The sequence below is a fragment of the Phaethon aethereus genome (genome assembly GCF_964289735.1).
Source record: "Phaethon aethereus genome assembly, chromosome: Z".
NCBI lineage: Eukaryota > Metazoa > Chordata > Aves > Phaethontiformes > Phaethontidae > Phaethon > Phaethon aethereus.
In genome coordinates, this window is record NC_138577.1 from 4,115,497 (window position 1) to 4,259,675 (window position 144,179).

The window sequence follows — 144,179 nt, forward strand, 5'->3', positions numbered from 1 at the left end:
CCATCGCGGACAGACCAACACATTCATAAGGCACCCGAGAACATACTGCACACCCAAAGAGGTTGAGGTGAAATCTCTCTTCTCTACAAGCCACCAGAATATCAGTGTTTTGCTTGGAAAAATGGGTTTCAGCTGCTGAGCTCAGACCCAGCCTGCCTGGTCCGGGGTCCGTGCGTGCCGGCGCCATGGCATCATCTTCTTATCACCGGGAAAGGAAAGAACATTGAATAATGGGAAGAAAAAGGGATGGGCTGCCGGCATCGTGCCTTCCTTGGCCCTTCTTCCACTGCGCCGACAGGACGGGGCAGCTCGCACCATTAGGCTTCACCACAATAAGCACCAGAAGTGATTTAGTAGGTAAAAGCATCACTAGACAAGCAAATAAGGAGGCCACCAAGTCTTGTTCATGATGCGGGGAGCGATGCAACGGCGTGGTGCGTCCCTCCGTACCAGCCTCCTCCCGCTCCGGGCATCTCCTCGCCCAGGCGGCATCTCGCCATCACCCCCCACAGCCGCCCTCTCCCTTGGGATGCTCCAGCACGGAGCAACCTGGGGATCCTGGAGCAACGCGGGGATCCCGGAGCAAACACTCTCCCTCCAAACACGTCACCCATCCCTCGAGGACACGGTGCCACGTACACCGACCGTGGGAGAGAGCCGCTCCTGTACACTGCGCACCTAGAAACACTGGATAGCCAATTCAGCTGGTAAGATGCCAAGCTCAAAACCTCTGGTTTTGGCTTTTCCTATTTTTGCCTCTTCTGTTTGCCTCCTTTTTGCCATACCTCGCTTGTCTTCTCTTTACCGGTCTCCAAAGAAGAATGTCAAACCTTCATTTCTCCCTTGCCCTGTACATTATTAGGCCTGACTATAACAGGCCTGGATTTAAATGTATAATTACAACCATGACAGTAATTACAATAAAGCACTCCTTCAATGGAAACAAAAGAAAATTATTACAAAAAAAATAAATGGGTTATTAGTGGCTGAGGGCTAACGGCGACTTGAACAGCAAGAGCCGCAGAATCCCCTGTTTCTTAGAGCTCCCAGCTCAGAGGACACATTTCTCAATCCATCGAGGAGGTTACTGGCAAGACGACGGTGGCTACGTTACTTCTGCAGTGGCTTTTGGACTCCTTTAAAATACTCCTTCTGCTTCAGCATCTTCACGTAAACCACTAGTCAGCTCGCGGGAAGGCGTTGCTTTCCCCGTCTCCGAGCTGCTCGCAATTGTCCGTTCAATGATACAATAAAATAAGAAGAAAATACAAACGCTCGAGAAAAAGAAAACCCAGTGCAAATAAGAAAGTCGTCCCACTCTCCGATCCGCTTTCGAAGGGGTGGCGAGTGGGGGGGGACACACACAGAGAGTCGAAGACAAGAGGAGGGGGAAAAACCTAACGCAAGCCCCGCTCGACAAAAGCCATCAATTATGAGCGTCTGGTGTAGTGTGTGTCTGGCTTTGTCCTCCCGAGACATCTGCTGCCTGCTGTCTCCTGCCAGTTGGCCGGGGCAAGGCAGGAGGACGGCGTGAAAACAATACTAGCCCCCACGCGGATTCGATTTTTTTTTTTTTCTTTCTTTCTTTCTTTTTTTTTTTTTTTTCCAAATTCTCCATCTTCTTTCGAAAGCTAAACAATAACCCGGCGGGATGCGTTGCTGCCGCTTGAGCAATGAGTTCAGAAAAAGAAACCCCTAAAACAAAACCACGGCGAGGAAGAGGGGTGGCACTTGGCGATGCGGCTGAAAAAGAAACATGCTTCTCCCTCCCCACCCCACGAACGTATTCTCGAGCATGCTGGGGTTTGGTCTGCTGGGGGATTTAAATGGGAAAAGCTCTCGCCGGATCCCGTCAAGGTGCATGTCTTCTTCTCGTCCCTTCCCACCCCACCTTGCCCTGCCCCTCAAGCCGTCAGTTTCTGGATGGTCTTGTTGTAGTACTGCGTGATGGTGGGCGTCAGGGGGTTCCAGTTGTTGGCGTGCAGCTCGATGACCTCCAGCAGCAGGGACCGCGTCAGCATGGACTCGGAGGGACACAGCATCTTGTCGCGTGCTATCGCCAACAGCTCCGTCATCATCTCGGGCAGCTGCTCCTCCAGCAGCCGGCCGGTGCTCTGCAGCTGTCGGGAGAAGAGGAGGTCAACCATGGCATACTGATCCTTAGGGGTCCCTTCCAACTTGAGATATTCTACGATTCTGTGATATTAAAAAACTGTGCTGGCTTTCGTAGACACCCTCCACCCCTCCCCTGCTCGATGCGGCGGGGCGGGCAGGCAAGGTTAAGGGCGTTGTGGCTTTTGAAAACCAAAACCACCCGGCAGCAAGCTCCAAGAGCCGACCGTGAAGGGCGAGGTTTTCAAAAGCATCCGCGCCGGGCTGCTGGAGGAGCGAACGGTTCGGCTCCCACTGACTTCAAAGGAGGCAAGGCTGGATTGCTTTTGGAAAAAAAAAAAAAAAAAAAAAAGAAAATGAATCCCACCTAAAAATCCTGCTATTGTCAAAACAAAGTGCAGGCTGTGATGTGGTATTCCTGCCTTCTACCTGGCCCTTCATTTACTCGCTGATTCACAGCTGCCAGCGACTCCCAGTCATTAATCGGAATAAGCAGAGCCCTCCTGTATGCATAACAAATCCTCCCTGCCGAGATCTGCATTTATACCCGTCGTGCCGCTTCGCTAAGGACAGCCAAGGGTTTTTTAAAACAATTACTCCTCGGAGAGCCTCCGTGGAGCAGTATAAGCCCCAGATGGTCCCACAGAGGAGAAGGTCCAAGCTTGGAGCGGAGAGCAACGAGTCCACCATCACGGAAGACTTGTGGGGCTTGAACGCAGAGCTCCCCAAAGTCCTAACCTTAAAAATTCAAATACTCCTCCTCGGTTGCCTGTCGCTTTGCTGAGTTTCAACCATTCAGGCTGCAATTTCAAGTGCTCTCTGCGAGGAAAGCATCCATCCCCACAGGCCAATCGCTTCCCAAACGTGAAACTAATAAAACTCTGACATATTTGTACCAGCATTTCTCAGCAAAGCTGCTGCTGAGCACAGCAAACCTCCCGCCATGCGAGCCACGGGGCAGCTTTTGCTCCAATACAGGTGTGTTTGTGCTTAAAAAATAAATGCAAGGTGAGATTTGAAGGAACCAGGATAATAGAATTTTGTGATGGAACCCCAGCTACCAAACTTTTTGCATCCATTCGCATGCATCAAAAGTCCAGTGATAAGAGACTCGAGGGTCATCTCTTGTCTCACGGTGATGTCTTTTATCTCCTCCGCTCTGGGGAGACCCCCCTGCAGGGCTGCGTCCAGCTCTGGAGCCCTCGGCACAGGAGAGACATGGACCTGCTGGAGTGGGGCCAGAGGAGGCCCCAGCAACGCTCCGAGGGCTGGAACCCCTCTGCTGGGAGGACAGGCTGGGAGAGCTGGGAGGGGTTCAGCCTGGAGCAGAGAAGGCTCCGGGGAGACCTTACTGCAGCTGCCAGGGCTGAGAGGGGCTGAGGAGAAAGATGGGGACAGGCTTTTTAGCAGGGCCTGTTGCAACAGGACAAGGGGTGATGGTTTTAAACGAAGAGAGGGCAGATTCAGACTAGATTTAAGGAAGAAATTTTTCACACTGAGGGTGGTGAACCCCTGGAACTCCTGGCCCAGGTTGCCCCGAGAGGTGGTGGATGCCCCATGCCTGGAAACATCCCAGGTCAGGCTGGACGGGGCTCTGAGCACCCTGCTCTGGTTGCAGATGTCCCTGCTCACTGCAGGAGGTTGGACTGGATGCCCTTGAAAGGTCCCTTCCCACCCAAACCGTTCTATGATTCCATGATTCTATAATGCAAAGAGACAACACGGCTCTTTGTGTCTGGAAACATCTAGTAGCTGCCTGAGACATGCATAGCCAAGGACAGAAGGGCCAAAGCAATGAGGACGGGGGCGGGTGGTGCAGGTGCTTCCCTACCTCCATGGAGCAGCAAAGCACAGCGTCTTCCTTCACATCCTGAGATTGCAACAACTGCAAAAGAGAGAAGAGAGAGGCGGTGAGAAATGCACGACCCCCTCCTCCTCCTCCCTTACGACCTTCCTTCCATCGCTCCGTCCAGCTTGGCTTTTGCCACTTCCAGGAGGAAAGCACAGAAAATCAGAAATAGGGGAGGAGAGAGATTATCAACACAAAAAATTAAGATAAACAGTGACAAAATGCAGGGTGAAGGGTATCACCAGCGTATCCGCTGCTGAGAGCGAGCAAGCAGAGCAGAATATAGAGAACTTGGATTAACAACTTTCAAAATAAATTTTATTTAGGTTACATTGCTTTTTTTTATGCCACGGCAGGCAATGAGAAAACGCACTCGTTTCACACACACAGCGACTAAATACCATCATCAGGCGACAACAACCGAGCAGCACAGCCCTGGGAGCGGCTGTTTGGAAGGGAAGGGCTCTGCAGCCACCCACCACCCAACCTCTCCGTCCCTGTGGGGACACTTCTAACAGCCACAAAATTACCTGATGGGAAAGCGTTACATCCAATACACTGTAATTAATACGTCTCCTTCTAGACTGATTATATAGCGGTGCAAGCGCAATGGGTTGCAGCGAAACTATGGTGTTTTAGGTGCACCAATGCCAACCCCCCTCTGCCTTCCACGGACTTTGCGTTACAAACACGAGCTCGTAAGCACGAGCCACTTTCGAGAGAGATCCAAAACGTCGCTGTGCACGGCATGGGATGGCGAAGGAAGATGCTCTTCTTGGTTCAGGCTCAGGGCATGCAGCGAGGGTCAACGGCTTTACCCGGCAATGGCAAAGCGTAGGAGCTCAGCACGTCCCACCCCACAAACCTTGAAACCATGAGCAAGGCCCCTCGAAACCAGATCAAAAATATCCGTTTTTCTTTGTTTTCATCTTTGTGACTTTGTCACGCGCACAAAGATGCCATTTCAAAGTATTTTGCTAAAACCACAAGAGAAAGCGCAGTTGTTCTAGTTGTTTTTCAAGTAGATAAAATACTGAGATTCTCAATCAGTCAACAAAGCGAGCTGGAGCGCTATGAAAAACAGCGTACCACGAGGTGGCTGATAAAATTACAAGTGCTGGCAACACTTGAAGCTACGGCCACTTTCACTCCACCTTGTGTTGAACAAGCCCTGCTGGCCCTGGGCTAATCCCTGTGTGCAGTGGGGAGCTGGGTGCATGCACTAAACACTGAGAAAAAGGAGAAAAATTGGGAAAACTGGCTTCATTAGTATCTGAAATGCATCAGGGAAAGGCAAACTTTGGAAAAGTGGTTGGACTATTTAAAACTGCCCATATAAAAAATGCTCAGCGTAACTAAATGTGCTGCAAAGTCACATCCTTTAGTTAAAATCACAATTCTGATTCTCAGCCTTATCATCTCTCCTTCCCACTCTCATTTTTTCATGTTTCCTTTCCTTAACAAATAAATGCCTATTTGTTTACTGGCTCCACTGCTGGAAAATAGGAAAAAAGGAGGTAATTCAAGGAATTATCATTGGTCTCAAAGTTTTGTCTTCACCCTCTTCTGTTTTCAGCAGACAGCAGTTTGTTTGCTCTGAAGACGATGTTTACAACATCTCGATGAGCATGCGGTCCATCGGTTTTTATCTCGCACTAGCCAAAGGTTCAGCCAGAGTTTTGAAGACATGCAACAGCCCCCCCCAGTTTATCTTTCTGCTGAGTTGTTTGGAAAATGTTAGTTAAGCCCAAGCCGCATGCTCTGAGATAAATTCTCACAAACAGTTCACAGATTCGCTGCAAAAAAACCCTTGAGATCATTTTAAACCTAACAACAAGAAAAAAAAAATCCATTAGGGACAAATATAAACAGGCAGTAGTCCAGAAATTAAGTTCTGGGGTATTTAGGCATGAAGCAGGGATGCAAATTAAATATTATACTCATCTTTCCTATTTTTGCTATTCTTTAGTGAGGAGCATAGCCTGAAAATTAAAGCAAGAAAAGCGGAGTTAGGATTGATTAGGAAGGACCTATGGTGGCCCAATTCCAGCCCTTCCTCTGCCGTGGTCTCCTCGATGATCCTGCTCTCTGCCAGGGATACGTGGTCAGGGAAAGGCTGTAACTTCACTTGGGCTTTCCTTGCCCCAGCTGCCCACCCACAGAGTTGGGACACGCTTGTGTCCCAACAGGTGGTTGTGAGGATGAAGATGTCACTGACAAGTGCTTGGATATTTGGCTAATGAGGAATAGTCTTACCTACCTATGATAAAATAGAGACTACATCCTACCCCCAGACTTGGGCAGGCACCTTCTACCTCCACGCTGCCCTCCTGGACCTCATCTGAGGTGACTTGGCTGAACAAGGAGAATGCATGTGCTCCATCTTGTCCACTGAGGCACCATGTGCTCCACTGCTCCATCAAGGCACCACGTGCTCCACCTCGTCCATCCAGGTACCATCTGCTCCACTGCTCCACTGAAGCACCAAGAGATACCAGTCCCAAGGGCCGCAGTTCAACCTCTGCCTGTGATATGTGGGTTGGGGAGGCCCACAATCTGCTCACCAAACCCAGGCATGGCCCTGCGCAGCAGAGCAGGGCCCAGCAGGCAGATCTGCTGGCCATCTGGGAACCAGAGTCCAAGTCCATGCCCGCAGATGGTTGTCAGCCACCTGCATCAGTGAAACAGTCCAAAGCCAAGAGGATCAGAAAGATGTCACCGTTCCTCTGCATGTTCCTGATCATAACTATGTTTCTAGCCTGCTGGAGGGGGGCTCTGGAGCTTCCCTGGGGTGTAGGCACCAGCTATCTGCTGCTGACCCCTGCGTGCTGGGACAGGAGGAGATCAAGGAGCCCGATTTGCTCTCCCTAGCCTGGCATGGGCACTGAACTGCTGCTGAAGGCTGACAGCAAGGGTTGCACTGCAAGGACCGTGCTGCCTGGGGTCCCGCCATCGACGTCCTCACCCACCGGTGACATCTTCCATGTATTTCTCAAAGGGTGCTTCATCCCCACCCACAGCTGCCCCACGCGAGCACCAGGCACCCCAAAGCAGCAGGGTGGGTGCTTCAGCAAGAACACAGCGTTTCCCAAAGCTCTTTGACCCCCGCGTCAGCCCTGATGGCACTGCAAGAAAAAATGGTGCGAAGACTTTGAGTGCTCCAGGGAAATCACAACCCCGAAGTACCGGCGCTTGCGTGACCATAAACCTGAACTCAACCAATCGCATTCATTGTTTGCAATCTAATTCATATTTACTTAAAACATTTTAACCTAAATACGCTATACCCATTACATTAGCACTCCCACACTGGAATTATTATTTAGCTATCTATTTATAACCGCTCCTCCCTGCTGCGTGCCTCTGCCCAAATGCCACCATGGGCACCATCCCATCCCTCTCCACCAGGTTCCCACACGGTTCAAACCGGCTGATGAACGTGGACGAGGGAGTTGAAAAAGGAGCGCGAGGCAGACAACAGGGCAGGTGAGCCGAGACTCACACGCTTCTCGGTTTAACCTGTAATCATCGCCCGGAGGCTGGGGCTGTCTGCGAGAAAAGCTTCCCTTTGCTCTCCAGCCGGTTTCCCCCGTATCGGGCAATGAAAGCAGCAGTTCCTGCTGGAAAGCAGACAAAGAGTCTGCTTGATTTCCTAAGAGAGGAGGCTGCATGCCAGAATCTGCCCGGCCAGTCATATAATACCCAACCTCGGTTGCGAAAGGCTTCTCACTTTTGTTTCTGGTGCTGGACTAGCAGCTTTGCAGACTGGTGGAAGGTATCGGGCTCCTCCTCTTCCAAATTTTTGTGTCCTGCTGAGAGACGGAGCACCGGGCAAGGTCTTCTGCGAGGTCAGCGTGCGCGGGTGAGCTCCGGGTGCCAAACATTTTCATGAGCAACCCAAAATAAATTGTAGGGGCTGCTGCTGGAAGTGCTGCATGTGCCGGAGGAGCTGCAGCGCCTCGCAGGGAGGCTCTTGAGTGCAACTGGTTTCTGTGGCAGGCTACTGGGACCAGTCTCCCCGGCCTCTGCGCCCTCCAAACCTGCTCTTTACATCTTTGCAGAGGTAAGCGTCATGAGCCCCATGGGGTGGGCATGTAACTGCAGGTGAAGGGGCAAAAAGTCCCAAAACTGCAGCTGTGCTTCATCACAGAGAGAGCCAGCTTGGTCCTCCCAAACAGAGATGGGTGCACATGAATGTGGTGCAGACCAGCAGAGCAAACCAGAGAGCCAAGCTGATGGGATTCACATACCCACGAATATTTGGGTTTATTATCTGCTTTCTGAGATCATGTGGCCTGCTGAGAAGCTAAAGTGCTTACTTGGTATTCTCAGGGGTGCCCACGCCACGAGCAGGACTGGAGAACCTGCCCCACCGTCCCTTATCACCAAACCGTGCAGGTTTAACTGTGTTCTTCAGCAATTCTCCCCAGGAGATGGAGTGGGAGCAGCCCAACGCATACATTACCGTTTCCAGCTGCAATGATATTTCTCCTGCAAGGCACAGTACTAATTATTGTGTATGATATCGCTTGCAAAATGACGTATAAGCAACGCTTGTCACAAACTACCTCTTAGCATGCAGTGTTTTCTGATGCTTTGGTGATGACTCCAGTGTGAAAGTGCAGAAAGCTTGAAAATAGGGCTCTCCACCCAGAGCCATGGAGAGGTTGGGAAGTCTTTGAGACCAAGTGAAAGCTGGACTGCCCGCAGCCCACATGCCGCTTGCCCCGGCTCTCCAACGGGCATCTCAGGTTCACCCATCCAGATGGCAACACGCAAGGACATCTAGACAAGCCTCGGGCGTGAGGCTCCAGCCTCGCCACCGCTCTGCGGTCCCTGCCCACAGGTATGCTTTTCATCTAACGCGTAGGTCACGAGGAGGTGCCTGCTCGTATTCCCCCTGGGGAGCGTGGACCACGACCGCAGAAGAACCAACGTGTTGCAAATGCATCATCCAGGTGTAGCAGCCAGCACACTGGTGTAAAACGAGGCAACGGGTGAAAACGGAGACACGTTTCGATTAGGAAGAAGGAAAAAAACAGCTACTTGTGCCACTTGGAACTGAAGCAGAATGAACATACTGTACTTGAAAGGGTGCAGGAGAGATGGTGCTTCCCAGTCCTGTTTTTAACCAGAGGAGCCCTTGGGAAGGGCCATGGTGGACTTTGTCCTCAATAAGATGGATCCGTTCCAGCTCTGTGGTCAGGATTGTCACGGACACCCCCTTACAAGGAGGCTTATAAGAAAGATGGGGACAGACTTTTTAGCAGGGCCTGTGGCAACAGGACAAGGGGTGACTGTTTTAAACTAAAAGAGGGCAGATTCAGACTAGATCTAAGGAAGAAATGTTTCACACTGAGGGTGGTGAAACCCTGGCCCAGGTCACCCCGAGAGGTGGTCGATGCCCCATCCCTGGAAACATCCCAGGTCAGGCTGGACGGGGCTCTGAGCAACCTGCTCTAGTTGCAGATGTCCCTGCTCACTGCAGGGGGGCTGGACTAGATGGCCTTGAAAGGTCCCTTCCCACCCAAACCATTCCGTGGTTTTATGATCATCCCCTACAAGCGGGAGCGCTGTTAAGGCGCAGGGTGTGCCGTCCTGCTGACACGGCTCTGCACGCACTCTTGGTAGCCTAATGGACCAGTTGGGGAACTCCTGCCCCAAAAACCTCCTGGAAACCCCATGGTCTGATAGATGGGTCCTCCCAGCAGCACAAGCTGGTTCTGCTGCGCTTCACAGGCTCTCCACGGAAAGACAGCAATAGCAATTTTCTGCTTTTCCAGCGGCCCTTTATCTGTCGCAAGTCTTTAAGGAAGATGCCAGAGATAAGATCCATGGGACTGCTCGGCTGCTGTGCATGGGCAGAGTCACGCACTTCTCTGAGCTACAAGCAGTTGCTACAACTCCACTTTTCATACTGTCACAAGGCACGGGGTGGTGAAAACAGCCAAGACTGGGGAAAATACAAAGTACAAATGAGGGTGTGGGGGATGAGTAATTACAAAACACTCCACCAGCAAGGCCAGTTTCAGGATTCCTACAATCTGCTCCCATTAGAAGTATCAGCTCCTCGGCCCAGGGCATCAGAAGGTCAGCTGGGCTGGTTCTGCATCCACCAACAAGCTGTGCCAGTGCCACCCTCCCTAAAGGGGTACTGAGTCCCTCTCTGGGCATACCTTGGGAGCTAGGGAAGTCAGGTGAGACCCTTCTGAGAAGAAACAAGTGAGCACGTGGAAACAGAAGCCCCTTAGAAGTCCACAGGCATAAGTGGCATCTCCTCTGCTCATCTGTTTGATGCTGAGGTTGCCCAAACACAAAGTTTTGGGGAAAACCTTTCCTTTATGGAGCTGCCTGTGCCGATCTCTGCACGAGGCACAGGCTCTGCCGTGCTCCAAAACATTATCTGTTGGGCTCCAAAAACCCAGCTGAGCTGGGAGAGGCAGGCTGTGTCACGCTGCACCCACTAACAATGGTGTTTCTCTCCGCACGGCCTTCTGCTCATGCCTCTCCGGGGATCTGGTGAAGTCTTCAAGCCCACTGAAGATGCACAAGGTGCCACCAGCCCAGGCATTTCATGGAGGGGTGCCTCTTCCCAGTTCCCTGACCAGGGTGGCCTGGTGTCAGCCTGGGTGAGAACATGCTGCCAGCAACTCGTGCTGCTCCATCAGGAAGAGACCACCAGCACGGGTCACGGCTGGTCCCACAGGCAGCTGCCCAGAGGAGGTGGCACGGCAGGAAGGAGCTCTGGGCTGGAGCTGTTCACGCCGGCATGGCTGCGTTGAGAGCTGTGTCCATAGGAGGCACTTTCCAAAACGTATTTTGGACAACTTGAAGGAGTTTGTTTGGTGGCACCTACTCCTTTTACAGTGATGTGATGCTCTCAGCTGAGGAGGAGACTTCTGTTCTCCTATTACCCAACCAGGACTGCCAGGGAGGATGGTAAGACGAGATGATTAGTTTGTTTATTGCATTGAATAAACCAAAATGTTGGTTATCCTCCTTGTCAGGCTCCTGAGGAACTCAGAGATACTTAACAGCGAATTGAATTAAGGCCAGAGGAACAAAACCCTGTACCCAGTCGTGGGAAACTCCTCCTACTCCTTTCCACTGTAGACAAGGGAAACCATGAAACCTGACTCTCTCTCCCCAGATCTGGAACAGCAGAAGGGATTCCTGCGAAGATGGAAACCATTAAGAGGCAATTACTGGAGACAGTGATGAAGAAAATCTGGTCACTCATCGAGCCAGACACTGCAGTCCAACAGTAGCCTGGTGGTTACACATCCCCTGGCTGGAGATGGACCTTCAGGACCCAAAGATGGGCGAGACAGACAGAGCCACCCAGTCTGCGCGCGCGGGGAGACCGAGCCACCCAGACGGCCGGCTTCATCCTGCCCGGCTGACGACATAATAACCCTGGGAGAGGAGGATGTGATCTCATCCCAAGGGTCCCGAGGAAACACAAAACATGGAAAGAAACAGCGGCAAGACCATCGCGCTTGATTGCGACGGGCTCCACCCTGGCTCGCCGGACGCTCTGCGGAGGGAGAGAGCGCATGGCGGCAGACGCAAATAGTTGTGTTTACATCCCATTGAAAGGGTTTTTGGGAACTAACAATGCCTGGTACGAAGGGCGAAGGAGAGAAACAAAGCCACGCGAGGAGGAGGGACCATCCTGTGAGATGGTATCTAGCTTCATTTCTTTATCTGCCCTAATTGCTTCCTCTGCCTTCTTCCATGGGTCCCAGAGAAACAAGGGTGGCACTTCCCCTCCCCTATTTAAAATATGCCATTACGGTTTTAATGCTGGGACTAAACGAGTCCCGTAGCTTTCCAAGAATGTATATTCCTGCACATAAAATACTCAACAGAGTTAAGCTGGGCTCAAAGGCATCGCGCAGCCCTCCTCATTTTGGTCTGTCCTCATTCACTCCCAAACAACACGCGGCCTCCTTCACCTTAACCCTGCCCTTTGACTGAAATGATGCTGATGAAAGGGAATTTTTTTTTTTGCCCATACAAGGTGCATTCACAGGAGGGTTTTTGCCAGCGCAGCTACAGCTTCTGCTTGCACGGGAGCTTCTTCCACGGCTATTTCTTTATTTAGTGCACGATGGCCGCAGAGGCACGGGGACATCCATCCCTGCCGGGAGCGTGCTCCCGCAGACAGACCTGCGCCCGTCCCTTTGCAGACCCCCGCTCCCGCACGCTACCTCCTGCCACGGCTCTGAAGGTCCGCATCACCCCACACAGCAGTGTACCCCGCTCGCTCCAAATCCCAGATTTTTCTCCCAGCTCTTCAGACCTCCTCTTCTGGATTCCCACGATACACCCCACTTGCTCGCTCTCCCCATTTCTCCTTCCTTCCCGTGTCCCTGACCCCCAGTCTCCTCTTTCTCTCGCATCCCTTCCCTCCCATGCCTGCATCCCTCATCCCTCCTCCATCCTCTACCCCTACAAACCACTTCCCAGTTTGTCCCAGTCCCGCCAGACTGGAGACCAAACCACTGATTTTTGCAGAACCAGATGGGGCGAACTAGAAGGGGACTTTTATGAGGAAGTAAGTCCCCTTCTTCATAGAGGACTGACTGACTTCCTCCGGTCACATCTGGCCCTATGGAGTCACCTGGGTGGAAAGCTGGCGCGGGGTCAGGATCTGGCCCCCTTGGTGCCTTTGCTCATTCGATAGAGGAAAAATTCCGTCTCATTCTCTGACTAGGAGCATAATTTTAAAAATCCTAGCATCTCATTATACTGTCAAAGACCCTTTTTTAACTCAAAAGGCTGATGCTTTTTAAAAAGGGAGAGTGATTAAAAAAAAAACCCAACAAAAAAGCCCCCCATGTTAAAAGATACAATTTTCTTTTCCAAACAGCATCACCCTCCCTGCTCATCTGACTGCAGCTGGGAAGGTTTTCCTCTCTCTTCCTCTGAAGGAGACAGTGAAAAGGCAGTGCCCTCTTGAAGTTCAGACGTTAATTACCGTGTTAGAATATTTTGCTAAATTACACAGCATGGCCCCAGGAGATAACAGGCACTAAGAGAAGGGAGGGGAGTGGATACCCGTCTACACGCTGCACCGCAGACTCAGACGTGGGGGAAAGGCAATTAGAAAGGGAGTATTTATCCTCCCTGCACCACCCCCCCGAGGCTTTCAGTTAGCAGCGTGTACCAAGGCAGGGAAGCGATGGGAGCGTGCCAGGATTTTAAACGATGCTGAAATGGGACTGTCTCTGCCAACCAGACTGGAGGTAGGAGACAGCTCCTGCAGAGGAGCAACTGTCCTGCCTGCTGCCAGCCGGCCGGGTCTGCTCCCCACGGCCTCTGTGGGGCTGATTCACCGCTCCTGGGCGCTGCCCTCAGGCTCCAGGGTTGGTAATAAGACCATAAAAGCATCTGTCTTGGGTCAGGTCAATGCCCACATCTCCCTTAAGGGTGGTGATGCTCAGGGTGATACCCCCAGAGCACCAACAATAACTCCCTCAAGCTGGAGGGACCTCTGTGAATCGGTCCTGCAGCCACCGCCTCCTGCACGAAGGAGTTCTGCGGTTTAATTAGTCTCTCTGTGACGAGCTGCTTCCCAGAGTTTACTCTGAACTTGCCCCAACAGACCCATCCGATGTACCCGTGGGTGCTGAGAGTGGGATGGTGCCGCAACAAGGCTGCTCCCTGTCACTCCTGGAATCTAATACCCTTGTATCCAAGCTAGGACATCGTGGGTGGACAACCAGAGGGGTAAAAAAGACTGGTTGGATCGCTGGGCTCACAGGGTTGTGGCTGTTGGGTTACAACCCAATTCTGCCTGGAGGCCAGTGATGGGGAGTACTGAGGGGTCTGTCCTGGGACTTGTCCTGTTTAGCACCCTTATCCATGACCTGGAGGAGGTGAGGAGCACGCTCTTGTGAAGTTTGTAGATGACACCAAGTTGCGGGGACAACTCTATGTGCTCAAGGAGCTGCCATCCAGAGGCTGGAGGAAGGAGTCAAGAGGAACCTTAAACATTCAATAAGAAACAAGCCCTGCACAGAAGATCTTGGGGACAAGGGTAAGGGGTGGGATATGGTTATTATGGGGGTGAGAGGGGGCAAAGCCCACCCATTGTTGCTTGCCCCTGTGGGACTCCAACCAGCAAGATGCCTTGAGGGGACCACAGTGACATCGCCACCTGGCATCTTCTCGAGCTTTAGGTCCCGCAAGCCAGTTTTTCCACCTCCTTGCTCTGCTGCCGTAGGCAACTGCTCAGGTTACCTGGCTGTAAAGCCACGTCTGACTGCTGAATGGCGTCATAAAAATAAACAAATGCATCCAAAGCAGCACTCGACACCAACCACCTTGGCTGGAAGCGGCTCCTCCTGGCAGAGGGTTGGCAGGAAGGTGGCAGCTCCCAGGCCCAGAGGCACCTCCTGGTTTGGCGTGCCAACAACATCCGCTGAGGATGAGATCGAGACACAAGAGGAGCCAAACCTCCCAACACCACTCATCTGTCCTGCCTGCTGTAGAGCATGACCATGGCTCCAACGTGGCTAAGTTCCTTCCTTCCCTGCAGACCTCAGGGTGATGGTCACCAAGAGCTGGGCCAGGTCCCTCAGGACCCAGTCCTAATGCTTCTCCTCCCCAGCAGCACCAGGCGATGAAGCAGGGAGGGCAGCAAGCTGGGTTGGTCCACATCAACCCCACTGACACACAAGCAGACATGGGCAGCACAGAGCTGGATGAAGAACAGCCAGCTCCAACCATGCTTAGGAAAGAGCTAAGAAAAGCAAAAGTGGTGATAATCAGTGAACAACAGATGGCAAATAATACGAGTTATTATCTCTACGTCTTCAGTAGCCATGGGGCACTTGTTGCACCAGGCACCGGGCTCTGGAGTGTTCCTGCCCCACTGATGGCTCAGCTGACATTTGCTGGTCCCTGGTCTTAACCCATATTCTACATTTTGCTGACTCTGCCAAAGGCCATGGAAAAGAAGAAATATGGCCAGGCTGCAAGAACCAAAGTCTCTTGGTTGTTGTCCTGGTTTTAGTTGGTTTGGGGGGGATGTGCAACATGAAGTATTGTTGGAGTGGGGCTGAATGTAGTCCTTGGTGTTTGGGCTTGGGGCAGAGGCTTCAGGGCAGCACAGATGTCAGCATGTTCATTCCCCACCATCCTGGAGGGGCAGAAGGAGACGTACAGGGACAAATTTGGCATGGTTGTGAGAATTAAAATGAGGCCAGGGTTGAGAGCACATGGCTGTAGGGCTGGGAGAAGACAGTGGAACATCCCTCTTGCTTAGACCATCAAGTGTGGGAGCCAGGAAAATTTCCTAAAAATGCTAAAAGTGTTTTGACTGAGCTAGACAAAAGCCTAGGAGGATAATAGAGGAGGAACGTGGTCCTGGAAGATGCCACCACTGGTCCCATGTAAGGACAGCAAGGGCTGGAAGCACGCAAGGGCCAAGCCCGCGGTGCCCCAGCTGCAGTGCAACCATCCCCAGGGAAAGCCCTTCCCTGGGAACAACGCCCTCGTCCAGCTCGCCCTCGATTCCCTGAAGCTCCGAGGGAAGAATAGGAGGAAAGCTCTTTCTTTCATTTCTATTTAACTTCTCTGCTTTGTTATTTTTTTCCCAAGCTCCCCAGATTTGACGGCTGCAATAATCCTCTGCTTCTCATCTGCAAGGGGCTCTCCTCTGGTTGCCATAAAAATCCCTCCTTTCCCTCAGCCATCTGCAATGCCGATCTATGGGCTGGGCTTGGGTATCCCATTTCCCTTCTCCAACTTCAACTATGTACTATTCCAAGAAAAAAAAAGTGTTTTAATCCAAAGCACCACCCAAACTCACTGTCCTTCATCAAACCAATTTTAATGAGAGCTGGACCCACCTTTTAGTTCTCTTGGCAAACCATCTCTTTGCCTAAAATCCCAACGCTGACCTAGACCAACCTTGTTGTGAAGACACCCTCCGCCTGCACAAATCTCAGCCCAAACCTTCAGAATGGTTCTGGAAATTAAACTTTTTGATTCTTTGGCAATCCAGCTCCTGGAAGATGCAGTCACCATGTTGGACGTGGTGGTAGACCCTTCCTTCTCCCCCCGCCCCAAACAGGGTGCTCAGGCGATGGGCACAGAGACAGGAGCTTGGTGTCAGCCACGTTTGTGCCAAGGGGCACAGCCACTCCCTTGGCTCCCGAAACACTGCCCGGGCGAGGCGGCAGCTCTGACCCAAATTTCCTTTGCCATGATTAAACACCGGTTCCCATGGCTGACATCAAAACACAGCCTGTGTCCCCAAGGACAGTGATGAACATTCGTTCGATTAACCAGCAAATCCCAGCATTTATCACTCCAGCCTCGCCTGAAATGAACTTCTCTTTCAATTTTTTTTTTTCCAGCCCACAAAACCAACCCATCCACACCGCTCAATAAATAACACTGGCGTTGCCACCCGATGTCCCAGCCACGTCCCCAGATTCTCCTCACTGGACTACCCAGCACTGATGTCCTTGCTGCCATCCTTGCTTCCTCCCACCCAGCCCAGCTCCACAATTAATGATGGCGTTTAATAAGCTTTTACTGGGGGGGGAAGGAAAGGAGCTGAAGAGAGGAAGCTTTACAGGGGGAAGGGAAGAGATGTTCCTGCCTCAGTCATCAGGCAACTTTCCCCTTCCTCTTGCTCACTCCCTCGCTGACCTTTGGCTGAGTCTGCCTAACCTATAAAGGAAAAGGGAAAAAGGAAAAAAAAAAAAAGACAGAGAAACTAAAAAGGAAGAGGAGCTGAAAGGACAGGCAGAGGGAGAGATGTTATCTCGCCTCTGAAAATGATTTATCCATCAAAGGATGGGTGGATGGAGGCAGAGGGAGCACGGAGGGGCTCTGCTGGGGGATGCCCAAGGAGGAAGGAGTTATGGGCGAGGGGCTGAGACTGCACATGGGGACGTATGTGCTGATCAGCAGGAAGGGGAAAAAAACCATGATGAGCTCTACTACACCTTGTGAACCTGTCCCAAGGCAAGTGGAGGTCCTAAACCGGCTGGGCCATGGTGACATCCCCTCCTGCCCTGGGACACCAACCCACTGCACGTGCTTCATGAAGTTCACCAAGGGATGAGCACCCTGTACTACTATGAAGTTCCCACCATCTCGTGGAGCACCCGGCAGGGCCAGCCTGCACAAATGTCCCTGTCCTCTCCTGGGTGCAGCTGGAAGAGCTCACTACCACCTCCTCGGCTGTGTCTACAGTCTGGCTTTTGTTCTGGCAACCACCTCAGAGCCTGGCACCTATCACTGCTGACAAAGAGATGGTCCTGTTCTCCTGGGTTTGTCCCATGCGACAGGATTAGCTGACAGCGGCAAGAAACAGCAGCAAGACAAAAACCCAGCCCAGAGCCATCGAAGAGCAATGGCGTGAATCGAGATCACAACCCTGCAGAGCGATCAGTCACAGATCACTCATTTTGGGGCAGGAGAGCTGGAAGACTCAGGGTCACCCATGTCAGCTAAGCTAAGAGTCGCCTTCTCTGACAAACCCCACCATGGGGACAGAGCTGTCCTGCTAAGGAACAGAGAGATGTAGTTTTAAGAAGCAAATTTCTGCATGACGTCTCGATATAATTAGTAAAGGCTTTTTATGGAGTTGCCCTGTAGCAAAAAATATCGCTGACATGTGAAATTCATGTCCTTCCGTGGACCTCTAGATCGCCACCCTGTCCCCACGTACCAGCAAGGTGACAAGAGGGACTGTGACGGCACAGCAAGGGCAGACAGGAGTGGGCAGGGAAAAATCCTGGCAGAATCAGGGCTGGGTTGTGTCACGACTGTGATGGGAAGCTGAGGGGAACGGGGACTTTGCTAGACGCCAAGATCTTCCCCATAAGGTGACACATACCACTGTGGGCAGACATTTTGGGGAAGTTAGGCTATTCTTAGCATCTCTCTCCCACCTCCTCCTCTGGATGTGTGTGCCTCGTCATGATGCCCGGACTCTTTCTCACCGCTACAGTCACCGTCTGTGAACTCTACCCACAGTATTACTGCAAAGACAGAATCTTTATGATGTGTTTGCATTCAGGGAAAACTTCCCATGCGTGTAAAAAAGTCATCACTGGCAGTTTCCTTGCCCAAGGTCTAGCAGATAACTTATTTTGCAGCAAGTTATTTACGGCCCGACAAGAAGCACTAGTGACAATTTGAGATTCACAGCTCTAACCCTGGGCGACGAGGCAGGTTTTTCTGAGAAAGCCTTCTACAGACAGCAGCAGAAGACAAAACCATCTTTAAAACAGGATGGGGGAAAGCCCTCTCCCACTCTGTTGAACATTAACACTTGAGTTGCCTTTTCTGTTTGTCCTCACCCAGATTTCTGCCACCACCCTGAACCACGGGCAGCTCAGGAGCTCAGGTTCTGAAATGTCCCCAATCCTGGTGGCAGGGCTGGGTTTCTGCTGCACTAGGTGGGGAGTAAGGACGTATGGGATCTCATCTCTCTCCCTCTTTCCTCCCCTCAGTCCACCTCACCTATTCAGGTGGCTTCACCTGCTTTTAAGAAGCTTTCCAAGACCCTTTGGTGGGGACTTTCGCAACGTTGGGATTTGCAAACTCAAACGTTGGGTTTGAAATCCCAACTGTTGGGCTTTGCAAACCCTTGGACAAAGGTGTCTTGCTTGGAGCACGTGCTTTTAATTAGCAGAAACACAACATGCAGGAAAATCCAAGCATCCCTGCAGATGTAGGTGCGTTTGGGGTGAGAAGTATAGATGCTGGCAAAGCAAACCTCTAGGCATCATCAAGCAAATACCTACGAAACATGGGCACCTCAGCACTGCAACGCAACGGCTCGGCCCGCAGACAGAGAAGGACAAACTCTGAAGGCATTTACCTCCCTGAGGCAGGTATAAATGGGGCAGACAAGGACTCGAAAGGGCTCTCCGGTGCTGCTCCTCATGGTGCCGAAGACTTCGCAGAGAAAGGTGATGAACCCCAGCCAACGCTCCACGTCCCGCTGCTGCAACTCCTCCCGCATGGTGAAATCCTTCTGCAAGAGGGACAGAGACAACAGGCTGCATCAGCAAAACCGCATCGCCATGGGAGAGGCAACGGCTGTCTAGAGAGAGAATTAGGAGGAAATTGAAACTCAGGGTGGGGGGAGGAAGACAGACAGACTGACTCTTTAGTAACAGCGGGGAGATTACTCAACGCACGCAGAGTGGCTGGAATTTCAACACAGCAAAGCCACCAGAAAGCAGGTACTGTAGAAATATCACCAACCCCTGCAATAACTGTCATGGCTTGCGCTAGAGACGGCGTCCCCCGTGCCCTGCCCTCCCCCTCGGACAGACACAGGGACTTTTTTCCACATACACAACCAAGATCGAATAAAAGCCGCAACAAAGAGGTTAAATGAAATGCAGGGGAAACACAATGAATGCTGGTGGCCGTTCCGGGCTTGGTGGCCCAGGTGGACCTGCTCAGCCCGTTCATTCCAGTATCTTCAACAGACCCAGTGTCTGGCCAGGGGCATCCTAATGGCCTGTCTGCTCCCTGAGGTCTCACAAAATTACGGCAGAGACTGGCTCCCTGCCCGACCAGAAGAAGATCAGGGCAGCCTGGGCTTGGCATTAAAAGGTCACCCTGCTCCTGAGCTGATGGTTGCCATGACCAAGGATTATCCGAATGACGTGATTTATGGAGCAACATCAGGAGGAAGCGTGCAGGGAGATAGCTGCGTCCCCATCAGTCCTCCAGCTGGGGAGAAAAAAAGGGGTTTGCCCAAAGGCAGGATATGAAAAGGGATGTGTGTGTTGGGAGCGTGTGGTAAAGAGCAAGGGACAACATAGAAAAGCAAATAAAAACCTTTCTAGAGGACGGCACAAGAGAGTGCATCGCACTCAGAGCCAAGAGGGTTTCCCCAGGCTCTCAGCGATGCTGCAGAGCTTCTCACAAGATGTCCCATGCGACTTTGCTTGTCTGTCTCCATAGTGACCTTTCCTCGTTATTAAAAATTAGTAGACAGTAAGTAGGGGAAAATTAAAGAACAGGACAAGTTCATTCTCAACACTATGTATTCCCAGTGTGGGTTGCACAACATTTGAAATCCAGCAACTAAATAAATTATGTTATATCTTTTTCATCTCAGTTTATTCCTGCTGCCTGAGACAAAGGGCTTTGCTGCTGCGAACGCTCCGACCGGCAGCTGCACTCTGCAAAACCAGGGAGCTATAAAAGCCACCACACCAAAGTTTGCTCTCATGCCCTGGACAACACACGGGAGATGTTTCTTTTGAAACAAAGGTAAGTAAAGCAGTCGCTAAAGAAAGCCAGGCAAAAGCACGATGATTATTTTCATGACACAACCGTATGCACAGAAGATCCAAGACGGGAGCTATTTATATGTTTCATTACAAAAGGAAAAAAAAATAATATATTTGCATACGCAGGAAAAAGACTTGTAAAATCACTGAGGCACTTATTAACCTAACAGTGATGACTAATTCCTCTCTACACCCATTTCTATAAGGCAATTGCCCAACTGTGTCTGCGACTCCGAAGTCAACCTGCAGCCAAATCCTGTTGGGTCCTTTCAGACTCTCTGGGGGAGTTTGTAGAGTTCGTCCTTTCATTATCCAGCCAGTCCCAGGGCGGTGGTGGTGGAGAGAGTTATTTGCCAGCTCAGGTTATCACCCCAGGGTTACCAAATTACTCGTTCTGGAGTTTTCACTTCAATTTTAATTAAAAAAAAGTCAAAGAGAAATGACATCCTGACTACTGAGGAATTAAAAAAAGCACGGAAGAGCATCCCGTGCCCCTCATCTGCAGCGACGGGGACTTCCAGCCTCGTCCACCCACCAGCCACCTCTGCCCTGGGACAAAAAGCATCCTTTGAAACCTGGAGCTCTTCCTTGATGCCCCAAGAGCTCTCCATCCCTCCTGCATCTCATGCAGCATCCCCTTGGCTCCAGCCCCCAAGCCAACCGGCCCATCGCAGGCTGGATGCCCCCAGCAGCCCCCCTGTCCTGCCCGGGAAGGTCCACACTGACGCACCTGGGGAGCCCGGCCGTCTTTCGGGATCCCTGGGGCATGCTGGGAAATTCCTAGCAGCTCAGGATAACCACATGGGCTCTGCGGTCCCAGATTACTGGGAAGGAATGAAAACCACCGCAGGAAACTCTCTTCCTTCCCATTCCCGCCTCAAACACATCGCCCTGCTCCGCAGCCTTGCAAGGGAGAAAACTGACTTTTCAATGTTTTCTCTTTAAAAAAAATATTTTCTGTAAAAAAAGCTCATCAAACCAACCAACCAACCAAAACATTTCCATAAAACAACCACCAAACCAAACTCATCAGGGCTGGGACAGGAGCTGGGCAGGAAGGGATGCCACCAGCCAGCACCCTCTTTTTTCATCCTATGGCACCTGGGGGGTGATGCCACCCAGCAGAGACATCAATGAACACTCTGCCCCCAACTTTACAGCTGAAGAAAACCCTTGCAAAAGAAAAGGGACTGGGGTCCTCTCCCAACCCCCCCAAATCACAAAAAAACTTGGCAGACTTTGATGGACCCCCATGAAGAACGAGAGCAGGGGATGGAAAGTGGGATGGATGCAAAAGTCACCGTGAACATTGTCACCCAGAAGGTGATACTGCAGCGGGAGTAACTTTGCTCCATTGAGCCGAATTTCACAAAAGGAGACTGTTTGCGTGCACTCGGCAAAAGCTGGGGGGATACCGATACCTTTGACAAAGTAGGAAAAGCATCTTGCCAGAGGTAGGAATTACGTTTTTGGGGCCATGCCTGCCTACAGGCAAGAGTTGGGCTTGCCAGGAGCTGAACCTCCATGGTAGACAGACTTTCAGTGCCAGGGCTTTCCTGAAGCATCCTGAGATAGCCATCTGCTTTGGCCCCGCAGTGCGATGCTACGCCAGTGTCATGGCATACATGAGGAAGTTGGCTCAGGGAGCTTTGTCCCTAAATTTGGCCTTCAGACAGCAGGTTTGACCAGCACCATGGCATGCACAGATGGGCAAGTTGCCCGTGCAGAGGTGTCCCACTTCCCTTGCGGTGTCCATGTTTGAGGAGACCACTGCTGTCATGTAGGTAACTTGGTCAACGGAGTTATGGGTGCGATTCACCTGGTTGCACATTGCCCATGCTTCCAGCAGGACCCGCGACCCATCACACCTGGCATGGAGAATCTGGAGAGCAAGTCAATCGCTTCTCCAAAGGGTGTGCAACCAAAACAGATGAGCCAGACCAAGAGCGTGGGAGAGGTGAAGAGCTGGCCGGCAGCGAAGAGCGGCTCAGCAGAGAACAAAACCCACGTCCCACGTGCCCGGGGCACATCCGATGGAGCTGTGCCCTGACCCGCAGACCTCCACACCACCGATGAGAAGCCTTGAGGAGGCTGAGGAGTGCTGAAACTAGCCGGCCGGGTCACTGCCCTGCCCAATGAACTTTATTTGCTCTGGAAATGCCTCACGGAGTTATATAAAAATAACCTGTGGATTGGCTTGCCCCATGCTTAGGTGGTGATGTCAGGGCAGCAAGCAAATTATCTTTCATCAGTTTGGCTGTATTTTTAAACACAAATTGTATTACTAATTTGGGGGTGCCCTTGCCTGTAGATAATCCGGGTGCATTTACTGGATGACCTTCCTTCAGTGCCTATAGTTTAAAATAAAATGTATTTATACCAGGTAGCAGGGTTGACCTCCCTTCTCTGCCTGGTTTGGGAGAAGAGTTCATTGGGAAACCATGTGGCAAGTGGGGGGATGCCAAGAGGACCTCTAAAGAAATTTCATACAAGATAAGCTTGAGGCATAAACCTGAAGGCTAAGCACGTTCATCACACTCATCACACATGGCGAGGCTCAGTAAGTCAGGGGTGGCCCATGTTCACACATGATAGAGATGGGCCACGGCTCAGCCCACCCTCTGACATCCCCTGTTGGGGATGAACTGAAGCTTGGCTGAAGCTCCTGCCAGCAATGGAAATAGAAAATGCCTTTATCCTGGGGCTCTCCACCCTTGCACCCAAGTGAAAGCCCACTCCTCACCTCAGTGTAGATGCAGCTCATGCAGTGCTATCCTTTCTTGGCCCAGACATGAGACCTTTCCAGGACCAGGACCAAGCCAGAAGAGCCAAGAGGACTGGCCACTCCATGGATGAGAAAGAAAATCCATCCTCTGCCATTTTTGGTGGGCAGCAGACTCAAGCGGGATGAGAAGCAGCATTCTGCCATCGGATCTAAGCCTTCGCTCCAGCCCAGACAGCTGCAGCTGAAAACTCATCCCTTGGGAGTTCACCACACTTTTTTAAAGACGAGTCCCAAATAACTTTTCCCCAGATCCGGGCCCACCAACTCACGGCTGACTCTGTCAGCAGCAAGTTAGAGGGCAAAAGTTTAGCGTGGGATAAAAATGAGGGTTAATTTAAGCATTGCCACCTTCTGATGGGAAAAAAAAAAAAAAAGACACATTTGGGCTTGTTGCTCTGTAAACACAGGGCTCTTCCTCGGTCAGCTCTGCTGTTTACTTGGTCATTGTCAAGGAGGCAGGAAATACTGAGTCAGAAATACTGTGCAAAAAGAAATATATAACGCTTAGATATCAGTGTTAGGCACTATATAAAAAGCCGAGAGAGGCCGTGCTAAATACTTGATCTTACTGGCAATGTGCTACAAAAGGCTGGAGCCTTAAATGGCTCTTTGGAAAGGGCCTGAGACAAACAAAATGGGTTGGAGGAGGGAGCTGGCGGGTAAAGTCTGGGACAGCATCTGTCCCTTGTAGTTCTCCTGGACGAGCACACCCTCTGCTTGCTCCCTCCTCAAACCCTCCTAGAAAGGGCTCCAATAAATGACATTTTGCACATTTAACACTGCTGCATTATTCCCTGTTTATAATTTAAATAATACTTGTATTTAGGTCCTGGCTTGGAGGAGGCTCTGGAATGTAGCTTTGCTTTCTGGGGAGTAAAACCCGGTGAGATGAGTAGTTTATAGCACCGGTGTTCAGAAGCAGCTCTGGAGGTGCTGGAGAAACCTGTGGCAGCACCAGGGAGCGATCAAACATGTCCACCCATGGATGCTCGGGGTCTCACTGAGTGCCTCTGAAGTAGAGCTACCACCCACAGCTTCATCAGGAACATCTCCCTCCACATGGACACCACTACACAAGCTCCTCTGCTGTATTAAACCACCAGAGATGGGCTCTGCTCTTCCTCCAAGCACCCGCAGCAACACTCCTGGCCTCTCTGCCTGCACCCCGCTGACACTCCGAGGACTGAGCCATACTGAGATCCCGTCACACCATCCCTGCCCGTGCTACTGCCAGCACAGGGTCAATAAGACAAACCAGAGTAAGACAACAATAGAAAACCTGCTTTGAGCCAACAGCTTCCATACAGGACTGGGAAACAGCAGCACAAGAGACTAAGATTTATTTCCAGTCCTGTGTGGGCTCCCACCACCTCTGTACCCTCATTTCCCAGTTGGCAACCGGGAACGATTTACTCATCTTCCTCTGCAAAGTGCTTAGGGGCGTGTGACTGAGACATGCAAATCACAGCAATTATTATTACTCCAACAAAGGAGCTATTGACATTTAAAGCAGATAAAGCTTTTAAATTATGGATGACACCCTGTGCCCAGCCTCGCAAAGGTCCCGGCTTCACCCAGCCATGAGGCATTTCACTCCCACAGACTTCCATCACGCCATTTCCTCCAAGCTGGGTCTGCACCAGATGAACGTGCACCGGCTTTTTCTCGGGGTGTTTCGGACCCTTTGGGAAGAGCAGTAAATCCTACCGGTGGCCTTCAGCATGGACCTGGTTTCATGATAATCACAGCTCTGTGAAAGTTTCTAATCGCAGAGGTCTCCAAAATGCATCGCATGGTGAAGGTCCAGGTTACCAGGGCTGTGACCTCCACCCCGAGGGCACCTACCACCCATCAGCCGACCACCAGATGATACATAACTTCCATTAAATGTCACTGACCAATTCTACAAGAACAACTCACCAAAGATCCTGCAGTCATCAGATGGACATCAATAGTGCTTATTCCTCTCAAAAGTATTTGGACAGGAAGGGGAAAGTAAGGTCAGAAAACTCCTGGTTTTTCTAAAGGAGATGCTAAGCAAACTCCCAGGATTAGGAACATCCACGAATTTTAAACTCCTCAGGTTTGGGTAACCTAGGCAGCTGATAACCAGAGCCAACCGGAGCTGTGGGTACTTCCCATGCCTCCGAACACCCCGAGGTGACCAAGTGGGTGGTCACTTGAACCTTCTGCCCCCTGGTCTCACCACGACCTCTCTGTCTGGCTCCAAATTTGGGATCAACAGCAATTACCCACTCGCTGTGGGCGTCTCATGGCTTGAGCCAGCGATGCCTCTGAGGCCCTCAGGGGCTGCAGAGATGCAAGCGGTTAATTATTGATTTAGTTGAGATTTAAAGCACCCAGGTGGGTGTTGATGGATGGATAATGTCCATGATGATGGATGTGCAAACAGAAAAGCACTGCTGTTAACCTAGCAGTTGCTAGAGATCTTGGAGCACTGTCTCAGCGGAAGCTCTGAGATGACCAGAAGGGGGAAGTAGCATGGTCTGCACACCACGAACACCAAACACCATGGTGTAAAAATCTTTAATGACCCTCTGAATGCAGAGAAAGCAGAGTGAGGAGAAGAGGGAGCCCCAAGGAAATCCCCTGGTTTCCTAGTATGTCCTCCTTTTCTCTCGTGGAGGGGAAAACATCAAAATTGATATGTGGCCACCTCCTGGGAAGTCACCGTGTCCCACAGGGCAGCAGAGCTTACCGCTGAATTGCAGCAAATCTCATTTCTGCCAGAACATGTTCGCATCTCCACTGAGTTACCAAGGCTTATACCATGTTACCGCAGGACTATTTCTCCAAATGATTTTCAAGTGGGATAATGGACAGAGCAGAAGTACTCTGGAAAAGAGAGCAGGATGCCCTGTGAGCTCCGGTGGCTTCACGAGAGGATGTTTGCCAGCACCTCCTCCAGTGGTACCTAGGTGACAGAGCCACCTTCCTCGTTAACTTTTATTGCCGCCCTTCCTATCTAGCACCTTTCTGGATCCCCAAGCCCATGCCAGGGAGCCAGCTCAGCTGGCTAACAGCAGTTTATCGCCACTTTAAAGCCCCGTTATCCCATGAACCCAGATACAACCGCACAGCAAAACGTCATCGCCTGCACCAGCCGGACCTTACAGTGAGCAGGGGAACACGGACAGACAGCAGGACACACGTAACGAATGATAACTTTGAGAGCCAGAAGCCAACCTCTCAGTCCCATGGAGGGGGACTGGTGGGATACAAGGGACCAGGAAGAAGTAGAAATGAATTTCATTGCTGGATTTGTTGGCCCGGCAGATGTCCCGTGGATGTAATGCCCAGAGGAAGCAGCTCCCGCTTGGCAGTCTTGCTTCTCTGGAGTGTTGCAGAAGATCCTCGTTACATTCATTTAGGTCCCGGTGCTGCGGGAACCCTGAGGCAGCAATGTGCCCTTTGCCTTTGCGAGTGTGTGTGGGAAAAACCTCGGGTCACTTTTGGATACTGGGAGACACTGTGCATCCTCTCCCAGGCAGCCGTTCCCTGAGACGGGGCAAAGCATCCATGCCCCCAAAAGCATCCCCTCCCTGCTACACGGGGGTGGCAGGAAGAGAGGGGATCCAGCACAGCAGATCCCTGCCCATCCCAGAATCCACAGCAGTGCTAGCACCCCCGCTGCACGGAAAAATAGATTAGTATAAATCTCCCAGCCCACAGGCTGCGTTCCCCAAAGCATGAGCTCAGTGTAAGACCATGCCAGTTTGAAGAACACCTCAAGCAAGTGTTTGGGGCTGTTTTATATGGGTGGGGATGGCTTGATGGGCAGCTTTCAAGACCTTCCCCACCTTGGGACAAGGTCTGAGCCCCAACACCATCCCCAGCTTCTGCTCAGAGGCCACTTCTCTGCCTGAAAAAATGCCCATCCCACACCCAATGCCAACTAGAGCAATGACTGGGACCCCAATGGAGGCTGATGGATGGGTCCTGCTTGCAAATGCCGCAGGGACCAGCCGGATTTTGCCAGCAGGCTGCATTCTTATTTTAAGCTCTGTGCATGCAGCAGGTCCTCTTTCTAAGGCAGAGGTGCTGAGGGGTCTATGGGGATGGGCCAAGCTTGCAAAAAGGGGTCTAAGAGGAGGAAAAATGGCCGTGGAGGCAGGCAGTGCTTCATCCAGGCAGCGTGGCTGGAGAAATTCCACTCGCACTTGAAATGAAGCTGCGCCCATTGAAAGCCAGCCTGCCCGCAGGTGAACGAAACCAGGCAGGGAGAAAAAGCAGGCAGCTAATCCCGGTTGCCACCGGGAGCTTTTCTGCACGGGCACTCCTGGTTTACATGGGCTCAGTCCTAGGAGGGGTTTTCCTAGGTGCCTAGGAGCTGGCAGCAGGATGCTTTCCCTGTGGGACACTAAGACCTTTCTAGAGAGTATGAGGTTGGTGGTGCTTCACCATGGGGTGGGACCATCAGTCTGCTGAGCTGGCTGGGGAGTGCAAGACAATGAACCTTGACCTCTGCTTCTCTACAAGCCAGGAACAATGGATGAATGAAGCCCCAGTGGTTTCTCCCATCCCCAAAACCTGCCCCTGAAGTGGAAGCCCCTGAGCTGGGTGGTACAGGAAAGTGGACAACCTTCAGCTGGACCTCAGCACACACAGATGGCTATGAACAGGTCCAGGAGGCATGGGGCATTACACAGTCATTGAATCACAAGACGGTTTGGATTGGAAGGGACCTTTCAAGGCCATCTAGTCCAACCCCCCTGCAGTGAGCAGGGACATCTGCAACCAGAGCAGGTTGCTCTGAGCCCTGTCCAGCCTGACCTGGGATGTTTCCAGGGATGGGGCATCCAGCACCTCTCTCGGCAACCTGGGACAGGGGTTCACCATCCTCAGTGTGAAACATTTCCTCCTTAAATCTAGTCTAAATCTACCCTCTTTTAGTTTAAAACTGTTCCTCATTGTCCTGTCACTACAGGCCCTGCTAAAAAGCCTGTCCCCACCTTTCTCCTCAGCCCCTCTCAGCCCTGGCAGCTGCAGGAAGGTCTCCCCGGAGCCTTCTCTGCTCCAGGCTGAGCCCCCCCAGCTCTCCCAGCCTGTCCTCCCAGCAGAGGGGTTCCAGCCCTCGGAGCGTTGCTGGGGCCTCCTCTGGCCCCGCTCCAGCAGGTCCATGTCTCTCCTGTGCTGAGGGCTCCAGAGCTCCATTATGGCCAGAGATCTTGGCTTTCTCCTTTAAAAGAAAGTAAAAAAAGGAAAGATGGATGCGTGAAAATACGGCGGGTGGGAGAGCACCGCAGGGGTCCTGCAGGCAGCTGGCCAGACTCATCGTGGGATGGGTTTTCCCTTCATCTGCCCAGAGACTGAACTGCACGGGCGAGGGGGGAACTGGAGGAGTTAACAGACTCCCAGCCAGAGATATTCATAGCACCCAGAGTTCGTGTAAAGTTTCATACCGGGACCCTTTTCTAAATTCTTTCGGTCATGGGAGAAAACATTGCAACTGTTTAGTCTGCAGGGAGGTGGTGGCTCTGGCCCAGCACTCAACGTCGCTGAGCAAACATGCTGGAAAGCAAAGGGCCTGACAACTCTCTTATCTCCTCTGTCTGCTTTTCACCCCGTCTCTCCTGCTGCCGTGGCCAAGCATCCGATGGGCATCGGGTAGCGGAGCTCCCTGCTGGAAACACAGCTCTGGGCTCCCTGGAATGGGGACAAGCGACCATTGAAAGCCAGGACCTGGGGGTGAAGTACCAGTCTGCTAAAAAATGTTATTTACACAAAAGAGCTCAGAAAAATCTTTCTCAGGGGCTAATATTTACAAATCCTACAAAGCCATGGAGCTTCTGCTATAGCAAATGTTGTATTTTGCCTTTTTTTTTTTTTAAAGGGATATAAGAAATGCACTAATCTTTTCTGCTCACCCTCTTAAGCACGCAGGTACGGAGCACCCTACAATGCCTCCGAAGCTGCCCATCCTTGCCAGAAAAGCAGAGATTACAGAGAAGAGCTGCAGAAAACAACATTAACCTGCAAAATCCCTCAATCCCTCCAAGCTTTCCATCTCTAAAGGGATGCTCATGATTACCACAGCATATTTTACAGCATATTGGCAGAGTGGCTGGCTGTGAGCATCAGTGTGCAAGACTACCGGATGGCATGGGCTGGAATATTAAAGAGATGCAAGGGAACACACCTTATCCTTGTTAACAAAGCAGAAATGGAAAGGTTTTGTTTTTCCAGCCTGACACTATTTCCTTAGCCACCCCACACTTTGCTCTCACTGCCTTCGCTTTCAGTTCCCGCTGCTCCTGGACTGGAGGTGGTATCAGTGGGTTTGGGTTCTCAGCGCTGCCAGAGATGCTCCTCCTAACCCCTCTTTATTAAAAAAAAAATAGTATGTAGAGCAATAGTAATTCAAAAAAAAAAAGTGGAGGAATTTATCACTGGGAGGTGAGAAGGAAGCATTGGTTTTGGACGCTTGGCCAGGGGGTGAGAGCATGGGGGGGACCCCATGGGTAGCAGCACTGCTGATGATACCAGAGGACATGTCATGATGGGGTGGCATCATCCAGCCACGCATCATTTGCTCCTGCCCTCAAGACCCTGATGCTGCGTTTTGCACCGGTATCAGCCCCGGCCAGACAAGGGACTGGGACCTGAAACAGTTTTCATGCGTCTCATTCCTCACCCTCTGCATATCCTCTGGCTCCTCCGCTCCCGGGACTTGTCCCACCAAAGCCACTTCACACCATCATTTTGCATTTGCATGTTTAAATGTCAGCAGCAGGATAAGATGAGGCTGTGCAAAATGATACCCATGTGGGAGGTAAAGGGAATGTGGACTCCACAGCAGCATTGATTCTCCAAATACAGATTTTGACAGGTAGGTACACACAAAAACACCCAGCAGTGGAAAAACAGCCTAAGCCTGGCTGGAGGATGCTGAGGGCGCCCACGCTGTGACACTCACACTGCAGGTCCCACGGGACTGTCTCTCAGGTGACCGGGGTGCCACCACAGCAGGCCAGCTGTAAAGACCAGCCAAAATCCGCTCAGGGCAGCCTGTGCATGAGCACGTCAATCAAACCTATGCAGTTGGAGACAGAATTTGCTACAAGTTCTTGCAGCTCAGCTAGAAATCCTTTAAAAAAAAAAAAGAAAAAGATTTCTTGCTGTTGAGCACAAGAGCATCCCCCGTACCCTGTGTGCCTGTGGCTGAGCGATGCCAGGGATGGGCAAAGCACAGGCTATGCCATCTTCCCCCTTCCCAGGAAAGAAAGAGAGGTGCTGCCCTCTCCAATGTCCTTCTACACAAACCCCAGCTCTGGGGTGACACCGGCACCTGCGTCTGCTCTGGCCTTGGCTCAGGAGGTGACGTCCCCAGCACCTGCTTCTAGAGCGCGCTCCTCTGCCAGAAGGATGCTTCATCCCCTCGCAGAGTGACTGGGGGCGGGGGGGTCGCAGGATGGGTCCCAGGCAGGGTGCCGCATCGCAGCGTCCCAGTGAGCCTCCGAAAATCCTGTCCCCAGGCGAGACGACGGGAACCAGCCAAGAGCAGGGCTGGGGATGGCCGGGCGACTGCGGGTACCGGCAGCAGGGATCTTCCACCCCCTCAGCATCCTGAAATCCCCACCTTGGGTGGCTGCAGCAGCCTGAGCCGGATTTATGCCGGAGCAGGCGGGAGCAGATGGTCTGGCAGGAGGGTGCCTTAGGCCGGCTGAGGCCCTGGGCTGGCAGGAACATGGTCCCGCATCCCAGGGTTGGATTTGAACCTTTCAGGAAAAAATGGAGTGCCAGAGCTGATGCCAGTCCAGCCTGGTCCGAGGGGGTCTCAACGCCGAAGTGCCACCCCTGCCTCCAGCGTAAGGGGTGGAGGGGGGTCCTCCGGCGTTTCCTCAGCTCTCAGTCAATGGATAAATGGATTTCAAGGCTTTTTTTTTTTTTTTTTTTTTGCTGCCTCTCTCACCAAAGCCCCAGGGGGACCCTGTGTGGCCCCGAGCATCCTCATCCACCAGTACTGGCTGGGAGCAGCTAGGAGCCCACCCCACGGGTAGCCCCGTGCCTGGATCTGGCCCAGAGCTGCAGGCAGGCTGCAGGCAGGCTGCAGGCAGGCTGTGCAGTCTGCAGTCTCCACCTAGAGCCCGGCAGAGCCTCTGCTCTGCGTTGCCTCTGCGCCGCAGCCCACGCACGGGGTGTGCACAGGTCCCACCAGCCGAAGCCCCCTGGTCTGACCTTGGCTATGCTTTTAGCAGGCAGCGGCAGCAGGCAGGGATGCTCCTGACATTGCTCACTGCCAGCCGGCAGGAGCAGGAGGAACCTCAGCTGAGTCCCACCACCACTGGAAGATGCCCAGACAGGGCATCCACCTGCCAGCTGAGATGATGGGACACCAAGCACCATCCCTGAGGTCACACCACGTGCTGGAGCAGGGGCTGGTCCCCACTGTGGCCTTGCAGCCTCGGCCCCTCCGGAGTGGAAAGGAGCCAGGAGCCAGCCACGTAACTTATTTATGGAGTAAAGGTGATGGCTATTTTTTCCCGACACACCCGAGCATTGCAATATAAAATCTCACCAGCACACTAAATTCAAGTCAAATAGGCCATTCTCTAAACTCTAAGGCTTTTTTTTTTTTTTTTTTTGCAACTTAGTCCTGCTTCCCATCCATCTCTCAACTGCACGATGCCCAAAACTCAACACCTCCGCACAGAGCCGTGAGAGTGGCTGCGTCGGACGGACCCAGCCCCAGTACCTGCAGGGCAGTGGGGGTGGCCCCCCAGCATTCCCCGTGATGCCCAGTGGTATGTCGGTGGCCCTGTGGATACCTCCAGCTGCAACTCAGCTCCTCGAGGGGCTGTGAGCCCCAAAACTGGGCTCGGGCTGAGGACTGATGTGCAGTGCAACCCCGCAGCTGATTTAACCTGGGGTCCGGCTCTGCTATCCCCAGCTTGGAGGGCTCCGAGCGCTTGTGGGGCACAGCTCCTGTCCCCATCCCCTCCTTCCCATCAGCAGGAAATTGTTGCCTTCTTTTCACACTCCACTAAAACCCCAGATTTTGGGTTAAACCCCTTTGTGCGCTCCATGAAACCCCTCCTCATCTCAGCGTCAGCCCCCGAGGCGGCGACGCCTGGCGCTCCCTCGCCACGTTCCCGCGTCATGGGAAGGCTACGAAGGAGCCAGACGACTCCTGCAGCCATCGCTCCGCTTGGGAGAAGCGGCAAGTTTAAAGCACGCGGTTCGATATTTAATCCGGGGTTCTCCAATAACTCACAAACCCGCATGGGACCTGCCTGCCAGCGGCTCCCGTAACCCCGACGGCAAAGCCGAGCGAGCGTCATTACTACGGGCAGACGGCGATGGCTTGGCCAGACCCACGGGTAACTGCGGGGCAGCTCTAAGCGGTGCCCGGCTCTGCCCTTCACCTGCCCGCGCGGGCAGGGTGCCAGCCCGCTCCCCTGGCTCCCTCTCCTGCCCGCTGTCGACACTTGCATGGGTTACGTTTGGCCCCGGAAGACTGTGCAAAATAATACCACCAAAAATAAAATAGTAAGAAAATAAAATTATTAAAAAAAAGAAAACAATTAATAGTAAAAGACGACAATTCTGAGCATAATAATTAATACTAAAATAAAATAATAAACACCCTGTTACAGAATTACAGAGCATCTTCAGAGACATAATTCGGGGGCAAACAAGAGGGAACATGTCTCCTTCCTGCTCCTCCTTTTCTCTGTGCTTGAGAGCAGGAGGATGCAGGCATCCACCCGCGGGGCTGCGTTCCCTGCGCCCTCCAAGCCCGTCTATACACTACGTATATAAGTGTGTGCCTGAATTTAGGATTGCCTTTGAATTCCCTGCACGTAGAGAAAATAAATCCCACCTGCAAAGCTGCATTTAGCAGGCAGCCTTTCACTGGCCAGTCCCACAGCGGTTTATAAAACGGGGACAGCACTGCCAACATCAGCGCAGAAATGTAAGGAAAAAAACGTTTCCAAGCTCTGCAAGTTTCTGCAAAAAAACCCTCACAACCCGTACGATGCAGAAAGGGCTGCTGCCACGGGGAGGTTAAGTCCTTTGCTCAAATAAAGAGGAAGCCTATGGGAGAGGAGGGGTTTCAGCTCATTCCTCCCAAACCCTCCCGCTCAGCATGGTAAAAGCTTCCCTTCGCGCCCCGATTGATTCTCCAGTACCCAACGCCACAACACCTACATCTCAAGAAGGGTTCCAACCTACGTTTTCCTCTTCCATCCTCCGCCCGGGCTGACAACAACAGGTTTTGTTTGATGAGCTTGTCCACCATCTTGGTTGGCCCCTCCCAGAAGCGGTCACACCAACCATCTCAAACCCAGCCGAGTCCGCCGAAACCCAAGCGCAACCTCTGCCAAAACCCACGGGGTTCGACCCAAGTTTCTACAACCAGAGCGAAACACAGCACCGAACCGAGAAAGGGCCATTTACTGGGGCATCGAGAGATTCAACTAAGGCGATGAAGAAACCCTGCGAAGGTATGCGAGGGAGTATGCCATAGGCTATGCATTAGGACGTGCCGTAGGGTACGCAACAAATAGCCCTTTCTCCACTTGCGCCACGGCGGTTCCACGCGCAGGGAGGTACCGGGCGCTGGCTCTGGCTGCACGCCGACGCACGCTCTGCAGCGAGCTCTGCTGCTCTGGGTAGAGATATGCATTTTGTGGTGGTTGCCTTTTTTTTTTTATTAAAAGAAGGTATCAGCCTTCTGTTTGATGTGCTGTTGGCCGCGGTTGCTAAGGGGAGCAGTGTACAATTACAGCCCCAGTGATGTCCACTCTAATAATACCCTTGGCTCTGCATAGCTCAGATGCAGACACAGCTCTGCTATAAAGAGCACGGCCATTTCAACAGAGGAATACTCCAACTTATGTTACATGTGAAGGGTTTGTAGCACATTGCTTAACACCACCCCCACCAAAAAAATTAAAAAAAAAATAAAAAGCGCCACAGAGATGCCACGGAGTGAAACTATGACAAGCAAAAACCTCTTGCCGCAGACTTACTTAATCTGTTAATTAAGAAGGTATTTCTGGAGGGGTGAAGAAACCATACATGTGTCCACCAAGATCTGCTTGCATGCCTCCATCCACCCAAGCTCCCTAGAATCAGTTCGGCCAGGCCCATCCCAAGGGCTTGTGCAGCCCAAAATCCCTCCTTGTACCAAACAGCAAACCAAACCCAATGAGGGGAAAAAGCAAACCCAAACGACCCCCTCAGTGCCAAGCCCTGAAACAGCATCATCTCCCCGAGCCCAACCAGCCGCCCGTCCCACGCCTCCCATTTCCATGCCTCCCTTCAGCATCCCGAAAGGTTCTCAGCTCCCAAATTCAAGACTCAGACAAGATTTGGGACCAAAAAACAGAGTAAGGGATAAATCCGAACCAGATTTTTCCCCGATAGAACCCCTTGGAGCCTGAAATGGTGCAACGTCGGCTGGGGGATGCTCTTTAGAGGAGCTGCCAGCAGGGAGGGGGATGATGTGACAGCATTCCCATGCCGCGGCGCTGGCATCTGGTTTGGGATCAAAACCAGTCCCCCGAGATAAGCTGCGAACATGTGCGGCCCCCGAGCGCGAGCACCTTGTCAACAGCTGAAAATATAAGAGGAGCCAGGTTAAAATGACAGTTCATTCAGTTTATTGCCTGTTCCGCGGGAAAACCCCTTGCTGCTCCTTTTAAGGTCTGGCAGGATCTAGGGATGCTGTCTATAGGTCCTGGGATGCTAGCAGGGAGGCCCAACGGGTTAATGCATTAGTTTATGAGATCCTCTGGTGGGGCCAAGCTGTTGCCATTGCAGTCCTGAGAGAAAGGGACAAACAAGCTCCTACAAAACAGGAGCATCTGCCGGGAGCAGATGGGGGGGCGAGCGGTCCAGCCCCAGGCGCCAGCAGCACGGCAGGGGGATCACGTTGATCCCGATTTATCACACCCCGGCAGAGTAATTCCCCAGCTCGTCGGGCACCGGCGAGCTGAGCTCCTTACGTCCGGGGATCAGATTAGTCTGAAAGGTGCTAGCGAGACACAAATCCAGCTCTGGGGGCAAGCATTTTATTAAAGTTTTTTGTTTTGTTTTGGTTTGGTTTCTTTTAATTAATGGTAAATTATCTAGAAATGGTTGATGGAAAATATCTGATGGTGGAGGGGCCAGGACTAGAGCTGGGTAATGTTATAATCTCAACCATATATCAATATATCATTTTGATATAGATCTCAATATATCATATTGATATCGATATATCAATTTTGTATCATCAACCATGTAGCAATATATCATATTGATATTATTAGTATATCAATGTGATATCCGTATTACTCCCTAATATATTATCCAATATACCATATTGATAATATATCATAAATCAATACCATCAACCTCCTTTCTTTACATCAAGGCAGCTACAACGAGTCTTTTGTGCTTCATACCTGGGTCTGTCTCCAGCCGGGGCTATCAAGCCTGAACGCACCAGAAAATTTCCCAGATTAGGGCTTGACGAAAGTATTATCATGAATCTGTGTGAATGCATCTGATTATTTCGGTTGGAAAAAGAAACTGTGCTTGGAGAAAGTCAAAATCCTTTACTATCAGAAAGGAAATGTTAAATTATTTAATTTCACTTAGCACTTTGCTTTTGACCTGTGACGGTCTCTCAACTTTTGCCCCATCAAGACATTTTTAAGAGATGTGCAGTCTGGGGCTGAGCAAATCCCTTTCGCATATTTTTCTATGCTCCAGCACATGAACCCAGTCACCCGCACACCCTGCTCAGTCTTTGCATTTCATTTCTTCCCAGTTTTCCACAATGGACATCATGCTCCCATCACACTGAGACTGGCTACATGTTCCTGGGAAGCACTTTGGGACTCTCTGGAGGTGAGAGATGTATTATTTATCCTACATTCACACTATGAAGAGCTGAACAGGAAGCCAGTTATTATGGCACAGGATGCTGCTGTATAAATCAGTCTACTGGGTCTGTTGGTAGTGGTGGAAAAACTGGACCGAGAGAAGAAAGCAAGTCGGAAGAGCCCTTCCTAACTCAGAAGGGCCCCCATCATCCTCAACTTTTCAATAACACCCTGCCACTCCCTGGCCATTGCTCCTGGACTTTATTTTGGATTTCTTAGCATCGCTCACCCAAGCAGGGGAAGACACAAGAGTGACCTGGCATGGGAAGAGCGGGGTGCATGGGGGATTTAGAGCCCCCTCGAGCCCCTTGCTGCTAAATCTGGCACTGATGCTGACTGCAATTTGTCTCCTCCTGCTTTATAATCACTTTGGAAATAAATCGATGGGAAAAACATCACTGCCTGGTACATGTGGTGGGCAGATGTGTGTGCTGCCCACGGGCTTTGCAGGGGAGAGCAGAGAAGGAGCGGGCACAGGGAGAGATGCCGCTTTTGATACGTGCCAAGAGCAATGACAGACGCAAAGCCAGACCAGTAGCTTTGCAGAATTATCTTAGGTTACGTTAAATATTGATTTTTGTTATTTTATGTTGCTCCTTTTTTCCCTGCTTGCTGTGTTGCTCAAAAGTCAACTCAGCCCACACAAGGTACAGGCAACCAGGCGCAGCATGTGAGGGACAATCTCCAACAAGAGCAAGCAGAGCAAGAAGATGTATCGAAAATTGGAGCGACGCTGGGCACTGAACATGTGCAGAGAGCAGAGAAATGAAATGAGAGCTTTGCACGTGCCACAGATGACAAGCGTGTGAGGGAACAGTCAAATGGAAACGCATGTTAAATTAAGGATGGAAATTCATGGTTTCAGCTCTCCATGTCCTGTCTCTGGAGAGGCAGAAAGATGGAGGTCCATGTGACACCCTCCCCAGAAAGCAACCCCGCTCTGATGGTGGCACTACAGTAAAACACTCTCCCCCCAGCAGACCACAGACAGTTGAGGACAGTCCTGTTTCCCATCACTCACCATTATCATGGACCAGTTATCAAAGCCACTGCTTTTTTCTGCCCCCTAACTTTGCTGTTGCTGATGTTTTTGGAGCAGACCAACCAACCAGTGCTGTGTATACCAACAAACAAATCACCCAGAATAATTAGCAAATGCACAAATTATTTCTGTCTGGGTTGCAATGAGAAACCAGGAACAAGCCCTTCACCCAGGTCATGCAACCAACAGCCTACTCAGGGACCATGACTTAACTCGGTATCTCTGGTGCTGAGACGGACTTCAGCCAAAAAAAGAGGCAAAAGACTCTCCACTGGAAGACCCTCCAAGTTCACTTCTCTTCATGCCATGGGGATGCTGCCACAAGCAACCCACTCATTTCACAGATGGGCCCTGGCCTGAGATACCATATTTCCACATACAGCTCATAATTTTATCTCATTACCTGCAACATGTTGAGGAGCAGACTCCGGAATTTAGTTCCTTCCACCATGAATAGGGCCATTTTGTCACAGAGCTTGGCTGCCGTGGAAGCAAAGCTGCGGTCCGTCACCGCTTTCTGATAGATTGTCTTGACTATCTCCCCCAGCATCTCCTCAGAGTTGGTAGAGTTCTGGGCCTCCTCCATGAAAGTGGTGAGCTTGGAGTCAACGTCGCTGCTGTTGTTCCTCATGCTGTTGAGGATTTCAATTAATTTGTCCATTTTGTTCTTTTCAGGATTGGTGGTTTCCACCGTGACTTCGTCCTGGTCCGTGAAAAGGGAAAGACAAGGCGTCTGTTACACAAGGAAAAAACAGACATATCAGCCCTTGTCCTTCCACAAACAGCAAAGGGGGAGGGGGATTGGGGAGACATATAAACAAACATAGAAAAATCAAAGCGTCTTTTCAAGGCACAATGGTCTCATCTCAGCACTGAAAACCACAAGTGAATGAGTCCTGCCCCAGAAATGTTCTTTCCCCATTTCCCATAACACTCAATCCCAGAGTCCTCCCCTTTGGCTCAGAGAGAAGATGTGCTCTAAGGCCCTGAGCCAGGATGCCAAAGTCCAATCACCCCTGACTGCCTTCTGCATCTTGGACAGGTTTCTGGGGGTGTCTGCAACATGGTGACACTGGACATTGTTTTGCCTCTATTTTGGAAGTGCACTGATGTTTGCAAAATGCTCAAGTAACAATCCTACAAAATTATCTACTTTTTAACATATATTTAATGAACCAAATTGAGATTAAAGATGTCACATGATCCCAGTGTTAGAAAAACTCTTCTCCATCTCTTGACTCTTAAGACTTCTTACTTCATGTCATTACCACAGAATTTATTGCTTCTTTTCAACATTTAATTATACATTTGTCCCCTTCCCCCAGCGTAAGGCATGCACCCTCCTTGCTATGGTCTGCTCCCTTCTCCTTCTCTACTACAATCTTAAAACGTGCTATACAATACAAACCTGTAGCAATTTTTTGGACAACCCCAATACCAACTGGCAGTTGGAGTTGTCCAAAACTTCAGTTAGGAGACCAGTTGTGTTGACTACACCCACCCAAGAGTGGTTGTTTATGTAATGTCTTTCTTATAAGACTACAAATTTGCAGGGAGAACATTAAAATGAATACTCTGAAAGTCTCTGCTATACTCCCATTGCTTTAAAGAACATAAAAATAACTAACAAAATCTCTTCCTCCCCCTCATGCCACATACATAAATAGTAAATGCACATGCATTCAAAGGTATACATTTCCAACATGCACTCCCATGGAATTTTACATGTTCAGGTTATTTTTGCTACACATTTTGGAAATCTCATTGGAGATACCCCCAACAGATGCATTTTCCAGTCTGACAAAAGTCTCAAGAGAAAGAATCTGACTTTCACAGGGGGCACGTGAAGATACCATCTTCAAATTCCTCAGAAATCTGAGGCTGAATATTGTTTCCAAAAAGGATTTCTCCTCCGTCACTTGCATGCAATAGTTTTGTTATTGTTGAGTTGTTGAAAGGAAGGGGGAAAGATAAGGGCGTTTCAATTCATTGCAGAGATAAATGGATATCAACTTTTAAGTAGCTGACTCCAACTATTCAGCACTCAAAAGTCAAAGCTTGGGATTTATCTCTGTAATTGAGGAGAGACAAATTGCTTGTTTTAGACCTCTTTGCAAAGTAGATGAGCTCTGCAGATTGGGAGGCAGTCAGTTGGGATCAGCCGTCAGGGAAGGAGGACCCACACTGTAGCTCATGTGTGCACCAGCCTTCCCCAAGGGTCTTTGCGTGGGTAGGGGGAGAGTTCCCCTTCCTTCTTGGAGAACTCAAGCTGGTAGCAACCTCAACCAAGAATTCAAGCTAAGAGCCTTAGCATTGTGTCAATAAAAGGCCTCCTGAAGAAGCCAGAATTCACTTCAAGAGAAGTGTTGACACTAGGAGATTAAGAAAAGTTGGGTGCATTCATGGAAAGGTCCCTTGAGCCCATCCCACCCTTTGTATGGAGAATGGCCAACAGCCAGTCTCTTGGAAAAAGGGAAACTCAACATTTCCCTAAGAAATAATACCTTTTCTTTTAGTCTCCTCCGCAGCCTGTCTTTGGAAGACTGAAGCAAATTGATCTTGGGTCTTTCCCCAATGCGCTCGTGAATACTGTCTTTCCGCTTGGTCTCTGACTCCTGGATGTACTGCTGAGACTGCTTCTCCACAGTCTCTGGGCCTCGGTGCGTCTCCACAGGAATATGCACCGTGCAGACGGAGGTGTCCTCAATTTTCAAATTCTCAGTCTCTTTGGCGTTTCTGTGCGTTTCTTTGTCGTTGGGCGAGTGCTTCTGGTTGTGGTGCCATCTCCGGTTCTGGCTGTAGCCGTGGTGGCCCGTCCTGCCTGAGGAGTGAGGGGCCTGGCCTCCTTGGTAGAGTTTCTGGTGGTCCCTGTTGTGTTTGGTGCCACCTTGCTGATGATCTGTGTGCTGCTGAGGCTTGTTCCCACCGGGAAGTCTCTGCTGTCTCCTGGAAAGTCAAAGAACATTGTTAGTACAGACTTTCCTGCACGGTCCTGCTTGGTCAACACATCTTCTATCCCACCAAACAGCCTGACCCTTGCTGGGTGGGCTCTGTGGGTCTCCCTACCACAAAAGGGGTAGCCAATTTCTTGGCATCTAACACAACCTAGTACCAACTCATATCTCTAAATGTCTTTCAGTAACTGGCATATTTCAGCTGAACGTTTTCATGAACAGTTAGATTAACATGTCTTTGGTTGCCAGGAAAAACTCTCCCAGGTTTCTGTGTTTTCTGTGTTGCTTCCACACTAAACCAGGGAAGACCTAGTTAGTCCCAGCTCAGCAGCAGGAAGTCAGGCAGGCAAGAAGTATCAGGAGGTATTTTTTTCTCAAGACCTAAGGAGCTCCCGATATACCTGCCCTGCAGCATTGCTTGCTCCTCTTGCTTGCCACCTCTGCTGTACCAACATGGCATACTGTTGCACTGGTTTTAACCATTTAAAACCATTTAAAACATTTTAAGTGCATCATGAATTTCTAAGTGGAAAAAAAAGGTAAAAAGCAAATTACCAAGTAAAAGACGTGCCCATACCACATGGTTTTGTTCAGCCTTTCTTCATGCACGTCTCATCATTGCTATATGGGGAGAGGATGCATGCATGGATGAAGCTGCTGACCACAATGGGCTCTGGCAGCACAGGGAGCCAGGACCATTACCTCTGGATAGGAGGCTGGGTGAATACAGCTCCAAGCAGATAACATGGAAATTCAACAGGCACAAAGAGGAGGAATTGCCCTCAAATGGTTTGCTCAAGAGACTACAGTGGCTCAGGAGGGGTGAGCAAGCCCCTATGTGCTGGTAGCCAAGATGGCAGGTCCCCAGAAAACAACGGTTGAATGGAAGAAATGCTTTGGCAGCCTCAGCTATTTCAGCTTTCCACGCGGGCTGCAGCGTGGTTCTCCCCAGTGGAGAAGGCTGAGCTGGCATGATGTCATCAAGGATGCAGTTAAGATGGAGATGGTCCCGGCATTGGCTGCCTTCGTCCGGGACTCCGCAGGGTTAGTCCGAAGCACGACAGCAGCTGCCTGCCTACTGCCTTCTTAGCGCGCGGTATTGGCTCCGAGCGCGCACGGGATGCTTTAATGCTCGGCTCCTTACAAGGCTGCTGGGAGCAGCGCTGGATGCTGGCCAGGGACATCTCCCCAGCATCGTCCCCTGAAACGGGGAAACAGCCACGAGCGCTGCGGTGACCACACCGGTCTGCATCCTTTATAATCCCCCCGCTCAGCCTCATCCCTTACCTCAAACCCCACCTCCATTCGGATAAATAGCAGCATTTATTTTAAACACGTTGCATAGCAATTAATTTTATTTTCATCATCTGTACCACTCAGCTAAATACACTCGGACGAAGGAAGCGGCCATTCACAAATACATTTCAATGGTCAGTGGCTAAAAAGTCTCCAACCTTGCCTGCCAAAGCCATCTCCCCATCAAATCAGCATTCCCTGGCATCCCCAGGAGTTAAAACCTATTTTCTGAGGCCAGCTGGCTCTTAACCATAAAGAGCACGGGCTCGTGCTTGGCGAACGCAGGACGAAGAGGCTTGTTCGTGGTGGCAGTGGAAGGAATTTGTGTTTGGTCTCAGACCACCAGATCCGGTTTTCTGAGCTATTCAATGTGGTGGTGTTTTGTTTTTTTGGGTGTTTTTTTGCAAGCTGAATGGCAGGGAATTAAAGATGGGGGAAGCTTTCCTGTTTGCTGGAGCTTACAAGCATTTTATGAGTACAGATTCTCCACATCAAGTTTTCCTGGCATTTCTTTGTTTCCTCTCAGTAACGCAATCACATAAACCGCTTTGTAGAGAGCAACGCTTATTAAAATGGGAATGTCAAAATAAAAGTTAGTTAAAGCCCTTATCTAGTGCTGAGCCCTCACATGCTTAAGTGTGCAAGGGTTCTGCTGATTTAATTCAGCATTTGCTTTCTGTGGTTTTGCTCTTCTCTCCTCTCAAACATCTGAATTTAACTGTTTGGGTGCACTTTCAGCCCTGGGTTATAAATACAATACCAGCTTGTCTGGCTTAAGTTGGAAATATCGCACAGAACTGATAAAAGATGCATACAGACACAGCTTTAATTTAAGCAGAGGTAAGGCAAAACGCCTGGGAACGAGCTGGGAACCAACCTCTGCCATAAATTCCTGCAACAAATGCATGCAGGGACGTTTTTTTCCTAAAGACATAATGATATTATAAACCAAGCCATTTCTGTTTAAGGGCTATGAAAGGGAAAAAAAAAAAAGGTTTAAGATTAAAAAAACCACTTAAGTCAATGTGGAATGTTCAAGATTGTTCAGTTTGGGGTTTTTGCAATAGGACAGGGAGAAGACAGGCCGCTCTATCCCCGTACAGGACAGCCAAAAGGCAATATCCCCATGGCAAGGGGCAGAGCAAACATAAACCAAAGCTCTGCAGTCACTGACCACAGGACGGAAAACACCAGAGTTAAACAACTTAGGGAAAAAAAAAAATTGCAAGAATTAAAAGGCAAAGGAAGGAGAATGGCAAACAAGAAGCAACGTCCGTGACTTGGCAGCAGACAAGGGTCTAGACAATCATCCAGCATTCAGGCAAAGACTTGTGTGTTTTTATCTTCCCAACACCCCAGCGAAGAAGAAAAGCCAAGAAGAAAATAGGACTCTGCAGCGAAGAAGAGCCAAGGCAGGGAGAACGGGGCCTAGAACTTAGATTTTTTTTTTTTTTTTCCTGACTGCACAGCATCGCAAAGCCGGGGAGGTTGGGATGTCCCATCCTTGCTCACAGGTGACGGAGACGCTGAGGACATGGAGAGCCTGAGGAAGGGGTAAGATGGGGACCAGGGCACCCCACCACAGGCACCCGCTGTGGGCCGAGTTGATGGAAACAACCTTGTACCTGCTCAACGGCAGGAGAGCTGAGATGGTGACTTGGGGTGACCTGCCAAGCTTAGGGAACCAGACCATGGAGGAACCCAAAGGCACGTCCCTGCCCGAGGTTTTAGGCTTGCGATGCCAAAGGGAGGAACAGCTGAAGCTTGGATCACACAGCAACAGCTCCCAGAAGCTACAGGGAAGTCCTTCTGTCCCTCTCTGCTCATCCTTTGCTGTTAAGAATACGGCACCTTGTGCGGGACCCTACTTCAGCTACAGGAAAAAGTATCTAGACAGCACAACGGTCTCTTACCTCTTGACTCCGTTTATCATTAAATAACCATTTTCACTTCAAAGGCCAAATTCTGATTCAGCTCAAAACTCCCCCTGACTTCAGTGGAACCAGGGATTTGGCCATCGGTCAACGTGGAAACTAAAGAGACATTCAGAGGCACAAAGAAACTGCAGAAGTACTAAAAACCAAGGGGAGACAGTCAGGGTAGCCAAGCTGGAAATAGGATGGTATTGCTTCTGCTATCGTTTCTCCACCGATTTTTTTTATTTAATTAACTAAATGAGATACCTTTCAACAGAATTTAGATCTGACAAATGTCTGTTCTGCCCGAGGAGCCTACGCAAACAAATCTAAGGCTTCAGCTGTCTCGGTGATTACCAGCCTACGTGCTCAGAAATATGGGATTCCTGCAAGTTTTTACTACATCGTTTACTCCCAAGGAAAGGGCCTGCAAGGCACAAGCCTGGGGAAAATAGCTCCAGACACGTGGACAGCTGTGGTCTAAAACACAGTTGCTCCATCCCGTCAGCCCTGCTCATATCCCCCTGAGCGAGACAAGTCCTCTGAAAGCCCCCACCATTTGTCTGGCATGTGGAGAGCCGGAGGACAATGTGGGGTTACATTCTCCCAGTGGACGCACGGAGATTTGGTTAGGGAATTCCTGCAAATACTGAGAGGTAAGGAGCTACATCTCCAACAGCACTCGAGACATTTATCCTGAGGTGCAGAGCATCCCCTACGGCCAGACAGACTGAGATCCCATCTGTGGGCTCAGGGACAGGGTGCTCTGGACATCCTGGCTCTTGCTTTTGAAGAACCTGCCTGGACACCATGCTTGTCCCCAATCCCAGGCAACTCTCCCATGGGACAAACCCTCCTGGGCACACCAAGTTCCTCGCAGGGTAGGGATGCTGGTTTTGTTCTGCTTTTGTGCAGAGCCTCATACCTAGTGGGCATGGCCAAGGCCACCCAGCAATTAACTAATATGGACTTGCAGCCGCTCAGGCAAGAAGTTGAGAATGAAGAGTGGTGCCGTGGCCAAGGTCAAACCTTCTGCTTCCCCTTCATCCTTTGGGTGAATGAAAACATTCCTCACTGCATTTTGTGGACAGGAAGTCTCTCTCCATCCTTTCTTTTGCCCAGGCAGAATCTCATCTCTGTACCAGTAGCAGGCCCAGGAATAAGATGCTAAGTCTCAGGAGTATCTCACGACCAGCTTTGCTACCACCATGCCTGGAATTAATCATCAATTGCTGTTACAAGGAATTAAGATCTGCTGCAGAAATGGACTCTGTGGGATCTTCCACCCCCACAAGGACCCCAGATCCCACTTATCCGTGGCACCCCTGAAAGCTGGAGGAGCAGAGACCCCCAAGGCATGCAGCAACTGCACCTGCCAACAGAAGACCAGCGGGGCTGGCTCTGTGGAATGAAGGGCCACCATTCTCTCACTTTCCTTTTGAAAATCCCACAGTAATTTTCCATTGAGAGGGAGGGAAATGAAATAAAATTCTTAAAGAGTCACCATTGAAAGAGTTAGATAGCAACTGGGCTCTTTCCTGTTGTACTAGCTAGCTGCCCAGGATACTCAGCCTGAAAAGGGAAAGGGCAGGAGAAAGCAAAGTCCTCTGAAACAACCCCTGAACAAACCAGTTTCTCCAGGCCCAGCCTTTCTGAACTCAGCATATTCCAGCCACACCAGCTGGTGCACCTTGCATCATGTAGCTCCACAAATAACTGGACTGGGACCCCCAAGCAGGTGCTGCTGGAATGGTTTGGGCACGGCAGTGCTGCTGCGGTCAAAAACGCCCATCATGACTGGCTTTGGGCACCTAAGGGAGATCGTGGTCCAAACTGGAGGGCCTGAAGAATCCCAGTTAAGAGCTGGTAGAATTTTACAGCATCTAAAACTGGTCCTGGAGGTCTAACTCTGCCCTGGAAGGTCAATGAGAATACTGCTACTGCTATTAATATAATGAGGAGGAAGGCCTGAATTTCTATTCTAGAGGCCTGACTTCCCCCAAAAGTATTCTTCACCAAGCCTGCCTCCATCAAAGGCACTCTGATGTCTTATGTGCATGTATAATGATAACTCAGCGTTGCTTCGGTGCAGGGAGCACCAAGGCTGTTTTCTATCCTCGCTATGATTGAGGGTGGGAAACACTCAAATAAGCTTGACAGTTCCACACAATTTAATCAAAAACCTCAAAACCCCACAGAAAGCAACAAGCACCAGCTCCAAGGATGAAGAACATAGGACTTCTGTGTGTTTTCCCTTTGGCTTTCCCTCTCAAACTGGTTTCACTTGGCTCTAGTTTCATTTTTGTTTGCATTTTTCTCAGATGAGAAGGGAACAAGATGTCATGTTCACTCCTGAAAACAAAAATGAAATTATTCACACTTCTTTTATGCCTTTCTGTCACTAGGGTTAAAGTCTATCCTGAGCACAAGATCCAGCCCGTGCATCTGGACGGACATGGCATTTCAGAAGCACAGAATATCCACCTGTCAAAATGGTGGTGATCAGGATCTAAAATAATCTTTGAAGAGTTGAGACAGGATGCATGTTTTAGATCTTACACATATGCATGTTTGGAAACATACAATGAAGTCTAGAAGACAAGCACAGCCAACAAAAACAACACTATGAGGGTAGAGATGTTTCTGATGAGGCTCACTGCATCTGGCTGCTCGGAAAAGCATTATGAAACCTTCACACGAGCTGCACACCTCAGAACAAGTCCTCTTGTCATCGCCTTGGTTTTGGGGTGCAGCTGCTGCTGACAACCCTCCCTTGGGCCTGGACATTACATCTGTCTTTGTCGGCTAGAGATGATTTCGTTTGGCCTTTACAACATAACTAGACTCACTATAAACCAACAGGGTAGCATTGATTTTTATGGTGAGGGTGGTGAACCCCTGGCCCAGGCTGCCCAGAGAGGTGGTGGATGCCCCATCCCTGGAATCACCCCAGGTCAGGCTGGACGGGGCTCTGAGCACCCTGCTCTGGTTGCAGATGTCCCTGCTCACTGCAGGGGGGTTGCACTAGATGGCCTTGAAAGGTCCCGTCCCACCCAAACCGTCCTGTGATTCTATGATTGAAGGTCTTCACACAGACACCCAAGGTGCTCATGCATTAACATCCCAAAAATGGATGTAGGATTGACACAAAGCACAGTTCATCATGGGATGCACTGTCTTCTGCTATGGGATGCTGACTGATTAGGCCTTTCCAAACACAGCAACAGACCTGATTTCTCCCTGTGCCTTCCTGCAGGATCACTTTACACCAGTGTCCACTACTTCTCACACCACAGTGATGGACACCCCACCCACAGGACCACCAGATGTGCGCCCAGTCTGCAGGATGTGCTGCAGGAGCAGAGAGAGTGCGGCTGGGCTGAAAGGACATGGCACGACGTCCACCAGAGCAGACTCAGCAAAGCATTGAAGAGCAAACTTGTCTACTGCTGAAGTCCAATGGAAGTCCTCACATACTGCAATGCTTGGCCGCACAGGCTGCCTGAGTCAGCTGGTTTTTTTTCTAAGCTTCATGGAAATGAATCTTTAGAAGGAATTTAAGTAGCTGTTTTGCAACACCAGCTTGGGAAAGACATCCCAAGTACAGATGGCATGCGAGATAGCTCCAAAACAGCTCTTTAAATGCTTTGCTGGATCTCCCACAAATCATTAGGGATGTCCAAATGGAGGCCCTTGTTGCACAGACCGGGCAACCAGCTAGGAAGACACCCCCTGGACTTCAAGGCTGACTGCCCAGACTGGTGTAGAAATCACTGCAGTGATTTCGTGTAGAAATTGCTTGGAAATGGTTCTCTTCATAAACTACATTGCTTGGAATTATGTTTTGGGATTCTTAGCCTACTGTAAACATGATTGCAAAAATTACATGAAAACCATAGGAAAACACAGTGACAAGGAACTGAACCCAGTTTAGTTGAAATAGTTTAAAGCTGAAAGACACAACCATGGTACATGATGTTTCCCAAACATCTGCTGAGTGCAAATACACACGGATCCTGGACTACTAGTAAGAATGAGATTTGAATGAATAAAGATTCATCTTTTACTACTTTGCAATAAGAGATTATATTGCAGACTCCAGGCTGCCTCCTTTAAAAATACACCAAGGCTGATCAGTTACCCCAAGATCTGATAATCCTCCACGAGATATAAACTTTAAACCCATGCTAAGATGCACAGACACAGCCCACCACCATCCCTCCACGGTCCTGTCCCTCAAGATGCATCCTAAATAGTACGTACAAGCCCCCACCTGCTGCCTTTTTGTTCAGCTGTCTTCCTTTAGACCTCTGTGACTCTTTGACCTGCAAGCAAGGAGACATCCTAGGTTTTTTCCATATCCTATTTATACCAGTACTTTCTAGTGAAGAAATGAATGTCTTTCCTGTAGAAGCTAAGGCAAGATTTGACAGGATCTCCTAACAGCTGTCCAGACACATGAGCTGACCCAAAGTCAACAGCAAGCAATGACTTCCGACACCAGGATCTGGTAAAACACCAACCCAAGGAGCCGAGATGCTTTGGACTTATCTGTGCCAGAAGTCTTTGTCAAGCACATCAAATAAACTTTGTTAAAAATGATGCAGCATGCTCTAGCATTCAGTGTAGAGCTTTGGGAGCTAGGATAGATCTGGACATTGACTTATTGCAACCCAGTGACAATCCTAAGCAGTTCCCCAAATGTTTACCTAAGTCTGCCCCACTGTCAAAAGAAGAGTTGTCTCCTCTTGACCCCATTCCTGCCTCCTCCCTCATGCTACCCCTAATGATTACATGGACGTCCTGAGATGCGCCAGGGTCTGAACCACTCCAGAAATTTACTTTCTTTCGGATGGGTTTCCACTCCTCAGTTTGGATGGGAACATGCTGCCCGGGGGGAGGCACACAAAGCTGGCTCCCCTTCTGCAGCTCCATGTAGCTGAGGGCTCTTGCTGCTTGGGGACCAGCATCCCCAGCTTTAATCAGGAAATCGGGATGATCCACAGCATCTGCACAATGCTGGGAATGGATGGAGCAATGTTAGTTTAAATGAAATAAAGAAGCCTGTTGTCCACTCATGCCCTGGAGGCTGTCACGCTAAATAAAGACATTATCAGAGAAAGAGCAGATACTCAGCGCCTTCATGCCTGTTAATGACCCCAGCACCTTCCAAATCAATCTAGGGACTCGCTTTCCCACAGATGGTCCCTTGGAGACAGACTGCTGTGGCTTTAGTAGGAATAAATGGAAACAAAACAGTTAACAAATATCCAAAAATAGAGTGTAGTTAACTTTTTTTTTTAATATGGAGATGAAAAATCCCTGGGTGATTTACATGCCAGCAGAGATATTAGCTGCATATAATAGATGCAATATTTTTAATACTAATATTTTGGGCTGAGACAAGAGGGGGAATGGAAAGTATTTCCAGTGCCTTGACTTCTTTATTTTGCAAACATCAGTTGCTAACTGGGGTCAGACAGAAATATTGTTTCTGCAACAAGAGCCCAAACAACTCGAGCTGGCAACTTCTTCATGCACTAACCATGCCAGGAGGCCCTGCAGCGCTTCAGCACATTGCTCCCTCCCAGGTCTCCATGGCCAACATCCCCAACTTGGGCTTGTAGAGAGAAGGAGCTTGTGGTAAATGCTCTCCTGCAGAGAGGGTGGCTACTTGCTGTGGCCAAAACTGGAAGTCACCTCCAAACCATGCAGGCACGCCACAGAAGTGCTGCTAAGCTTCTTCAAATGGGCCAGGTCTCACGGAAAGACCTCGTGTGACACAGGGGATGCTATAAAACCTTTTTTTAGCCATCAGAAGCATTGACCTCTGCCTGTCCTTACCTCTCAGTTCAGTTGCCAGATAACTCCGGAGAGCAACCTGGTGGCATAAAGCCCTTGGTGTTTGTTTCAAGCAATCACCAGCAACGGCACATTTATATTTGAGGATTGAAAGCAGTAGAAAGAAACAAGTTATTTCACTTTACATTCACTCCAGCGACCAGCTGCTGACAACACCTCCACGAACTCTTGTTGGAAAACAATGTGTAGATTGATAAACCCATTTCCAGTACTGAGGAGCTGTGCCGGAAACACTCCACCAAAGAGAAAGCCATTTCAATAACAGATCGGTTTCCTAGTGCAGAGGAACCTGCCGCTATATTTCCTTCCCTCAATTCTGGCTGGCTGAAATAGCATCACGTAGACGGTTGTGTTTTGCACTACATGACACTAAAAGAGCAGCCTTGAAGGACACTCTCATGGGTGATGGGGTTCGCACATACAAGGATCTGGTGGCCATGGGTTCCCTGCGAGGTCTGCAGTGGCGGAAGGTCCAACCACAGCCCCTTCCCTCCTTTCTGTCTCAGTTTCCTTGCAGGGAAAGGGGGGATGGCTGACCAAAAGCACTCTGAGGTTGATGGACAACAAAACACTGCAGTGTTGTTTCATATCTGTCTGTCTTCACTGGAGAGAGCTCTTGCATCGCTTCCCTGTGACTCTTCCTACAGCTGACTGACCCAACAGCACCCTATGCTTGCCCACACGATGAGGACTTTCCTGCCAGCTTGGTTAAAAATAAACAAGTCACATCATCGGCTACCAAACCACCACCAATACAACCAAGATGACCAAAGTGCACCTCAGTGGAGGGTCACAAAAATAATGAGAGGGCTGGAACCCCTCTGCTGGGAGGACAGGCTGGGAGAGCTGGGAGGGTTCAGCCTGGAGCAGAGAAGGCTCCGGGGAGACCTTCCTGCAGCTGCCAGGGCTGAGAGGGGCTGAGGAGAAAGGTGGGGACAGACTTTTTAGCAGGGCCTGTAGCACTAGGACAATGAGTAATGGTTTTAAACTAAAACAGGGCAGATTCAGACTAGATCTAGGTAAGAAATTTTTCACAATGACGGAGGTGAAACCCTGTCCCAGGTTGCCCAGAGAGGTGGTGGATGCCCCATCCCTGGAAACATCCCGGGTCAGGCTGGACGGGGCTCTGAGCAACCTGCTCTGGTTGCAGATGTCCCTGCTCACTGCAGGGGGGTTGGACTAGATGGCCTTTAAGGGTCTCTCCCAACCCAAACTGTTCTATGATTCTATGATCCCAGAGCAGGCACTGCTGAATGCTCCTGCTGATGGTCTTGCTTTCAAAATGGGAAAACCTGTTTTAAATGCTGACTCTCATTTTGCTGAACACAACTGAAGAGCTAAGGCAGTGCTCAACCGGTACTTAGTCTGCAGGCACAGCCATGCGAGTGCTTTAACTCCCATGACACAAAAAGGATGGTTCAACATAAGCAAAAGGAGGTATTTCTTCACATAATACACAGTTAAACTGTGGAGTTATGCTATAGGAAATGCAAGTACCAGGAGCTTACAAGGTTTTAAAAAGCACATTGCCAAGGTCATGAAAGGAAAATCCATCAGGAGCTACTGGACACAAAGGTGAGCAAATGTGGTCCTGCAGATCCTCAAAGTGTAAATTCCTGGAGAACTATAGAATCCTTTCTATTGGAAAGGAGCCTCAAGATCATTGACTCCAACCATTAAGAGGACAGCACGGCTGGGAAGCAGCATACCCTGTCTTCTCACGCTCCTCCTGGTGTCCCTTGCCGGTCACCAAGCCAGGTGGTCTGGTGTGACCCATCACAGCTCTCCTGCTCTTACTGACCTCTTGACCAGCTCCAGCACACCACTAGCATATGTAATTGTAAATTAAATATTCCTGCCCCTCTACTGATGCAGGACTGCACGGCAGCCGTAAGATAAGACGAGTTATCTCCCCGCTGGGTGGAGGGGTTGCGGCATAAGGCACTCTGCACGCACAGCCAGCGGCACATGCTGGCAATTACCCCTGCCCAGCTCACGTGCTGTAATTCATTAAGCCGCAGTAACGCAATCACCCAGCTGAGTCCTTTTAGGAACAAACCGCTGAGACAATATTGTCCTCTGGGGACCTGCAGTTCGGAGAATTAATTTAGTGTAATAACTCCCAGTGATGTTGCAGACAATCAAACCGAAATAAACGATGATCTGTCTCTAAATTGCCTGTAACCAACCTCGCGGCTGATGCCCCGCTCATCGGCGACCGCCGGCTCTGCTCGGACAGGAGGGGCAAGCGCCGCCCGTTTGTTTGGGACTTCCATGCATATGAACACTTAATCCTTGAGGAACCTCATCATGCCGGACCAGCACTCGAACAAGGAGTTCTTCACCTTGTTCTCTGGCATGCTCAGCTGCAGCTGGCACAGCTCCCTTAGTCATACAGTTTAGTTTTAGGTAGTGCTGCGAGGAGCAGGGAGTTGGACTCGATGGTCTTTATGGGATCCTTCCAGCTTCAGATATTCTATGATTCCTTTCCGAGATGCACCTTTAGTGCGGTTGTTCCTGAAAATGTGGCCTGTCCTTCACCACTGGTTCAAAGTTTCTCAATCTTAAGCAGGACAGAGACTATTATTTTAACAGCATCTCTGCTTAGGTGCTTTCAGCTGCCTAGAAGAGTTTTTTTTGCATCGTTATACTCTAAATGCTATGATTTAGGTAGATGCTAGCATTGCTACTCATCATTGCAGGCAAGGACACCATCAGAGACTTACATTTGTCCTTAAAAAGAAAAAAAAATTATTGGTCCTGAGTTTGCTCAGGAGAAGAGCTCTCCCACAAATCACAGCTTTTCACAGCCACCATTATGTTGGCTCAGCTCCTCTGCACCCTGCTCAGTGTGGATGGTGGTGACAGCTCCAGCGGGTTTGGGGTGTTCCCTCTGCACCCCCAAAGACAGTATCCAAAAGTGGTGGCTCCAGTAACCCCTACCAGCTCCCAGGAGGGCACAGAGGAGACAGGAGCATGAGAAGGAGGATGAAAACCTGATTTCCAGATGCTGCTCCATGGGTTCAGACCCACATTAAACCTAATTATTTTGACTTGGAAATCCTATTGAGAAGGAAAAGGGTGTTTCAACCTTTTCAGTTCCTTCCCTTCCTCTTTCTCCTGCTCCAACACCATTTGTTGAGTTCACTAAAAGCACTGCAAATCATTTAGCTCAGTGCTAGTTTTCAGCAAGTACCCAGTCCATCCAAAACATTTCGTTTTGTTCCAGCTAGGAACAGCACTTAGGCACTAAAATAACGTCTTGATATTGTTGGTTTCTTTAATAAACATCCTCTCCTCTCACTGAAAAGCCCTCTGCAAACGGCCCTGGAAGAACAAAAGACATTTCTGTATTGTTTTAAGTTCTCTTCCTTTCTGAAAAATTAAAACAGTGAAAAAGCAAACGTGTTGCTACTATACTCTGTAATTATGAACTCATTTCTATTCACTTGCCCAGCAGGACAGGTTTGTCCTGGTGACCTCTGAAAAGGGGTTTCTAAGGCTTTTCCAAAATTTCACAGCCTTAAAAATGACACGTTCATGGCAACCATAAGATACGTTCACCTTCGCTTTTACCCAAAATAACTCGCATCTTAAAATCCAGGGTGAGGGCCATTCCTGGGACTATTTTTATTTATGAAAGGAGCCCTAGTGCTGGCCATGAATAGATCAGCATGGGAGCGGCTCTGGAAATAGTGCAACCCTTCAAGACAGCGTGACAATTGCATGAACACGGGCTGTCAGCTTATTGTAAGGAGTTCTCAAACAAATACCTTGCACGGCACACTCCGGAGTGATTTTGGGGCTTTTCTGAGCAATCTTTCCAGCACAAAAACTACCTGGCCTAAGGAGGACATGTGCCATTGGGATCCCAACCTCTTGACTTGCCCGTGCAATGCTTGCAGAAACAATCATGGAGTTTTCTTCCGGTAAAGTCCCGCTGAGAAAACATTTTGCAAGACAAAGTGCTGGGACAACTTGCTTATATACATATATATATATATCTGTTATATATATGCATATATATATCTCTCTCTCTTTAAGCACAGAGTGAAAGATAAGGAGGGTAAACAAGAGGGAAAACAATTTTCTTTTTTAATAAGAGATGAAACCATGGACAAGAAGATGATGCCTGTGAACTCAGAATCAGATAATAGTGAATGCAGAAGAGCAGATGTTCATGTAAAATAAAGTAATATTGTCCTTTAAACACAAGCTAGACATTAGCTTCAGCATTTAGACACAGGATGACAAGCCACACTGCTTTACGGTCCATTCCTGACCCTCCCATGATTTCATGTGCCCATGATACACCTAGGCATTTATACTTCTCCTGACATTGAGGACCAAATCCAAGGCAGCACACATACATCCACAACACAGCTTAGGCCGAGCTGAGGACCCTACAGCTCTCATGAACCAGTTCCCAAAATCCCACCCAAACCCAAGGGTTTAGATCAGCTCACGTTTTGTCTGAAACGTAAGTGCCAAAAGCATCACTACCATGCACATCCTGAGATGCCACCATCTCCTCAGACCCCCTCAGTTCAGCCAGCTTCTGCCTTGGGACTTACCAGATTCATCAGCTGGGGAGCCACCCACCAGCTCCCTTCTAGAAGAAACCTTCTAGAAGAAGGTGCAAATTGTTAATGGATGTGAAAACGAGATAGGGATCATAGCAGGAGTTGGCAATGCCTTGAAGGGGCTCAGGGCTAAACCTTTCCACCTGTGATGACAACAGTTTGCTGTCAGCACCTGTTTATGAAAAACTAAGGGCAAAAAAGTCAAATCTGCACTTCACCCAGGCTGCTGAAACACCAGAGACTGGTGTCAACTCCTGCTCATTAGCAGTGCTGAGCTGGCTTGGCTAGTAGACCCAGGTCTGGGTCTATCTACCCAGCTGATGGGTGAGGAGGGTTTGCTCTGGCCAGTGAAGCCAGGCAGCCTCAACAAGGGGTCAAGCTAAATATGGGTGAGGGATCTCATCAGCCATGTACATCTTCCAGGTACAGATACAAGTACATTTTCTTCACACACCAGAAATACTTATGGCAAACACGGTCTGAAGCGGAGACTGCTGCCCCCAAAGCTTCTCAAGAAGTGCTAAGGCAGCATTCTCTGCGAGTGTGAAAATGTCCTGGTGGAAACCTTGCTTTCCTTGGCTGAGAAGAGATTTCCCTTCCATGAGACGGGAGAGAACGGGATGCCCTGTCTCAAGTCTTTGTTCTTGCTGAAGAGAGCCCAGAAACAAATCCCTGTCCCAGAGCTTCCTCTGGTGTGAGGTGCTTTGGCTCAACTCCTCCCACAGCTCTTTGTTCTTCAGACTTCCTTGGTTCTGGTCAACATGGGAAGACGAAATAAAGCAAGGAAACCTGTTCTCATAAGATGGCCAGACTCATTTTTCTTATGTGGGGGCAAGAAGATCTCAGTGAGAAGCTTTCCAGGGCTCTCCAAGCACCTGTAATTGCCACCTTTGTGAATTCCCACCCTGTCCCAGGGGAAGGGGAATCCTCCCTTCTCTCTACGCAGCACTGGATTATTGTAGGGTTGCTCACAAAGGTCAGTCTTGTGCAGGACTTCTACCAGAGTGCCGTTGTGAAGACCCTCAGGCCCTGCGCATAAGTGCTTCGTGTACTGAAGAACTGCTCCCCAGACAGCTTATAGCAGCAAGATGCATTTAATGCACGCAGAACACAGGCACGGGGAGGGGGTGACATAGCATCATACAGCGAGTGGCTTTAAATTGCCTAATTTTAGGTGTCTGAGATGTCAGAGGCCAAATGTGAGGTAGGGATCTAAACAATCAGCAGCAGCCCAACCAGTACAGAAGGTGGAGACTGGGGAGGGGGTCCCCTGGCCAAACGCCTGCTTCATGTTGAGATGAACCATCCTCCAAACTCCACTGACTGCACCATTTTAGTGCAGGTTTCACAAAGTCTGGTGTCTGCTAGCTCCTTGCATGGATTTCATGATATGTTCGAAATAGGAGCTGTGATCATGGAGGTGAATCCCATCAGTCTCTGATAAAGGTCAGAACTGAAGTGAGGTCTTCCATGTCCTCCCCGAGGGCCTTGGACACAAATACTGAGTTTTGATGAAATCAAGTGTCCTCCACCACAGGCACATGCTGAAGTTCTCCTGGATTTTTTAGCTGGAGCAATTATTTTGCTTTGTGTGAAGTAACATCATAAGACCCTGAGCTGATCCAGCAGGCCATTACGCTCCTGTTGAGGTTTCATAACAGTAAAATGTTTTGCCGGTACTACATAAAGTCTTTCAATCAGCTGCAGAGATGGAGAAAAACAACCTGCAAAAGCCTCCTGATGCCACAAAGTCTACTGGCAGCTTGGCAATTCAGGTTAAATTTAGTCTGCAGGACAGGGGTCACTTCAGTCGCCAAGTTAATAAAAAAAAGGGAATAAAAAGTCTTGTGTTGTAGAGTTTTTATGTAATGACAAAGCCGCTCTCAATAGAGAGGTGGCAACCCTGCAGCTGGGAAATGCACCCGGCTCTCTCCTGCCACTGCCTCCTGGCATTAAAAAAAAGGAACAATGAAAGGAAAGGATTAAATTTGCTTAGATGAGTATCTTTTAACCCTTCTGCACCATGCCTTTAGCTAGGCACACAAGGAGGACTGAGCAGATATGGAGAACAGTAATGGATACGCACCTCCTGAAGTCCTGCTCATGCGGAGCGTGTCCTGTTGAACTCAAAACGGGTTATTTTTCTCTTTAGATTAGTCTTGAGCCTACAGAGCACTCTGATATTTACAGAAGTATTTTTCCCCGCATAACATGAAATGCAAAATCCTTTTAGTTGTTGCTAGAGTCGGGAAAGGAGCTGTAAATATGGCATCACCTTTCGTGGTGCGTTTTGCCGGCAGGATTGCAGCCCCACCATCTGCCTTCAGGGGCGACTCACGGCTGGGCATATTTTCACTGACACCCTCAGCGTGTAAGGGCTTAGCGCTGATCACAACGGCAGAAACAAGAGCAGCTGGGTGGAAAAGCCCTACTCACCCTGCCACAGCTTGAGACGCGGCTGACAGGCAAAACAAACTCCCCGATGGATGCTAAACACCAGCTGCTCCACCTTACTGCTACTGGTGTTTCACAAGGACCACTCTAATGGGAAGAGTGGTCTTCCCACCAGCTAATGGGAAGACCCTACGCGTGCAGCTCTGGAGATGGTGCTGGGGCAGAAAAAGTGGCTCTTAGATGAGCCAGTCCAGGACTGATGCTAGATATAAGCTCAGCTTCGGATGGCTTCTGCAGAGCTATTTGATCACCTGTGCCGTGTAGGTACTGGGGCTGGGATTACTGCACAGGGATGGTGTTGGGCTATTACAGCCCCATGCCATGCTGCGTCCTGTTCACTGAGCCCAGAGCAGAGTACAAAGGCAGCGAGGGGTCTTAATGGAGCCAAACCACCTCCAGATCTCAGCTCCAAGAGGTCCCTCTTGACGACAAGCAGCTCCACCCAAGCCTGAGTCACCCCAGCCGGATGCCGTGGGTCGTCAGGAGGTGGCTTTTTGGATAATTCAACGACCACTCCTTCAATGGGGAGCCTGGTGCAGGCTTTGTTCTCAACAACCTCCTCCCAGGAGCGGGATCCCATCACCCTGACCCCTGGCAGAGGTTTCTCCGCGATGCCTGGAAGGAAGGGCAGCAGGGCCGGGCGATGCCAGTGTGTCTGGCCAGCACGGCTCTGCGGGTTGAAGGGGCTCCTGCTTGACCCCTCCTGATACCATCTCTGCCCTGCTCAATCACCGCCTTGCCCAAACAGCAGCTGATGGACTAACCAGGTCCCAACGACACCACGTCTTCCCACCAACCTACCCGACAGCCTCACGAGAGGGTACTGGAGTAACTAGAAACACGGGGAGGAAGGACCTTGTGCCCCTGCAAGCCCCTCCAGTTCCCTACATCTGGCAATCAAGGTAGACTTTCTGCCGACTTCCAGTCTTAATTAAATGACCAGTTTTATCCGCTTGCTGGTCATAGCAGCATGTTTCTTCATCACAAATAGTCCTTCTATCCCTGCGCTGTTTACCCAGGGTACCTCGAGAGCAGCCGCATCCGCTCCCAGCCTCTGCCGGGCAAGGCTGAACCAGCAGACATGTGCAAAGTAGCATTTCCTTCTCTGGGCTTTCAAGTTTATTTTGTCCTTCACTTCCCTGGGTGACCCTGGATCCTCGTATTAAGAAACAGCAAAAAAAAAAAAAAAAAAAAAAAGAAGGCAGAAAACTTTTGCTTTACCTCTAATCTCATCTCAAATCCCCTCTGCTAATGGCTCCATCTCACTCCAGCATCATGCGGTCCTGCAGCTCCCACCTGACCCCAGACCTCCTCCCTGAATGAGATCTTGCCCTTGAAGGAGCAAGCTGGGCAAAGCTGATTCCTGTGATGTTTTATGACAGGGTAAAGTGGTAGAGTGCCCTTTATGGTGTTTTGAAAGGAAATTGTACAGGAACAATGTCCCGAGCAGCGTGGCTATTGAAAACCCTTCACAAAAGGAGTTTGCCACAAGAGGAAAAGCAGCTTAATCAGTCGAACTAATCACTGTAGGTGGTTGAGTGTCCCTGAGGGTCCGTAAAATCAAATATAATGGGAAAAGAAATATATCACAGCTTGCCTACGCTCCTCGGTGGAGCTGCTGGCAGATCTGGGACATTCCCTGCCTGGCCCCAAGCCCGCTGTGACCATCCTTTGGGCCGCCCCTATGCAGGACCACGCTCGCCTCTGGGCAAGACCCTGTCCAGGGCCACGTGGATGGGCTGGGGTGAGCCCCGGCAGGTCCCTCAGCAGCGTGGTGGCCTGTCAGAATGATCCAGGCTCCGAGCAGGGAGTCAGGACAGAGGTGCCTGCCACTGTGCGCTCACCCCAGCTAACCCGGTTTCGGCGTGGGCGCGAGCAGGAGGGGTCAGCGGCGCTTACACAACCCTCCTGCCTCAGGAAGAGGAAACTGTCCCTGACAGCCACCCGGGGCTCTCCTGGGAGGGAGGATATTTCTGCCTCCCCCAGCTCTAAATCTAATTAAAACCAGAAAACAACACACACAAAAAAATAATCCAGACTGTTTTTTCCTGATCATTTAAGTGTAAAGCCAAGTTAACGGTAGGAAGCAAATTGGGACAACGCAGGAGAAAACTTGGGGACATTTCTGTAATCCTGTTGTCAAAAGTCACCGGTATTTGGGGCATGCTGAGGGAAGATGGGGAAAGAACACGAGCCTCTTCGCTCCCACCCCTTCTTCTCTGTTCACGAGCCAAGAGGACCTACGCAGTCTTCTGCTCCACCTCCTTACCTCCACACAAGGGCTTCACAAAGGATGGATATCCCAGGTGCTGAAATGCCCCCCTTAGATCCCACCCAACAGCAGGAGTAGGAGACAACACAAATTTCAGCCACAGCTAAGGGTGACAGTCCTTCAGCCAAGGCTGGCTCTGGTGCCCAACAGCCCTGGCCGGGACAGGCAGAGCAGCCCTTTGTGGGTCTGGTCATCCCAAAGCCTGGAGACACACCAGCTGCACTTGGAGGAAGCACAAGGGATCCACACCTTTTCTACTGAAAGAGGAATTCAGATGCCTTTTGGAAAGAGGGGACTGGTTAGGCTTTTACTCCATCCTCTCCAAGAGATGGGGCTGCACTTCCCACTGTCATCGTCTCCTATTCTTGCCCATAGACTGACCACCAAAAGCCCCATGAGGTACCAGTCAAGCACCTACGCACACATAAGGATTTCCTTTTGATAAGGTATTCAGCCTGATTTGACTTTTGAACCCAACAAGATGTGACTGAACCAATGCGATTACGATGGCGCAAACTTTTTAAGACTTCCCCAGCAACATTTTCCTGGTCCTCAGCAAAACTGTCCTCTTCCTTAGGTGACGCAGAACAACCTCAGTACTCTGTTAACCAGAAGACCGAGAAGTAGGTATAAACTCACCCGCCTTAACCCATTGCAACTCCATATATTCCTTGTAAATCCCACCTAAACCAGGCAACATTTCTCACCACACCTACAAGGCTGGTGTAAGCCCCTGGATATGCATTTCCAGGCCATGGGGTTTGGCCAGCTGGACACTCCATCCCAAAACACATCATACCAGGATGCCATTGGAAGTGGAGAAACCCTGTGCAGCACCAAGTTGACTTGCAATGCTTTGATAGATACTTAAGAAATGGCATTTTTTGGAACTTTTTGAAAAACAGGGGGCCCACCTGCCTAAGGAGACCATATTCCAGCACAGCTTGTGCTCTGCTAACAGAGATGCACTGGGTTGGGAAGAGTCGGAGGAGAGGACTTGAGAAATAGGTCCGTTGTGCCCCCTCTCCCAGAGTATTATTCTTCTCTTGACTGCTTGCAGGAGAGAAGCGCAGGAGAGGTCCTGCAACCGCCCAGGGAAAGTCCTTCCTTCCCTAGAGGTGGTTGCCTACGGGAAATTGAACCAAGTTGCCTTTGGTGATATCTAGGTAGGGTGGGTTTTGTGTGGCAGCGAACAGCAGATTAGCATTTGGGACAATAAAACCCTCATTGGTGTTTAACACTTGCTCACATGGACATCTATGAAAAAACCTGCCTCTGCTGCTCTCTTTCAACAATCCCATCAAGCGGTGATGCCCTCCCTCACCCTCATCAGGAGTTACCTCTCTTGCATCTAAATCAACAGAGAAAACACCGGGTGTGGGATTTCTGCAGGGTGAGGTGGGGAGGGCGATACCTTTCACTGGTCTCCTGCCCTGATTATAAGCTCTTTGCGGCAAGGACCTCACCATCTCCTGTAGGCTTTTACAACACCTTGTGCAACCAAACTCTCCACCAGATGTGGCTCCAGTGTTGATCACTGTTACCAAAAATGTGTTCAACAGACCCACAGTGGTCCTTAATTGGGAAAGTCAAAGCCTGTTTTAACGACACCTCTAATTCACTCTTTGTATCTATCTTATGCAACAAATAAAACATGCATCCCATGGAAAAATGACTTGTGGAACAGAAAAACGTATTGTATGTGCAAGGAGAGAGCTATGGCTGCACGCCCATAGGGTCACTTCTCCCCAGGAGAGCGAAAGGTGCACAGCAGAGACCTCAGGGTAGGTGAGCCATGCTCCTCCGCAACGCGGTGACAGCATTTCCCGAGGAAAGGTGACGGGAAGGAAGCGTGGACAGGCGCTATTTATAGCACGGCCGGATGTCAGCGTCGTTTTGCATGAGAAACAAAAGGTGCTTCGCTAGCCCAAGACATGGCCCCTTCTGAATGTCACCGTCGGGGAGGGGAGAGGAGCCCACATGTGCTCTCGGAGGGAACCGGTATCATTTGTAAGACCAGCTGGAAAAAAATAGTCAGATTTCTGGGTACCAATGTGCTTTATCAGCTCTTTTATAATAGCTGTGTTATACAAAGTAGCAGCCAACCTGAAGGTCAGCTACAACCAGGCAAGGCCTGGACCATGCTGGACCCATGCATCATGCCGAGGTCAGCCTCGGGGGTGACTCCTCAACCCAAGCTGGATGTCCACTTGTGAGCAGTGACTGCTGCACACGGCAGGAGGATGCACACCATGGTCACCTGGGATGTCATCCTTCATGTATGAGGCAGGTCCTGGACAGGGAGAGATGGTGCACCACGGACAGGCATTGTGGGGTCTGGGGTGCTGCTTAGTGCCAAGTGCTCACCACCTTCAGGAGAAGGGGAAAAGCTGCTAGATGAAAACCAGACCCAACTGTGCCAGGGCTTTGGGGGCCACACCTTCTTCTAACCAGTAGAGCAGGACAACCTCTTTTCTTCTTGCAAATCCACTCCATGTCAGCCCTACTCCCATCTTTGGCTGCTACCAACTCCTTTCTAAGAAACCAGCTCTTCTTCCCTTGGGTCCAGACATCCAGCTGCTTCCTAACCCCCCTCCCAACCCACACACCACCAAACGGCCCCGCTCAGCCTCTCCCAAGCCTCGCTGCCTCTGATGCCCCATCCACAGTCTTGCAATTTTGAGTCTTTTGATATCCAGATGGGGTTTAAAACAAAAAGCCCATAACTCCCAACTGTTTTGCTGGCCATAAAATCTCATCCTGAGGGATGTTTATGTCACCTGTGTGGCTCCACCAGCTCTGAAATGAAGCTTTTCTCCCCCAGAATGATGCCTGAGACATTAAGATAATAGCACTGCAATAAAGCGTGAACAGCTTTGTAACCTATTTGTGCTCCAATACAGTCTGTTTTGAGGGTTTTTTTCTATTCCCTTTTTTTCCCCCTATTTCTACCATGTTTTTCTCATAAAATAACCATTCTGAGACCTCACTTACTGCTAGAAATCAATTTTGAGGAGCAAGTGCTCTCTGGTGGCATCTCAAACAGCACTAGAAGGACTAAAACTCCCCTCCTAGTCCCAAAAGCACCGCAGAGGCAAGGGGACCCTGAAAGCCCCCAGCATCAAACCATGTGGCATGAGGAGAGGGGGGCTGCTGGGGTCCCCAGCTGAAGTCTAGGGGATGGGACCATGCCTTTTCAGCTTAAATAATTATTTAAGACACTGTTGTTTTGTTTCACTTCACTCCCTCAAGCTCAGCTTCTTAGCTTTTTGCAACTAAAATAATTATGTTTTTCTGTCTAAGCTTGGACACCACCATGGATGGCTGTGGAGGACTCAGGCAGGACTGCATCCCCTCTGCTCTTTCCATTTTATTTCATTTGTGACTGCTTAGGGCTGAAACAGTCCCATATCTCCTCCTGCATGATGCCATATCGACTGGGTTTTAAGGCTTCTGTCTCTCCTCCTGGGATATTATCCCAGTGCTACTTGGTCTGGGCTGTATCTCACCCCGCGATTTTCCAACCTCAGCCCAAGGCAGTTTCCTTTGCTATCTCTCCTTGCCTTCTGTGTGGGAGGCAGGGATACCCTGGGGGGCTGAATGCTTCTGTCTGCTGACGACTTATCTGAAGGGACCAGAAAGACAAAGAAATAGAAATAGATGTCTGGTGTGATCCCTTGGACCGTATGGGTTTTTGGGTGGGAGGAAAGAACCAAGACGCAGTTCCATGGCTCTGGTGCAGCGCAGCTTTGTCCATGGGCCTTCAGGCAGGAGACCTTTGGCTCTGCAGGTCTCCTCTCCAGCAGCATCATGCACTCTTTGGATGGCAGAGGAAGACCTGCTCACTGAGCCGGGATGGGAGCAGGATGAGCCAGCCTCCGCTGTGATTTCTTGGGGAGCCCAGCCCAGCGCTGCGAGAAAGCCCACCCAGCTCGCTCTTGCAACACAAGCAGACTTCAGCTTGGTTTTAACCATGTTTTGGTATTCACAGGGCTGCAACCCAGCTGAAACAAGACCTTTTTTTTCCCTAAATCACAAGACTAAATTGCCTTAAAAATTGCCTACAGGAAAAAAGGACAGAGCCCCAAAGAGGAGAGAAAACAGAGTTTGCTGCTGACAAAACCACCCTGCCCACAGAAGAATGCTTCTAGGATGCCTGAGCAAACTCTTTTCAGCTGTTTTTTCGTCACTCAGTAAAATCTGGGAAAACCAAACCACGCACAGAGTTAACTGCATCACGGCTGTTCACAAGTCAATAAGTGATGGGGAGATTTGAGGACACACTCCAACTACTGTTACAAGTGTCTGTAGGACTCCCCCGAAAATCCCCCCGTGAGGCATCAGAGCTCAGACATGGACTTCAGATCACTCTAGGAGAAAAAATTGGCCACTTTTTCTCCTGTTCAATAACATTAACCTTGCAAAGCTCTATTGCCCCGGTCGTGTTGTCTGAGCCATAGCAGAACACACCGGCAGAAATAAAGCTGCATGTGCAACTAACTCCCTTTTTCCCCGCTTATTTTCATATTTAACCATAGTCACAATTCTTATCAAGGACTCTAGATGCTCTCTTATAATTAAATATGCAATTTACACAATTAAATATCCAATTGACCCAATTAAATTAACTCAATGGACTGAAATCACTAATGCCACAGGAACTCAGCTGCTTATTTAGCACATCCCCTCCTTCAGGCAGACAGGCATTGGAGTCTTGCTGCAAACCCCTCTCAACCACACCCACGTTGCAAGAGACCCTGAAAGTCAGCGAATTTTGCTTTTCAATTGAAAGAGAGGATGCAAGTTGCAAGGACGCAAAGCTTTTGCAGATAGTAACTTGCCAGCTGCCTCTTCTATAAAATGGGGGGATCTGGCTCTGCTGGAATAAATGTAAGGGGAAGAGGAGGTCCGTAAGATACTCCTGGAGTGGTACAGGACGTACCCCAGATTTAAAAGACAAACCAGGGGGATGGACAGAGTCTGCATTTTCAGGACGTTAGTGCTCAAATAAAGGTTTATGCATTAAACCAATGCCGGCAGCTATTAAATAGCAATACTGTCCAAAGACACTCCATGAGACAGGGATGGTGAGGATATGCAACGAGGAAGAGAAGATTAAAAAAAGCATTAAAGAGAGGTTTCATCTACCTCCGGTCGTTTCTCCTCCTTCTGAACAGTTTTTTGGTGTGTGCGATTTCAGCTTCATGAGGCAATGGATGGTAACCCTGTAAAACAGAGGGAAAAGCAACGATCAGTTCCAAGATACAGGAGGCACAGATATGGAAGGGGTCAGAGCGAGACAGAGCTGTACAGTCAACTTGTGAGCCTTATAAAAGAAACAGTTCCCGTCCAAACATCCTTGCAACATCTCAGACCCTATCAAAGCAGGTCTGGAAATCCACAGACTTCTTGTACCCTCTCAGGGCCATTGCAATGAGCAGGGAATGACGTTATCTGCAATTTCTGTATGGGAGAAACCACACAGGGCAAATAACTGCACTATGTATAGGTGGATTCCTATATACACCATCTATAGGGAATTCACCCACACCACACATGACACTGCTGACGCTGCTGCACCTAAACCATCCACTTTTCATTGGGTTGTTTCCTTTGTGTTTCTATATTTACCTAAAACCCAGCTGTAAAGATGTCTGTAAAGGGATGATGCTCAGAAGCATTTTGAGGATACTGGAGCAAGGAACACGAGCCACAGCCGGCAGGTCTGTTGGGGCTGTGCCCCCATGCCGCTAGCAAGTCAACGACCACATCATGAGCACCTCGCTGAGCCTACCCTCCGTGAGCTAGTCAACCCATGCCACCGCTGGGGAAGGGACGGGTGGCATCCACCTTACTGGAAAAAACTGAGATGACAAGGATGTTAAATGATTTGCCCAAGCCAAGCCAGTGGAAGAGCTGTGTGTAACTCAAGCTGCTGTCTTGTCCTCTCTCCACTGAAGGTGCCGACTCTCCGATTTGACATGTTCATCTGATAAGGGGGATGCTGTATTTGCCATCCTACTAAGGGCATAGTGAGGCTTTGTTAATGTGAGCAAAGAGCTCTGAGGTTCCTGGACAAAAGGCACTATGTAAGTGCAAAGTGTTATTTATTTTCCAGGGACCACAGAGCTGTCATAACCATAATGAATTTTATTTACGCAGTATTGTACTTCCCCGGCTGGCAATAAAAGCCCTGTAAAAGTCGCTCCTTTTATTTCCATCGCAATCTATCTTAGCCTCGGAGCTCCAGGCGCTGCTGGTGAATCACCACGCGTGAGGGGCCACGAGGGAGCAGCCTGGGCAAGGGCAAGGGCTGCATGGGAATGCGTCTCATCGAGCAGCAGCTTTGTCACATTGGCATGACAACATAACACTGACTTCAAAAAAAAGTCCCTCTCTCTCTGCATGAAGAGCCTTAAAAATGACAGTTAATTTTAGTAGCAGTTATTGAGATAATATTTTGAGTTCCTCTGGTGGAAGATGTAATGGAGGAGAAAGGTTGCTGGGGATGCTAATGGATTGAGGTTTGCAGGCCAGAGAAGGCATCCCTGTGTCCAAGACCAACAGGGTTTATCATGACCATCCATCCTGGCCGTCTGCAAAGAGCCTGGAGAAACTGCTACTGCAACAACCTTACAGTTCCCACGGCAGCTGGAACCTTTCATTTCAGAGACCTTCACTCTTTGAGACTTCAAGCAATGAAGAAGTCACCAAGCCCTTGAGTAAGTCCTGCTGCTGACTTGCACGTCCCCATTGGAACCTTGCTTTGGGTGCAGTCTTGAAGTGTGCTTCCTGAGAAGGTGGTTTCCCTTTTAACTTTCTTCACTTTTAACTCTTCCAGAGAAAATCGGATGCACCATGATCACACGGTTTAGCACAGGCATTAGAAAGCATGTTCAAAAGTAGTACCCCCTCTCGGTGACCAAATTATCCTTCTCTCCCACTAAAACATCCTTAACACCCAGAGATGCCACACGAGCCACAGCATCCTGCATGATCTCTGATAGCAATGGTTCAAGGGCCATCGTCACATGAAGTTGCCTTAGCTTCCCTGCAGATCTGTTCATCCAGCGAGGATCTGCTCAGCATTGCACGTTGTTCTGTGGTCCTCTGCTCATGTCCCTGCACCCAGCACCAGAAAGAACTCTCCTCATGCTCCCTAGATCTCATCTCACCGCTCAAACATAGCCCATCTTTGACTAATAAGAGGTAGTTTGCAAGTAGGGAAAGCTGGAAACCTGCTCTCCTGGGGCTGTGTATGGGTTATCACCTAGTTAACCAGGTCTGACTTGGGCTTCTCCTGTGGTCAAACACCTCATGGTTAATTCTGTGTGGCATCTTTGATGTCTAATAGCTTAGAATCATACTGAACCTTCTTCATTACTAAGGGTTGTGGTTTGAGCCTTCCTCATCACTTATTTTCCCAATCACTGATTTTCAATGAATGCTGAGGAGGAGCTTAATATCTCCAAGAACTCCATTCCTCTGAAAATTTGTTTGGAACTGGCCAAAGGTACCAAACCGAATGAGAAAAGGAAGGGAGGGAGCAGACACACAGAGCCCAATCACATCAGCTGTGCTAATTTAAGAAATCAGGCTAAAAATAGTAAAATACTCAGTCAGGCTGTTTCCAAATGTTGTACTACCACAGGAGGCTAAAGCTTGGGGTATTTTTAAGAATTTAAGCTGCATTGCAGACACATGTGCAAATACAATTACCTGGAAAAATGAAACTCTCTCTGTGGAACAGAAGAACCTAAAGCACAGATTTCCTCAACGCCAAGCCTTCAATAAGGTCTCAGGAGCTGCCTTTCTGCTCTTTCCGACCAGAAACCATACGTACGGTGGTGCATTGCTGCATGTCCTCCTTTCAGAGCATCCCTCTGCCCACCAGCAGCAGACAGCACTGGGGCGAGAGATGGATTAATTACACGGGAATAAGGCTCCTAATCCAAGGAGCGCTCCTGGACACTGCCTGGGCCTGAACAGAGGAGAACTTTGTGTCCCCATTAGGAAAATCAAGTATCTCCTTTCTCCAGCTGAGCAGTTCCCTTCCTTAGTCCTAGTCACGAGACAGTGTTTTGGAAAAAAACAGTCACCGATCCCTACTCTTGTCTATTTTGCTGCCTAAACAGAGCTAAATTTGGAAGGGAGAAAAGTTGACTTTTTTTGTGCAGCAAGCTGATGTAAAAGGAAATATCAGCAACTTGCAAGAAGGCTGGAGTGGCTGGAGAAGACCGAGGGTGCTGCGTGGCTGGGGATGAGCCAGAGTCCCAAGGGCAAGGTGAGCGCCTTGATGACACAGCTTTTGGGTTTGTCTGGAGGCTGCTCCCCACTACGGGTCATGCAGGATAGCAATGGAAGTGCCTTCAATAGCGCTGGCTTGCTGAGGACAATGTAGAGCTGAAATGCAGCTCTTCCATTTTGCAGCAGACACACTCTTTATGAAGCTGAAATCCCTGAACAGAGCCAAAGGGAAATGTCTTGCAAGGCAGAAGACCACCCTCTGCTCCACAATAGGTCTACAAGAAGACCGAGACAAGAGGGATGTTTTTTGCTCCTGCTTGGGCCAGAAGACACCATCAAGCCCAGGTGCTCATGGTTTTTCTAGGCAGGTTTGCAACTTCTCAATGGACAGCAAAATCACATGTGGTCTCCCTCCCACATTGGTTTTATTTTGATATTTATTTGCAGGTGGTTGGAGGAGAATGTAACCAACATTCCAGTGTTGCTGGTCCTGGAAGTGAGGGGTGTGGGAAAAGCAAAGAACAAGGAGCCCATGGTCTCAGGAAAGATGGCTAATAGGGGTCATTTTCAATTTTGGAGCTAAACACTCTGCGGTTTACATGGTGGGAAGCTTGGAGCAGAACCTGAGAACCCCATGGGACTTCTAATGCATGTACATGAAAGTCAAGTTTAAATCATAAACACGCACGCTCTAGCAAGAAAGGCCAACAGCTCTGGAGAAGAAGGGACATTCAGGACTAGTCTGTTCTCTGGGACAGCCCCCTAGAGATCAGCTATGTTGTGATGTGCACACTCAGTTTTAGATGTTTTGGGGACAGCGGCTCTTGGAGAAAGGAAGGTGATGTCTAACAAGCTTAGACGACTGTCATATGCCCAGCTAGCATATGCCAAGGCAAATCTGTCATCTACCGAAATTGCTGCAAACAGACGGCAGAAGGGAGCAGGTCTGACAACCACGCGCACTCTTTTTGTGCTTTACCTTCCCAGTGAAGGTGTCTGCCCAACCCTCAGCCCCGTGCACCTGCCTGTGGGAATCCAGAAAGCTGGCAGCTGCCTCTCTGCTGCCCCACACCCATTTACACCAAAGTTTAATGAAAGAACAAATAAAAAGCTTTCAAGATCTTGTTGGCAATCTGCAGCAGCCTCTGCCTCGCCCCCCACCTATACCTGCCCATCCCCAGCAACATCCCTCTCCTCAGCCATCCCACCCCACATCTCGGCCCAGTAACCTGTGGGCTACTGGCCTAGGAGAGACACGAGGAAGAGGGGAAGGACCAGAGGAGGGAAATGGTTGGTTTTACAGCTACCCTGCTATGAGCAGGAGCTTTGCTATGGTTTTTCTCATGCCTCCTCTGCAGCAGCATCAGCTGAAGAAGCGGGAAGGAGGCAGCAGCTTTGCGTGTTTTACTGGTGATGGTAAATCACAGGGCAAACCACCAGGAGCTAAGCAGAAACAAGGCAGGGGGGTTTGCTGCTGCTGGTCCTTCTGTGACCACCCTGTAGCAGCAAACCCCAGCGATTCCTTCAGCATCTCACAACAACAGGCACGGTCCTATTTGGGACCAAGTTACACTTTCCTTCCTTCCTTCCTTCCCCTCTGCTTCTCTACATCTCAACTGCAACTGTTGCCTGGGGTGGCCAAATTCATGGGCGTTTCACAAAGACGCTAGCAACTATGAGAGGTTAGGGTTCATTGCTTCATCCCTGTGGTCTTCATGTCTAATGCAGCCTGACTTTCAGATGTGAAACCTCACCCCACAAAGTGACTCTCTTCACTCATATCCACTCATTCAGCCTCTTCTGCAGACGGTCCCCATGCAGCAGAAACACTTCCAGCCCGTGATGGTCAAGCAGGCAAAGATGCCCGAAGGCCAAACAGAAACACTGAAACCCCAAGAGCAAACAAAAGGTTGGGAAAAGCAACCAGACTGATGGAAAAACCCAGTGCTGGGGTGATGAGAGAAGGAAAAGAAATGATTCGGCCATATCGCAGGATCAGTCTGCCCGCATAGCTTTATCTCAAGAGCCTTTTGTGCCCTCAAGAAAGATCTCCACCCTTGCTTATCTTAAACAAATGGTTGCAGCAGGCCTGAACTGAACAAACAGGTTATTAGGCCTGAGGTAGGCACTGGGAGTTTTGTTCAGTTTTATTGCACACAAAGTTCAGGGTGGGATTTATTTTCTGGGGAGGTGGGAAGGGTGAGGTGGGGCTGGGTTCATGGCAGCCCCAAAGATGCCCCATCTGCTTGTGCAAAGCCAACAACAGAAATACCAAGGTTGAAAAAATAAATATATTGTGGTTACAGAAATGATCCACAGAAACCAACCCCGTGAATTGCAACAGCCCGTGACAAGGCTTTCATCTGCCTATGGGATGGATTATCCGTGGCAGGAAAGTCCGGGACAGCACAGAGCTGCAGATATATTTAACTTTTATTGTGCTGGTCTCACACTCGTGGTGCCTGTGGAGTTGAACGTGCCAGTACTCATTACAACCATCCCAGCCATCCAACTGCACACAAAAAACATGGCAAAGGCGTTGCTACGTCCCCACCGGCATCATCCCCATCACCTCTACCCACCCAAGGCCAGCATTTATTAACACACCTAAGTCCTGTGGGCCCTTCCAGCAGAGCCACCTCCTTGGAGGCCACTTGCTGTTGCCTATTCCCCTTCCAGGAACTCCCACAGCACTGGTCTGCCACCCACTCTCCTCTCTTACACAAGGGGAATTTTTTACCTCTTGAAAGAAGAGGTCTGAGGCACAAACCAAAGCCTTGACCTGCTTTGGAAGCCATGGAAGAATACCAAACAATGTCAGGAAGCTGCCTGGAAATGATTTCTTCTCTTAAAATTTAAGTGATAAATCTGTTCCTTCAAATTGCAAGCTATTCATTTTTCCTGGAAGGTGCTTATAATAATAGTTGTTTCTGAATAAAGAATCAGTCGGTGCTCAACATCAATGGAATAGAAAGTGCAACCATTTTCCAAAATACTCCTCACCCATTATAAAAGGCAGGTAAATTCTTACAGCACTTCACAGTTGTGGGTCTCCCATCACTCCTCACCCGCAAACATAGCACACATGGGTCCTGGCCACCTCCAAGGATGCTTTCTTCAACCTCCATCATTGGAGCCAAGGCTATATTAAACTATAGGGTTGGCAAAGAGGACTTAGTTTCCAGCCACCCAGGAGCCAGAAAAAGAACAAAACTCCTCCAGCTTTGTCACCACAGATCCGACAAGTCTCACAGCAGAGGAGGGATGCTGTGTGGGACCTTGACAGTAGGATGTGCTTGCCCGATGAATCATGGCATGGCGCAACATGCCTCAAAAGAGGAGGCATAGGAAGTTGTTTCTTGGGACACGTCCCAGTTTGGAGGATTTCCTGATTAAATGCATCTTTGGGGAGCGCACCATAAATCATACGTTGCCAGCAAAGGCTGAATGCGTAGCTGCAGCACGCATGCCTCGGTGGAGACTCTTTCGGAAAAAAAAGGTGGGAGCACAGAGGAGCGACGGCTGTGACAGTGATCAGGACTATCACAGCTAAACACCACTTTTAGTTATCATTAAAAACACTCACACTATTCCCCATAGGGCTCTGCCCTCCCACGTCGTCCCAAGGATGCAACCTCCTGGACGCCTACTTGCTGAGCATTAACGCTGGTCTATACGTTCCCTCTCATGAAAATGGTGGGCGTTTTAACGAATTACAGACTCTACACATGCAGTCCCAGACTCAAAGAAGTATCATTTACACCCTCATCTTCCTGCCACCTTTCCTTGGAGTTTGCTATCGCAGGGAGCGGACACCCAGCTAGAGGGAAGACAGCATTTAAAATGGCATTAAATACTTGGTGGTGTGAAATACCTGCTGGCAGCTAAGCTGTCCCACCTCATCCCACTGCAGCCAGCTCTGGGATGAAACAAAAGACACAGAGAATGGCAGAATAACCCAGCATGAAACTCCCCGTGCGGGGTCAAGGATGCAAATGCAATTAAAGCATTAGAATAATTAGGTAAAGCATCCCAAGTGAAACCCCGAACCTTCCTCAGTGCCTTCTGCTGATTACTGACAGCGAATTTTCCAGGGTCTATTTTTAACTCTCAGCCCCATAGCTCCTGAATTATACATAATTCAGAGATAATAAAACTTCAAAATCCAGGACAAAGTCTCCTAGGAGGAACTGCCTCTGCAAACACACCCGTGCACATCAGTGCGGCCAGGATGGGCAGGGGCAGGCAGGAAAAGCCCAACCAGTGCCACCGAGCCCCGGCTAAGCCGCCGAGACGGGGACAGGCTGGAAACGCTGCTCCAGGCTCCCCTCGCTGTTGCATTGAAACAGGGTGCTCCAGACACACCGACACGGACTCACGGTGCCATAGGAAGAGTATAAATAACAGACAAAAGAAATCCCCTTTTGTTACAAGAATCCGCAAATCCAAAATCAGTTACAAGCCGACTTAGGAAACGGAGTTTTTTCCCATGTTATAGCAAAATGGGAACAATACTTCACAAGTGGAAGTAACTGTAATTGTTTTAACTGATGTTATTTTAGTGTTGTTTAGGTTTATTGTTTATTTGTATGTATTTCCTCTACCCCGGTCAGGCTTAAAAACAAACCTTACTGTCAGCAGTAAAGCATCCCATCCACAAATAAATACATTTATGCAGTAAATACAGATATAACCACACCATTGCTTGGAGTCCTTAAATGCAGAATATTTAAAGAATCATTAAAACAAATAGTGTTGGTGGCCTGGGTTTGCTTTTCCCTGGAAAAAGGAGTCTTTTTGAGCTAATACTGGGAATAAATACCACGCACATCACTTGCAACCAGGAGGCACCACACCTGGTATTCAGTTTGCGGTCTGTCCAGGTAGCCCAAGCTCATCTTGAGAAAGGGCTGCGCTGCTCTGAAAAGCTTTTCCTACACTTTCCTTGGCTTGTGCTAGTTTTGGGGGTGAGGGAAGAATTGCTTTAGCTGGGACTTACGAGTGTTATGAGGTTGCTATGGGAATATTTGCAATTCGAGCTATTTCAGTCCCTCTGGGACCTTGCATTTCTTTAAAGTATACTTTTCCTCTATATTTTTCACGTTCCCCAGTCTAGTTTTCCCCGTCTCTTGTCTCCTTCAAAGCCTACCACTCCTCAGTTTGTGCACCTCGATGTGCCATTTGACCATGCCTCTCCAGCCGAGATGAAGCTGGCAGGTGAGATGGCAGGAGGACCCTTCATTCACCACCCACCCTCAGCACCTCCCCATTGTGGTGGACGGTGTCACAAGGAAGAGACCTGCAGGCAGAATAGGGACCTCCCTGATGAATTGTTAAGGTGACCTATAAACAGGCCCCATAGGACATCAGGGAGTTTGAGACCAGAGCCCAGGTCACCCTCTAAGCTGGAGGGTCTATTGAAGCTTTGTGCTATCCCCAGTGTCGGTGCAGCCTCCTCTGGCTGGGTGTGCTCACCTCGAACCTCAGCATCACTCTCAGTGGGAGGTAAGGGCCGTATCCAAGTATATTTTCATTTCACCCTTATTATTAACAAAAGATTGCGTGTTTTCCATGTGCATTTGTGCAATCCCCCAGAACCAGGGTCCCACAAATCTTCACCTTTTCGGTGGACCAGGGTTTTAGCTCATAGGAGCTCTAGCTCATGCAAGCTCCCAGGAGTTGGGACAGTTCAACAGCGATGAAACTTTGCAGAGCGATAACTTCATAACCTTACAAACAAGAGGTGGCTTCTCTTTTCTCTTAACGTGGGTAGATCCAGAGGTGCTAGGAGAACTTCCTCACCGCTCAGCCCTTGGTACTTCCTGTTGGAGGCCTTCCAAGTGCATGATGTTTCGTAATACCCCAAGATCGCAGGCAATAGCTAACAAATCAGCCAGCATTTTTTGCCATGATCCAGATCACGGCGATCCACACACTGTGCCACCAAAGCAAAAGGGAATTTTGCCATCAACTTTAATATGGTCATGGTGGTGGCAGCCCCTCTTGGTCCACCAGTGGACCTTTCTCATAGACCTTCACGGCTGAAGCAAGCTGTAAAGAATATCACTGTCCTTTCCTTCTCCAAGCCCCTCGTGTTGAGCTGGAAACATTTTCACACAACAAGTATTCCTGTTTACAGTTGGCTGAAGACACCGCCAAGGCACTTTCCCCTGGACTATACCACAAAGAAATGTTTTTTCTCCTTTCTGAAGTCCCTGCTTGGTCTAGCTCAACCCAGAGAGGGCAAGTGAGGATCCCATGTCACAGCCACCCTTGCTCGGAAAATGCCCCAATGTGCAAACGCCATTTTAATCCCATAAAAGCCTCATTCTTCCCTTTGAAAAGTCCCATTCCTTTGCAGGAGTGTGGGCTGTGCAACACAAGGGCTTGACTTTCTCCTTGCTAGGTTACCGGCAGTTTGTACCTGGGTAGAAGAAACTGCTTCTTGAGTGTCCATCTGCTCCCTCCCAGGATTTTCCTTTTATCCATTGAGGACTAAGATTCCTCCTGCTGTAATGGGTTGTAATGCAGGGACAAGCACAGAAAACATTATGCACTTGCCACAGAGTATCAATCATATCAGGTCATATATTAATTATGCTGGTGGTTTTCCACTAGTGCTTTGCAGACCTTTGGGAGCCATGGGCTACTTTGAACAGTAAAATGAGGATGAGTAAGAAAAGCATGTTTGCAGCTGCTTTACAGAAGTCTCCAAATGTGACATTTGGAAATAGATCTGCCATGTCAACCAAAATAAATTCCTGAAAAACTGGTTTTTATCCAAAGTTGCTACAGGACAGGCAGCAAGACAGCTGTATCTGCTCTCCTGCGTCTTGCAAAGGCTGAACCTCAACCACAACAACTGCAAAGAGACACAGGTATCAAACACCAGCTTTCCTGACAGTAAAAGCATGAGTTATGGCTGCTTTTGTGATGACTGCCAGGAGCTGGGTGAAGCCACTTCAATTCATTTCATGTTGCCCAAGAGGATGTACCTTCAGGTGTTTCATCAGACCCAAGCAGGGACAAAGAAGAATCAGCACCAAAACTCAACAAAACAATCCAACTCCTGGCTATTTTCATGTGCCAAGCAACTAGCACCAAAGACCTTGCTTACCAGGATGTCTCAGGTCATGTTGCCCCTCCTTGCTAGGGCTTTTTTAGCTCCTTTCTACTTTCCTCGGTGCTCTTCTTGCTGGCAGGATCATGCCCATGTGACAGGCTCAGGTCCAAAAGCTGGGAAGGGTCTGAGACAGCGGTCACCAAGAACGGCATGACCAACGAGCAGAAAGGGGCACGACAGGAAAACCACACTGCACCGCTTTATGAGCAACTTGGAAGCGGCCGTCAAACTGCTCGCTACCAAGGAGAGACGGGAATTTTGGCAAGCAGCACATCCCCTACGTCCGTTCAGCCAGCTCCCTTCTCAGTCCAGGATCCCCGCCCGCCACTGTCAGCACCGCAGCCATAATCATCCTACAGATGCTATGCCTTCACGGTGGCTCTGAAGCCACGCAGGGACCCTGTGGCAACCCCGGGACGCAAAACGAGGTCTCCTACGCTACACTCCATGCTCACCTGGGTAGCTCCCTGTGGGTCTCCCTACAGCCCTAAATTAGGTAGCCAAGTACCTTAGCGTTAAAGCGGTTTTAGACATTCTCGCCGGCATATTGGTCTTTGCCCACTGTATATAGTTACACCCGCGTACAAGATGCTAAAGGTGCTTGGGGTCCTTCCTCCTGCCTGTATCTCTGCCGGGATTGGAGACAACCCAGAGAGTTGGGATGGCTCAAGCCTGCCCTTCCCGAAACCAAGTCCTCAAACGCCTGCGTCTCTGCGCTTGGCAGCCTCAGCCTTTCTCTCCTTATCAACGCTCAAAATTATTCAGTTAACATCCATGGCCTTTCGCCAGCAAGAATGCGTTGCGAGGAGCAGAACAGTCTCCTCAGCTCTTCTGACAAACCAAAGCAACAGAAGTGAGGCTCTTCCTCATGCAAAAAAAAAAAAAAAAAAAAAATTCCCACCAGCTAAGAAAAGCTGGAGGTTAATATAAATTCCATGGGTTTGAGGGGGAAATGGAGCTGCATTCAAAGACTCGATGGCTAACCACGCTTCCTTCGTCTGGCAACTGCCTGCTCCCCCAGCAGAGTTATTGAGGAAGTTAGACGAGCGCTGTATTTGTTCCAGCTGCAGATTTCCCTTAACCCCTGGTAGTGGCGTTTCCAAAAAACACAGATCTTGCTTTCTGATGGTGGCTTTTCGTTTTCGTGAGTGCCACGGCTACAATTATTAGCTTTAAGCGTTGTCATTCATAGATTAAAAAAAAAGAAAAATAACCCTTTGCCATTCTAAGAAGTCCAGGCTGGATGAGCAAAAGGGGGATTAAAAGAAGGCTTTCAGGAATTAGCTTGGAACAGGAAAGAAGAAGATAAAGCCATTACAAAAGCTTGTGCTAATAGAGGAGTCCTTTTTGTTGTAAGTGTTAATGCAGCCACGCAAATTCCTATGAAGATTTATTAGTCAGGTCATATAATCTGCTCTCCTTCCTCTTCTGATGATAAAATCAAGGCTATTTTCCCCCACTAAAGGGTTCCCTTCTCTCAGTTAAGAGGAAAAAGATTATATTTGTTTTCGAAGACTGTGTTTGTGGTTTATACAAGGCTACAGGTGAGGCTGATGCCTTCACAACAGCAAAATTAAGACACTGAAATTAAGGTACCCGTTTAGAGACTACACTGTTAAGATGCTCCCTGTAAGGCCAGCACGTCCCCAGGTCCGTGGTACCTGATGCTGAAAAACTTGACAGAGCTGGGATATGCAGCACTGTCCCCTTCCATCATCCCAGACCTGCTAGAGCATCCGCTGTCCCAGGGGACTTCAGTCCTGTAAAGCACTTACTTTATGCGAATCTGCTCCTAAGTCTACTATTTGCCTTGGCCCTCAGCCAGCCGAGCACTTAGGCACATGCTTAAAGTTAAGCACAAAAGTAAACAGATTGAAGTCAGGGGGACTTAAAATTAAGCACATATTTCAAGGATTTGCTGGATAAGGGCCTTAGCCCTGGTGTGCAGCATTTAACTGGGATGATTCCCAGCTGATTAGCTCCCCCCTTTCCCCAACCTCCCCTCCATCGGACCAGGCAACAAACGGTTTCTGTTTTACCACCATGCTAAAGGCTTGGCTTTAAAGAAACCTTGTCTAGCCTCCAGGCAAAGCATGTCTTTCTTTAATTATACCTGCCTGTGAAATACCTTCCAGAAATCCCCACCCAAACAAAGCCTCAGGAAAGGAAATAACGGAAATTCTTGACGGTTTCCACGGGGGAAACGATCCTAACCAGTGAGACAAGGCGCACGTAAGATGAGGCTGATGACTGTTCCTATTGTACATGGCCCCAACCCAGAGAGACTCCTTAAAGCTCCAGCAGAAACCCCCAGCTACCACAGTCCTCATCTCCCAGGGTAGGAGCATCCTTGAACCTGGCCCCTGGATGTGGCGCTCTGCACGTGTTAAGATCCGAAAAGCCTTTTGGTGGACATGCAGGGGAAGAAGAGACATGTGGCAACACAAAATTCATGAAACCACCATACTCTCCCCTGTAGCAAAGTGCAGCACCCAACGGGGAATCTTCCAATCATAGAATCACAGAACGGTTTGGGTTGGAAGGGACCTTTCAAGGCCACCTAGTCCAACCCTCCTGCAGTGAGCAGGGGCACCCTAGATCAGGGTGCTCAGAGCCCAGTCCAGCCTGACCTGGAATGTTTCCACGGATGGGGCATCTACCACCTCTCTGGGAACCTGGGCCCGGGTTTCACCACCCTCACTGTGAAATATTTCTTCCATAGATCTAGTCTGAATCTGCCCTCTTTTAGTTTAAAACTGTCACCCCTTGTCCTACTGCTACAGGCCCTCCTAAAAAGTCTGTCCCCATCTTTCTCCTAAGCCCCTTTCAGCCCTGGCAGGCTGCAATGAGGTCTCCCCGGAGCCTGGTCCTCTCCAGGCTGATGAACCTCAGTTCTCCCAGCCTGTCCTCATAGGAGAGATGTTCCATCATTTTTGTGGCCCTCCTCTGGACCCAAGAGGCCACACAGCTTCTAAAGGGCTGGAGATCACCTGCATGCCCTTTCATATGAGCTTTTTAACTTTATTTCAATTGCATCTACCCATGCTAGGACCTCGGTGGCTGTGGGCACGTGCGCAGGTCTCGCAGAGACAAAGCCCTCAGCACGGAGCGGCAATCACTCCAAACAGGCAGCACAGGCAAGACTTGGAAGGTATAGACAAAACAGATGAGCCGAAGATTGGAAACCTGGACACAGATGATTCAGATTTGCTGTTGATTTCTCCAGAAACAGGACTGCTCTCATCAAGCGGCAGCAACTTGCCCAGACTTGACAGTGGACTAATGGAACATCACCAAGTCCCATTCCCATCCCTTACCCGTCCCCATCCAACTCACTTCTAACCATCCTCTGCTGCATTATCATCTGCTCCTGAACAGTCGGTCCTTCCCACCAGGGCATGAACATCTGATTTGCCTATGCTGTGCATGGCAATGGCACTAAATAATCAAGCACCTTTGGAAAACTACCTGTGAAAGAAGCCTGGATTACTCCATCCAAACTGCAAACAACTCTAGGTGATCACTAGATCATAAATTTTCACTGCAACACATGCAGAAGGACTTCTGTGCAGCCAAAACACCTCTTTCGATCCGACCTCATGTCAGGAAAGCTACCTTAGACCTCCCAGAAGAAGAGCATGGCCATCAGCTGCTGCACTGCAGCCTTGCCCTTCCTGAACCAATAACTTCTAGAAGTTGAAGACTGGCAGAATAAATTCAAGTCCTGTCCTGTATGCAAATCACAGCATGAAAAGACATGGCAAGTACGAAGCCAAACAAGGCGATCTGCTTCCACTTCAGACAGGAATGGCAGGATGGTCAAGTAGTCAAGGAGCTCCACCTCTAATGCAGCAGGTTCCCAGCCTTATGTACACTTGCAACCCTTGGAGCTACTTGCGATGGATTTTTGTGGCCTCACTGGCCATGGGCAGCTGGGCACTATTTCCTCTTCTAGACGAGGAAGAGCAGCTGTATCTTGGAAGTCTGTCACACTTCACCTGTCCTCCACCAAGGTCAACACAGCTTCTGTAATTATCATTTATTACCTGCGTGCTATGCTGCTTGGAAACACCACTGAAATCCTGGAGCTAAGTGCTGTATGTAAAGATCAGCAAACTCCTCCAGTACCAGGAGAAAAGCAGCATAATACCAAGGCTGAAAGAAGAACTCGCAGCTTGCTTGCTTTTACCTTCAAACACAGGCATTTGGAAAAAAAATAATTCAAATAACATATCTGTTTGCCGAAGCATTTATAAATTGGACTGAAAATAGTTTTCCTTTCATCTAAAGGACCCTCGCAGTGTGTGTGGATCCCACACTGTGGCACTACCAGACGGGTGGGTGTGAGACCCTGAATTTCTCCCTGGTCATGAGTGTTCCAACCATGCCCTCGGGATTTCAAGTAAGACATGGGACCATTATCCCCCTCAATTCCCTTGCCAGGGTTCTGGTCTCTGATAGCTTTCCATAGCCAGGTCTGGACTTGCTTCAGCCCTCGGAGCACTTGCAGAAGAAGAGGAGCTCCCACCCGCCTGCACCAACAAAGTGGATGGGGGGACAGAAGAGCTGCCGCGGTGCTCTTCGGATCATGTCAGGTCGCACGTACGTTTGAAGTCAGCCACCCAGTTCTCAGCAGCCGGGAGCAATCTTGTAACGGCTACTTCCTCCACCGCTCGCAGAGCTGGTCTTCAGGAAAGCTCTGTAGTGCGAGGAAATCCTGACCATCACCACCAAAACGTTATCAACACAGCAAGGAGATAATAACGACAGGAACTGCCTTACGGCAAAATCACCATCATGATTCATGCGACTGCTTGGTGCCAAGGTCCAACAAGCTGCAACACCGCGAGAGGAGGTCACACATGCTATTAGCTGATTATTGTGTAAAAAAAAAAAAGAGGTGGGTTCTTACAATTTGATGAGCATCATCCACTCTCCCTCTGGCAAATGAATCAGGTCTTCAGTGCACAATACGGCTTACGGCATTGAACCTGCCTTCTCACAGAAGGCCACAGGTCCCAGCTTCTCCTTGGGGAAGGTAGGCGGTATCTAGCCTGGCAGATACTAAATGCCACCTAGAAAAAGTGTCACCATTCACGGTGGCAGAACTCAGCGTGGTCTACAATTTTGCGACTACTCTGGATTCACAAGAAGTATCACAGAAACCACAGCTGCCATCTGAGTTGGGTACAACCTCCCCCAACAGAGAGATGCAGGCTGCCTTAATGATGGACAGGACTGGTGGGCACACTGCTGTGGGTCAGGCCCCATAGCACTTCTCCAAAGACCTTTTATTCCAGGGATTGCTGGCTCAGACCTTCACGGTCTGTGATACGCATCCGAGGAGTAGCAGGCACGTCATTAAAGGTGCTGACTTGAAAACCTGGGTGCTGCCAGATGGTGGTCAATCCCTGGAGCAAGCACAACATGGCAAGCAGCTGTGCCTCTTTCAATCCCATCCTTTCTGGAGACCATTTCTGGAGACCATACACCACCAGCACACAGGCTTTGCACATGCACTATGAGACCAGCAGAAATTCCCCATCTTGGACAACCAGAGAAATGGAGGAGGTCAAGGGCTGATGAGACAGGAGGGTTCATCTACCCGCCGTGGGGATTTGGCCATTTGCTGAGCAGGCGCTGGGGAAGATGCTGCCGTGGCATTGTGGAGGAGTACCTACGCACGGTAAGGGGACAGGTTTACCCCACCGTGAGAAATACCCATCGGTACCTTCTCCAAGCACAAGGCTATAGGAGAAAGAGAACACCTTGGAGACTTCATTTTGTTTTTTTTTTCTTTTTTTCTTTTTGCAGCTCAGGATTACTGAGGTTGCAGAGTCTCTCTTTAATGTCACATGTGCTGCTGAGGTCCCTCAGGCCCCAGCAGAAGCAGCCTGGAATATTTGCACAGACCCCTCACAATGGAAGGAAGAGGGTGTAGGAGGGAGGATCAGGCTGCTGACCCCTTTATTGTTCTTGGGCCAGAAGAAAGCTTCCTCCTGGCTTAAGAATCACGGCGCTGAAAAAGTTTTCCAGCCAAAACGAGTCAGATGGAGGCACTGGGTGGTGGTTTTTTGTTTTGTTGTGGTTTTTTTTTTTCTTTCTCTTTCCCCTGCCTCCCCCTTCGGTCAAGCGACAGGGAGTCACAGGGTTGTGCTCCATTCACAAAATACCTGCTGCACATCACGTAGTCCTTCCCCCCGACGGCGGGGAAAGGCGCTGTAACCCAAGCAAACGAAAATAAACCTTTTTTTTTTCTTTCTCTGCAGATTTGGGGGGGAAAAAAAAAAGAAAGGAAGAAAGGACCCTGCTCCCAGACTGACGCCTCCAGCATGCGCCCGCTGGGGAAGGGGTAGGCGGGGGGGAAGCGAGACGACGATAGGAAAGAAAACAAAACCAGCAAATTCTGCTCCAAAAGGATTAAATGGAGGTTTTCCAAAAAAACACCCCGCCATTATATAATGAGGTTTAACTTGGAGTCACCAGGGTCACACGATGCAGCAGACTGGAAAAACCAAAGTGCAGCGTAGCCTTTTAATTGTTAAGCCAACCATAAAAAAAAAAGTTAATAGAAAAACAATATTGTGACTGTACGACAAGGTGGCCACTCTCACACCAATGGTCAGGGTATTTTTTTACCCTCTTTGCTCTTTCTGTCTGAAACACCATTGTAGTATGAGTTTGACTCTTCGCCTTTCTGCCCATCAGGGCGGTGACCTGTTTTGCTGGGATGCTGCCGCCACCAGGCAGCAACGCCACGGTGAGCACGGGGACCACACCGGCTCCCAAAGCCTTGAGGGACTTAAGCAGGGGCTGATATGCACCGAAAGCAAAATAAAGCGTAAGTCTATTAGTGGAAACTTTGCCCCGGCAATCCAGGTACTGAAACCCATCACTGGGCTTCCAGATCAACATTTGCATGCAAAGAGATGATTTTTTAGCACGCTGGTTGCATCTACAAGCCCAACCATAATCCATGGTCACCTGCCTAGCCCCCAGGTCCTCTCTGGTTCTCCATAGCCTTTAGGCTGAGCTGGCTGTACAACCACAGGCAACTCTGAAGTTCCTCAACATGTCCCAGTGCTGTCCTCACCAGAGGTACCATGGAACTGAGCTGTGGGGCTGAACAAGCTCCATGGATCCAGCAATGTGGACGGGACCAACGCAAGAAGAAAGCTTTAAAACAAGCCCACCCCAGCCCTCTGCTTTTGGAAAACCAAGCTTTCACTGACCATGGGCTCAACAGCCGTAGCTGATGGGGCACTGCATCTGCAGGAGGTCCAGCTGCAGGACCTTCACCAGGCTGGAAACCTAGAGATTCCAGATCATCCTGGACTCATGTTTTCTTTTAAATTACAACAAATGCAAATTTGTTCTTCATATTTGACTCTTAAAAACTGGCTTCGGTCCAGACTATCATTGCAGAGCGACCACCAGACAACAGGACAGGGCATGCCATTTCTCCCACTGTTCCTTCAAACCATATCCATCCAACTACTGACCCCAAACCTTTTCATTCTTATCTAGTAAAGATGCAGCAACCCACCCCTGAGGAACACATATTTTTATATTGTATTTATTCATAGCCCCAAGAGGAAGGCTGGCCAAACGAAGGCATATGCAACCCACCAGCTTTATCAAATAATGTTGCTCACAGGCACATGATGGAGTAAGTGTCGGCAGTTCCCTCTGCAGCACCAGCAAGCAGAAGCAATCCTTGTATCTTAGATACTTAAAGAAGTATCTTACGTGACACCTGCTTATTTTGCCCAGCCACGGGGGCTTATTTTGCCCAGCGAAGGGGAAACAAACGGCCTCTATACGCATACATATTTTCTTTCCGTTCGGACAAGGCACCTCAAAAGAATATACAATGAGAAACGAAATAATCAAGCATGTCACAAAAGCAGGAAGAAATGAAGCTTTATCATTCTCCAGTGGTTTCTCTGCTCATACATTACAGGAATTAAAAAAAAAAAAAAAAAGAATTAAAAAGAAAGCAAGCCAACAATGAGGAGTTTCTCCACAGTGGTACCAGCAGGTGAAGGGCAGAGCAGAATAACCCTGGGAGACATGGACACTGGGGGAGCATCGTGTGGCTGAAGGTGTGGAGACCACATTCCTCTCGCTATTTCTATTAGCCCCGATTAAATCCTTCAACACCACCATCCAGCAAAGGCATTTTGGGGACAGCACAGAGTTTCACCGACAGTGCCGGCACGCATACAGCCAAGCGCTTGCCATTTTTAGAGCCATCAGAGAAGTTCATGGAGTATCTTCAAAAAACCCAAACCAACCCCAAACGTATTTTTAAAATCATAAAATGAGGGACAATACGAATGCGGGACTAGAAAGGACCTCGGGGTCCTGCAGGCAAGGACATCATTTAATTCCCTTCATAAACAGTCTTTATTTTCCCTGCGGAAGAGACATCCAGGCGTCGTGTGCAGTAATAAATTTCCCACTTAAAGGACAATCTTTAACTAAACCATCTTGGATTCCAATAAACACTTATCCTGCCACTAAATACCTATATTTACACCCATAGCTATATATACATCTCCCCAAGCTGGACGGCATTCACTTACCTGCTGCCTCTGGGCAGGAAATTCGCATTTTAAGAACTTCTGGTCTCATTTATTGTATCGGTTTCTATTTTCATAACATCAGAGGAAAGGCAGCAGAAAGGCAGGGGGAAGCATCTTCTGGTTAAGAAGAAATTTTTTAATGTGACAGGAAACATTAACTTCATATTTTGTCAGGCAGGGGACAAGGACATCCCCCATTAGCAGGATTTTGAGAGCGCAACATATTTCTAGGCTCTGTAGGTCCCTCTGCCAACGGGGATGTATGCACGTCTCTCTTCTCTGGTCCTGCGGTATGTCTATTTTTTTTTAGAGAGAAAATTCCTTCCTTCCCCTTATTTTATTAAAAATTCAGGTCTTTCACAGAGAGCGGGGAAGGGGATTAGGACGTGGAAATAGCCAAGCCAGCAGAAATAGCTGCTTGACCAGAGAGACATCGAGTTTTTATTTGGGATCTTTAGAAATCTGGATTTTTTTCCTCTGCTATTTTTAATAACTTCTTTTAACTTAACCATTACTCCACAACCAGCTTCAGGAAAATATTCAGCAAATTCAAGGGAGTGTAGCAAAAGCTCTCTCAGGTTTCTAATGAATCCTCTGGGAAAACGAGGGAGAAAAAGATGTAACACTATTCTGAAGTTAAAATTCAGGCAGGATTTAGGGGAGTTGTGTGTTCCAGTCTATAGAAAGGACTGGGAAAAAATCAAAACAAAACCTTTCTGGCTTGCTTTGGGTATGATATAGCTGCACAAAAGCAAACCTTTTTGAAAGGGAAGTCAGCTATAAGGCTGAGAAAAGCCTGTGCTGTTCTCTGGTGTGTTTAAGCCAGAGTTCAATGTGGTGACATTTTTGAGCCCCAAATGCCTATCAGGTTGTTATTTATACCCCAGTACAAGTCTCCGTACCCGGGTCAGTTAATTCCACAGAAAACTGCAGTTCTCTGCTCTAAAGCTACTTGTGAACTCCTTAAAAGCAAAATAGAGGGTCTTCCTTCATCGTCCTCCCAGGAATTATCCATCCAGCTCTCCCATTCTCTTCTCTCATCTCCTTGCAGACCCTGACCGTGAACCCAAACCCCACCACCTCCTATTGGTAAGTCCAGCCTAGTCCTGCCACTCAGCTGCTTCGTGTCTACCCCTCCATCAACCTGGCCCAAGGAAAAGCTGCAAAGCAGCCAAAATCCCATTATTCATCCTTTTTTTGTAGCACAAACCAGTGCCTGGTAAACTGGGGTCTAAGGAACAGAGTCCAGCAGTGGACACCACCATGGTCTTCATCTCCCTCCTGCTGAGATTAGCATGTCCTTAAAAGTGGAGTGGGGACAACAGGCTAGACGGGGGACAGGGACAGATGGACAAATGGAAACATGGGTGTTCAGAGAGGAAAATCCTACATTTGATGGGGCAGCAGCATCTTCTGGAGAAAGGCAGGACCCCTCAGCACATCTGGCACCGCTCCTTGGTGTGAGGAGCATCCCTTCGGACTGACCCCTGCCGGAGCAACCCATAGCAAATACGCAGAGTTGAGGATTACATTTGCAAAAGTGGGATTTCCAAGGGGAGTCGGGGAGGTGTCACGATGCACGTGAGGGAGACCTGGGCTGTGGGGCATGTCTAACCCCTAGGCAGGAGCTGCCCTCAGGGTTGTGGTGCTTGGACAAGGCAACAATGAGGAGGTGTTCACAGTCACCTCCAGTTCTAACGTCGCTCTGCTCAGGGCCTCCATCTGCTTTGAGGCTCACGACGATGCACAGTGCTAAGCAAATTCAGCCCCTGGTGCAGAGGAACACCTTTCCTCTCCAGGGTCCCCCATGCTGGACGTGCACCCCGAGCCCGAGGTGGGCACAGGGGGATGGAGAGCAGCACGATCCGGCACAGGAGGGTGCAAGACGCAGCCAGCGCAGAGGGAAGTTTCTGCTTGGAAAAAGCCTTTGGAAAAAGCCTCTTGTTTCAGCTGCACCAAGCCGTGTTTCGGGGCCATGCAGCGAGGCCACAGTGCCCTCTAGTGCTGCAGGGCTCCCCTCTGCCACCAGCTTTGTCCCCTCGGCCACCAAACACCCAGCCAACCTTCGGAACTGCAATGTAAGCCACCCTCGCCCTTTCCACCGACCCTCCTTGCACATCCCAAACCCGTGTCTCTGAACCCAGATGACCCAATGCCTCTCAGCCTGGCAGGAGTTCGTTACAGGTCCAACAATCTCCAAACAACAGAGCAGTCTGGCCCCAACCCTGCCCAGCTGGACTAGTACCAGCTCCAGGAACCACAATAAAAAAAGGCATCTCTGTGCCCACCAGGTTGAGAAGACCCCCACAAATTACGAGCCCCCTTTGCTAAATCTACTTGAACTGAGTGCCAGCCAGAAAAATAAAACCAGCCATGAGAAGGGAGAGTCCATCTCATTTGTTACAATCAGAAACCAGCTCTGAACAACAACAACAACAACAATAATAATAATGGAAACGTCAAAGCTCTTGGCCATTTCTCTGGTCTTTTCTTTCTGCAGTGAGTAAGTCTTTCATATGATATGGAAGACCATCATAATCTGAAATACCCACTGGAAGATCTCCCCTTTCCTGCATGTTCGATAAAATCCATGGGGTTTATAACCCGGTTCAGGGCTCACAGTGACTGTGCTCTACTGCCAGAGCCGCGGCTTGGACCATGCAAGAACCTGCGAGCTGGTGACCTGTGTGGAAGATAAGCCAGCCTTGGTCCAGACCTCTCCTCTCCAGTGCTTTGGAGATGGCAACGGTCTCATCTGCCTTCCTCGGTCAACAGTGGCCTTAAATCTAACATGGGAGTGATGTTGAAGGGTTTACAGGTGACCATGGCAGTTTGCCCCCTCAGCCCAAGGAGATGGTCATTGTCAGCTGGGTTAAATGCAAAAAAAACCCCCAAACAGATCACAGAAAGACTGTATCTTACCGTAAGTCACAGCAAAACAAAAGCTTTTTACTCAGCAGTGGAGATCCGACTCCCAATTCGTTGTGACCTATACTCAAGTAAACCTTGGCTCCCTGTCAGGGACTTTCCACAGTGGTTTTAGCAGTTACAGTATTGGAAAGACCCTTGGGATATGGGAAGCTGGCTTGTTAGACTTGAAACCTTCTCTGAAAGCAATGCCATGCCTACACGCTCTGGATGGAGTCCAGCAGGATCTAGGGGTGGGGAGAAGAAATTCCCCTAGTTTGGGTCTCCTAGGGAGCCACCCCAACTTGTTCCTAAGTGTTTGGTGGGCACGTAAAGGACGTCAGGGTTAGACCTGGTGAGTGGCAGAGAAAGGGATGCCAGACAGAGGGATGAGCCCACCCCAGCTCCACTGGTGCAGAACAGCCTACTGAGAGAGGGCCGTGTTGTTGTGGTCAAGGCTCTGAAAGAGGAGGGAGCTGGGCTGGCTAACAAGCTGGCTAAAATGACAACTGTCCAACCCTGTAGTGCAGAAAGAGCAGGCAAGACAGGACGTGGAGAGGATGAGGACTCCGTATGGTTATAGTAAGCACCACCCCAACAAAGAGCCGTCCCTGAACTCCAGACAGACCTGTCCCCTGCCACCACCACCCTGGAAGGTTCAGCAATCTGTAGGGCCCAGGAGCAAGCCCTCACACCAGTGCTGGACACCGACCTCCTCCCCTCACATGCAGAGTGACAGCAGAGGATATGCTCACCCACGATCCACCCTTCACCCCTGGATACCAGGGGTTGGCTTCATCTCTCTTAAGGAATCTACCATATCTGAACAAGTCCATGTGTGAGCTGGTCCCTCTGGGCTCCTTGCAGAGCTGACAGGGAAAGGACACGGGTATCCTCAGATGCGAAACATCCAACCTTCTCTAGACCGCTACACGAAGAGGCAACAAATCATGCCCCAACGTGTCCATGTCTCTCCTACAGCAGGAACCCCAAGTGACCAGTGCACAGGTCCCACCTTTACTCACACGATCTCCACATTGAATTGTAAGGTCTGACTTGAAAATACTTGTCCATGAGCAGGAGTCCCAAGGAAAGTGGGTAGTGACACCTGGTAGGTGTCTAATTTCAGGTGGGATCCCAGGACGGTCAGGAATCCTGGTGCTTCTAAGCCTGAGGCTCCTAAGTCAGGAATACAGTGGTGCTAAGAGGAACACGAACAACTTCCAGAGTCTGCGTTTCACCTAAGGAGTTGCTCCCTTGTTTCTCATCCAACAAGGAAGCTGGTAACAACCATAGCCAGAAGAGAAACGATCAGTTCATTGTAACTCCAAGCACATGACAAAAAGGGTCAAAAATCAGTAAGGAAATGGAAGGAGATGAGCTACAAGGCAATGAAGATGCCAAACCAAACGATATCAGTGTTGTCTTCCAAGTTTACCCCATCGCACCAGTAAAGCCCAGTATGCCTTTCAGAAGTGCCACATAATTTCTGGCTCCTAAAACACAAGACAAGGAGCATCTGTACAGCGAAGGCACAGTTCGGAGGAGGGCAGGCCCACATGGAAGGCAGAAGTCCAGCAGACTGAAAGCTAAAAACTGCAAGATGCCAGTCCAGAAACTACTTGGGGATGTGTCCCGAAACTCTCTGCTCATGTCCAGCAGCATTCACAGCACATCCCTGTGACATTTGTGAGCTACCCTTTGTGAGCTACAGCAGCTTCACAAGGGACGATGGGAGGTATCTTGTAGGACATGACCCGTTGGGTTGTTTTCTCTGGTTAAGTGTAGAGTTTGCCAAGGGCTCACAGTCTAAAGACCGTATCTAGGACCAGGGCATTTGGCTGTGACACATCCAAGCCTGAAAGCCTTTCCAAGCATTTGCCAAAGGAAGCAAAAGCAAAATGCACTGACTCAGCCCACCCCGTGACGTCTTCATGACGCCAAGATGGTTACATGGTCTCCTCCAACAAACTAGTTGAGGTGAAAACAGAGAGGATGATGAAGACTGGCTCTGCATCTGAGCTGCGCCTCTCTAATGCAGCAGACAACAGATCCTCCCTGGCGTGCAATAAAAAGCAGATCTTATGAATGGGGAATACTTATCTTCAAATGATTATTTTCTTCCAAAGTCACTTTTTGGCAGCACTTAGGTGAATTAGTGCCCAAATCCAACTACAGCCTCCCATGAGTAAGGAGAGATGAAGAAGTTATGGCTCACTTTGCCGAGCCAAAAGCAATGACCTCACGAGCTCCTAGCCATGAAGCTTTCAAAACAAAGCCTATTTACCAGTAAAAACAAGCACCCCAGATGAGCTTTGAAAAGATGGGGCAGGAGGAAGCTTCAAAACACCAGTTGTTCCGAAGAAATTGCGCCCAGCGCCGAAGCGGAGCCGGATTCGCCCGCCTGTGCGTGTCCACGAGATGGCAGAGCGCAACATGCTGCAGAGACAGCCAACAGCATCTGGGAGGAGCAGGATGCACACATTCTCCAATTTCAAAACAAAAGACTGGCAACAAGCATTTCTCCCTCAGACAGCTATGAAGAAAGAGGGTTTGGGGGGAGGTTGTTTTGAGTTTTGTTTATTTTTTCATCTTCTAATTGCCAAAGTCATAGGCTTTCCTTGCAATATTTTGTTAAAATGATTCCAGCAGCAAAACTAATGTATATATATTAACATCCAGATATCCAGAATATTCTGCTTAACCCATTAGGGGTGTCGTATCTCTATGTAGAGATACACATACAGACCTGGATGTATACTGGAAATTAGTTCTAGCTTCACGTCCTGTGTCTGTCATACTTCACCATCAAAGGAACCCAAATTTCCAAAGCAGCCTGCAAGTAAGACTCGCTACCTCTCTCAAACTTGGTGCTCTTAACCCTGCTATAGCTGCTGAAGCACATTCAGCAGCAAAACATTTGCACCTGAGTCGTGCTGGAGGATGCTCGGACCGGCTCAGTCACGCTGGAGGATGCTCGGACCGGCTCCTCCGTCCATGCACGGCTGCTGTAAGCAACCCATGAACTCAAACACAGACAGAACAAGAATTTATGTAACTCCAACCTGAAAAGCCCCTTCTTCAGGAAATGACACAAACATAACCGCAGTGTGGGAAAGCCCCATGGAAGGTAAAAGATTTTTCTTCCATAGGCTCACATGAATATTTTCCCTTATGTCCCCATGCACTGTGCTCCACAGAGCCATTTAAAACAAAGGATAAAGACCAGCAAAATCACTGTCAGCGTTGCACGATTGCATTCAAATCCAGTTAACAATGATATGTCAGGATTAAACCAGCTGTCTGCAAGTATTTCACTTGTCAACGCCGAACAAGATAAATCCTCACCCAGAACTACCCGGCTCTTAGTTCCCACACACATATGACTGTACGTGCCTAGGTAAGCGCGTCTCCAAGATCACGCAGCATTGCACGAGTTTGCCCAGAGGCACAAACAAAACATCCAATCCAGCATTCCCACTAGGTCTTCCACCTTAGAGGTGCCACACTAACAATTAAGCTAGATATTAAGATATGTATTGGAATTAATCCACTGGAGTCAATGGACTCAACCTGGTGTTAGGACAGGATGAGATGACAACCAGACCAGGAGGACCTGGCTTATTTAACAGCTGTTGATTAGAAAAGAAGTTAAACCCTAGAGAAGAAAGTCAGCTCCTAGCACCAAAGACAGTTTGATTCCTCATTTCCAATTATTCCCCAGGGAGAATAACCTGATTTTGCAGAATTACTGGGGTCTGTATCAGCTGAACCTGACGTTTTCTCCCTGTGACCTAAAGTCCAGACATACCAAGCATGGAAGAGACTGAGCAGAAAGCAGCTGCAGGCAGCGCTCCTCCCTGCCAAAGTCAGCAGCACTGCTCCACTCCTTCCCCTGGTTCGTGTACTTAATGCCAGCTAGGTCACCCAAAAGAAATAGTAAGGCAGATCACCACGTAGTTAACAGGATGAGCAAAGCTTTTCCTCACGTGATGCATGAGCAAGAAGCCCGGCGAGCTCTTTGGTCAGCACTGAAAAGGGTAACGCTACCACAGCACATGAGATGTCTCCGTCCTTCCCTCTGGAGGCAAAGAGGAGACTTCAGCAAAAACAAGCTGAGCATCCTCAGAAACTTGCCCAGCCCAGGGCATGCAGCTCCTTTGAGGTCTAGGGCTCTGGAAAGTGAAAAATGACAAACTGACCTATTCAACTGGACTTTTTAACTGTGGGTCTAATCTGAAACTGGGCTGTAAAGAGAGATCTGGGGCAGGAACAGGCTGAAGGAACAGACAAGTGGATGACCACTCCATATAAACATACGCCCACCCCATAGGGGAAACATCTGGGTCAGCACACTGTCACTGCTGGCTTCCTGGCAGCAATTCATTTTCGAGCTGTCAGGAGGGTTGATGCTTTTCAGAATCTCCTTTCCTAAAATATGTGAGCCCTGTGTACATGTATGTGTATATATGTGTATATACGTATGTGTATACATATACCGCCCTCAACGTTCCACCTCCCGGCGAAGCCTACGTGGTAACTGCCCTTGCCCAGCACTAAGGCTGACAGCGAGGCTCGCTGAAACCACAGGCATAATTCTCCGTCACAAACCCCGAAAGACCGCAGCTCAACGCACCCAGCGCAGGCTCTCCCACTTCTGTGGAGGGTTTCCTAAGGAAAGGTATGGCAGGGAGCTGCTGCTCTCCACCGCACAGGTGATGTCCTCAGCACCTACCTGCCACACTGGAAGGACCTTCTCTATGTCGTTCAAGTTGATGCCATCACCATCCTCGTACTTCCCTTTTCCAAGCCTGTGGCAAGAAAAAAACCCAAACAAAACCACGTGAAACCTCGCTGGAACCAAAGTTAATTTTCTATTATGGCACACGGGGAAGATTAGTTCTTACTGCAAAGGACCCTCATGAAAACAAAGAGGCTCTCTGAAGCAAGTATGCTGCGCCTCCAAAACACTCCCACACGGGCACAAAGCCATTAATACAAAATTAAATGCTTTTCTCAGTCCTCTCCACCTGCACCATCCGCCACAGCATTCAAACACTTCTGGTGATGGCAGCAGTGAGAAAACCAAAGGCAGTAGCATTGGGTGATTCAATTCCCAGACCAAGCAAAACCAAAAGCACAGCCCGCCTGGAGAAAAAAAAAAAAAAGAAAAAAAAAGAGGGGACACAAATGTAATGAAAAATGTTTCCTTTGAAGCACTGCTCACTTGCTGGTCTCCACGGGAGATCCAGCTCCCCTGCTGAGAAAGGTGTCGGCAAACAAGCACAAACATACATCTCACACAGCAAACGGCAACCGATATAAATACAAACATATGATTTGAAACACAAAAAAATTGGGGTGAGAAGCCAAGCACTGACAGACCAAACACATAGCTGGCAGCTGAAGGACTTTCTTGTATCAAGAAAGGAGAAAAAAAAACCCCAAAGATAATTACTAGCTGGATGCAGAGTTTGTAATGATACAGAAGAAGAAAAAATGGTCAGTAAATATCACCCTTCTGCATTTGTGAAAACAGATCACCTCAATTGTTTATTATGCAAGAATGATAATGTATTTTTTGGTCAATTAGTGACAAGATACTGTTAAATACCATAGGTAGGACAGAAACTCTGATAGAAGCAGACACAGGCCATCAGTGCCTAGAAGTCAGAGAACAACAGATCTTGGTGGAATTACAGCAAATGGGGGGGAAAAAATCCAGAAAAATGGCATGTGCTAAAGCACCAGGCTCAAAAAGCAGCGCACTGAATGAAAATACTTAATTTAATTAACACCCTAATTGATTTATGGAAAATCAGAGGTGTTCAACAGTTGACCTTCCCTCATAGATGAAACAGTGACTTTGATTTACAAAGGCAAAAATATATCATGTGTATATATAAAAAATATATATTAAAAAATATATATATATGAGAAAAATCAAATCAAACATCTGGGGACAAATAATACCCGTTGCAGGTACAGAACGGGCAAGAGTATCATAGGAAAAGGTTATCTGAAATGATGGGGATTGTCCCAGGGTGAACGTCTGATGCTGGACTGTGGCATAAAGGCAGGGGATGAGGAGGCAGGGATTAGGGGGATGAAGGCAGCTTTCCTCTACAGGCAGCACAGCTGAGCCTGAACGACAGGACCATAGGCAGCTTGTGCAGTCACGTTTCAAACAGGTGGTAGGGAAATTTCTTAGAGTATGGGAAAAAGTCAAGTCATACACAGGCTTGGGAGATACCTGGAATGAAGAGAAAATATCAGCTACAAAGGGTTGTTTGAACTGGAAGAGCAAAAGCACAGCGAGAGCCAACACTAGAAATTAAAGGCAGACAAATTCAGGTCAGAAACAAGGTACAGTTCCCTGGTTTCCCTTAACCACTCCACTTTGATTGTTCAGCACACCACTATCTGCAAATAAAACTAGATGTCTTTATGGAGGAAAAAGTTTCAGCCAAGCAAAAGACACTTGAGGTCAATCAGCTGGAGGCAACTACATGGCCAACCTTGGGCAAGTGATCGCACTAAGGAATAAAATGGTCCCTTTGGTACTTACAGCGTAGAACACACATACTGAACAGCATCTTGCCCCCTTTTTTTTTTTCCCCAATTCATTTTTTCATTGCCCAGCTAGCATGTTAAACCCCGCCTTACAAAGAGGGAAAATGCCTAGCTAGGAGGTGGAGATTCTTGGAGGTTCAGCAAGCTGAATTGTGTTCAGCACAGATTTGGCATGGAGAGCCGATGAATGCACAACAGAGACAACTTAAAAATTAAAAAATAAAACCAATTTTGTTTGCGCTTCCTCTATTCTAGTGCAGGTTACTTATATGACCTGCGTTTTGGGAGATGCACTGCTTGTGCTGACAGCATCTGCTATCTGCATATACACTAATTCTTATTCCATTTTTACGACTGTAATATTTAGGACTGATTAAATACCTCACCTCCATACTGCCTTCTCTACCTGTTTGCACCCTGGGCATTCACAGTACACCAGGAACTGGAGGCAGACCGCAGAGCAGACCCTGCTGCATCCTCCCTATACGTAGCAGGTGTCACTGGTAGGATCATCTGGCAAGTGCCATCAACCATGGAGCACATTACATCTTATTTTACAGGGGAAGCACATTATATCTTATTTTACAGAGGGCCCTTCGCCTCATTTTTCAAAACTATCTGTAGAAATGGGAGTAAACATGACCAAGGCTTTCTAACAACTTAGAAATTTAGTGTCATGTTGTTCCAAATATTCTGAAACTTGTTGTTTATATACCTGCAGTAAATACTTACAGTGCAGAAAAAAAGCCTTATCTAGTTGTGTGAGTCTGCCCGTCACTATGTGATACGGAAGCCTCCTGCTGAACCTGGGCTGGGGTGGGATTGCTAGCCTGGTGTTTCTAAACAAGATGTGCAACCCATGCATATGGCATTGGCCTGTACTTTGGCCAAAGCAGCTTACTAACAGAAACACTTCTCTGAGAGAGGATTTCCACCCCTACATACAAAATGGCAATGAGAAGTCACCTGCAATCTTCTCAACCCTATGTTTTAGACCTGTTCTGATTTTTTTCCTTCCTCTGTGGGCAGGAAATGATTAACAACTAGGAAAAAATGAAAAAAAAAAATTGATGGGATAAAATGTGATTGTGGAGTCCTTACTCTATTTTCTTCTTTAGCAGAGATTTGCAGTGAGTTGCATTAGGGATGAGTTGAATAAGTCATAACTTGGGATAACAGGACAGGTAATACTGCCTGCAGCCCTGAATAGCACTGCCAGTGTGTTAAGCACTGGGACTGAACGATAATGAGAGGAAAAAACATACTATGATTGTTTCTCAATCTGCAGAGAATCTGCAGGGAAATGGTGATGCCCATCTGAGCAACACTGGTGAGCCACCTGGTGCCAGTATGCATTTATTTGGCTTGACCAACCAACAACCAAAGAGGAATCCAGCAATAGTGTGGAAGGCCCTGGAGGCTGTCACCTCCAAAAGGAGCTGTTTAATATTTTCACAGCTAGCAGATATTTTACAGCTAGCAGATAGAGGATTAACGCTTGGATCTACACACGTCACACTGATGCTCTCTCCTTCCCTGAAGTCTTGCTGAAGAGAAGAACAGAAGCCCTGTCAGCTGTGGGAACTGTAACCAGGATCAGCACTAAGCCAGGATCTTTCCTCCAACATTCAGAGATGTTTAACTCCAGAAGACTTGGATCTAGGAGATTTGGATCCAGGAGGACTTGGATCCAACGTGGTTTAAAGACTGAACTCTAACAAGTAATGCAAAATACAGAGAAGGAGAAGCTAGAGACCTTGCTGGAGAGCATGGTATCACACACACGGCACTCACCCTTCTCTGTCTATGTGAGGCAACGGGTGTTTGGAGGTGTTTCGCAGCTTCCTGTGAAACTGGGTGAAATCTAGTTTTTCAGGCTGCAAGTCCCACGTCGCACCACTAGGAAAGAAAAATGGGGAAAAACAAAGAAAGTAAATTCACTACTAACTAAACACCACCGAGCTGAAGAGCCGAGGGCACATCAGAGCCTGCAGATGAGGAAAGCTGGTGCTTCTGGAAGCACCGCTCCCTGCCGCAGTGCACATGGATGCGGGCCTCCAACCTTCACACTGCTGCATCACATTTCCTTTCATTTCTTCTGTTTTTTTGGAGATGTTGAGATCCTGTTGCTTGCGCTAAACTCCCAATTTTGAGGTATGATGCAGCATGATGCAGCACACACCTTGCTGACTATACTTGCTCTCTGTATCAAGGGGGTATTGCAACAGGTAGCAGTCTGGTCCATGCAATGGAGATGTTCTCTCTGGTCCTGCTCACTCCAATGCCCTGGAGCAAGTCCCAGGTAGGAACTCAGGCCCTGCAGACTCCTACAGTGCTCCAGACACAAAGAGATGCGTAAAACTGGACGGAAACCATATTTCGCCACTTTCCCTGCACTGAAGCAGCAGCTGAAGAGCTCTTCCCAGCAGCTGTGAAACCAACACGTGATCGCACCTCCAATTAATGGAAGAGTAAAATCCTAGAGCAGTAGCTCAGAGCTGCCTCAAGTCTTGCCTGTGCAGCTCACGGATGATTACAGTAATCGTATCAGTACCGGTTTCAGATGTTTAGACTGCAAACCCATCCAGCGGCCTCTCCTAAGCACGAAGGATTCTTTAAGCAGATTGATTGAGCTTAGTGCCACAGGGTAAACGGGGATGGGGAGGAGGAGGAGCAACAACGTGAGTACTGGCAGGGGACTCACCGGTGCCTGGGTGCCTGCAGGATGGACATGTGGGCAAAGGCTAAGAGAGCAGCACAATCTAACTCTCTCTTAAAGCATTTTAAAACTGGCTTACCTGAAGGAGTCGAAGGTGTTGGCAGCCCAGATGTCTGTGCCCAGCATGTCAAGGGAGCTCTCCTTGTTGCCATTCTAGGAGGGAGGGAAAGGCGGTTACTCGCCGGAAGGCACGCGGCGCTACCTGGACCACGGCACAGCTTGGCACAGCCTCTCCTGCCACCAGTCACAGAGGTGTCCTGGCTCTGTGCATGGGCTTCGCTGCTCCTGTGTGAATCCACCCTCACTGCAACGCAGATGCCCCTCGCCCATTGCAAAAGTGCACCGTGAAGGCAAGGACTGACACAGTTTCAGCCTTGGGGACACAAAGCTGTGGACGACACGGTGCAGACAACACGTAGGCTCAGCTCTGACTCCAGCCCTGTCCTCCTACCCAACCATCCACAACGTCCAAGACCTACCAAGGTCCAGCAGGCAGGTTGACATCCCAGTCATGGAGACACCCAGCTTCAGAGTCACAGACCAGTTGAGGTGGGAAGGGACCTCTGAAGCTCAGCTGGTCCAACCCTCCTGCTCAGGGAGGGCCACCTAAAACCCGCTGCTCAGGAGCATATCCAAATGGTTTTTGAACATCTCCAAGCATGGAGATACTCTTCACCAGCAGCTATCAGAGCCTGCTGTCACCAGTAAGGATGGGGAAAGCCGTCATGGTGGCATGATGTCTCCTCGCTCTAGCAACAGGCGGGGGATGTCAGAACCCTGCACCGTGCCACCTCTGCTACCCACACCAGCAAACGAGTACACACGATTATTCTAGTACATGTCCTGCCAACATTAAGGTGACGGTACCTTCCCTCGAGAAGCAAAAGCATCACAGTATAATCACGTGGGAATTATAAGAAACCTCCAGCAAACTGCAAAGAACCTTGAATTTTGCCATGCAGCTGCTTTTGGCAAAACCGGCAACCCAAAGCAAGAGCAGCTAAAGCAAAGACGTCACATCCATCCTTCATGGCCCCTTTATAGTCATCACCCTACACATGTCCTCCCCTCAGACAGAGGGCTGCCCTCTCCACCCTTTACAGGAGAAGAAGTAAAGCAGGTTGGATTTTGCCAGGACTATTCAAGAAATCAGACTTGACTCAGAGTCATACAGGATGGACACGTAAACGCATTACATATAAGGAATCCCATATTACCAATTTTCCCCCAACTTTTCTTACACATATTCAGATTATTCATACGCTTACACATATTCAGATTATTTAAGTGTTTCGCTCAAATGGTCCCACTCTAGTGAAACAAGTACTAGAGAAGGTGGCTTCCATATATCCCCCATCCTATCATTTCAGCCATTTTCAAATATTATTAATAATAACAACTGACACTAAAAATTCATTAAAATGTGACTATTTCTTATTGAAGTCCCAGACCTCAGTCTGCCCATGCAGTGAGCAGTCTTTTCCTAATGAACAGAATGTGTGTCCTCAGCGTATGCTACGGATGGTCGGACTTCACAGCTATTCCCAGCACAACAACTAATTTAGACACCAGATACTCCAAACATGGACACATTGCTCCCTTTTTTGCCTCCTCCAAGGGGTCTATGGATTACGATTTTAACCTCCGGGGATCTGCAAGTCAACATGCCTCTGCACAGAAACAAACTAAAGTTCGCACGATCAGTTATAGAGGCAGAGCTTTTTATTTTAGGCAAACGTAAGCAAGATTTTCTCCCACCAAGGAGATAAATTAGTTTTCTAATTCTAACCACCCTCATGCAGTATAATGAAAATATATGTGCAGGTCTTTATAGCTATCACCCAAAGAAGAGATACCTCTTCTTGCAGACAGATCCGTTTCTTTTTCCATTTCCTATGGACATGGGATATTTTAAGTATCTGTCAATGAGCCAGCTACAATAGGATTTCCTAAAAGTAAAGCATTTAGGCTCAGGGAGAAAGAATGGGAACATGTAACCAGTTGCAATGAAGATGAGACAAATCAGCAACAAAGATATTAAATAACAAAAATTTAAGACAAAGCAGATTCCTAATGCAACAGTTTGTGTGCTAAAATTGGTGCCTAAATTCAGATCGGTACAGGGCTTCTGAAGAGCTCCTTTTTGAGCCCTGATGTAAAGCATCTAGCAATTACTGTCTGATGCTCGGCTTGAAATCTGTTTGGATGTGGAGGGAGAGCCTTGGCACCAGCACCTCCTGATCTGCGGCATAAGCGGAGGCAGCACGAGCTGTCCCACCCAGCTCCCCAGCATCTCCTCGGCACATCAGCTCATCGGTGCTCTACCGGTAAGCACAGGCAGGTCAGCCCCGGCACTAATCCCAGCAATTAGGGGAAATTGCAGTCATGGTTCAGGTGGTGCAGGAGGTCAGATGATGCAAGCTTCTAGGCAGCGGTTAGATGCTCCCACCCAAACTGGGCTGCAACTCCTGGTCCTCCTAGACGATGTTCCCATAACCTCTGGGAGACGCTCCAAGCATTAGCCAGGCTCCATAAAGACGGCACCAAAGAGGGCCAAACGATAATGCAACTTGTCATTAAGTCATGAGTCACTACGGTCATTTCCAGACATCCTTTGTCTTTGACGACCTGTCTTTATAACCGGATCCTGTCTCGACTCGGAAGGCAGGGACCATGCTTGCTGCCCAAGTGAACCTGCGCTGCAGGGCGCTTACTAAAATATGCTCACAGCATGCTACCAAGACTTAATAATAACACTTTAAAAAAGCGAATTGTCAAGTCCAGGGACAAAAAAAAACATTGCAGGTATTTAAGAAAACAAGTGATTTGCTGCCAGTTCCCCCAGGACTGCAAACTATAACCATAAGCAGTTTTAACTTGAAGCTCCCAATGACCCAACCCTCAGCTTTAGATAATCGTTTGCACCGCAAAGGGGTTAGTACTGCTGAAAATTAATTAAGCCACCAGGAACGATGATTGAGAGACACACTGACGAGAATGACACAAATACCCAGAATGATCAGAGGTCCGGTAAAGTCGATCCTACACCCAGTATGGTGTAAATGCATGTCCATAACCTCTGTCCTCCAGCTCCTGTGAGCACACAACATCTCCATCCACCGGTGCTCAACCCCTGTAGCTGCCCACACAAACACAGGGACAGACCACGCCACCGGCCGCATGGACTCTGACTGTTTACCCATGCATGCAGCTTCAGCGAATTCCCCACAAAGTCGGCATTTGCATGCACGCAGCAGCTTTTGAAAGCCCAGCTCAGCATCCCACCGGTTCCTCTTGCCACTCCTCATTACCATCCTCCAGCAAACCACTACAAAATCATGCTCTTCGTCACACGATTGCAACAGCATTAGCTCATTGCTGTGCTTAGCATTAATGTAGAACAACGCCAAGTGGTCGGCTGAGTTCGTGGTATAAATACAGGGATTATCCTGTGTCATGTGTTACTACTTAAGCATTTTTCAGTTCTACCTTTGATGAGATTCTCCCACCTTTCCTCGTTCTCAGCTGCCTACAATGCCTGGCTGCACTTAAATAGAAAACAGAAAAGATAGCTAGATACCAAACTGTCTGAAAAGGCTCTGATTAAAGGTTTTCTTGTTGAAAACTGCAAGTTTTCATAAGAAAAATATAAACATTTTGAGGAAGACATTATTATCCTTGCTCAAAGAAAAAGGGATCTGTTGAGTCTCGCTCCTCCCAGAAAGGACCATCACTTTCCAGCAGCAACACGGTTCTGCAGGTCCTCTCCCACCACAGCGTGGCTCAGGAGGACAGACTATTTCCTCAAGCTCTCCAGGATGGATGAGATGGATGATTGGACCAGGACTTTGACCACTGGCCCCAAATCTCCCAGAGTCCATCCTTCGCTTCTGGCACAACCCATGCTCATGTGTGCAAAAGTAGAGCAACTCCAAGAAGAGAGGAGGACAAAGGCTGACTAAAAACATGCAGAAAAGGTCCCTGGTTTGAGTTCAAGGAATGGACCTAGAACCAAATTCTTACAGCATTTTGGACAGGGGGAAGGTAGTTCCCCATCTAGCCCTGCTGACAGCTGCCACGGAAAGCAGCTGGACTCAAGGTCACCATTTAACACCATCTATGTGGTGTCCACTCACATATCAACTTCTAACGAAGACTTGCCAAAAAATAATTACGGACATATCTTAATTTCCCAAAATTAAAATACTCCAAGGCTTCAAATAAAGAAAAAAACCTAAATTGCTTTGCACTAAACCAGCTGACTAGGGACTTCTTTCCCAATATTAAGGTACTCAGCACACCTCAACAGACTTCTTGAGGCTGAAGAACAGCTACAGCCCTCAGCAGCCAGGTCACACATTATGTGTGAATTAAGTAGTCCTTGAGGTGTCCGTCATAATTGACATGCGCTCACACCCTATGTGTAGACACACACACAAAACACGTCGTTAGGAGGATGCCTCCAATAAACAGCAAGCAAGGGACATGGCTTCAGCACGTCGCTACCAGGTATACCTTGATCGATTGCCTGAACTGGCTGCTTCTCCCGTGGCTGCCAGACCTGGATCCAGATCCACGTCTGGAGCCCGACCCCGGCTGGGATCCTGCGCTCCCACTGCTGCTGTGATCCCACTCTTCCTGGAAACAACAAACAGCTCGCTTTAGTCAAGGGCAACACTGTCCTGCACCCACAAAACCCATCGATCCAGTAAGCCAGGAGAGCTCCAGCTCCCAGACCTACAAAAGCAAGCACCTACAAAACCATGCCCATGCATGGGGCTTTCTTGGAGTCCTTTAACATGTTCTATTTACACACTGCAAAGGGATGACACTGTGGGAGGCTTCAGTGAAGATAAGATTTGGCTCTAGTGCTCTAGTCTATGCATGGGAAAAAAGTAATACTTACCTCCTCTATCTTCATGAGGATTAATTATGCATATTCAACAATCCCACATTCTCTAAAACTGCTTATATATCCTTCAGCCCCCTCCTAATCCCAAATCAACTACTCAGTTTTTCCCTCTGCTCAGTCCACCATTGGAGTCCAGCTACTCACATACCTGAAAACAGCTGGAGTTCACCAGAAGCTACATAATACAAATTACTATTTTTGCCTATTAAGGAGCTGTCCCCAATGTTCTCCTTTATTCTCCTAACACTTGTTCTGCTGTCAAGCAACCTGCAGGTTTCTCGTTCAGCCGGCAGCCCTCAGGGCAAGATGAGTCATCTGAAAACCAGAATAACTCACCCGACCAGCCTTATTTACCCAAACATCCCACAAGGTGCTTGGGGAGAAAGGGGGATGTTGTCAGGGTAATTGCTCCAAAAGCTTTGTTCAGAGGCTTGGGAAAGACCTCTGAAGTGACCTAAGGTGATTAAAAAAACATGAATTCACAGAGTGCAGAATATTCAACTCTTTCAAGTACCCTGAAAATCTGGGAAATGAAAAGGGGAACATGTGTTTCAGGACTGGTGTAAGAGCTGACATTTAGAGAGGGCTTCTCATGTCTCAGACATCCTTGTGGGACAACCTGAGTCTCTGTAGCCACTGTCACAGGCTAAAACAAGGGCAGAGCCACCTTGGCCTTCAAGAGCCGAAAGGACTCACTAGTAGAGCAAGGCATGAACTCTTTGCACACAACAGCCAAGTCCAGGTCACTAATTTGGGGCACAGACCCACCACTGCCACCTGGGTTGGATGGGGCAGCGAGACAGATGCACAGGCAGACCCTAAGCTGCCTAAGGTGATGCTACCCAGCGGTCCAGCGCAGACCTTAGCACATGTGAAACGTGTAAGTATTTACCCAATGCGAGGGACTGGAAGCAAAATGCATCAGTACTGGTTTCTGCGGTGCTCCAGCTGCATGTTCTCCATCCTCAAACCTAGCAAGTCTCAAGCAAGCTCAAACACACTGCGGTTGCTATAGCCTAAAATCAGTACTGACTTCAAAAGAGGAGGTCAGCTGGTTTTCAAGTTGCATGGAAATGAAATTTGAGAGGTTGTGGTTAGTCCCACGAGAGGTTACACCAACAGCAAAAAGCACCTTCCTCTGTCCTCACCACACTGTGTCCTGAATCTCCCGATGGCTGAGAAATACCGAGTGGCACAAAGTTAAGGGAGCTGTTAAATTGACATGGAAGGAAAAAACCCCTCGATCGATGCCACTTGTGAGACACGGGGAGGTGGGTCGCTTCAGAAAGCCTTGGGAAAGAGCGAGTCTTGCAGGCATCCTGGGAAGCGCAAATAATCTTGTTTGACGTGGGAAAGATGTGCACCAACTGAAAAGGTCGTTGGGAGAAATGAACCTTCACCACCTGGCTGTTCGAAGGATTAATTACCAATTTACTGTATCCTACACACTAAACATTCTGGTCATCTAGGCATGAAAAATTTCTGTGCCAAATGTTACAATGGGACCAAGTCAGCATATGCACCCTTCATTTTAAAAGAGGCATTGAAAATAAACTTCACCATTCGATTATACTCAGTTGAGACAACTTTTGGTCGTGGTTGCCTGCAGACAACCTGAGGCTATGCGAATTCCAGAAATGTGGCTGTCCACAGTAAAACTCTTGTGAGAAGCGGGGAGATTGGTACCACCACGCATCAACGTTCAAACTCACAGAGACAAGCCAGCGGATACAGCATGAACCAGTTAGTTAGATAAAAATCATGGCTACCGCTTTCACTAAAACAGTTTGTCTCCTGGCTCTAACTCATGGCCTGGGGCCTCTTCCTTGTTCACATTCCTTATCTTTATCAGATATTCATATTTATATTTAAAAATAAAATATTTTAAAATAAAAATTGTTGAACTGAAAATTATTGAAACTTCTGTTGAAGCTGAAACAATCCAACCCAGTATGGCCTGAATACACTCATATTCAAACTCACCAGCATAGCCAAGCTCAATATTTTATCTACATTTCTGACTAATTGCCAAAGATGAACAACCTTCTACTGCTACCAAGCCTCTGTAACAGAAATAGCTCCACCAGAAACTCTCCCAGACATTTCTGGCAGCTTTGCATCCTCGAATAAAGCCTTTTTGTGCCAAAATGAACCCTCTCTGCAGAACTCCTTTCTGTGGGAGCAGGGAAGCTCATACCAGCCTCATGGGTGATACTAGAGTAAGAAGGTTAAGGATCATTCCTTAAAAAACAACAACTGAGCAGTAAAAACCTTCCACCAGCATCCCTGCAAAAAACAGAAAAACCCCACCCCAAACCCATAGAGGCAGCTGGACTTCAGCAGCAACCCGAGGCTCTGCGGCGGTGAGACGCGGCACTGCTCACCCTCCATCCCACACCATGGACGCCTACATGTCTCCCACACAGTGCTCTTGCTACATGAATTCAGCATGTTGCAGGAACAGATCTGTCCGCAGCTCTGACAAAAGCTGAAGAAACAGTTGTAACCGCGCACAGTTCTCCATCCCATGCCCTTGCCTCCTGCCAACCCAATTCCCCATCATCTGGCCCCGTTAACCTCTGCTGTGCCCTCAAAAGACCAAGACTCTCACAGTCTCTCCCAACATGCCAAACAACCCTTGAACTCTTGTTCCCAGCTCTTATCTGGACTCCTCCACCTACCATTCATGGTCTACACTCATCAGCAGGAGATGGAAGAAACATCATCCCCTCCAGAGAGTGATTCCCAGCAGCTGCTCTCATCCATGCCAATCCTTCTGGCCACGCTCTGCACCTTCTTGGGAACAGTGAGGCTTGTGCACATTAACACTGCCAGCCACTCTCCTTTGGAAACTAGCTGTCAAATCTAACATTTGCATTTTAATTAGCAATAATCATATGTTTCACTTACACTGCAATTTTCACCTTCACAGCTAGCTCTTTGGGGCATGAACTAATTAATCCTGCTCCCTTTGTCGAATCAAAAGTTAATACTTTCTGCTGCTTCAGTGCAAGTTTGAAAACCCCATTTGCAGAAAAAGGAGATAACTTTCCCCAAGGCACAGGCAATAAATGGAAATGCGGTGACCACCTACGTGGTTGCTCTCAGTGATGATAAAGTATGGGTGAAGTTGGCTGTGTTGGTAGAGATGTAGACCAATCACGGCAATACTACAAGCTTTTAAGTGGCCCAAGGACTTTGGTGGATTCTTGATGGGATTCATGTTCAATTGTATGTAAAAATCTCAATATTCAATGTACAGCATTCACAGCCTAGGCTGGGCCAGAGAAAAAAGAAAAACAGAAAGCTAGAAGACTTCTCAGGACACAAAAGCCTCTGAAATATCTCCTACCATTAATAATGGTCTCACCACTGCACCTACAAGGAGCTCCCTAGATCAAGTTGTGGGGTGCCCTTCAAGTGACTCACAAACTTTGAGTCTTAATCCTGGTCAGAACAGAAGACAGCTATCACAGAAAAGGTCCTTTTTGAGGTTTTTCTGCAGCAAAGGTTTTCACTCACCCACTCTGTGCTGCAGCTAAATCTGCCAGTTATGCAGAATTTTGATATTGGACTCCAGGTATCTCCCTGCTCTTCTAGACCTATTCAAGAATAATCACTTCAATTTTTCTACAGAATAATAATGATTTAATTATTTTAATAACTTAAAATGCATCTTCTAAGAAAAAAACATAAGATTACTCTAAAGATTTTAGCAGGGACAAATTTCCAGCTTTCTTCTCAATGTATTGCATAAAGCTGTAAACATATAAAAATATCATGCAGAAAATCCAACCACTTTGGCTTTGCGCCTCCTCTCCCCAGGTCCATGTCCACCTTCCCTAGCTCTCTCCAATCTGGTACAGTACCTGATCACTGCTTTGGTAAAGGCACAGCGGAAGGGACACCAAACATCGCTTGGAGCCTTGCTCCCACCAGGAAAAGTAAGGTTTTACCTATACCTGTGTCACAATACAGGACCAAAGGACCTGATGGGCTTGGAAGCAGGAGGTTAAGTCTACAAAATCTTTCTGGACTTCCCAGGAAAGGGCCGAGCTTGTGTGGTTGTGTTCCTTCTGGACAACATTGGAAGAGACTTGTTAGCCCAGGATATGCTAGAGAGCTCCTTTAAGCTCAAGGATGAAGATGAGAAGGAGCACTGAGAGCACTCAGAATGGCACTGAGAACTTCAGACATACCATGGAAACCCAGCAGCAAGCTCCTGCCTGATCTCAGAGGAAATGGCTTGTGCCATCCCTACCCTGCCAAGAGGTTTGGCACTTGTTGACCTATTCAACCAAATCTGGAAGAAGAATGAAGGCCTCAAAGGTAACAGCTACTGCAAGTTTCATGACAATAGAGTGGAGGAAGCTCTCCCTCAGTGGGCAGACCAGCATCACCCTGTTCGCTCTACACAAATGGAAAGTGAGGGTGATGAGACATCCTTCCACATGAGTCACTAGTAACACCAGGCCTAGAGACACCTTCCTGCATCCTCAGTAAGCAGTAGTTCTCCTAAATCAGGCAGGAAAGCAGCGAAGCATTTCACTCCCAGACCTTCAGACACCTAAGGAGATGTCTGCTTCACAAGGGGCAGTGCTGCTTCACGAGGTGTATCCTGAACAGAAGTCCCAGAGAAAGGGACTATATATTACCTAAAGGACTTGATTTCTTTCTCAGCGGTCCTCTCCAACCATAATTGAACAGGGCTGCATTCACTACATGGAGGGAGTGACACCCAGCAACTACAGGTAAAAAACCATTAAGTGACTGGTTTTCTTGGAGTTGCTCTTTCATCATGGGCAGGTCATCCCACTGACTTAAAGATCTAATTTTTCCCTCCGTCAGGCATGGCTACACCAACCTGTATTTTCTGGCAAAGCCTCAAAGTGACTCCCTGACCTTCTCTTTTTCTTTTGGAAATGAGACAAAGTGACTGCAGGATCTATCAGCACCTGCTTGTCCCAACAGATCTTCAGCGTGGTGGCCAACCTCAACCAAATTCAGTGTACAAACTGGCCCTGGGCTATGACACAAGCAAGTCAGTGAGACGGAGAACTCCAAACTGCCCCCAGGACTATCCCTCATGTTTTGCTGAGCAAGAAAACCACTGCACTTCAGATCTGGACCCAGGGATGGGCAACTAAAGCCAGACATAGGCTGTCTAATCAGCACGGAGAGTTGAATTACACCTTCAGTCTGGAGACCCTGCCAGCCTCTTCACAAGCAGCGCCCACCCACTCTCCAGTGCTGATCTGGTTAGCCAAGGATTTGGGGCATTACATGCTGCCTGCTGATGTCAGTGGGTTTAAGCTGGCACACGGACAACTTCACCGCTGACTTGAGAAGCTTACATGATGGTGGTGCTGGTCGCAGCAGCCTCAGTCCAACTCTGGACGTAGTGACGTGGCCACTGCCCAAGACCGTGATCCTCTGCCACCTGCCTCTGCAGCATCCATCGGGAAGGATTTCCTCATGTTTGACCCCAGGTGGTGAAGCAGCACTGATGCCTTCAAAAAACCATCTCTGCGCTGCTTGACGAAATAGCAAGAACAAGAGAAATCTGCACTGCTACTTCAGTTTTTGCACTTTCTATAAAATTAAGTTTCACTGTGCATTGAAATCTGCTGTACCCCAAGAGACAACCTACACACATCGCCCCATCCTGAAGGTGCTACAGGACAACCTGGAAGAGGGTTGTACTATTGCCTCTGCTTTGGCAACCTCATAGCTTTTCCAGCCATGACTTCATATGGTTGGAAGCCAAGTGCTCATCATCAGAGAGGGTTCTGAGATTCAGGGGAGACACATGAAAGAAGGACCTGAAAGGTTTGAGTGGATCTGCTCTGCTCCTACCCCATGCATAGCAGTGAAAGACACCTCCCCTTTCTGCACCTCCCCAGATGCAGGCAGGTCAGATGCCCTCTGCCTACAGTCTGAGCTCACAAGATGTGAAGCATCTCCTGCCTGGGAACATTTTGGCACTAGCACAGCACTGTGCTTTTTTTGAGTCATGGAAACATGGACTATAAAGTTTCATGTGTTATTAGCTTTGATTTTTTGCACGTTCTCATTGCTTTCCTTTTCAGCAAGACTTGGGCTGGGGTTCAGACATCCCTTGGCAGGACGTGCCGGACTCGGTGACAAGTTCACAATCCCTACAAAGCCCTCTACATCTCCATGCTACCGAACAGCACAGGACGCTCAACATCTTATGCTCTTAACTTGTCAGCACAGCCCTTGGGATGCTCTTGACCCCAGCCAGCTAGTCTTCTCCAGCCAACACCCAAGAGTGGAAACCCAGCACCTGCGCCTGCCACAAGCATGCTGCTGTTTCTACTGGCTTAATGGGAAAGCAAACCAAGTCATCTGCTCCACCACCAGCTCCTTGGTGAAGACAGCAGAAGGGTGCTACTGGCAGGATGTAGGATAATCCAGGTATGATCTACACACCCTGCCTGCTCCTTCACTGCTCAGTAGGAAGGCAACATGACTATCAATTGGAGAAGCCTCGGAGGTCCCCAACCATGTAACAAGTCTCTGCTGCACCTGGTGGGATATGGACACACATACAAATAAGCAGTAAAATAAATTCCAATCCCATTTACTGCCAACAACACAGGCTTTTGCTTGGTGATGATCAGTGACAGCCAGCCACCATGGGGGAAAAGATGGACTTGGCCAAGAAGCAGGATTTTCAGCTCTCCCTCTCCCACCGCCTGGAGAAATGGGACAAACCCGCAGAGTCGCTCTGGTTTTTGTTCATTCCCTTTCCATAAGGGGAGCCTGGAAGGGAGCTGCTGCCAGGCCTTTCATGTACCAAGAGCTCCGCTGGCTCTCTAAATACATACCATACCAGAAGTCTTTTACTTAATGAATTGCTCTCAGAAATATATCAAAGAGCTTCGTACTTGCAACAGCCTCACAAGGGGAATGTAAATAAAGTATTATATAAAATCTTCCCATTGGACCTTTTTAGGAAAAAGAATAAATCCAAACATAAAAAGATTTAAAATTATTCCATTACCTAAACTCTTCTCCCTTATAGAAGCGATACGGTGCTCAGATAGTATCTTGCGTTCACTGGTGGAGTGGTCTTCACCCCAGGGGCTCACACGGTGCTAGCAGATCTTCCGGGAGGTACGGCTCAAAATGCAGTGGGGCTTAGCGGAGCACGGCAATACCATGCAGCAAACGAAAGCTTTCGCAGTGGGAAACAAGGAGACTATTGGTGAGCTGAATATAATTATGAAACCAGGATCTTCTCGGCACACCAGGAGTTCACAAAATCTATGTCATGAGATCTGCCATGAGCAAGTTGTCTTCTCACACCCGCCTGCCCAGAGAACTGGAAAGACCAGAGTAAAAGGTTCCTAGGAGGAATTTTCCCCATTTGTAAGCCACTGCTTTGTACGGGATGCACAAGTGCCAGCCTACAGACACTGACCCCCACATAGTCTTCCACAGCTGCTAATAGCAGATGTCTCACCAAGGAGTGTAAGAGGAGGGCAAGTATGGGGTGGTCTTTCCCAGAATAGCCAACAGCGTCAGAAAAACAGCAATTTAGGAATATCCTGGACTTAAGGTTGCATCAAGACACCTTATTCTTACCCATAAATTGTACATTATCCAGGAATTGCTCCCAGCCCCACACTTTTACAACATCCCGTGGATGCTTATATACACGCATACCACACCGAAATGTCTATATAAACACATAATACACCTACATACACACGAAAAATCTTCCTTTTATTTGCCTTAAACTTGCTGGATCCTAGAGATGAGAATTTCAAAGGCATCCGGTACTTAGGGATGCAGAGGGGGGTTTTCAGCCATGGGAAAGTCAGCTTTACTCTAGGCTTCCCTATAACCTTTAGGAAGCCAATTACTTCTGAAAATGCAGCCCTGGACTACTCTGCCGTCACAGAAAAGGAACCAGATGCTGAATATATTTCCAGGACTAACCTGGATTTCCATATAAATGCCCTTTCTGATTGTCACGTTAGAACTATGTAAGGCATATCATGGTCACCGATATATAACATTTTCATAGTAGCTGAAGCCAACAGAAATCTCACATCCAAATATTTTTCAACTAAGACCAGTGCGTATTGCACAACCAGCAATGCAGAATTCTCAGCTGGAAATAAAATAGAAAAACCAGGAATTTGATTTTCCAAACAAACCCCTCAAAATCCATAAAAAATTGCAACAAAAACCCCTTAACAACCCTTGGGAAATAATTAGCCAGCTTTTCCCTTAGCAGGTTTGAAGAGTGATTGATAATTTACATTCAAGACAAACACCTTATTAATGAATTTTTTTTTTTTCATGTTTAAAGCTACTAGTGAAAAATCAACAGCCAGAAACAGTAATAAAACTGAACCTAGTCCTCACCAGCAGAGTTACACTCATATATCAGTAACAGCAAGAGAAACGCTCGCCTGGACAGAAGAACAATAGCTTGCAGCTCCTCCTTGGTGCCAAGGAAAATTTGTTACTTGCTGTTAAAGGAAGCCCAACATGGAGAGACATAATTATTAGCTCCGCTGCAGGCTGGGAGAGAGCCCAAATGCAGGGAAAACAGCTTGGGCATCAGTGAATGTTATTTGCATAGAGAAAACAAGCTCCGTGCTGGAGGAGATCAAATAGGTTTAATGCCCAGGAAAAAAAATTAAAAAAATAAAACACCCCCACAAGTTGAAACAAAAGAGAGCACGGCACAAGGTAGATGGAAGATGTCAGGGCTGCGTTGATTGGAGTCAGGAAAGCATCACTCGTGTGTGTCTCCTGCATCTTCCTGTGGTATCCACCAGAGACTGGCATGTCAGCTGAGCCCTCATGAGGGGTGAAGAGCCAGGGACCTTCTTCTCCAGGGAAAACACGCCGTCCCGCTAACACCCCGCAGAACCCAAGGAGACCCAAGGGAAATGGCCAGCCTCCCGGCTGAATTTCAAGCAGCCGGCTGCGGCGGTGGGAGGGAGCCCAGCCGGGGTTTTGCTGCTCAATATTTCAGAGCAGATCAAAGCTATAATAAATTAAATCCACAGTTCCATCTGCCACTTTCAGAGGTTCATCTGAAGTAGCGTCTCCGTACAGCACGCACCTTCCTACACAAAGAGATCCTGCCTTTGTGTGCTTGTATAGATGCTCCCGGCATCCTTGCATCCAGGCACACGGCGGGGAGGAGACACGTGAGCCCTGTGTGAGAAGAAGCCATGCCCAAAACAGGATGCAGAAGCTGCAATACGCAGGGCTTAGACCAGCACAGGCTCTTGTACTGCCCTGCAAGGGGCTCCCAGGCTTTCTCCTGTGGCAAGGGCCAGACCTCATGCATAGGAGGACATCAAGCAGGGCAAGAGCACCAAAACCACCAGCCTGAAGCCCCTTCTCCAGAGGGAGCTCCATCAGCCACAGCAACTGCAAATGCTGCTCCACCCTTTCCTGCAGCCAGCTTGGTCTTACATCTCCTTGGGCAAACACTGCTTTTACGGGGTGATAGTCTCATGGTGGCACAGCAGGTCCTCAACCAGGTGACAACAGCCAAACTTATGCCTCCACCCTACCCAACCCTCTCCCATGCTGCTGCTCGCACAGAGGAGGGACAGCCACCTCCAGCGATGCCAGCAGAGCTTGGTAAATACTCTTCACTGATGTTCACACCATGTACAACCACCAAAACCGACTCACACCTGGCTTCTGTCATTGCAAACCCAACGCAGGCTCTCAGCATTTGCAAATTTTGCTGCTTCTCCTAGATCACCCTCTCAGCTATTTAATCCTTTTCCCTGCAACACCACCCTTGTGCTGCAGCACACAACCAAGAAGCACAGCTACAGAAAGATCCCTCATCCCAGCTACATGTCATACTTCCAAGTCAGCTTTGATGCTCCAAATAAGTCCCTCGCACAAATGGCAATAAGAAACTCTTCAGGAGTAAATGGGACACTCCATATTTTTTTCCTCTTTATCACAGAGCAATAAGCTCCTGGTCAGAGCACCCATCCGCACGTTGGGATGTTGCCCATCTCCCACGGTTTCAGCAGAAGCGAGTTTTCGGATGCCGAGCAGAGGGACACATCTCCCCTTCCACAGCAAAGGGAAAGTTGGCAGTGCGGGCAGCGCTGCCAGATGAGGCAGTACAAGAACAAATGCAAAGGTTTGGTGAGGAAGAGCTAAACACAACCCCTACCTGATTGTGTTCGTGAGACGACGAGCCCTTCCCTCGGGATGGGGAACAGCTGCCATCAAGCTGCTCGCTACAATCTGCCGTCCACTGTAAAAGGGATAAAAAAAGGGATTGTGTAAAATAATAGCCAGGCTGGGGAAAACTGCTGTGTCAGTCCACAGCGCACAGCAAACACCATCCGGCTGCAGGCATCACTGTTTGCATGTGGCTCCCCCCTCTTTTTGAGGATGATCCCAAAGGCTTTGGCTCGGAAATGCTCCACCCGCTGACGGTGAGCAGAGGGAAGATGCAGGAACAATTGCAGGAAGGCACCTGAAATGATGCTTTGCAATAAAAATTATCCTCAGTATTTCCTTGCAGACTCCAACGGTGTTCAGTATCTCAGGCGCGTGGTATGCACCAGGACAGCTTGACTTGATGACTCTTTTCCATGGAGTCTTCCATGGACAGTTGAGAATTTTCGGCTTTTCCCAATTCTGTTCACCTCAGGGACAAATACAAGTCAAAAACCTGTGTTTTTATTTTAAACAAAACAGAAAACAGACCTCAAAGCTGCAGGTTTGGCTACTGGCATATGCCACAGCTGCGATGGGCAGCCTGGACAGCAGCCCTGCCATCACACCAGCTTCGCCCCATGGTGGAGGACATGGGCATTGGAGGACTTCTCGGCCATAGTGGGAGGTCAGCACTGCTCATGGCAGAGGCGAGCAGCTCTGGAATATCACAGAATCACTGAATCACTAAGGTTGGAAAGAACCTTCAAGATCATCAAGTCCAACCATTAATCCAGCGCCACCATGTCCCCTAAACCATGTCCTGAAGCGCCACATCCACAAGTTTTTTGAACACTTCCAGAGATGGTGACTCCACCACCTCCCTGGGCAGCCTGTTCCAATGCCTGACCACCCTCTCAGTGGAAGAAATTTTTCCTAATATCCAACCTAAACCTCCCCTGGCACAACTCGAAGTCATTTCCTCTCGTCTTAGCGCTAGTTAGTTGGGAGAAGAGACCAACACCCACCTCACCACAACCCCCTTTCAGGTAGTTGTAGAGAGCGATAAGGTCTCCCCTCAGGCTCCTCTTCTCCAGACTGAACACCCCCAGTTCCCTCAGCCGCTCCTCATCAGACTTGTGCTCCAGACCCCTCACCAGGTGAGAATGACCTGCTGTTTCTCCCAGGGTTTGACAGCAAGGTGCTTCCACCAAAATAATTCGATTTGGGATCATTGGGGGTTCCCCTCCAAATAAATGAAGGTTTGCATCATACAGGGGAAAACAAAAAATATCAAGCAAATAAACATAAAAGAGGCTGCTTAATCCTAAAGTCATTTTGTTGCCCCCTCCCCCCAAGTTGAGACTGAACCTTGGTGACCAGTTGCATTTCTGAGGTCTTTCATCCTGGAGGCACTTGGCTGCTCCAGAGACACTCAGTACTTCAATGCCATCACCAAGGCTGATGTGCCAAGAAAAATGAAAATTTAATTCTGTACAAACAGCAACTACCTGAGAGCTTCTTGATAGGTACGGATGAATCAACAACTGAGAGGAAGAACCACCACTAGAACTGCCCATCATCCCTGCAGAGCTCTGCCCTCAGCGGAAAGCCCATGCTAGCTCAACCAGATGGGAAACCCCAGCCTCGCCTTTCATGAGCTCTTTATTGAGCTACCCGTTGCTCTCCTGCCACCTCTTCTGACCTACCCGGAGAAGCTCATGACACTATCACACTTGAGAGGCTTCTGCTAGACCCTATGCATATCTGCTTTAACAATTTTGAGTGCAACCACATGCCTGGAAAGTTCTCTCAAGGTACAGCTCACCCATTATTATGTCCAAAGCCAAAAGAAAACTGCATTTTCCCTTCGACTTTCCTCCTTTTTTCTGGTGGGAGCAAGGCTGGAGACAATGCCATGATGGAAATGTCCACACTCTGGGATTCTCTGGACTGGAGATGGATTCAGCTCCTCTGAGAGTGGCGTGGAGGACGGAGGAGCGTGCAATGTGTCTTTCCTTCCTTCCCCCAGCACAGAGAACACTTATGTGGGAATGGGGTACCATCTGAGCACCTCACACACATGGGTGAGTGGATTTATCCTCTCTCAGGCAGGGAAAACATTATGACAGCCACCAGGAAACGAACTGCAGAGAGATTAAGTAACTTGCCCAAAGTTAAAGATTAAGTTGTTGGCGGAATCTTGCAGTTAAAAACAATTTTCTTGGTCTCACTCCAGTGCCTTCACCATAAACCCATCCTTTTTCCTCCAGTTCTCATTAAGAGAGAACATGTCACCTTCAATCAGGCTGGTTTCCTACAAGCTGCAGGATACGGGAGTGCTTATTGCTTGCTTTGATAAGAAGTGATCAGGAAGAGAAAACCAGAAATAAAAATTCCTGGTTATTTCTTATATAAATTTGGAGAACGAGGTGGGAAAATGAATAGGTTTGGGACACAACAGGTAATTCCTTCCTAACACATCCCTTAAGACATGGCTCGATAAAAGCAGGTGACCTGTGTAAAAGCCCATCCTCACTTCTTGTCCCATGTACAGCCCTAAAAATATGAAATACTCCATTTTGCTGGAGTTTCACGTAGGAATCCTAATTAAACTAAGACACCGATGGTCTGGGGTACAACCATATTTAGCTGCTTCATTTGAGATGCCTCTAAAAGTGGTTTAATTAAAAGGTTCAATGTTCAGATCTTTCATTATTATTCATTTTTCTTTTGAAAATAAAACATGACCATCTTTAAAGGCAGCATCCCTAGCATTGTCATAAAAACCCACAGCAGCTCCTGTTTTTCAGGGTAGATGGAGGGAAGTTAAAATCCTGTTTCCACAACTGGAGGATGGATTTGGTTGTGGCAACCAAAGATCTTAATGCAAAAATTTGTACACAGGCTGCCATGAGAATTAGCAACTTTTGTCCTGAAGATGGACAGAGGTGTGGATAGCCTGCAAGTGGTTGTAAAATTTTGACTATTAATTTATTTCTAATTCAATAGTATTTCTAAACTTGACATATTAAATAAAGCAGTGCTTGCCTGTTTGACCTGAAGCCCCTCTAAAGCATCACTTCAAACACAACCATTTTCCAGCCTCAGGTTAAAAAAATGCACTATAAAAAACTCTGGATCACTTGATTTTTAAATTTATTTTATCCCACTTCTAACAGCTTTGATCCTCAAATTGTAAAAGACCTCTTCATCAAAATCTATTCTTAAAAAGGTTCCTTTGACTGGTTATTTCTTTACACCAAGCTAATATATAAAAGGTCCAAGGCTCTGGATCAGATCCTCAGCTCCAGCAAACCTGCGTAGCTCAGGTAAATCAGACAAACACTGCTGATATCAGGTAAGGATGGGAATCACAGGATGGTTCAGGTTAGAAGGCACCTTTCAAGGCCACCTGGTCCAACCCCCTGCAGTGAGCAGGGACATCTGCAACCAGAGCAGGGTGCTCAGAGCCCCGTCCAGCCTGATCTGGGATGTTTCCAGGGATAGGGCATCGACCACCTCTCGGGGTGACCTGGGACAGGGGTTCACCACTCTCAGCGTGAAAAATGCCTTCCTTAGATCTTAGATCTTCCTTAGCTGACCCCCCCCCAGCTCTCCCAGCCTGTCCTCCCAGCAGAGGGGTTCCAGCCCTCGGAGCGTTGCTGGGGCCTCCTCTGGCCCCGCTCCAACAGGTCCATGTCTCTCCTGTGCCGAGGGCTCCAGAGCTGGACGCAGCCCTGCAGGGGGGTCTCCCCAGAGCGGGGCAGAGGGGCAGAATCCCCCCCCTCGCCCTGCTGGCCACGCGGCTTTGGGGGCAGCCCAGGACACAGTTGGCTTCTGGGCTGGGAGCGCACATTGCCGGCTCGTGTCCAGCTTTTCATCCCCCAGGACCCCCAAGTCCCTCTCGGCAGGGCTGCTCTCCATCCCTTCACCCCCAGCCTGGGCTGATACCGGGGGTTGCCCCGACCCAGGGGCAGGACCCTGCACTTGACCTTGTGGAACCTCAGGAGTGGAAAGAAAGGTCCTCTCTGATGGACTTGAGGACATTGGCTTTTGTGATCCCCACTACCAGCACATGGGTTGCATGGGACAGGAGAAGTGGGCACCTCCAGCAGCTGGCAGGAGAGCCCCTTGCCCTCATTACCCGAACTGCTCCTCCCAATTTAACGGCAGAACAAAACCACAGGGAAGCAGGGCCTCAACTGTAAGCAATTAATAGACTTCAGTGTGAAATGAGAGATAAAATGACCCGCAACAAAACTTCTCTGCATACTGGAGCAGGTTGTGGTCCTCAACAAACCCAGCTTGGACTCTGCCCTCCCCATCATCGCACCCTCACCTTGGCTTTGCCACGCAGCCTCATTAGCCGTTAAGCTAACGTTAAAGCTTAATGTGAAGTGGTCAAAGGATCTCTCCTTGGGATCAGTCTCCCTTGTACCTCATATAAAAAGACAAAGACCCAAATGAGGCCAGCAGAGCCCTCCAGCAGCTCAAACACATCTAATGATGGACATATCCTTACCCTTATGACCGTTTAGTCTTATTATTGTTATTTCATCCTCGTAACCAGTATGTAAGTGGTCTCTAACCTAAATATTTTATGCTACCAGAAGCTCTGCGGGGTAAGAAAGCACCTCTATCACAAATGGAGGATCACGGCAGCCTTACAAGCCCAAGGGCACAGACGAGATCTCACACCTCCCCGCACCATGGGCTCCTTATCCCTTTGACAGTTCACATCTTCAGCACGCATCTGGCACACCATGGCGCCAGAATACAAACCATTTCCCTCTGAACAACAACAACAGTTCAGGACGTTTCATTTCTCCTTCATCTCTCCTAAAATGTCCACTTTAGGAACAAACCTAGCTAGGACCATGTCATTCCTAATGACAACACCAAACTACATCCCTGCTAAAACCACCCCTCTGTTTGCTGGGTATTCCCATCCTCTGAAATACAGCAATTTCCTTCTCTGACATAGCAGCCATGAAGCAAGCAAACAGGTTATTACAAATACTAAAATGCCCACAAGAACCACACTTTTGAGGAGCATTTGGGGCTTTTGATTGATCTTCTGGTCTTGGTTGTTTCATGAACACCCCTGTGCATATGATGGGAACATATCTCACAAGCAAGCATCTCTGCCGCTGCAGCCCCTTCCCAATCCCTCCAGGATTTTTCCAACCTGGCAAAGCAGGATGCTGTTTGTGATGGAGAGAGGCACCCTTCATTTACAAATGAAATGTCCTTCATTTATAAATGGGAACCTTGGAGAAGTCAAAAAGCTTCAGGGCACGCATCTTGAGACCATGGAAAAACAAAATCCAGTTGGCAGGAGACCTCTACCAACTGGCTGGAGACCCCGTATCCTCCTGAAGATGCAAGCTGCCCCAAACCCAGTCTTTTATTATGTCCTGCTTTACACCCCAATGCTCAAAAAGCTGCTTCAAGTGGATGCGCATCCCCAACCCAGGTGACAAGCCACCAGCGTCCCCCAGCCCCTCACCCACTCCACACTGTGCCCTTCACCCACCTGCGAGATGTGGGACTGCGTCTTCTCGCTCTCGCCATCCCCCTCTGTTTTATCCGTCAGCAGCCCCTGGACCTGATACTCCAGGACGTAGCTGTCAATGAAACGCTCCAGCTCCTCGATCTCCTGAGAGCGGCTGCTCCCCGCCTCTGATGAGGCCGATGCCACCGACGAGTTCTCCATCCCTTCAGGAGAGATGCCGAGAACGGAGGGGGCCTGAGAAAGCAAAATAAAAAAAAGCAAGAAATTATTTCCCAGTAATTATAAAAAGGTTAAAAAACAGTAGCCAGTTACCACAGGCAGGATACTTCCGCTGTATATCCAACACCATTTATAATAATCCTAGGTGATCATATTTAAGAGTTTCCATGCGTACACAAAGAAAAGAAGTCCCATTTCTATAATATTCCTACATCCAAGGACAACAATGGACGTTTTGCTTATCATCCTTCTTAAAAGCCAAGGTACTGAAAACCTCCAGACACAGGCACAAGAGAAAAATTTAAAAGCTTAATTTAAAAAGCCCAAGGCATTAGCTGTGCTGGATAAGGGTAATAAGCTGGGGATGATGGACAGGGGTGTGAGGAAGAGGATGGTAATTGAAAAGCTTCTCTAGGATGGCAGCAGTAAATGATGCTGTGTCAACAGTGCGACTGTAAATGGTCCAGCAAGGAGGTTTGCACGTGAAACAGAGATCAAACCAGAATCTATTTTTAAAACCTCTCATTGTTAAAAATGGATTAGAAAAAGCAAAAAAAGGGAAAACCCCTGCAAAACAACAAAGCATGTTCTGCATCAACCAGTCGACTTGCAACCACAGAAGAAACGATGCTCTCCGTCTGAGCTCCGTGCCAGCACAGCCCCAAGCCCTTGCCACAGCAAAGGTATCACCTTCATGGAGGCACAAGCCCACGTTCATCTTGACCAGACATGAGTGCTGCTTCTCCCAAACCGAGTCCTGCTCTGCTGGTCCAACAAGTGCTGTGGAACCATGGTTTTGCTGGCTGGAGCAACATGAAAAGGTCCTTTCCCGGTTCCGAGGGGCCAATGCTTCCAGAGGGATAAAACCCTTGCCCACCTCACCAGCTTGAGAGCATGAGCTCTGCAGGAGAACAGCTCTACAGAAGACACAGGGGCTTTATGATTCTTTTAAGATAAAGCATCCTCAGGATGCAAACTGATTCCAGGAAACCAGCAGATAGCACAACCAAGACACAAACCTTCAGAGGTGAGAGCCTGAATCACTAAATGTTCTGTATGTAGGGTTTTAACATCTTCTTGCTGGTTAAAGTTAAAATACAGAGCAGAGTAGAAAGAGAATGCTGTGCAAGGATGTGAGCAAGAAGGACATTGAGGTGCTGGAGCATGCCCAGAGAAGGGCAACGAAGCTGGTGAGGGAGCTGGAGCACAAGTCTGATGAGGAGCGGCTGAGGGAACTGGGGGTGTTTAGTCTGGAGAAAAGGAGGTTGAGGGGAGACCTTATCACTCTCTACAACTACCTGAAAGGGGGTTGTGGCGAGGTGGGGGTTGGTCTCTTCTCCCAACTAACTAGCGATAGGATGAGAGGAAACGGCCTCAAGTTGCGCCAGGGGAGGTTTAGATTGGAGATTAGGAAAAATTTCTTTACCAAGAGAGTGGTCAAACATTGGCACAGGCTGCCCAGGGAGGTGGTGGAGTCACCATCACTGGAAGTGTTCAAAAAACATGTGGATGTGGCACTTCGGGACATGGTTTAGGGGGCATGGTGGTGTTGGGTTGATGGTTGGACCCTCCGGTTTCTGCTCCAGGAGCACAGCCATCTCCTAAATATGTATATGTAGATTATGACTAGCAGAATAAGAAGCCATTATCCAGGGGCTTAAATTGCAAACCCTATTAGGATAGTCTTGTTTAGGGCACAGATCATCAAGGAATTAAGTGTTCTGCTGTTTCTGATCAAAGCCAGATCCCTCTACATCCCCAGCCACTTTCCAAAGCCAACACATGAGAATGGATACACCAGCCCACATACATCTCCTCAATTGATGCAAGAGACTGAACTCAAACCACTTTCATCTCCTCTGAACCATATAGTGAATTAAAAACCGTAGCAAATCCTGCAGGTCTCCCTTAGCCAGGGAATGATTCCATAAGGATGTCAACAGCTGACATCCAGATCATCTGAAGATGCGCACCTAATGAAGAAAAGCTGATGAAACCTCAAATGAAGCATTGCTAGTAAGGGCAGCTCTAATGATGTTCAGGTGGATGCTCCTGTGATCACCATGTGCACCTACCCAGTGCATCCATCCCAGACAACACACTCCTTTGAAAGTTGTCCGTTGTTTTCCAGCAACAGACAGGACATCCCCTTCATGTCACTGAAATGCTACCTTCTCAGGCATAGAACAAGGCAGTTCCACAAACCACACCATCACCAAGGACAGAAACGAAACGGACATTCCACATGCAAGCAAAAGGCACGGAGAGGTCCTCCTGTGGTCTCCTGAGATGGAAACAGCATCAGGAGACCTTCACCCAGATGAAAGTGGCTACGGATACTTCCTTCAAACAAGACTTAGGTTTACAAGACTTCCAAAGCCCAGGTTGGAGCAAGGAGCCACAGCCTGTACATCTAACAGTGGCTGCATATTGCATGGTCAACACAAGAGCTTCCAGTCTGTAAGGACCACACACCTCGTCGTGCAAGCAAGGACAGGTAGAGTTTGCTCTGAGGAGGGGACTGCCACCACCCAAACCACCCTCTCACATGGTCCTCTCTCCTGCCCATGCCTGGGGTGCCCAGAGGCACAGAGCAGGCAGCCGGGACCATTCCAGCTGCAAACCCCTGCAGATGACACTCTTCAAGTCCTGCACTTCAGTACTCATCGCCAGATTTCCTGGGAGGTCTCTCCTCAAGGTACTGACCCAACCAGGAGCTGCTTGATTTGCAAACATGGGCTGAACCCACAACAGCAAGGACAAGAAAGAACAAAAAAAAGTATTTTCCATGTGACATAAAACCTCTGGGACTCATTGCTGTGGGAGACAGGACCACTCTGGGGGGCTGACACCACTTCTTTGGCCATCAGTCAGGTGCTGGCTCTAAGTTCACCCCAAGCTTCGTATCCCCCATCCAGAGCAGCTGTGGTGAGTGATGGGGAGGGGCTCAGCATCCGCATTGTCCCCCACCCAAGCACTGTGGAGGGAGCTCCACAACCCCTCTCCTCCTTATTTCTCCATGGCTGAAGGCCACTCACACCTTAAAGAAAAGAAACCATCAACTCCTGTACCTGGGCTGGGTATGTTTACACACAAATTAATCTCTGGACCAGTGTCTTTCGGTAAGACTTAAACTCCTCCTCCCCTGCAGTTAGGAGGGAGAAGACACAAGAGCTCCCACCACATTGCAGGACGCCAAGACTTCATCCCTCACCCTCTCCTTCATCAGGAACTGGTATTTACAGTCCGTTTTGAGACGAGTATAAAATTACGAAGCAAATTTGGAGTGAGTCACACACCATCCGGAAGAGAAGGAAAAAAAAAAAAATCTGTTCCCAGCTCGTGTAATTTCCAACTCCTGAACTATTTCTCATCTGTCACTTCTGAACAATTGTGGCTTCATTTGGAAACTGCCGAGAACGAGCAGTTCTGGCCTAAGGACTTCATCTGCTCAAAGAATTATTCCCAAATGTGCCCAGACTGTCAAAAAGGCTCATTATGTAGATCAATATCACACATTAGCTCCTGAACAAAAATCATGTGGCGCATTAAAAAGGAGAAAGAAAAAAAAATAGGCAAGAGAGGAGCCCCAGAGAACATGGAGCCCTGGAGAAGGGCATGTTTCTCCCCTTTTAGCTAATTAGTGCCAATTACCAAATGGAAAGCACCAATTATTAAATAGAAAGTGCTAAAGAAAGAGTTGGGAGAATAAGTCCCAACTGCAATGAGTCCCAGAGGGCACAATGGCGTGGGGAGGTGACAACATGAGGTAGGGGACAGCTGATACAGGTGGCAACACTTGGGATGGAGCAAGCAGAGCCAGAAGGTATCCTCCATCCCCTGGGGCCACACAACACAAAGCGAAGGGGTTTTGCCTATTTTATTTTATTTTGAAGCTGGCACTGGAGGAAATCCAAGCCTAGGGCTCTGCACTGGGGATGCTCCCCCTTGAACACGCGTGACAAAGCAGAAAGCAGAGCAAGGGCTAATACACACGACTCCACTTTTCGGGTGCCCACCCCATGCCCAAGCAGCATTTTGTTGATTAAGCAACAGGAGAGATGGTGGACTGAAAGGGAATGGGTTTGTCAGAAGTCACCACGTCCGGCAAATGAGCACAAACCACGTATTTGAGATATTTAAGGGTCTCTAGTAGGAAACTCTTAAAACCAAGTCACCTTGCAGTACCTTCACCTCTCTCTAAAGGAAACCAGAACTCAGCAGGAAAAAATCTCCCCTATGTTTAAGGATGATGAGTTACCACATACACCTGGGATAGGATCATCACTGTACACAAAGATCCCTAGAGCAGATGTCCAGGTATGGACGACGAGTTGGTTGACATCTAACCCTTATAATAAGATAAAAGACTAGCAAGTCATGGTCTGTAATCTTCTTTGCAAGCTCAGTCTACACCAAGTCGCTGTGAATCACGTAATGACACAGAGACTGACCACCCAATGGGGACATCCCAGTGTGCCAGCTGTGCCAGGGCCACTGCCAATACGGCACCATCACCCAACGCAGGGCATCAATAAAGAGGCTCAATAAGCTGAGGAACATCTGGACTTTGTGGCACCTCCTGGCACTCCCTCAGAGCGACCAGCTCTGGGTTTTCTGATTTTGTTCTTTGAATTCCCTTTCTGACCAGGCTCCCTTCCTCTGTTGGGCTTCATGGTTAGGACCACACATGCCTGACCACTACAGCAGTGGGATAATACCCAAATTTGATGCTGATCCTGCTTTGGGCAAGCGGTTGGACTTAGAAACCTCCTGAAGTCTTCTCTGGCCTGAATGTTTTTTTGATTCCATGAGATGATCAAGCACTTCATCACCTTAAGAAAGCCTTCTCTGCTCTCTCAGCCTACTTTCCATACTTCATGCTGAGCAGTCTGTTCCAGTTTAGATGAGACTCTCCTAGTTATCATGCAACTGCCTTCCCCACTTCCACCAGCCTGCCCAGAAATGTCCCAAAGTTCACATGAGGGTTGTTTTGGTCACCATCCTCGAAGCTTTTTCTAGGCAGGGATTTTTCACCTGTTACCCATTGATTTCTGGGCTCTACCTAATTTTACCAACTGTGAGATGCACGTATATAAAATGTGCTTGACAAAACAAAACCAAGCCAATCACAAGTTTACAGAGGCCCATTTGCTGGGTCCTGCAAGTTGGTTCCTGGACCCAGCAGCCTGGCCATTTAAAAGGGACAAATTTTGGAACTCAAACAAGGGACCTTCTTCCTTGGCAGGAGGCACTTTGATAAGAGAAGCTGCCACCTAGACTCAGACCTATTCAAGTCCATCCACAAAGGTTTAATATCCAGGCTGATGTCTGACTAATGCTAAACCTTCTCTCCCTTTCCAAAATTAACCCTCTCTGCTGGGAAGGCGGCATGGGCTGGATTGTCTCCCGCTCTTCTTGATGCCACATGTCAGGAAACCTCTGTGCCTAGAGCATGTTTCCCATGTTGCCTTGTCCTCAAAACATGTACAAACAAAAGGTTTTCAAACAAAAATCCAAACCCACATTTGAACATCAAAGCGGTTGACGCCTTCCCAAACTGAGCAAACACATGTTCTTGAGAGCTCTTCAGGGAGCGGTGATCCCTTGGATCTGTGTTGGCATAGCGCCTACCACTAAGGATACCCAGACCCCAGATATGCTCCTTAATGATAATTAATAGATCAACCTCAAATCTATATTTTTCTCCCTGTTCTCCATTCCTCCCCCTACTCTGTCAAAGCACAAAATCTGTAAATTTTGAGAGATCTGAAAATTACCTTCCAAACCTTTCCCACAAAGCCCAGGCCATGCTCATTATTATGACCATAAAGGATGGAATCAGCCGCAGAAATAGTCAATATATGTGCAAACTGCTTATTATAACTTAGTAATTATCAGCGTTACTGTAATGTATAATTATTATTAATAGCTGTTATTTTAAAGTGATCTAAATGTGGTTCTTGCTTTAGCAAGATTATAGAGTTTATGGCAATTATATAGTTTTACCCTTAGTCAGCAAATAAACTCAGTAAGAACAAGCAGTTTTAATGACATTTGTACATTCATTGCCCTTCTCCCAAAGGTGTTCCAGGCTTGTTGAACTTGAGGAACCAAGCGGTGAGTCTGATGGGTGAAGAGCAGTAATAGAAAAGGAACCCATTTTGGGCAAGATGGAGGAGGCAACAACGTAGGGGAACTTGCAACCAAAATGATGTACGAAAAGTGAGTCCGTGATGAGATGACAGACATGCAGGGACAGCAATGCATTTCCATCAGCTCACTGCAGTCTGGGTGAGAGGACCCCATACATACGTCCTCCCCCGGGGAAGATGCTCCAGCCATCCTCTCTCCAGCACACCAAGACAAAGGTTCTCCAAAATCTGGACTGTAGCAGCCCGACAGTGCTGAGGCAGCACTGCAGGGCAGCCACAGCTCTTCTCTGGGGATAGGACCCACCTGTGCCCCAGCCATCCCAAGGAAGCAGGACTCCAGCCCCATACAAACACCCCTGAAGTGAGGAGCAGGGTCTTTTGGTCCAAAACATACTGACATGCCAACTTCGTCAGCAAGACTGCTCTCCATGAAGAGCTCTTCCTAAAACAATTCTTGCTCCAACTTAGTATGACAAACCAACATCCTAACCTACCATTAAGCCAACAACCGCACACCTTGTCGCTCCTACTCAAGGTCCAATCTGGTCAGGCACCAGCAAAGGAAATAAAGAAGTTGCTTTTGCCATTTTTGTTGCTTCCGTTGGATGGAAAGGCTGAAAGCCTAAAATGCCTTTTCACATACAACAAGTTTATTTGAAGGTTGTGGCCTTCAAAGACAAGAGAACCAAGAGCACCATGCTATCACTTGTACCCAAATAGTTAAAGTTGGAAGAGGATTTACCCCACAGCCGCACTCTCAGGAGTTAATGCTAACACCTAAGTGAGATGATTGGAGAAGATCTCTAAAATGGAACTGCTTAATGCAGTGCTTAGCATCAAACATGTCCAGACTTAGGCACCTGTATCAACGTTCAATTATCAAAAGGTCCAACGACCACCAAATCCCAATAAATGACAAGCACCCAGACCATCTTTCCAACCACCTACCTGGCCTCAGCTGTTTAGATATGGGTTTAAATGACTCACTTAAGGCATCTCAGCTGGAATACCCGTGTCTCTTCCTCACTTGTTCTCCAGGTAAGTGCTGAAAAAATTCCCATGCCAATCCCCTGCTCCTCCGCGATTCAAACTTAGGGCAGGAGGAATGCAGAGCAGAAGCTTTATTCTCCAGAAATGCCACTGCAGGCCAGACACCGGGCAGCAGGCAGCTCACAGGCAGGCTGTGACAGGCTCCAGAGCTACCCTGGCAGATCACCGAAAACCCTTTTCTTGCCACATGGGATTTATCACCCCAGGTTTTGCTAGGAACAAGAGAAGACTCCTATAAAAGGCAGCCATAGTGCAAATTCTTCACGTACTGACACAGGCATCTCCTTCCAGAGTATTCTGTGGTGGGATCTCCAGTGTCCCTCTTGCGTTTGCTCTCCCTGAGGGGCTTATAATAGATAAATTTTAAATGCCTGCCTATTTCGGTGGCATGGCAAGTGTTAACTGAGGATCATCTCCTCTGCAAGAGGATCCTTCCGCTTGCCAGCGCCAGCAGCAAAGCATGTGGCACCAGCCACGAGGTCAGTACACGTCTCCTCCCAGTGATGGAAACTTGCCCTCAAAGCAAACTTTCTCCAAAAATAACCCCAGGACTTCCAGGGTATCACAAAAAGTCCTCAAAATCAGCATTATTGCCCCAGGACTGAGGTCTCATGGTTTCTTTCTCCCGTGGCAGGTATGTGGCTGGGAAAGCACTGTGGAAGTCATGGAGGACCTCGGAGTCCTCCACAACAGGTTTAAGCTAAGTAGGCAGCAACGAAGCATGAGGATGTAATAGCGGATGTGCGTAAAACCTGCCGCAGAAGTGCAGCCTGGCCCAGATGCCAGCGGCCATGGGGAGGACTGAAACGGGGCAGTGCCCCCCTGCAGCCACCCCCAGGCAGGAGAGCTGCAGGTGCTCAGGGCAGCCCCTCCGCACCCACAGCCTGCTGTGATCCAGGAGGTCACTGCTGCTCTGAGACACCTGGGACACGCACCGAGAAGGAGCCCAGCAGCCCACAGATTTATCTGTGGCCTGATTTTGTCTGTTTTAACACACTTTATCTGTGCCTGGGATGGTGGTAAAGCCAAACTGAAGAGAGCCGCCAGCAAGACCTGAGGAGAGGCTCCAGATCAGCCCCAGCCAGCAGACACCACGTCCTGCCCCATGAGCAACCAACATCAACTTTGACATCTCTTGTCCAGCCTCCAAAACTCACTCCATTGCTCTCCACTCCCTACAGTGAAGACTTCTTGGGCATGACCTCTCATGGAGAGGACATGGCTCTTCTGCTCAGTGTCCTCTGGGGCTGGGCAGAGAGGAAGGCACCTGGTTAAACCCTCCACCACCATCTCCCTCACACTGCCTGCCCAGTGTCTTCTCCAAGCCAGGCTTTCCAAAGCTGGAAACTGCTGAAAGCTGCTGAAGTGCACAACGTGCATGGGGAAGGAGGTCCCTTCAGCCCCAGACCTGGGAGGCGAGGGATGCTTTGACCACACAGACCAGGGCAGCAGCTGCTGCAGGACAACTCTCCTTCTTCTCATCTGCTTCTTATCAGCACCTTCGGGTCAGGTGAAACCCTCTGCGCGCTTTCATTCTGCAAATAACCGCCCAGCAGCTAGCGCTCTGGCAGCAGTACAGGCAGAAGGACCTTTGACCATCCGTGTCTGGGGTTTGAGCTCCTGCCTATCAGGATGGCTGCGGCCGGCAGGCAGCCGGCTCGCTTCCCAGCATCTCCTTTTAATGAGCTCCTTCAGCAGCAATATTTTCTCTCTCCTAATCCAGCCCATTTCTAACAACAAGTAATTAGCAATGTGCCTTTCTAAAGCGATGAGAGCATCCCGGCGAGTGAAAGGAGCAGTTTATCTTTATTGCCGGCGGCCAGCTTTCGTATCCAGCAAACCGCAGGCACAGCTACGATGGAAATTGAAAGCAACAGAGATGAACCATGACTCCCCCCATCCAGGTATCACCGTGTCTCCATGAGCACAGATGAAGCAGCACGTCTACCTTTTGGATTTGCTGTTCCATAGCCGGTATTTTTCCAGATTCCAAAACATCAAGCACAGCAATATAAATGATTATATCCTGGATCTGATCCTTTTCTGATTAAAATGTAAACACCTTTGAAAACTACATCGCGCGGCTGCTGCTGGAGTTAGGCTTAGGCTTTTCAGAGGCTGATGCATCCATGGCTGGTGGAGCATTTTATACATTTCATCATCCATCCAGTCTCAGGTCTGGTTTCTGGTGATGCAGAAAAGCCCGAGTGACACGACAGGAGCCCAACAGCTGCCACGTTGCAGTGCCATCCATGAGCCTGGCATGTCACAGAGCGGGCGAACGCCACAGCGCACCGAGACAGAGCCATTAAAATAAACATAGAAATAAATGGGGGAAAAAAAACGAAAAAGGAGAAAGCCAGGAGACTATCAAGTGCAGAAGACTGCAGAATCCAACCCAAAACAGCTGCCTTGACACAGTGATCCAGCAAAGAAGGGAGAGGAATAACCAGAAATCCCCTCCCCAGACAATAACTTATTACGTAGCTTGCTTCACTGCAATGAGGAATTTTTTGCGGCTGGGTGATGGATTTGTTTTGTTTTTTCTTTCTTTTTAAACAAAACCAAAGCCTCGTCACTGTCAGAAACACAAAGTCTTTTACTGTGTCACATCTGTGCTCGAGGTTGGAGCAGTTTCCCACCAGATGGGCTTCCTTGCCCAGAGTGGGGACGATATTACCTTTGGCTTGTGATGGATGTTACCAAGAAAAAGAAAGGAAGAAAAACCAGCACACAGCTAATAAAACCACTGTCTCAGCTTCAGAAGGTGAATAGAGGTGTGTTTATGGCCCATCTGAAGGACGCTGGTCCCACCTCTTGATGGGATGCTCCACTACATGGGATGCCAGGGCAAGGAGTCTGCTGGAGCATCACTCTGGCTGCAGCACAACCCCAAGGCATGCTCCCTGTCCCGATTTTCATACAAATTCGATTCATGGAAATATATCAGCATTTTTAGAAATAAAACATGAAACAGGTCATAAAAAACCCACAACCACGAACCACTGAATCAAGAACAGCTTGAGTTTTATAACCTATCTATACATCGGCTGATGCTACAACCTGTGACTTAAGTCAGATATAATCCATTTTCACATTCCCCTGCTCCTACTAGAAGCTAATGAAACAAGAGCCCACGTTACATCTTATCCTTGTTATTTTTCACCTTTCCAAAGGAAATGTCGCCAGATAAAAATATTGGAAAAAATAGAAAAAAAATGCAGATTTCACGTGTACTCCATGATCTCCTCTTCGGAGCTGCACTGCTTCTCCTCAGAGAGCACACGGCATCGCACCAGCAGGCTGGGTAAGACATGACGGCTGCAGGAATTATGCTAGAAGACATGGATGAAGGATGTTCTCCCGTCAGAAGAGCTTGCGCACGTATGGCGTGCAAACTTGCGTGCCCCTCTACGATGCACGCAGCGGGCAGCAATCCTCAGGCAACCAACGATAAGCCCCGATCCCATGGAAGCAGCAGCCAGGATGCAAAATTCCCCGTGCAGGCAGCGAGCACTGCCCACATCCTAAATAAAAGCATTATAATAACCAGCTGATCCATACGCTTTGCAATCGCACGTTTCGACCGCGTGCTCGTGTGCCGGTGCCGGCCACCGCGTACCGTCTTTACAAATAACCGAAGGGAAACCATTATCAGGAAGTAAATCTTTTCTTTCCAAGCACCGAGGCAATATAATGAGCACTTGGGCTGTGAAAAGCCCTGTAATCCTAAAAGACACATCCAACTCTAAGTTGAGATGTCAACCCGCTGAAGTAATCCATCCCACGGGTCGCTGCCGGCGGGGAGGGATGGGATGGGAGCGGCATCCCCCGGTCAGCAGCAGGGCAGGCGCAGAGGGTGCTTAATCCCTATTAAACCATGCCCGTAGTTTGCTGGCAAAGAGCATTTTTTCATCCGTACACTGGCTGTTAGCAGCATTCAGAGAACATACCTCGGCTGCCAGCCAAAACGCCAGGGCTGCCACTTCGGATGGATGGATGGGATTTTATGCTAGGAGGAGCCAGCTGGTCCTCTCCTCCTGGGAATCATGGAATTGTAGAACAGTTTGGGTGGGAAGGGACCTTTCAAGGCCATCCAGTCCAACCCCCTGCAGTGAGCAGGGGCATCTGCAACCAGAGCAGGGTGCTCAGAGCCCCGTCCAGCCTGACCCGGGATGTTTCCAGGGATGGGGCATCCACCACCTCTCGGGGCAACCTGGGCCAGGGGTTCACCACTCTCAGCATGAAAAATTTCTTCCTTAGATCTAGTCTGAATCTGCCCTCTTTTAGTTTAAAACCATCACCCCTTGTCCTGTCTCAACAGGCCCTCCTAAAAAGTCTGTCCCCATCTTTCTCCTCAGCCCCTCTCAGCCCTGGCAGCTGCAGGAAGGTCTCCCCGGAGCCTTCTCTGCTCCAGGCTGAACCCCCCAGCTCTCCCAGCCTGTCCTCCCAGCAGAGGGGTTCCAGCCCTCGGAGCGTTGCTGGGGCCTCCTCTGGCCCCGCTCCAGCAGGTCCGTGTCTCTCCCGTGCCGAGGGCTCCAGAGCTGGACGCAGCCCTGCAGGGAGGTCTCCCCAGAGCAGGGCAGAGGAGCAGAATCCCCCCCCTCGCCCTGCTGGCCACACGGCTTTGGGGGCAGCCCAGGACACGGTTGGCTTCTGGGCTGGGAGCGCACATTGCTGGCTCGTGTCCAGCTTTTCATCCCTCAGGACCCCCAAGTCCCTCTCGGCAGGGCTGCTCTCCATCCCTTCACCCCCAGCCTGGGCTGATACCGGGGGTTGCCCCGACCCAGGGGCGGGACCCTGCACTTGGTCTTGTTGAACCTCATGAGGTTCACATCCTCATAGAATCTTGCCTCCATCCCCACCGATTTCTTCCCTTCATCACAGCTTTCCTCTTTTTTGGAAATGAAGCTCATCTGTGTGACAAGGCTGGGGGTAGGAGAGCCTCAGGTGTCTCCCATATTCAAGGTCTTTGAAAGATTAAATGGGAATGTGGAAGCAAGATGCTTTTTGCTGCATCAGCCACCTTCTGCACATCAGCAGTGGAGAAAAGCAAATTGTCCCTGCGTTCCTGCTTCTCCGACCAAGGGGAACAATCCTTCCTGGCCTTGGATCTGGTGATGTTTGGGCTTGGGTTACATGAACAAAGCAAGGAGCAGATTTCAAGGAGAGACAATTCCCTATGACCCCCCAGCTAGCTCACTCAAAGGGGATCCCTGTGCCTTCTGCCTAATATGAGCTGCTCATCCAGAACTGGAAAGAAAAGTCATCCAGTAAATCTCTGCCATTTTGCAGAGGAAAGGAAAAATGAACAACTTACCACACCCCTCTGAGATAGTTCCACTCATCTGAAAGAATCCATGCACATATAAGTGTATTCAGAGATATTCTGAATCTCAATTACCTTCAGCGCTAAAAAAGAAACCACCTTAAAAAAACCCACTTAACACCCACAAACAAAATCTCCAAAACCTGCCTCTAGGTCCTGGACCCCCACTCCTCCAAATGTTATAAAATAAGCAGCAGATTGGCTTTTACTACCATGCCCACCCTGGGGAGCATCAGTCATGGACCTTATCAGTTCCCATACAGGCAGCAGCCATGGCACCGCCATTGATGAGATCTACATATTCTAGTGGAAAAGAACAAGAATTTGGGAAATTGGCAATTCTGTACATGCAGAAGGAAAAGAAGTCCCTTCTAGTCTAATAATAATAAATTAAGAGGCAGGGAACCAAATGAAGCCCTGGGGAAGCACAAGGGGACAGGGAACTCTGGTGCTGGTGTTCAACACCACGTGAGCAGGTCCACCATGACACAGAGCTGGCCAAGGAATGGAGACATCAGTGTCACAAGAGCTGAGCTTTCCAGGCCTGCTGTCCTTGTTTCTGGCTTCCTCCAGATTTAAACACACCCATGTAAGAGCTGCAGCTGCTTGCAAAGACAGGGAAAAAGCCACAAGCAGCAACCCCCAAGTCCTACCTATTTGTCGAACCCTCTTCTTGGGGAAGAAGGACAGAGCCCAACACACACCCCAGCAAGGCGTCCAACCCTCACACAGGGCAGGTTTTTGATGCAGGACTGAGTCAGTGACCAAAGCATTCCCTTCACCTGGGGCTGGACACAGTGTCCTCCTTTGCTCCTGGTCATGCAGACTGGACATGTTCCAGACCGCCCGTTTCCATCCAGGAAAGTGACTGCTTTATGGAGAAGTGATTCTCACGCCGACCAGAGGGACCACCTGAATTAAACCCCGCTCCTAAGACGGCTGTGGGCAAAGGGCATCACCTAAGACAGCTCTCACAGCTTGGGAAGATGGCCTTGCAGACCCTAAATCCATTTTTCAGCCTACAAGGATCTCCTGCCCGTTCTCCCACGTAGTTTCCCACAGCAATTAGAAGAGCAAATGTGATATCCAGCCAGACCCAGGTTTTGCACTGGGCTCCCAACAGCTGCCCCGGGAAGGGATGCGACCCAGCGCAGGCACCGCAGCGCCCGCCAAGGGTCCCGCCGAGCCAAGGGATGCTGCCGCGTGGCAGGGGTGGGCTCCAGCTCCCTGGGGATCCACCACACTGGCCAAAGCCCCAGCAGCAGGCAATGCCCAGCCCTGGACGGGTGGGGATCAGACCCTCCCTAAGCTTTGCTTTGCCCAAGCAGCACGGACCAAGCCCACGAGCTTAACCCTCCTCTCGAATCCATCCCCAGCTTTTACCTCCTTCCAGCAGCTCATGAGACAGCTTGAACTAATTCACCAGGATAACGCCTCCCTTAAGGAAGCGGCCTGCAAATGCCAAGCAAAGCACCTCCCCAGACAGGAATTTTCGGGAGTTACTGGCCAGCCACCAGCCTCCTTTTTGAGGCTTGAAGTGCATTTTTTCGCAATCACTCCCAGACTAATCGCTCTGCTTGCCGGATGCTCTGCGGCAGCAACGCAGGCGCACGTCTCCTCAGAAGCCCTTCCCGGGCAGCCCCACTCCTCCTTCGGTTATTCCCCCCCTAAATTGCAGCAAATGAGGGGTGATGAGAAGCCAGCAATGGGGATGGGAAGAACAGCCTGCTGAACCCCAGGGGGTAACGATGCTGCAAGTATTTGCACAGCCACATTTATTGCCCAGGGGACCGCTGCGTTTGATTAATAAGAGGTAAACGAAGCAGCTCAACTCGGCTGAGCCCCGGCGGGCGCGTGGAGGACAGCAAGGTTTTCATTAATACAAAGCAAACAGCGAGACAGGTACTTCCAGGACACGATAGCTGACCTATTTTGAGAGGAACATGAGATCAAGCGAGCTTTGGGAGTGCCTATTTACCTCCAGCAGCAGCAATGACAGTCTAGACAGCCGGACCAGGTCAAGACAGCTGATGTTCAGCCTTGGGATCCATCAACCCTATGTCCTAAGATGCCCTGCTGTCAACGTCCTTGCCACCAGTCCCTTCTGCAAACCCCAGGTCTTAGATGCCCCGCTGAGCCCCAGCATTGCTGCTATTGTACTGGGGACAAGAAGTTCATCTCAAAGTGTCCTTGACCTGCTCCTTGTGTCCAGGTTCTCCATCCATCACGGACTTAAGCACGACACACGCTGCACACGTGATTGGGATGTATCATCGGGTCCTCTGGGCAAACCACCAGACCTTGCTTCCCTCTCCTGTAAAACACAACAAGCCCTGTTAGGACTTATCTTAAATACTTGGCTTTCCCTTCTAGCTTGGGAAGGAAGAGGGCTTGGAGCTTCAAAGTGCTACCGCAGGGAAGGCATCACAGATCTAGAGGGTCTTTGATGAACATCAGAAGTTTGGCCTTAGTTTTCAGAACGCCGCTGGGGTGACTGCGCTGAGTAAATACCTAGCAGCTCAGGAAACCAAGCCAAGAAAGCACCGAGAGCAGCTTTTTCTCCACAAACACAGACTGGTCAGTGATAGTGCCAGAAATACTTGTCTCCTGACCCAGAAGGAAACTGTTCCAACCTACAGGGCTGGACAAGGACTGGAAGACCCAGGACCACCTGCAGACTTGCAAGACCAACAGGACCCATCTTTCAGGACAGCTGTGTCCACCTAAATACCCCATCTGCAGTGGAAACCCACCAGCCATGCCCAGGACTGACCCCCCACAGCAACCGGGGGACCTGCAGGCATGAGGACAACCCAGAGACACATCCACAAACTAGTTTTAGACTAATTTTAGTTCTTTTGCTGAAGGGTCCTTTCATGTTCACCATGAAGGTCTTCTCAGGATGACTTCGACCATGCAGCAGCCCCACTAAATAGGGCAGCAGGGACCGAAGGAGCATGTGCAAGGCCATGTCAGCATCTGAGAAAGTCCCCTCGTGCACCGGCCAACCTCTGTTTACACCCAAGAGATTAACAGCCCCGTAGTTAACCATAACGAGAACATGGCAGGAGGACTGTAATTGCAGTGAAGGGGAGCAGCATCAGCAGTTTCAGCAGGAACACCATAGCAGGACGCCTGCTATTCACGTACCTTTGACCTCAGAGATGCAAATAAAGAGCCCAAACTATTTAGCTTTGGGAAAAAGAGAAAAGAAAAGAGGTAAGGGAGGATTTGATTAATCAAGAGACTCTATAACATTACATTCCCAGATGGTATCTTACATTAAAGGGTCTTACAGGTGGAAGCCCAGCGTTGCCAGCTCTCAGATGCCTGTCAGGGCAGGTGAGATGAGGGCATCTGAGGGATCTCTAAGTCCTACCAATTAAGTGGCTGAGCTTAACAAGGGACTGGAAAAGGTACTTCTGGAATAAATTATACAACATGAATGATCAAGAAAATAAACTCCACGCCTAGCCCTGAGTTACTGCAAGCACCTGGAGACTTCAGAGGAAGATGCAACCAATGCTAACACAACCACAAAACGCTGGAGCCTGGGGCAGGCTTTCCCCACTCCCACTAGAGTTTTCTTTGGGACTTGTCCTTCCCAGAGGGAGCCTGAAGAACCTCTGTGCTTGCCAAGGACCCCCGGTCCATGGGGACACCTTGCTGCTGGTGAGCAGCCCCTGTGCATCCACGATGTCCAGAAACTCAGCACCTTCCAGCACCAGGAACCAGAGGTGAGACCTGGCACTCAAGTCCCACATGTCCCCTCCTCTGGTGTGGGACAAGGTCACGTACCTCCCCTACCTGCAGTCGCCTGAGGAACTGAATCACCTTTTGCAGAAGCAAAAGGCTAAACCCGTCAAATAATAATAATTACAAAAAAAAAAAAAAAAAAAAAAAAAAATAATCACGTGTTTGCCAGCAGCCCAGCTTTGGCTTGGTGACTTTTAAATAGTTTTGGTCAAGTCACTGCAGTCAAAACACTGGGAAGAAAATGCTGGAAAAAGTTCTTTCTTTTTTTTTTTAGGGTTTGGTATTTTTAAACAAAGGAATTTTACTTTTATTTCACAGTGATGTATGCTAAATTTCCACAGCTCTCCATCATAATGTACAATACTTAAAAACAGACTTCATTATGGATTGAATAAAGCCTCTTTGACTTGACATTATTTTGCTTCCTGTTTTAATTAAATAAAAATATCTACTCTGACTGACCTCAGATAAAAATCCTCTTATCCCCCACAACTATCCTTACTACCACAATTTTGCTACAGGTTAATTAACTGAAAGAAAAAAAAAAATACAGTTACCATCCACTATTTGTTTGCTTGGCTGATAGTTAGGAGTATTCAGGATACCTAAGGATAATTTGGGGTACCCACCCAAAGGACGCAGCAGTGCTCCGGGACAGAAGACGCAATTCACATATATATTAGAAACTCACAGGAACCTCAGGAAAGTGTCACATATATCACTTTTTTTTTTTTTTTTTAAAGAAGAGGGAAATAAGGAAAATAGGAATTCACACCCTCCCAAAGAGAGCAGGGACAACTGCAGCCCTAATTCTGCAGGCAAGGTGCGACACAAGGCGCAAGCCCACTGCCAGGCCTTTTGGGCTTTATCCTCTCAGCAGTGCCTCTGCTTCGGCTTGTTCCCAGCTCCTCCCCGGGCTGCTCTGCCCCAGGAGAAAATATTTGCTCCCTGGAGACTATCAGGCATTGCACAAGATAGCACCCAGGGTGCAGAAACCCCAACAGATAAAGCCCCGCTGATGCTCGGATGATGCCTTGCTGCATCCTCTCCTGCTCCCTTTCAGGTCAAACTGGATCTTGTACATGACAAGGGGATTAAAAATAAAATAAAATACAGGTTTTCAAGATCATGCTGCTGACTTGTTGTTTTTCAAACACTCTGCCACCCAGCCCCTGCGGTGCTGCTAACCTCTGCTGATCCCATCAGGTGATTTAACCAGGGAGCTTAGTGGTAAACCCCATCCCTGCAAGGAAGCACCAAGTTATATAGGGTTATTCTCCGCCCGATGGGGACTGCAGATGTTTTCAGATAGCACAGGGAGAATTCCCAAAATTGATTTTCAGGAAGAAAATTAAGTTTATGCATGGAGGGAATTCACCCCAAGATGCAATGTTTTGTTGTTGGGTTGATCTAGGTTTTTTTCTCTCATAGGCTTTATTTTATTTATGTTGAGGTAGCTGTTAAATCCTGTTAACATGCTGCAAAACCCTGTCTTGCTGGAAAAAAAAAAATTGGCACCTTTAAAAGGTAACTGGTCTATATCTGTACCCAAATAAACCCCTTATGGAAAGGAAAGGGGGCAGGTAGGGAAGGGAGAATCCGCAGCAGGGAGGGCAGGGCAGCAGGATGGGTCTGGCAGAAGGAAGGAAAAATGAGATAGGGAACAAAAAAGTGGGGTGGGGAACAAAAAAAGGCTGGGGTCACCAAACCCAGCAGGATGACCATCAGAGCAGGAAAAGCAGTTCACAAGTATTGCACTATACCTGGCTACAAACCTTATTCTCTGGCTTACCTAGCCCGAGCAAATGAACGATATTAGTGAAAGACAGACGAGAAATCAAACAGCAGCTTGGAGAAACCAGGGAAGCCTCCCAAGAGCCAAGGAAACCTGCGCTATCTAGGGAAGAGCAAGATTATAATAATTAGGTCAGTTGGCGATAAGCCTTCTCAGTGCACACAGGCACACACGCGCTGCTGCCTTGCTTGTAGGTGGTGATGTCCCCGAGAAGCTGAGAAACCCAACAGCAACATGCCCGGGGCATGGACACGACCAGCAGCAGAGAGCCTTCTCCAGCTGCAAACCACAGCAGCTGCTCACCTCGAGCTCTGAGGATCGGTAGCTGCAGCGCAGGAAATGCCGGTGGGATATTAAGACAAAATTCCTTCACTGTGAGCAACAGGTGACCCAAGCGGGTGTGCGGTCTCCATCCTTGGAAACAGCGTCAAGACTCAGCTGGGTGAGGCCCTGAGCAGGCGGGTTTGACATAGAAGCTGGCCCTGTGCTGAGCAGAGGGCTGGACCAGAGGACCTCCAGAGCTGATTTCAATCCAGAATAACTCCAAGATCTTGCCTGGGGGGACCTTCCCTTAGCCCAGACTTCCAGGACAAAGCCACTAGGTCTGACCTCCAGCTTAGTCAAAGCCAGAATAAACTTCTTCGCAGCAGCAAGTGGCCTGGAAGTCCAAGCTGACCTTTAGGAGAGGTAACAGAGGCTGATGTGAAGCTCAAATGCACAACAATCACTCAGAGCAAGCAAAGCCTTCTGCTCCAGGAGGCAAAGAAGATGGTCCCACACAGCGAGTTCTGCAGAGGGTATGTATGCACTTTTCCCTGTAAAAAGGGAGCCGGAGGCTTTCTATTACCTGTCTCTTCCTTCCTGGATGGTTTGACATCAGCTCTGCCCATCCTGGCAGCCCTCAAGGCCCCAGGACTTGGAAGAGTCCCAGCTACAGCCCCAGAGCAGGAGCTGGACTGAGCTCACATCCAGCTGTTTGACACCGGACCAAGCAAACAGGAAAAGGAGACCAAAGAGGAGGATGTGCTCACCGCCCTGACACACCTTCTCTCTTCCTCCCCATCCATACCACGCAAGAGCCATCATCTGTCTCCAGTTTGGCCTTCCAACACCAGGGCCCAACCTCCAATCCAGAAGACAGAAATCAATCACCTATTGCTTAGTCTTCAGGGTCTCCCTTCAGATGGCGACTTGAATCAAACCCCCACCTTCCAAAAACCACTTGCTTTTGTTAACAGTGGAGGCAGATACTCCTTTCACTGATCTCCCCCAGATTTTTTCTTAAGCTGCTCCTTTGCAAACACCTCAGCCAGTATTCCTGCTTGCCCCTACAACCCACATCAGCTCCCCGGATGGCTCAGGGCAACCCACCCACCAACCAATGGCATGAGATGGTCTTGTCAAGCCTCGTGCTTTCAGACCTCACAGCTGCTCCTCCAGCAAGGCATGCTGACACCAGCAAGCTTCTCCCACCAGCCAGCTGCCAAGTATTCCATCAATACATGAAGTCCTTCAGGATGTAAGTACTTCACTGATTGACTGATAACAGTTAAACCCAATCTTCACACAAGAGCATCCTACAGACTCAACTGTCCTGTCCATGCCTTGTGTAACCATGAAGTTCCTGCAGTCACTAGAGCTCACTAGCCAAAAAAACATCAGCCCCGCCTTAAATATACAAAAATATTTTTCCATACTCCTAGGTCATGCAGAAGACCTCATGCGCAATGCTCATATTCAGCCAGCAAACTCTTCTCGTTAGCTTCCCGACCGATGCTCTCATTTGGTTACGTACTCCGAGTGACCTCCAGCACATTAGAAAACAGCGGCCACAGTTTCTCATGTACTTTGAATTAAAGTTTGCCGCTTTTTTTTTTTAAATAATTAGCTAATCAAACCCATTACTTCCAAGCTAACATTCCTCCTAATGCTTTAATCAATAGACAGAGAGCTAATATGGCCTGAGTTGAGTGTAAGTGCCGCAAGGACAACGCTTTTCATTCATGTCACTGGATTACATGGAACAGACCCAAGACGAGAGAAGCTGGAAGCACAAAATGGACATGTCTACTGTAATAAAGTGGATAAACAGATAAAATTAAAGAAATAAGTGGAAAATTTAAGTTTGAGGCTTATTAACCTGTGGAAAGGAGGAGAGGAAGGCTTTACGGCTGACACTTCCCATAAAGCTCAGTATAATGCTTGTAGACAAGTGGAAAAGGTAGGAAGCATTAAGAGACGGAGGGGAGGACTCGCCAACAGATCCACCTCTTGACATCCAGTTAAACGGACATGAGGGTCACACCACTGGATGCTTTACAGCCACCACGCTGGTTAACTAACGGCCTCTGACAGGTTCACGATTTGGTTGGATTTCTTTAAAGAAAAAGAAAAAAAGTTGAACATAAGCAAGCAAAACCCAAGTTGCATTACTGAAGCATTTCTAGGCAATGACCAGCTTCAGACTTCACAGCACACCCGACCACTTCCACACAAATATTCACCTCAATTGCTAAATTTCCACAACTTCTCAATTACAAGTCTTTTCACAACTTCAGCTACCACCTATCATGAAGCAAGTTTAAAGCACTTCCCATAAAACTTGACTTCAATGCCTGTAGTGTCTCACAGCAGCCAGAACTGGCCAGAAACAGCAACCTGACGCCCCCAGGCAACAGGCTAGCCCAAGGCAAGGAAGAGTCAAGGAAGGAAAAGTGTGATCTGACATGGGTATTATAAGAAGCAAGAAGCTTTGTTTTCTGGAGTTTCTTGTCAAAATACCTGCAAATTCTCAGAGTTTACATTTACTTACTAGAGACAGCTTAACCACCAGCATCCCCATCAGTGTACCACCATATTTGTTGACTACCAGACCTAAGAGATGGCTTCCTTACAAAGTGTGTCCTTCGTCTTTCCAGCCAGACTCTCTCCTTGTGTATTTATGGTTGGCAGTGCCCAGAGAGAACCTCCTCCACACACTTCCCATGGCAAAGCTCCTCGAGAAGGTAAATAACACGAGGGGAAGGTGAAACTTGCCTCCTGCAAAGTTACCACACCTTCTCCAGAAACATCTGCCTGAACTGGATGAGTCTGATTCAACAGAGATCCCAATAAAGATCAAACGTAACTTCTGAGTCCGGGGCTCTGTGCTCCTTACCCCAAGATCTTGGGTTAGTCAAGGCCCTGTTTTGGTGTACTCAATAAGATACTTTTGCTAGCAGCAAACTACATTCGCTGTTCAATATGAAGACTCCCAGGTAGCCCATATGTACTTAGAGTTACCTTAGAGGTGCTCCAGCCACAGTGCAGAAGCTTGGTCCAGCCCTGCTGAGCAAACATAGTATTCCCAAGCTATTAAAAGCTCTGCTGGCACTGATCCCATGACACGAGACCACTACTCACCGTGCCAAAAGGCCTTGCTTTTCAGTTTTTCTTAAGCACCTGGCACAACAGGGTCATGATGACGGTCCGTATCAATAGCTACAATCCTTGGTGCCAAATGAGATGCTGATATACCAAAAAAAAAAAAAAAGAAAAAAGCTTGAGTCTTGTGACCACCAGAGAAGTCCTTGCTCACAGCACATGAGCTTCAAAAAGGCCACATCTGGAGTTACTGATGTTCTACCAAAGGCTTGTGGAACCTTAAAATTCACCACTCACTGAAATTCAGCCATGTCAAAGTGGCATCAAGCTCCTCTGCATGCACCATGCAGACCAAGAGTAAGGATTGGTTATGAAGCACCGGCAGCCATATGACCAGAAGCTAATGGAGAAACACAGCCCAACCTTCCGCAACACATGCTCACACAACACTGTTCCTAGCCAGAGCCAACCCAGGAGCTGAGAGACCACTCAGGAGAGGCAACTGTTGGCAAAGGCCTTCTGCTGTGGAGGTAAGATCTCCCCTGCAAGGATCCCATCACATACAAATTACTATTCCTGAGAGTAATAATTTGAGACAAAGATCATTCCTACAACAACTTTATAAAACAAAGGAGTAAGTGGCACATGTTGGAATTTTCTGAGCAGATCAAAATTGCTTTCAAGGTTTGAGTCTCCAGGGTTTGGCGGGTGGACAGGAAGGGTTCTGGGGGGACTTGGGAGTTTCTTCTTCTTTTTATTTTCCCTTCTCCCCTTTAGAAGGAAGCAGAGTTTGCAGCCAGCTGTGCTGGCTTCCAGAAGAGGAGAACAATTAACCTGAAAGTAATGCACTTGTTTTTAATATAGTACATGGCATGCCAAATGCCTGGTGTCACTTAGAGTGGCAGATGATTTAGTGACTCCCTTGCTGAGCAGCAGCCTCTGAAAGCCCTGCGGAGACCAAGCGATGCTTCCTCCCCAGTATTCAGCAACCGGTTCAGCTCTGCCGTGAAAGGCAAGCTGGCAGCAGTCCTGCACGCAGCGAGCATCATCATGCATCCATCATCCAGGCAGACCTCTCCCATCAGTGCCCGGGCAAGCATGGCATCCTTCAGCAGTGCCCGTAGCACGACCAGAGTCATCTTCACTCTCCTCTCCCTCATGAGCCCGTGCCATCAAATTTCATCTTGTTTTTTTGTAGTATGACTAGGCCAGCCCCCAACATTTCATTTGGCTGGACTCGCCTGCCTCTCCGCAGACATCTATGCTCACAGATGGGGAGCAGAGCAGGAGACCTGGAGCTGCTGCAGGTCTGGCAGCGTGTCCTCCTCACTGCGCTACTATCCTCCTGGCACCGGGAAAGCTCCTGCCGACGGCTCATCCTCTCCCACCATGCCCTTCCCCACCGAAACGTGCGGTGAGGAGGCAGACAGGATCCCGCCGAATGAAGTGAGCGTAACTGGGGGTGCTCAAGGAAAACCTCGGCAAAACCAGCAAAGGATGACTGTGCAAAGCAGGGCAGGGGAAAGGCTGAGTCACTTCCTCCCCCAGAGCTCTAAATAGAGAAGAGCGTAAGGAAAATCATTCTCCAAGTTAACAAAAAAGGAAGAGAATCCCCAGTTAAAAAAAAAAAAAAAAAAAAAAATCAAAGTGCATGTAGTGACGACAGAAGGGGAAGGACAGAAAAGGCAGCCTCGTGCTGCAGCTGTAATGAGAAAGGCTGTCACGAGCAGAGAGGGACTGAGCATCATCCCCGGCTCCTTTGGGAACTGGGGCTTCACTCATTTTTAACAGCAGCTCCAAGGCAAGTTCACAGACCATCAATGGTGCCGAAAAGCCACCGTGCTGCTGCTTCGTCTTCCCCAGATGGTGCTGCCGGCTATGACCTCGGTCTCGACGAGAACCCACAGCAAGCCTGGGCAGAGCCTGGCCAAACTTTTGGGGACAGGTTTTACCCACTCCCCAGTGTGCAAACGCTCTACGTGAGCTTCTGAGTGGCAGCACGTGAAATGCCACTGCCAGGAGCAGTAACAGTGTAATACCCGACGATCCACCCCGGCAGGTACGCGGCGAGGCTACGCTCAGCGCTGGAAAACCCTGTCGAACTGCGGGGTACCGGTCCAGGCAGGAGGCTCCGGGGAGAAATCAGCCACCAGCTTTTCACTGCAAGCTCGGCGGTCACCCACAAGCACAAAGTCCTGGGACAACAGCGCGGCACCACAGAATAGAATAGTTTGGGTTGGAAGGGTACTCTAAAGGTCATCTAGCATCATCCCATCACACCGTCCCAGGCAGCATCCCCACAGCCAGCTCCTCCTTCCCCACATTCAAGGTGATTTGGGTTATTTCCTTAAAGAAAATTTAGTGAATTACTAAAGCCACTTCTGCGTTAACCAACCCACTTGCACCCAGAGAGATAATATTTAAGCTCACGATTGCCACAGCCTCTCCTTGTGGGCAATAAGAAATTTGGATTTCCCTTTCCCACCCTTTTCCTTATAGCCTGTAAGTTCTGGTCTTTGAGAACTGCACTCCTCTGCCAAATCTGACTGAAATTAGTCCCTGGGTTAAAAAAACTTCTGGAGAAATAGCGAGTGACAGCCAGTCTGGGTGCATAAACCTCATTTCTGTTAATTAAAAAAAAAAGCAGAGAAATACAGAGAAGCAGCTTCAAAGTGGTCATTTACAGCCAACAAATAAATCTTGCACCCATGTAATGCAAATATATATATTAAAAAAAGCTGTGCAAATATCCTTCCTTGGAGCCGATTCTGAGAAAGATGATATGTGCTCCACAGGTGCCCCAAAACCCGGGAGGGAGAGAGCGGGACCAGCATCCTGGGGTGAATCTTTGCATTAAAAGCATCCGAGCTCCACAGGGCTGCCATGTCCTGCCCACCACAGGTGCTGCTCCGAGCAGCAGGCAGGAAAAAATGCTCCTCTGCCTGCACCAGGTCGGCACGGGGATGGACAGAGCAGGGATGCAGGAAGGGATGGAAAACTCACCGTTCACCAGGAGAGCTTTCCAGAAGCGTGCGTTTCATTTCAGAGCTGCCATCGGATGCGAGAAACTGCTGGTCCCAAAATAAGAGGAAAAAGCTGTCGGAGAAAGCCATCCATCACCTCATCATAGCTGGTCCCCTGCAGCTCTTCAGCCTCTTCATCCACATCTGTGGCCTCCTCTTCCTCTAGAGGCATCTGTAGCCATTGTGGTGAGACCCCACAGCCCCCAAAAACTCCACCTAACTCATCTACTACAAGTCATTTCCAAAAGCATCCCAAGCTTCTACGTCCCGCTGTGAAGCCTCCAGCTGCCAAAATTATTGCTGCAAGTTTGAAGACCGCCAGCCCGGCTTCCCGAGCTGGAGAAAAATGTAATCAAAGATGCCTCCGAGCCAATCGCCTGGCTGGGAAGAGGCATTTCTTGGATCACTGACATGCCCTGCTTTAAGGGAATATGGCTCCCATGGGCACAGGCATCCACCCTGTCTCTTCTCATCATGCAAAGCGAACACCACCTTAAACATAAAACATTTCTCTGTTATTAAAATCCAGCTGACAACCACAGCACAACCACAACCCTTCCTGCTTTCTTTTCCTCTCTCGCCCAGACACCTCAGATGGTATTTTTGACGGCATGTTATTAAAATCCCCCCGGCTTTGCTGCAGCCAGATACAGCGCCCAGGAGCCTTCCGGCCCAGGGGGTTTGCTTCTGGCCAGGCGATGCAGGGAGATGCCAGCACCCAAAAGCAAAACATCACTTGCAGACCACTGCTTTAGACTGGCTTGGTTGGACCTAGACTACACCACAGTCCTGCCGGTGACCGGAGCTCACATTTCTCTGCAGAACAAAAAAAACCACTTTAAAATTCACCCCCCAGTTATTCCTGCAAGATCCCCCACTAGCAAATGCTAAGATGTGTTTTTGCAGACCTGAACACCCTTCAAAGCCACCTGCAGAAGCTGGTGGCCCCAAAACAACGTCTCCATGGACCATGTAGCAGAAGGAGCAGCTCGCAGCCATGGCCACGGGTGAGCCCAGCTCTGCAAAGCACCGGCCGCAGCCCCGATTTCGCCCAGGGCTGTGCCCCGGCCACCGGCTCCGTGCCGGTTGGCAAAGGTCTGGCTTCACAAACAAGATGCTCAATGCTCGTGACGGCCGAGGCCCCTTAAACATCTGCAATGCATTTCTGCATTAGCTCAAAAGCGTTGTGCTTGCAAAAACGTGAGAGGTTTAATCAAACGACGCAGAACACTTGGGATTGTATCTACTTATTCACAGAAGACCTTCTCAACGCTAGCTTGGGGATGCCATCCCCCCGGCACGGCACAGCCGATCGCAGGGACCCAGACCGCTGCGACGTGCCGTGCTGCTGTGCCGCAGTCTCCCATGCCACCCTTCCTGCGCCAAGCCAGCCGCTCGCCTCCCACATTAGCTACCACCCAACGCAACCAGCGGCAAGAGGGACGGTAACAGCTTGGTTGTGAGCACCAGCTTCTCCTGAGCTTCTTGCCGAGGTCCCAGAGAATGCAAGCCAAGCCACAGAGCTTCTCCAGGATTTCATGAGTTCAAAAGCATTTTTCAGAATTAATTACGAACCCCGTTAATGGTTCCCCATCACAGGCGGCTGGGGAAACTGATGGCAGCTGTGTGTCTCCTTGTAGCTTCTGCTTTGGCATGGGGCAGGCTCCAGTAGTGGTGAAGCCTTCCTGGGGTGGTGCAGGTTGTACAAACTAGTCCCAGCGAGGGGGGTCAGATCCAGAGGGAGGGGTAAGGTTGGTTGGTTTGGGGTTTTTTTTTTTTGTGTATTAAGTTCAATTAAAATAGCTGGTGAGAAATGAGAAGCTTGAGGGCACCCGTGTGCATCCTCAGGTCACCCATGCATGACGTGACACTAAGGGATGGGGCACACCACACAGCTGCGCACATCCGCTCCCCATCCCAGGGACATCCCCACCATGGACACGTCATCCCACCCACAGCCCCTTCCGTCCTGCCACCCGAGAGATGGGAGATAACACCCACCACCACTCAGCGGCACGGTGCACGCAACCATGCCGGGGAAGAAGGCAAAGCCGAGTTAGCGCTGGCGGCCACAGAGGAGACGCCCTCGATAAATTGCTGCACGTTATGAAATACTCCTGCGGCAGGCTCCTGGCCGACAGGCGCGGCAGGATTTGGTCCTGCAGAGACAGCAGAAACAGAAGTTCAGTTGTGTCACCACAGCTTCTCCTACCACCTAAGAAACCAGGTTTTTCTTCTGTACCACAACTGCTACGTGCCCGGGGGACAGGGGAGGCCAAGGGTTCTCTCTATAGAAGCGGAGACAGAAGCAATGGCTTTTCTGAAACACAAGACTCCTTCTAGTCAACCTGTGGTCCCTAAAGACTTGGAGGTCCACGGACTACCCCAAAGGAGTCTCCAAAAGCTAACTTGGAAAAGCAAAAATGTCAAGTCCATTACAGAGACACCATCCCTACTCCTGGCCACTTCTACATTGGGGTCTCTCTACATTGCAGAAGACCAACAATGATAAAGAGTCCAGCAAGACAAGATCCACCATGGCACAGCCCAAGGCAGATGTGGAAGAAACAACTCTCTTTTCAGCGTGAAAGTTGATGGCTAAATGCACAAAATTTTTGAGAACACCCAATGTCATCCCCATTTCAGTCTGAACTGAGCAAGAAACATATTTCTCTTAGGATCACCAGCAAGGCATCTATGTTGTAAATGACTATATATATAAACACACACATATATAAAAAAATAAAAATAAAATAGCCAGTCTCAAACAAACAGAAAATGACTGGTTAGCTACACTAGCCCTTTATTTCGGATGACTCAGTAATGCGTTAATTATACTCAGGTAGCAGAGCTGCACCTTCTCCGAGGAGTTTCACAAGAACATCCCAAAGCATTTATGGAGATTACTTGTCCAGAAGCCTCAAGGCTTCCAGATTTTTGAGACAGGAACAGTTGCCCTTTCCCCAACCTGACGAAGACCATGAGTTACCCCAGACAGAGCAGCAGACTGTTAACTCTGAAACTTAACAATGGCATGGGTAATGTAAATACCTTAATAGTTCTGCCAAACTGAAGAACAATGTAACTGTATTCAATTGCTCCATATTTTAGCAGAAATAGTCAGACAATATGCTAAACGTGCCCCAAACACCTCCTGAACTAGCTCATCTGCTGCCCCCAGCTTCCATAGAAACCATAGGGTCTTGCTGTACTTTTAGATGTAGCTCCGCACCAATACACAGGACCCCAAAGTCTCCCCTGAGCAGCAAGACCATGAAATTAAATAAGGTCCAGGAGGGTTTTCTTCCGTTCTGCAGAGACCTGTGGGCAACAACTCAGCCTGTGATAACTACCACAATTTCACACTGCTCCTGCTGGGAAAAGACCAAGTAGCAGCAAGGATGGTTGCAAGGAGAAACAGGAGAGAGATATCCAAAATGAGAAAGAAGGGGAGAGTCAGTGTAGCAAAATTTGTCTTCACCAGGAGACCATGATAGAGTGAACTCAACAGAGCACTTCACCCCAAAGTGAGGGTGCTCAGAGAGCAAAAAAAAGAGTATTTTTCTCATCCAAGACCAAGTGCTGAAGGAGGGACACCTGGAGATAAATCATAGAATCATAGAATGTTCAAATAAATAGAATAAAGCTTAGCAGCTCATCATCTTCCCTTCCACAGTTTGGACCAAGGGCTGACAACTATGAAGGCTATTTTCATGCTTTGCACATTATTTTTCACGGCACTCAGGAACCCCCCGTAGACCATTCCCATCCCATTTGCGCACGAGGCTGATTCAGCTACAGCAAGGTGTCAAAGCCAGCCAAGCCCCTCAGGTAGCTCACTGCTCTCCCACATCCCTCTGCAAAGGCAGAACGGGTGTTCAATTTATCTCCACAAATGGTTTCTCTGGTCTGCCATCAACCAGGGAGCTCCTGGGTGCTGGGCTTTACCCTCCAGCTCACCTGAGACAAGTCACATTCCCACATCACCTTCGCCATCCAACTGCTGCTCCTCTGCTTTCCTTTAAAAGGAACCTCGGATCTCATAAATGGTAAAAAAAATTGCTTCCTAAGCACTGTGGACACGGCCCACAACACTTTAATCATAACACCTCAAATTCGCAGAGCCCTGCGGTGCAGTACCTGCATCGCAAGAAGGGCTCGGACAGAGCTCACAAGCTCTGAGCTTTGCAAACAAGCACAGCCTGAGCTTCCCAAAACACACACCGCTCGTCTCTCTGCCAAAGATAACACACTTAATGCAGGGAAACCACAGCCTACAAATTTTACTCAAGGCTCGAGGGAATAAAATCCAGCGCAAGGTTTTGCTCTTGGACCTCAGGATCAGCAAGGGCAGAGCAAAAGCTTTAGGGAAAAATAATGTGGATCGACACAATAAAATGGGTTTTT

General features: G+C 48.9%; 1 protein-coding gene across 2 annotated transcripts; it reads right to left on the reverse strand.

Annotated features, from left to right (window-relative positions):
- Window positions 1-1,164: 1,164 nt before the first annotated feature.
- On the reverse strand, window positions 1,165-115,350 carry LOC309415945 (CBP80/20-dependent translation initiation factor-like). Of its 2 annotated transcripts, none has more exons than XM_082013678.1 (11): window positions 115,104-115,350; window positions 109,575-109,658; window positions 94,547-94,620; window positions 93,543-93,647; window positions 89,911-89,986; window positions 63,459-63,535; window positions 39,478-39,919; window positions 37,377-37,676; window positions 18,816-18,971; window positions 3,944-3,997; window positions 1,165-2,120 (listed from the first exon to the last, which is right to left on the reverse strand). In XM_082013678.1, the coding sequence occupies exons 1-11, from the start codon at window positions 115,281-115,283 to the stop codon at window positions 1,905-1,907; spliced, it is 1,764 nt and encodes a 587-aa protein (XP_081869804.1). In that variant the 5' UTR covers window positions 115,284-115,350; the 3' UTR covers window positions 1,165-1,904. The 2 variants fall into 2 exon arrangements, with proteins under 2 accessions (XP_081869804.1, XP_081869803.1); XM_082013677.1 differs by having other exon boundaries at window positions 37,377-37,706.
- Window positions 115,351-144,179: the final 28,829 nt, after the last annotated feature.

Excerpts from the sequence above, each read along its gene's own strand:
- LOC309415945 (XM_082013677.1), bottom strand. The coding sequence starts at position 115,283 with ATGGAGAACTCGTCGGTGGCATCGGCCTCATCAGAGGCGGGGAGCAGC. Across the intron at positions 109,659-115,103 it reads CGCAGTCCCACATCTCGCAG|TGGACGGCAGATTGTAGCGA; the intron begins GTGGGTGAAGGG and ends TCCCTTTTACAG. Across the intron at positions 94,621-109,574 it reads CGTCTCACGAACACAATCAG|AATGGCAACAAGGAGAGCTC; the intron begins GTAGGGGTTGTG and ends CCTCCCTCCTAG.